A 141,662-nucleotide genomic window follows, 5' to 3' on the forward strand; every position below is an offset into this window, starting at 1 on the left:
GCTGTTATTGAAAAGCTTTTCCTGATCCTGCAAACTAATGAACAGGGAGACATCTGCCATGGTAATTATTTTGTAGAACAGGGCAGGCAAGTGCTGCTGCTGGTTGGAGTGAAGCATAATTCATAGAAAAATCATGTACCTCTGGGCCAGGCAATTCCCACTGTGGCTCTGACACCATCTGGAAGTGGTTTACTATGGGATGCAAATGTGTGTGATGCCCAACAGGGTAAAGTGGGAGGCTCTGGAGCGCCTACGGACAGCAAAGGTGGCTCAGAGGGGTCCTGATCTACCTGAATGGTTGTGCAACCCTTCCTCATGTGGGTTGCAACACTTTCCTTTTACAGATCATGGCTGTTAGGATTTTTGCATACAAAAGGGCAGGTGTGTAGAATGACTTTTGTTTTATTGAAGAGTAAGTCTTCACAAGAAATAACCTAACACATTCTCCCTGGGAGAAAGTGCAGTGTGGGTCATTGCCTTGGTAAAATGGCTGGTCTGTCTCCACACGTGCAGTGTGGATGCAGATTCTGTAAGACATGAGGCTTTTTAGGGTAGGCTTGATAACATATTGCCTGTAAAGCCCTTAAGTCAGTTTCTACTATGATCTGAAGCTAGTTCTTGAAAGCCATAAATATGGACTTCAAATGACACCCACAATGGGAAGAAGTATGAGGACTGCCTCCTGGAATTACCCCTTCCAGCTTAGCTCTGCTCAACCCTCACCTTGGAAAACCTCAAGTTCTCCTTTGCACACGCAGCGTTCTCCAGTCAAAGGCTTTGAGGAGATGCAAAAGGTTTTTGAGTACAGCCAAGTACATCACAAGTGAAAGCAACCGTGTTGCTGTTAGCTGTAAGGAGCCTTTTAACCCAGAGTTTTCTCTAATGGGCGTAGAGAGGGATTGCGGCAGTATGGCTTGACAAGAGCAGTCCTTTGTATTTGGGCTACTGCCTTTCAATGCCTTCCTAGCAGACAGAGGCTGATTTCTGCACTGCAGATCCATTAGATGGATTTTTTTTTTTTAGTCTGATGGGTTGTGTTTCTTGTACTGCTGAAAGAACGTGGAAAAAGGAAAGGAAGCTAGGGGATATGGGGGTTGCCTGTAGCATTTGTTAATGCAGAACAACTGAGTGGCTGGACTCGGAGCTCCTGCTGCCAGGGTGAAAGGAGGGCTTTAAATACCACTCAGCAAGGACCAGTTAGTGTACTGGATGCTTTGCAGCAGCATGGGGGGAATGGGCTTTCCTGGCAGAACTTGCAGTGCAAAGAGATGCTGGGAGGTAGAAATGAGTACAGTGTGCACACAAAGACAGAACACAAAGGTGTCTGTTCCAGGCAGGAGTGTGGAGGGTCTCCAGCCAGCGGGTAGCTATGGAATGACCAACCTCTGCCTGAAGAATCTGACATCTTGCTGTATTTTATTTACTTTTTTATAATTTCCAGTGTGTTGTGCCACACACATCGATGTAGCAGCAGGAGGCCTTTTTATTTGGTTTCTGCCTACCAAATGCTAAGCTGTGCTATTCTGATAACTTAATAAAGATTAGTGTTTCCTGCTTCAGGATCAGTGTGCAGTGCTCTTGTCTCACAGTGATGCCGGAATAATTGAAAGCTTGATTAAAATGTGTTGTCAGTCACGTAGTGTAGCCTGAAGATTGCTGAGCTCAGCTCGGAGAGAGGGAAGAGGTGTATTTCTGTGAAAGCACTAGAAACTCAAGGGTACTTTGGTCACTACTCCTATCCGCCACCACGTCTGTGACAAGCTCTGTCTTATTCTTCCCACAGGTGCTGCACTCAGCTGCCCGCTACTGCAAAAGCATCTTGGATGACAACAGCTCTTCTGCCCTCATCATCCTTGGCTTCGTCATCATGTCCCCTCTCATTGTGGTGGCCATGGCTATCTACTGCAGCCTGGCAAGGCGTCTCCGTCTCTTCATGTGCTTCCAGCCGTACAGCAGGGCTGTGTACAAGGGGGTGAAGTGGCGCTGGTATGAGGAGGGAGGTCTGTGCAGCTGTACCAAGGGGTGCAACACTCAGGTCAAGGCCTGGGTATGAGTTTGCAGCACGAGAGGCCCTGCCCTAGCCAGCACCCTCTTCTCCCTGCCCTGTCCCTCCCCACCATCACCTCCCAGAATCACCATCCTGAGGTCTCTGCAGATGAAGGCTGTGCAGTACCTAGATGTGAGAGGAAGGGAGATCCATTAATGAGCTATCTCCTACAGCTTTGTCTGTAAGTGGGTAGGATTCTGCCCACCATGAGGGAAATACAGAAAACACAAGTCCTTGACAGTAAAGGCAACGTTCAGCCCTGAAAAGAACAGGCACTCCTCCCAGTGCCTGTTGCATTCAGAGCACAGCTCTGTTTCCAGTCTTGACAGCATGTGCTGACTCACATGGGACATAGAGTACATGCGTGTAGGATTACACAGTGGTGAGAGTGGCTGCTGACTTTGCTACGTGCCTCGGAGAGGTCTCTTTGGGAAAGGCAGCCTTTGGTGAAGCATCCAGCCAAGAGGAAGCAGCTGTAATTTTCCCAGGTGTTGGACTGCCAGTGTTTCTAACCTCTTGCAAAGGTGTCTGTAGTCACTGCCTCTGTGATGTTTGGGATCCACCACTTCCCTCCACATCAGATATTCTTCCCCCACTTAGCAATCCCTCTTTCCCATGTCTATAGCAGTGCTTATGCTCCTTTTGCTGTTCCTGAGCCAGGTCACTGGGTTGGCTATGGAAACAAACGCTGATTTTTGGGTCTCTTCCCTACCAGCTGCTGATCTGAAATATGCTTGTCTGGTGATGGTTATTAACCAGCAAATAGCTCTTCGTCCTGTATGCTGTGGTCAGCTTGTTTTGTCTGGGGCTAAATCTGGCTGAGGGTTCAGGTCGGTTTTGGGATTCCGGGCAGGAGGAGCTGAAGACTCATGGTGGCTGCTGAGCACTACAAGTTCTCCCAGATCTGGGCTAAGAGATTATGCCTGTGAGGGACAGTGTATATAATGTCTTGTTTTCTGAGGGTCACAGATACCTAGGTTTAGCGTTAGTGCTGCAATTTAAGAGTGGAGAACAGGAAAGAACCTTTTGGTGCTCCAATGAGTCTGGAGATCTGGAGGACCTAGCAGCCACCGCAGCACTGGCACTCTGTTGTATTCTGTGTGAAATGAGGACTGAATGGGCCAGAGACTGACTGCTCCTCATGAAAATGCAAGTATGGCAGCAAGACGGTGCCTGGGGAACCTGCTGTGCTGAATATGTGGTCTGCCATACCCAGGGTGGTGTGGGGGGCAATGGCAGCATGCTCCCCAGAGAGGGGCTGTGTGTCTGAAACCTGCTGAGCCGGGGAACCCAGCCTGCATCTCCTCCCATCGTTCTGCAGAACACCCACAGGGCCTGAACTGGTGCCTGGCTAAGTCAACTGGATCTCCCTCTTGATTTCAGTGATCTCTGAAGTAATACCACAGATCCTGTCATATGATGCGCCATAAATTACAACTGAGTGAAAAGCACAGTGTATGTGAGAAGGTATGGTAGGTAGGGAAAAGCGTGGCAGCTTGGTGCATGATTCTCTCCTTTCAAGCCACCGTGGGTCTCTGTAGTGTTCAGTTAGTGAGGTCTGTGTGCTACTGATCGCTGCAAGCTGTGTACTCCCGCTGGCTGTTGTTCTCCCAGATACAACCATGTCAAGTGTTATGTATAAATAAAGACCATGTCAAATGTGCCCTGAGGGAGTTTCTCTCTGTTCTGTCTCAAAGCACTGGCTGCATCAAAGAGCCACATGGTGCCCATGGTACCACAGTACCCATCACTGTAAGTTAAAATGTAATTTCTGCTTTCTTTCTGAGGATTGATTTTTTTTTTTCCAGTCTACATGGCTTGCAGAGCCCTAGTCCCACCCAGAGGAATAATTAGTGGTGGCTACAGGTGAAAGTGAATTGAATTGGCAGGAAAGACCCCGTGCACGGACAGTGGGGCACTCAGTCCAGCCACGAAAACACGAGAACAACACAAGGGCAGCTGGAGGTAAGCATGGCACTGTTGCTGCACCCCTTGTTTTGAGAGACTAGAGCCATTGGTTCGATCTTTGGCCATCACATTACCTTGTGATGGTCACAGTCTTAGCTTTGTACTCCAGCAAGCAGGCATCTCTGTGCAACTCTTTGTGCTGCGAACAGATGGGCAGCAGCGCAATATATCCACTTTGCTGGCTCCATGTGTGTGTTCAGCCAAGTCATTCTGCCAGCCTTCACTGCTATTTATCCCATCCTGGCAGTCGCATTAAACCAAAGCCTCAACAAACCACCTCCAAGATACTTTAGGTGCAACTGGTCTCATATTTTTCATTTACAGTTCTAGCTGTTGCTTAATGTTTCTGTGTACCAAAGAGGAATGAACAAGGTTGTTCCGTGCCAGAACCTGAGTGGCTGAAGGAATGTAGAGTTTGGACTTTAATGCTTTTCCATTGCTGTAGGATTTTGCAGGGTGAAAGTGCTGACTAAATTGTTCTGATGCCATTCAGGAGAGCAAGAATGCATTAGCGTTTGCTCAGGCCCGTTATGAGCATAATGGACTGTCTGACTTGAAAAGGGAAATAAAAATGCAAGTAATTGGTTTGAGCTTCTTTCCTTGAAGCTAGAGACTTCTGTCCTTCCATAAAAGGACGTCTATTCTGAAGCTCCAGGCTTTAATGATTACTGTTACATCTTTGGATGCTTTGAAGCAGTAAGAAGAAAAGTTTCTTTTCTGTGAATGCTCTGAAGCTGACAGATTAAGTGGAGGGCAAAGGCAGTACTTCTACATTCCTACTTCACTGTGGGACACAGATAGCAGTGGATTAGCTGATTGTCTCCTAGCAAAAACAACATAAAACAAGATGAGGGTGGCATATGCCTCTGTATGGCTTCCTAGAGAATCTTGGAGAATACTGTATGTGGTGCTTACAAACACCACCCTCTAAAAGGTCCCTGAAACACTAGATTTCCTGTCTCTGGCTTGTCCTTCACTAAAAATAAAGATCCAGGCTCAAATAAACACTGCTGACTTCCCTGTGTCCTGCAGCTCATCTGGCAGATGTGCCCTCCTCTGCCAGGGACCACCTTCTGCTGGGGTTGCCCCTCCGGGGTGACAGGAGGGGGTTTGCTCTAGGTCACCCTTTTCCATAAGGTGCTTTGACAGCAGGTTCCAGTGCATTTGCGTCTGTACAGTGACAAAATCCCGGGGGATAGCTGTACTCCCCCTTTGTTGTGCTTGCAGATGTGCTTTGAATATGGTGGGGAAGACACATGCAGAAAGGGAGAATTTGGAGGAGGCATCAGCAAGCTGGTCTGGATCCGCAGGGCTAACAAAGCAGTCCTTATTCAACTAGGTCCTTCAGTAAAGAGCCAACTTAAAGTCAGGAGCACATGATCATCTCATGTTGTGCCTCAGCCCATAAGTGAAACCTCTATTAAAAAAAATGCAGTTGATCATACTGCCAACTGTGTTCACTGCCATTCTTCCCTTTTGGTGTGGCCTTCTCTTTCTCCCACACACCTCTGCTGTCAGTCTCTGTCTTGTCTTGAAGAGGTAAAAGGAGAGAAATAGTCCTAAGTTTCTGACAGGGCTGAGGAAAAGCGGAAGAAAGTTCCATTTAATGAAAAGGAGATATTGTGCTACAGGATAATAAGATTTTGCCTGGAGGCAATGTTTGCTGATTGACTACAGGTACTTGATATGAGCTGCTGTTCCTTTTGCTCATCTGTCATTTAATCTAACTGCTTTTACAGGGAAAGTATTCTTAAGCCTAGCTATGGTGCAAGTATTGTAGCGAACCATTCCCATTGCTGCCTCTGCAGAAGAAATGAAGAGTTATTGTCAACAGCCTTCCTAATAAAACAAAAATTGATTTAATTTGGTATTTTGCTTTACAGAGAGTTTTAATAACAAAGGGGAAATGAATCTACCTGAAAGCACGCTTCCTCTCTGCAGTAGAACAGCCTTGTGTCAGACAGTTCAGGCTGTACCTCAGGGGTGTGCTGGCATGGGCAGAGAGCACAACAATGCATTGCAAACAGTGCTGTCGCTCTGATGTGAAGCTGGTTTGATCCTAAATTTCCTGTAGAGAGTACAGAGACATCCTTAATATCCTCAGCCTTGGATCAAATCCTGAGGGCAGCTGTGCCAGCCTGCTTTCCACAGGGCTGACGTGCCAGGCAGGGACTGTGCCCACAGATGTTGGGGGGAAAGGGTGCTACCAAGCGATGCCTGCCTCTTCTAAACTCTCACAGGCAGGGCTTTGTTCTGTGAGCTCCCAACCAACGCAGAGTTCAGAGCATAGCTCTGCTTGGCAAGGTGCTGAAGGACGACAGAAAGAAGTATATTTTAACCGGGTTTTTTCAAGTCCAGCAATGTATGGGTTTAATTTTCCTCCACCATCCTCTCCATGATTCAAAGCCATGGCGCTAATCTGGTACTGATGTACCCCAGAAGACACTAAGATGTATTTCAACCCAACACGGCTTTGGACAAATTCAGTGTTCCTTTGTGCTTCCCTGCTCCTCTGTCATCACTGAATGGTCCAGATCCAAAGCTGATGAAATCACGAGAAAGATGCCATGTCTCAGTGGGTGTTTAATCATGACTTAGTCCTTCACCCCAGGGCTGGAAGCAGCTGTTCTGGCGAAGGCGAAAACAGAAGAGACGCAGTTGCACGGCCGCTCCTATGTCATGCCTGGGAACATGCAGTGGACCAGGTGCTAACGCAGAGCTGGACTCCTAAATCCACGCGCACACAAAAAAATGTACGCAAGGGGGAATTACGCATATATGAAGCGTATATATGAATATATTCGTATATATGAATATATTCGTATATACGAATATATGAAGCCTTTTCCAGGCTGTCACCTGTCCTTTTTTAATAATATGCCTAAGGGGTTCGTCAGGACTGTTGATGCTGCTCATGTGTCTCCCTTTCACCCTTCCAGGTGGCTTCTCCAACACAGGAAGGTTGGTTACCAGTATTTAGTATTTAATTTATTATTCCTTTCCTCTTAATTTGTTATCAACTGCTCATGCTGCTCCTGAATGGCTTTGCTGCACAGTCAGCTAGAGCTGAAGGACCAGCTTTCATAGACCTAGACAAGGTTTCAGAAAGAGTCCTGCAGCCCAGGGCTCAGCCAGCAGAGCAGTACAGGTTTCCTCATCAGCCTACACACACGCCTGCGTGTGCCGGCGTTCCCGACTTTGAGCCAGGCCTCCGGGCATCTAACTGCTGGGCAGCCCCGGGAAAACAGCACGAGGGCCTGGCAAATGAGCAGTGCTGTGAGCACGTAGCATTGATTTTTAGGCAAAAGTGGTATTTGCAGCCAATACTGTGCAATAGCAGCACTTTGAAAAGTAGATGCACCTACTATAATATTGTATCTGGCTTTGCATGGGGGCGGCCGCAAGGCTGGAACGCTCTCACGCGCACGGCTGCAGGGACAGCAACCTTTCATGCCCTGGAAGAGTCTCAGTGCGCTAGGAGAACGGGGAGGATGGTGGAGTTGCCTAGAAAGACCGGGAGCGTTTTAAAGCACTAATTACACATATCTGTGGGTGGCATTGGGTTTCTCCTGGGGCTGAGAAGCAGATTCTTCAGGTCCCTTCCAGTCCTTACTCACATGATTTTCATGTTCCCTTTCTTTTTCCCTTTTTTTCTTTTTGATCATGCATCTGGTCTGATAAGAGACTACAGGGGTTTGGAAGCAGCCATTGCTGAAGGGCACGCAGCTCTCCTGCCCTGCCTTGCCGGGCTTAAGTCATTCACCGTCCTTAGGACAAACTCCCCTCTTAGTTACAAGCATCAGCTTGGGAGTTCTTCTTCGTCACCGGTGACTATGACCCAGCCAGCCTGGTCACATGAAGAGCTCTTCAAGGCTATGAAAAATATCCAGAACGGCATGCTGAAAACATTTCTCTGTGCTTTGCAAAACAAACCGACATTTGCAGGAGCAGTTAATTTCTGCAGTGTGAATTCCTAGAATAGAAAATCACCCAGAAAGAACTGAAAGTGCTGACAGTCGGTGCCAAGCAGGCAATTTACCTTGAGCCATAGCAGGATATATTCTTAGTATGAATGATATGAGACAGCTTCTTTGAGCTGTAAAAGAGAAGTGCAATATAGCTGCAAAGGAGGGAATAAGTCCTAATTTGTAAAAGTGTCCTCCTCGCAAGGAAGTGCTGTTACAGTCTGTCCAACTTGAGAACGCTGCACTGACTGCCTCACCCTTCCGCTTCCACGGGCAGACTTTGTCATTGGCCTCAGCCTCACTGTGGATAAATCTTTATGGAAACTTTACGTGCAGATCATATATGGATTTAATACGACAAGTGAACAGTAATAGGTTTCCACAAGTGGCAAGAGGAAGAGCTTCTCTCAACGTACGCACCCATTAAGGAATTTCTGTGATTTGTGCTGTGTGTAAGAGCTAGTGATGAATAAGCCCAGGCGTTCCTGAAAAAAAGAACAAATTCTTCTCTCACACAGGCATATATTTGGCCTAGCATCACTGAAGTCAGGGGAGACACTCTAGATTTGCAGCAGGGGAAGTGAGAGCACGCTTCAGCCCAAGGGAATGCAGAACCTGTACAAAACACTGGGAAATTTTAAGCCGGTGGAAACCAGGAACTGAATAACCAGTTCCCCGCCTCCCGCATTTGCCAGTGAAGCCTCTGACTCCAGCAAAAATTCTAGCTGAAATGTTTAAGCCATTTCCCGGTGCTTTGAGCTGGGTATTGGTCCTCTGGTGCTGTCAGCTATTGGAGTGCTCAGCTGGGGACAGTGCAAATAAGAACCATCTGTCAAGCTGAACTGAAATCAGGAGGATCTTCTTTTAGAGCCAAGGACAACACAGCATTTATTGGAAGGATGCGAAATTCCTCCTTCGAGGGAGGTTAGCGGGAAGGAAGCTGGAACCTGCTGCACGTAGCATGAGAGGAAGTTGAGTGCGGACTGTTGGACCCAAGGGTAAGGCTGCGGCTGCCTGGCTGCGCCCCGCCTGGGCTATCGACCGAGGCAGACTGAAAACCGAGCACCCTACCTGCTCCCGAGGGGTGCTCTGTCAGCACTGGGAGCGGGGCGGGCAGGGAGCCTGGTTGGGAGAATGAGCCCTCTTCCAGCCATGCAGTGTGTAGCGAAGAGAGTGGGGCTCTGGGTTTCTTCTTGGGATAGTTCCTCCACCACCCAGGGCACAGCAGATGCCTTAAAAGGAGCCAAATTCAACGCGAATTGCAAGCACTCGCAGCCGGCGGGGTTCTGGTTCTTCCGAAGAGTAAGAGTTACTAGTCTCTTGCAAAGTGCTCTTGGGAGATTGGCTATTGCTCTCAATCTCACCACGGGCAGCTTAATGCTCCATGTGCTTAGTTTTCTGTGAATAACTCTCTAGGCTAATTTGGCAGGGATCTGCATGGTAATATAATTCCAATGACATACGTGCTGGACAATTTCTTTTGCTCTCTATATTTGTGTTGCTAACTGCTTAATTGTAACTTGAATGTCTTTGGGGAAATTTCCATTGTCCCCCTTCACCTCCCTTCTCTTTCACTGAGCTGACTAGTTGCTGATGATTGTTTCCAGCTCTGCTGGAAAATTTGGTTAGACTGAATGGAAGCGATTAAAGAAAGAATAATCAGGGAGTGCCTGCCAAGGGCTCCTTCACTCACTCAGCTCATCTTCCTAGCACTAAGTGCCTGCAGAACGGGTCACAGACTGCAGCCCTGTCCCGGGAATACTCCCCTGGGACTTGACTGGGCTGCTGGCTGCGAGAGCTGTTGTGCGAACAAAAGGGACAAGGGTGAGAACGAAAGCGGCAATTTAACCTGGGTTCCTGGTACACCAGTGCCTCCACCTACATCAAACTCACAGCAAAAATGCCCACAGTTTCTCCCCACCCCAGGAAGTTCTGAACGGCAGAAGGAAACAGAGAAACTGTATAGTTTTCAAGTGTGTTGGGTAGCTTTGTTAAAATGCTAATACTGCGCTGAAGCCATCTGTCAGGCACGCATTGCCAAAGGGCTTGTTGTTTAAGAGTTGCAGAAGAATGTGAAAATAAAGTTTATTAAAAAAAGATCAATAGTAACACAAAAAGTCTGGAAGGGTACATCTGCTAGACATTGTAGAGAGTGCTTCCCAGGTCTCTTTGAGACCTAGAGACTGCAATTTAGAAACACCCTACCAATTACCATGGCTCACCTCTGTTCAGAGGTCTGCACATTAAAAACACAAACTGCAAAAGAAGTAGAAAAACGAGGCTGTTGGTGTCTGTGATGACCAGAAATCAAGATTTCACTTTAAAACTGACAGACTAGAGAAAGAGAAGTACCTGGGCTTCACCAACACATGAGTGTTTCTGAAAAGCAAACCTTTTCTTTGGGGAATTAAGTGCAAGCATTGCCCCAAGTAACTCAGCGCCTTTGTTTCCCGGCTGGAGGAGCGGTGCTGATAGCCGGGCTCCCAAGCCCAGCCAGGCTGGGGGCTGGAGGGCTCTGCTGTGTTCTAGGTATCGCCTGGCTCCTCCACGCACTGGAAGTTGTCACCCGTTTGAGTCCTCATGGTATGTTTGTTCCTCATAAGCAATTTCAAGGGGGGAAAATCGCTTTGTTTCTCAAGGAGGAAGAAGGGGAATTATTTCCAAGGAAATCAGATTTATATCTGTTCATCTATCAGCTTATGTAGCTCTTGTGGATGGAGAGATTGTGCACCATTAGGTGCTGTCTGGGATTTCCTATAGGACGCTTCGCTGAGCAGCTTCAGATTAGCTACTCCACTCTGTGCCACAAAACCTTCTGCGGAATATGTGCAGCAATACTCTAGAGGAGCGCGAGCTGTGGTTTTGTGGGCTGCTACACCAGATGGGGGGGCCAGGAGGCAGGACTGGGCCAGTCAGGGCCATGGCGTTTCTTGGGTTCACGTCTGGAAGTGCATGGCTGGATTGGCCTCTGGTTTTTTGGTCCCTCTTTAGCTGTCTGTCATCTTACAGGATGGAATTTCCCCTAATTTCATAGATTGTTTGCAAATGCATGATGTGGCTTGTTCTACGCCTGGAGCAGCAGCTGCTCTCTTGTGTGCCCAGACCTCAAGATGGTGCTGTGGGCCTGAGTCTGGAACGTGCGAGTGCTCTTTGGTGCATCCAGACCAGAGTGAGACCTTTTGATTTGGGATCTTGATCCTGGGTGCTGTGCTGTTTCCTACCTGTGACTACAGCCAGCACCACGGATGCCAGGAAGGCAATACACAATTGGCTTCATAGTGTTTTACATCCGGACGGAGAACCCGCAGAGCCGTGGGATTGGGTGGAAGCGGCACTGAGCGCACAGGCTGGATCAGCGTTTCAATTCGAGCCTCGGCTCAGCATTACCGTCTTGCAGGCTCTCCTTCCAGCCGTGCGCCTGGGCATTGGTTCTGGGTTGAATCCCTTCTGACTAGGCAAGGCCATTTCTGGTTAACAGCATCTGTCAGGGAACTTCTGGCCAAATCTGGTCCTATTTAGCTGGTGAGGGCTGAAAAATGCAAAGGGAGAAGGAGTATATGATGGTATGATCTTATGATCTATTGCTGGAAACTAGTGTCATTTCACAAAAGGAAACTCAAGGCGATCAGCGTGTCCTGGCGCAATGCACACATTCTCCGTAACTGCCAGCGATCACCTCCCAAGCCAGTCATCACTGCTTTCCCTTTGACCTTAGCCTAACCACTTCCCGCAGCTGAATATGAACTCGACTCCCACAGAGCTGAGCTGCTGATGGGAATAATCACTCTGCCTCTCTGTGGCACCAAGATTTTTAGGGGCTGCCATCATTCCCATGTGAAAGAGCGATGGGTGGGTGATGCTCCTGGGTTGTGCGGTGGCAAGCCAAGCGAAGGATCTACACCCCATTCTCCAGGCCCTGACTCAATGAGAAAAATAGGGACATTTATTGGACCAACAAAAGAGCCACTTCTTGTGAGAAGAGCCACGAATTGTTCACGTTGGATACTCAGCACTGCAAGGGTTGCTGCTGCTGCCACAGCATCGCTTTGCGTTTATCCTCTCTGCCAGTACATGAGTTCATGGAAATGCTGGCGGTTAATGTGGGCAAGCAGGACAGCCTGCAATGTGTCGGGACCAGACCGTGCTGTGGGTGGGTGCGCTTGAATGCCAGAAGCAATTCAATCCCTGTCAGCTTTCCAAGCCAGCTCCTCCTCAGCCGCACAGCAAAGAGGCATGAGTGACGGTGTCACCAGGACCGCGGAGGGAGAACGAGGGATGCTCTCCGCATCTACGCTAGTTACACCAAATGAAGTGCAATCTAAAGCTGTGCTCCGGGAACGCTGGTTTGCTGGCAGCGCTGCCCAGGGAACCTGTCCTTGGATTCCTTCCCTCAATCCAGGCCAAACGACTGCTCTCTCCTGAGCCAACTGCAAGGAGGAGCAAAAGGATGTTTACTCAGGACATTCTCTGCATTCAGTAAGAGGACTAAGAGCTGCTGAAAGGGGCGCTGGCCCTTAAAGAGCATCCTAATTTTGAGTTGTCTGTTGAGCCGTGCCAGCTGGTCAGCATTTAAGGAATTGTATGCAGCAACCCAGCCAGCCAGCATGCATTTACAAAGGTGCTGGCTCTGTCTGTAACCCCGTGGCAGCAGGGACGTGGCGCTGAACAGGGAGGTTAATTCCTCCTGCTCACCTGAAAGCACTGTTCTGCTCCTGCTCTTCAGCAGCAGGGTTAATAAACCAATGTGCTAAAATTGCTCTTTTGTCAACACTTTTTTATCTGCATGGCACCAAGCCGGAGGCTGCTGAAATATGTTAAAGCCTTTGTGAAGTGTTGCAATCCCAATAACGTCGTTTATGACTCTCCTGCCCATCTGCGCAGGCTGGCAGCTAATGTGATTATCAGGGCAAGGGGATAATCACAACTTCCCAACCCCTGCACCTACCTTGTCTCTCTCCAGTGAGTGTAAAAGCATGAGAACCTGCCTAAGGAAGATGGTTTTAGATAACACAGTGAAAACTGCATGGAGAAGGTGACTGGCCCAGCTTGGGAACTGGAAGGGCGGGTGGCCAAGAGCGAAGGGAGCTGGCTCCGAGTCCCTTGTCTGCAGAAGAAAACACGGGAATGCAGTCGGCTCTGGTGGGTGTCACTATGAAGGCAATCTGCACTTGGGATCTGATGTTCCTAAAAGCCTTGCTGCTAGTGAGCCGCTTAGCAAATCCCTGGCATCTCCAGGGCGTGAGACTGAGCCGAACACAATTAAAGACCGTTGAGGCTTTCCCACAGGCACAGCCCAGCTGTGGCCCCCCTTTAATACCACTGCAGGTAACTTTTTGTGACAGATATTTGGGGAGGAGGAAGGGGGAACAGAGTTGTCCTTTTTCTTTTCCTGAGGTGTTTCACATACACTTGTCAGGCTCTGGAAACCTGGGGCTTTGACCGGATCTGCTGGCACAAGTTATCTTACCAGTAGTTACGGGGGAGCTGAAAAGCCATTCCCAGCCCTTTTAGGTGCTGGGAATTGTTCTGACATCCTGTCTCTGGCTACTTTGTAAGACAGGACATCTCTGCCGAAGCCCTTTGTTCCACTGTCGACACAACTCAGCATCGTAAAGGTCCAGCAGACCACACTGGGAAGGTCTGCTGGGTCAAGCCAGAAGATACCGACGTGCTTCTGCCCCCTGAGACTCGGTAGGCAATCCTCCAGCAGGTATCAAGTAGACAGGATGCGTAGGGCTGGACCTGGTTTTCAACGGTTTGCGTGAACCTCAGGGAGAGATAAGAAGCAAGGCCAAAAAAATCCCAAACAAACCAGTCAGGAAAAGCGTGGTGCTGTCTGGTTTGCTTCGCTGCTTTCGGATGCCGCCAGTTTCATTTGTGCCTGCTTTCATTGTTTCCCAAGTGCATAGTATAGAGCTAAGGAAACCAAGCCCTAGACCCTAAACAGATGAGCAGAAGTAAAAATAGAAACCAGGGGAGCAGACTTCCTCCCAGACTTAAGCCTCTTGTTGCTGAAAGCCAAGAATATCTGCTTTGCTCCTGAAAAGTCCTCCTGACTTCCGCTCACTGATCCAGGCTGCTTCAGCACAGTGGTGATGCTGAGCCTGGGGGTCTGCTTAGCACGTTTTGGACAGACCTGCTGAGCCAGTGTTCCAGAGCAGGCTGTTCACAGCCCCTTCCCGCAGACATTAGCAGTTACAGAAGTGTTTGTTGTCCACTTTGAAAGGCGCTGTCCCTATCTAGAAATCTGGTGCCACATGCACAAGCATTAAACAGGGCTCCTCCGAGGTTACATATCTCCCTCCTGCTGTCTGTGGATCTGTGCCTGTGGATGTACATGGAGGGAGAGATACTCAAGCAGCATGACTAACTCTTCTGGATATGGTTTTGATATGACCCCTTTGTTTATCAGTAAAAATACAGCGCCTGCTCTGCAACAGTATTTTACTGCACAGGTGAGGAACAAAGGATTGTGAGGGGTCTGCACGGTGGGGGACCCGGAGGAAACCTCCCCGAGGCCGGTGCAGCTGGCCAGTGCCTGAGCTTGGAGGGAGCGCTGGGAAAAAGGGAGAAATGCTTGCCGTGGAAAAGAACACGGAGGCCCAGCTCAGCCCCTCCACGCCGATCGCTTTAGGAAGCCCTCAGACTGCTGTGACCCAGCCTGTCCTTGAGGTCAGTGGTAGAGGGAGAGGCTGGTCTTTTGGTTTCTATTTTAGCTGTGGTGACCACGGTCCCATGTTGGCTACCAGCCCTTATGTTCCCAGCCCCACCTTTCCAGCCATCCTGGATGCCTTAGCCTTCCTAAATCATCTGCACAAGCTACGTCTGCTGCTGAGGTGTAAAGCGAGCCCCTCCACTCACACAGCACGCGCTGTTTCAAGGAACAAGTGTTAGCTGAGTCCAGCTGCAAAATAAACGTCATTACCTCTTGAACCGAGGTCGGCCACGCGGCACCTTCGGGGACTAGCTTTCCTGCTAGAGTCTGGCTTTGCCACAACAGTACATGGGGAGCGGGGAAGAGAGCCAACCAGTTTTCTGCAAACTGCTTTTGAATAGTTCTTATTTCTCCTTGGAGATGGCTTTCCTTTCTCACACCGCCTTTTCCCTCACGAGGTTTTGACCCATGGACAGGGAGGGTGGAATTGTATCAGCTTTTGGGGACAGATGCTTTTAGAAAGACCGCTTTTCTTGCACGAGCTGCGGTTCACACTGCTGCTGGACACAGGGCTGCCATTTAATTTGCTGTTGCTTCCTGAGCCAAACGCACCAGGCAAACACTCTGCTTGCGCTATTCTGGTATTTGCTTTCTAGTCACAACTGGACTCCAGACACTTAGAAATCCAGAGAAAAGAAAAAGAAGCATAGAGAGGAAATCAATCAGTCAGACTGCAGTCAGAGGTTTTTAGTTCAGGTTACAGGGAAAGAGTTCATTCAGCTTTCTGTTTTACTTCTTACTACTAATGCAATACTCCATACCCTACATAAAAAGAGTGAGCAGGGGTAAGACAGAAAACCCTTTCACCTTGTTGCAATTAAGGATGTCACGCAGTTGGATAAGGGTGTGGATAACTTGGTTATTTTCTAGTTTGTTCTCAGCAGCTGGGCACGGCTCTGTGCCTGCCTCTCTCCATGGGCTAGACCGTTCCTGTTAGCACTTCGCAAATCAGGTTTCCTTGGGGTTTGCAGGGGTACTGGGGTGTGGGTGGAACTCACCGCAAGTGCTTGGTTTCTCTGCTCAAGGACCTTTTGTTGATGGGGCCTTTTGGTGCTTCCCTTGATCGTTTAACTTCTTGTTGCTCCTTGCCACAATTTTAGCCACACAAATGCAGTAGCCAAAGGGTGTGCTGCACCTTTGGGGTTGTCTCATCGAGATAGCAACGATCGAGAACAGGGTTTGTTATTACATGTGAGCTGGAAAAATACAGCTTGAGATTTCTGGGAGTACAAATGTTGTAGCAGCAGAATTCCCTCATTTCCACCAGAAAGGGTACTTTGGGTCATGGTCACGGTCATTGATGGAAAGTTAACCCTCATCCCAGCATAGCTGCCAGCTTTTCAATACAGGGGTTTGATGCAAAAAAAGAGATTATTTACATTGGATTTGTGGGCTTAAATAAAGGCCAAATCCCAAGGCAGCAATATTGGTGCCCCCAACTGCCTCTCTTTATAGGCTGTTGGTGTTGGTAGCAGAAGGATACCGTACACTGCCATCTTGTCTGCAATCAGTACGCAGTATTTTGCAGCATGCTGAGTGCTTTGCAATCAGCAAAACATGCTGAGTGCCACAGCAGCAGGTTCTCTTGCCAATGTGGATGTGAATTGGGAAAGATGCTGGGGTGGATGCTGGCACTTCAATGGCTATTATTATGCACAGAACAACTCCATTTCCAGAAGAAGTAAACACTTCTCTAGGGCAATAAAGATATGTTTGGAACCATTTCACAGTAACTCGCAGACTCCCACTAACAATGGTTGGAAGGAAAACCTGGAGACCAGCAAGTCCCCTTTCTTGTCCCAAGAAAGACTAGAAGGATATATGAAAGCAATCCGGCCGGAGGCTCACACAGACCATAGAGGTTGTTCTCCTGTGTAACTACCCCGCGGCAGCGGCTGTTCGGAACAGATGCACCATCTCCCCGTCAGTCCTGCTGGATACGGCTGTTCAGCAAAACCCCATGAACATTCTGGAGACCAGAAAAAGTCAAGTGTTTCTCTGGCACAAGACATTTTCATGAGGTCACTGTTGGAGTTCCTCCCACTGTCCAGATCATTCACAACCAGAAATGAAAAGCTTTCTCTTGGGGCTTGAGACCCCTCGTGTGCAGGGTGCCTCACCATCGTCTACCATAGGACTTACCTGTCTTTGCGTTCCTGCTGGCATCCTCTTTAACACGGTTACGTCTGCTACAGAAGGGCTTAGGATACCTACTGCAGCACACGTGACATAGGCTCAGTCTCCAGCTTTCACGCTCCTTCCAAAACTGCAACACAGGAAAACCTTGTCATCACTGATTAATGAACAACCCGAACAAGAAAGAGTCCAGGAATCACTGCACTAAAACCGAGCGTCTGCTTTTTGATCTAAAATCCTGGAAGACGTTTGATTCCAGTTAGGGTCAGAGGTCTAATACAGGGGTGAAAAGAGTGCCTTTTTGCTGGGTTCTCCAGCTAGCGAAGGCTGATGAAAACTGGGGGCAAGGGTCTCTCCTCACATCTAGCCACAGACTAGTCTGAAGGCCCAGGAGAGAGGAGTGGAGAAAGCCCAGAACTTCACCACTGCTTTGGAGATTTGCAGGGAATTCTGTGCAAGGACAGAAGGTCTTGGTAGCCTACATGCATAATGGTGCAAGCAATAACATAAACAGCCTTGGGGAAGACTGCAAACAAGAGACCCTTTTTTTCCAGTTTCACAGTTCCGTTCTGCATCTGTTTTTCTTGTTTACCCTTCTGTGACACCTCTCCATCATGTTTCATGCACCATCTTCAGTCCTGACAAGCTTGCAACGGCCTCTCAAGAACTTGTCGGTCACAGAGATGAGGAAAAGGACAGAGCACATGATAAGAGAAGCTCTAACTGACTTCTGAGTGCCTTTCATGGGGAAGGTATCCGAACAGCAATAGCCTTGACAGGTGCCAGGAAGCGGCACAGAGGCAGAAAAAGCCCCACGTGTGGGAGAACTCCGCTGAACAGGATCTGCCTGACTTCCTCTGCACGATAGCCGTGCAAGCAGGACGAGCGATTCAGGCAGGTCCCACACGAACAGCAGCCCAGTTCAAACAAAGCTTCCCTGCCGCTCCTCGTGAACAGCAACAGCACCACCTGAGATTACCAGCTGAGTGTGCCCAAGGGTGATTGCTTCCTCCCTTTTTCTGCCCTGCATCCCATCTATATATAAGCAGCTTTGGTTACCCTTATCTTTTGATAAGAGTAGGAGTGAAAAATGACTGTGGAAGTGGTAAGTATTACTTCATTTCTTACTGGGTTCAGTACTGCAGTTGGGAAGGGGAGAAATAGTTGCAAATTTTCAGTAAAGACCAGGATTTGAGTATAAGTGTGTATCGAGAGGTGGGTCTGGGCTAGTAAAATAGTGTTTAGCTATTTCACTGTTGCTGTTTCTGGTATGTTATTTCTCTCAATGTTTAGTGGCATTCCCGGTGACTGGTCGCCTTCTCGGGGGGCTTCTAGGACCATTCTCTAGGAATCTGCTGCAGTGGCAGATTTCCACAAGGTTAATCTGTTTAGAAACTCCACAATGGACTTCAATTTCTTTCCAACCTGAGTAATGCTTCTTATTTGATTGATTCCCCTCATGTAGAGAAGCGAGGAGTGTAGTCACAGATCCAGACGTCAGCATAAATCTGTTACTTAGTGCTACTTGATGCTACTTCATGCATCTGTTGAAAGAGATGTGGGTAAGAACTACCTTGTAAAGAAGGCTGACAGTGGCAGTCCTCAGGTAACTTGAGCAGATGACAGGGTAGAAGGCAAGGTGTATTTATTTGAAGAGGCTAAAGGAGTGACTCAGTGCTCGCAGTACTCGCCCAGGGAGATTGCTGAGACAAGTACACTTATTTCAGGGTAATTTGGGGTGGCTCTGATCATCTATTTACTGATTAATCTAGTGAGAAATACCTGCTGCATTTTTCTAGTTCTCCATCTCCCAATTTCAAGGCAGTGTTATCTAGTGGCAGGGCTTTAACAGCAAATGACCTAAAGTGGACTATATGCAAGATCCAATTACAGACACAAGGGGTGTGACTAGGGCTGGATAATGCTACCAATATGAAAAACTAAACCAGAAAGCCCTGGAAATGTAAATAAATTACTGGCATTGCTAACTGAGAGCAGGGAGCTTGGTGAAGTAGTCTGCTGCCATGGATTGCAATCCCAGTTCTAGTCCTTCCAACACACTTGGTGTCTAAGTGTTTTACATAACGCATGCCCAAGTGTTTACAAGCTTCCCAGAGTCATAAGAAAACTGGTGAATAAAGACAGTTATCCTCTGCCCTTAAATTAAGCATGCATAGACGAATGTACAGGACTGGTGGCTTATGAGAGTATTCCTGAAAAGCCCCTGGTGCAGCCCTCTGTGCTGACCCTCTTTGCTGTGGGAAGCCAAAGAGTGGGGACCAGGCATGGGTGTGAGATCTGAAGCTCTCAGGACAGAGCCTGCTTGCCTGCTAAACAAGAGAAGCTTTGGTTAAGTATTTGCAGAGAGAGGAAGTGTATGATGTTTCCGTTGGTGGATGGCTGGATGGGATTCTGCATTCACATCACCTTCCTTCTTGACTGAAGAAACAAATTCATCTCTGCAGAGGGGTCCTGTACCTCCATGGAAGGGTGGAGAGCAGAGGGGATATTTCTGTCTAATAGTACCGCTTATTTGCAGGGGAATATTTTTGCTCTCGTCGTTTCGTCATTGGCTGAGGCAATTACAGCACCCTGCTCTAGAACAAAAGGCTCTTATCCCCAAAATAGATGGGAATTGTTTTGATTGCTTTGCATGTGTCAAGTCACCTCTTTCTTTTTGGACTGTTGGAATTGCAACTATTTCCTAGTCTGACGTGGGAGGGGTATAAGGCTGGCGGGACTTGCGATCAGGAAAGGATAGCTGTCAGGCATAGCGTTTCCCAGCAGAACCCTCTGCTTCCTTCAGGCTTGTTCATGTAACAGGTTTTCTAATCTAGGACCCCATGTGCCACCTGCCTTCTTTCAATGGTAAACAGCAACTTGCTGATGGTAGGAAGTCTTTTTTTCCCCCTCGCCTCCCCTCTCATTACTTCTAGATTTCAGCAGGTTTGTCCTACCCTCTCAATCTCAGTATGGCTCTTTCCAGTAGTGAGTTCAAGTTGAACAATACAGGCCTCCGTCCCCTATAGGCCCCCCACATGTTGCCTGCCCCACGGCATCGGATGCAGTTAGGCTTCTGCCTACGTCAGGTGGCCCACGGTGGAATCGGTCCCTGACTCTCAGCAGCAAGTTTACCTTCCCCCTGCAGAAGGAAGCCCACTGTGCAGCCCTTGGAGATCCCAGCAGCCCTCCTCCACCCTTTTAATTTATAAAACGACCAAGTCTGTGATGGCAAAAAAGGACGTGGGAGGCTCTTGCCAGCTCCTGTGTGTCGGTTTGTGTGGGGAGGGACAGAGCGCATGCCGCTCTCATGCGTTCCCTCCTGAGCTTGCAAGTGTCTTCCTTGGCTCCAGAAGCCTGACTGGCTCTGCTGTTCTGTGTCGGAAAAGCCAGACTCCACACGGAAAGACTGTGGGAGATGGTGAGGGGGTAGGGGAAGGCGGTAGCCTGTTGCGTAGTTTTGTTTGCCTCTGCTGATGTCCACCTGCTCAGCGTGGTGTTGGCTTTAACGTGACAGAAGGCAGTACCTTTCTCCAGCATTTATGTGGGGCAGCGTGTTGATTGTCTCATCCTGTCTGTAGCTTGTACACACCAAAGCCTGGATCCATAAGGCATCTACATCTCTAGAACTTGCTGAATGTGTGAAAAATGAAGAATCAGTGCCTTGAAGGAGAAACTCAGCTCTGACTCAGAGTTCATCCCATGCTATGCCCTGTGGAAAGGAGAGGCAGGGCATATGGAAGAACAGTCATAAACCAAGGACTTGCAGGGGCTGGTGGGGAGGCTGGAGAGAAAATGCCCACTCTGACGCTAACCAGCACGGGGGGACAAGTTTCCAAGTGTTGCAGGAGCACAGAGTGATCTAGCCAAGGTCAGCTGGGCTGGAGGAGCCCTGCTGACAACACAGGGAGTCATTCCCTTCCCTCCCACTCACTCCCCAGCTGCCTTGCTGGGTTCAGACAAAAAGAGCGATTGTTTTTTTGTGCTTGAAGCCTTGTTCCTGCTCAGATGTTTTTGCCTTATTATTGAGAGGGGGTGAAAAGCTTCTGAGGAAAAGTGAGCCCTCAGCAAAGCCTACCTGAGAGGCAGTCTAGTTCTAAACCCTGAAACTGAAGGTCAGTTCCTTTCTGGCAGCCTGGACCAGAGAAATGAGCTCTGGAGATGCCTGGACCAGAGAAATGAGCTCTGCAGTGGGACTCTGGAGATCCCTGTCCCAGGCTGGTCCAGTTGTGCTCCTCTGCTGTGGCCACACGCGTGCTGAACCTGTTCTACCCCAGCATGCCAGTTTTCAGACTACACTTATTCTGAAACTAAGCTTCTCTAGCCCCAAAGGCTGCTGGCATGAGGGTAAAAATAAGACGACTGGTACATCTGCTCCCCCGTCCCCATCAGAGAAGGTGGCCTGCAGAGCTGGGAGTGGAGATGCTCCAACTGTCACCTGGGTATTGAGGCTGATGGAAAATCAGCCTCATCCTCTCCTGAATTCCAGGCTGGGAGCAGAGAGCATAGCTTGGCCAGCACTCATGCAGCTGTGCTTGAACTGGGAGCCAGGCAGTCTCTCCTGATAGGAACTTACAAGCCACATACTGCTTCCCTTTCCTGTTGTGACTGGATGCGGGTCTGATGGGTGCTCCGAGGCCCATCCATCACTGTCTCTGCCTGCTTCCCCCCACCCACCAAGCTAAGAACTGAGCAGAGCCTGGCAAGATTTAGACAAGCCTCTAAAAATAGAGCACACCTGAAATACAGCCACTTTGCTGATGGGGACAGAAACGATCCTGTGCTGCTGTTTTGCTCTCTTCCCTACCGCGAGTGGGTTGCAGCACCAAAGCATGAGCTTGTGAGGGGGGACTACTGCCCCGATAGCCTCTCCTTACACAACGCTACTTGCCACTGTTCGAAACGTGAGTCAGAGATGGATGGAACCGTGCTGTTGTCCAAGTAAGCTGCTATAAGTCATGATAGAGTTAAGTCAGACCTTCAAAAAACACCCAGCAGTCTGTCAGAGCCTGCAATGCTGCATGGGGTATTAGGCTGTAAAACTGTCTTAACAATTACTGGTGCAATTCAAGGAAAGTGGGTACAGAAGCTGAAATAAGCAAAATAGATGACAATGCAGCCTCCTGGGGGAGAGAAGCTGATATCCTTTGGCTTGGTTGTTTCTTTACTGGCTCCTCCCTTAGACACCCTGCAGACAAACGAGCCCAGGAAGACTGTCCAAATGCATGAGTCTCTTCCGCATGCGTGCAGAATGCTATCCCTGCCATGTCTTGCTCATGTGTGTGCACGCCTGCAGGCTGCTCCAAGTTGTCTTCTCTTAACAGGTCAGCCTGGCAGAGAGACTACGATTATTGAGAGGGGCTGAGAGTTTTCAAGGCTGAGAACTTGCTGTTCAGTGGGAAATTGCAGCTTATTGCATAGCTGGAAATTCCTCAGGAAACCCAGTTCTAAGGAGATTCTCTTAAATTTGGCTTTTCCCAAATGTCTGGGCTTTCCTAACAGGATAGATATAGGGGATAAAAGTCAAGCAATAAAGAAAATGATCCACTCCAAAGAGTAGTCTTTAGTTAAAAATTGACCACTGCATCTAGACCTCATTTGTACTGCTTAGCAGTGGGTCCAATTTTCAGAGCTACTCTGGTTCCTGGCAAGCTATGTGAGACTACAGTCTGGGTCCAGCTGGGAAAAATGCAGTAAAATCCAGTCTTGTGCAGGAAATGAGGCAGGAATCTGAAGTCTTAAAGAATGTCTGCTAGAGACGCCCAGGTTCTGATTCCACATGCACAGCAGAGTCCGACCCAGCGTGCTGGCGAGTCCTGCACAACCAGCCATAAGTCCTGGTTGCACTTCAGTCAATTCTCCGTCCAGTGTCTCCCATTGGCAAGGATGCTGCCTTGGATTTGCCCAAAGGACTGCGGTGCAGTGTGGCTTTGGGAAAAGAACAGATTTCATATTAATGCGAAGGGTGCTATATTCTCCAGGGACCCCACTTACTGGAAATATCAGATCTGGAATGAAAGGCACTTCCAGGGAAAGCCCTTCAGTGTTTTCCTCCCTGAACCCAGGTGTTAAGAGCACTTTGGAGCAGGACCTGCAGTGGGATTGGTGTCCACTGCAGAGCTGCTGTGTACTGTTCTGGTTAAGCTATAGCGTGGCTGTTGCTCTCCACCCTGATACTAGGCTGACATTGTACTTTCCAGACTCTGCAGCTCAGGAGGGAATACAATAACTTCTCCCCCAGGAGTTTGCCCCTTTTTGTTTGTAAATGCCCATGGTTTCTTAGGGATAAACGTGAAAAGTTCCCCCCCCTTCAGAGCCATTAAGCTCATGTGCCCCCTTAAGTCCAAGGAAGCAGTATGAGCTGCATGGAGAAGCTGGTTCAGCAAGGGGATAGGAATCCCTGGGGTCTGAATCAGCCACTCTTCCTGTAAGTCCTCTGTGTGACTGGGCAGCTCTGAAGCTTCTAACACAAGTTTTCCAGTCTTTGGAAAGGGATTCTGGCCCTAAGGACCTGGTGGGTCTCTGTTAGGGACTATCATGGCCCCCCCCAGGTTTGTACCCTCACTCCTTTGCGGTTCGTGGCACTGTGGAGACGGCTCTTCACGTGTAACTTCTACCCACTTAATTACGGCAGCGCTGTTGTTGCAAAGCAGGGATTAAGAGCACAGTTCTTGCAAAGACTCAGGCTCCAGAAGTCAATTGTGTTTGCACATCTGTGTCCTCCTCTAGTATTAATGTTGGGGTTGCGATCGCTGCACAGTGAGTGTGTGTTTTGGGGAGTCTGTGGCTTTTGTACACACAAGGATGGCTGAGCCTGTGTCCTGCCCATTTATTTGGAGGGTTAGTGTTTCTTATCCTGCTCTTCTTCCGAGTGCTGGGCTGAGCCGAAAGCACGGGACCGAAGCAGGGAAGCAAAGAGCTCTCTGTCAGCTCTTCCTCGGCTGGGAGGTTGATGCGTGAGGACAGCCACTAGCATCTCTGGCAGTGGGGTGGAGGATGCGTTCTGACAGCCCAACAGTTATTAATTCAGCCTGCTGCGCACGAAGAGGAGCCTCTACGGTAACTGGGAGAGACAGGGCCAGAGATGTTAGCTATTTCGCACCTACCTGACAAAGGGAGAAATCCAGAAGCCTCTGAATGAGCCATCAGCCACTTATGTTGTCTTTTGTTTCTCCCATTTTACCCCTTCACCACCACGTACCTGTGTGGGGTAGCCTAGCCTGGCTGTGAGCGGTTATCGTGGCTCAAAGGAATTGCAACAGTTCCAGGCAGGAGCAAGGAGAAAATGAAATCTCTGGGCCTGAGGTACCCTGAATTCAGATGGGTAAGTGAGCCTGGGCTGTGGCAGGCCAGTCAGGCCCGAGCGGTTCAGCTTTGCACTGCTGGCATCCAGCCCTCCTGCTTTTTCCCCTCTGTATCAAGTGGCTCTTTGACCTGCTGCTGGGACTCTGCAAATGATCTCATTTGTTCCTACGAATTTAAAGCACAAGGTGCAAGCAAGAAGCTGGTTGAACTCCACACAATTTTGTGAGCTTGTAAACGAAAGTGGCCCAGTTGCAGTTCAGAAAATCAGGCTGCTGCACAGCTATGTCATAAAGATATCTGACCCACAGTGCTGCTGTGTACAGAGGTCTGTTCTTCCTAACATCATCCCTTTCAGCCCATAATGAAACTGTGTATTAGCGCTTAACAACAGTCATGTCTGGTTTTATGGCTGGCTCAAAAATAACAGTGCAAAGCCCCACACCAGTCCATCACTGCAGTTTTTAATTAAAGGACTGTAAATGCCTTTACAAATGTGAAAGAAGCAGCAGCTGCTGTTAGCTCTGGGCCAGTTGTCCGGAAGACAATAGGAGTGTTATATCATAAAACATGGTTCCTGTACACCCTGCAGTATAATTATGTGATCTCTTGCCCTGATGTATGGATTACATTAGATACAGCTAAATTTTTGGAATGGTCTACTCATTTAGGGCACGCTTTCTCAGGCCTGGGACAATTGAACTGAGTGATGGGAGTTGGCTTGCAGATAAGCTGGCTTGATATCAGCAGCTTTGCTCCACAAGCTGTGCTGGACAGTTTAACAGGCAGTGGAGTTTGCAGAGCCACAGTTCTGCATCAGCTCTGAAGCAATGCAGCCCCACCGAGACCTGCCAGCTGAAGCTGGCCCGGTCTCTTACTTCCAGTCCTACTTTGTTCCCTCTGGTTCTTGCTCATATCCACTAAATGTCATCAAACGAAAACAGTGATAAAGGAACAGTGCTCGCTATACAGGTAGCACTTATGACCTGTCTTCTGGGACTGCCTTGCCAGTCTTAAGTTAAGACAGTCTTGACTGTCCTAAGCCCATTTTTGAGGCAGCTAGAGCACTCGGAGCATTCCGGTCCTGGACAGGCGACTGGATGGACAGAGGAGGGATGAGTCCAGCACTTTCCCAGTCCCTCTGGACACTGGACTTGTGTTGAAGACAGTCATCTTACTGAAATATTCCCTGTTACAGGATCTGAAGTCCTGCTCTTCTTGCCTGACACCTTGGAATCCACGCTCAGCTCCTGAATGCTGTGGGGAAAGGGTGCAGAGGCGTTGCCTTCCATTGCTTCAACATCCTGTGTAGGCTCTTTATTGCACTTGGCAGTCTCATGATTTGCCCTAGTCCACTGGGTCTGGCTGGAATGGAGTTAATTTTCTTCACAGCAGCCTGTATGGTGCTGTGTTTTGGATTTGTCACTTAAACAGCATTGATAATGCACCAGTGTTTTGGCTGTTGCTGAGCTGTGCTTGCACAGTGTTGAGACTTTCTTCCATTTATGCCCACTACCCCCTCCACTGAGTAGGCTGGGAGGGTGCAAGAAGCTGGGAGGGATGCAGCTGGGCCAGCTGGCCTTAATGTACGATGTACTCAACAATAAAAGCTCAGGGAAAATGGGGAAGGGGGGGACTTCTGGGGTTACAGCATTTGTCTTCCCAAGTAACTTTTACATGTGTTGAGGCCCTGCTTTCCAAGAAGTGGCTAAACATCTGTTTGATGGGAAGTAGTGAATAATTCCTTATTTTGCTTTACTTGTGCATGTGGCTTTGCTTCACTTATTAAACTGTCCTTACTTTGACCCATCAGTTTCTTGGTGCTGGTGGATGCTTAGCTGCTGGCTGGGGTCACCCCCATACACCCACCTAGCTATAAAACTTGCTTGCAGTCAAGATGCTCTTCTCATTAAGATGTTCTCCAGCAGCTTGCTCGCATGTTCCAGCACTGACAGCCACTACGTCATCTCACTGAAAAGTGGAAAAAATGGCCCTTTATAAAGGAAAAGGCATTTCATTTATAAATGCTCCTCCACTCCCAAAATGCTGTGGTATGACTCAAACAAATGTGTGCCTTTTCAGTCACTCTGTGATGCTCTTTCTAAATGCCATTGCAAAGAACTAGTGGGCTGCTACAGTCGCCTAGAATATTAGCAAAAGCAAACCATAGATGAAAATGTGCACAAGAAAAGTAGAAAGGGACCAGACAAATGGGATTCAGCCCCAAGTGAGATGCCAAGTGCACAGCTGGTGCAACCTGGCACTAATAAGCTGCAGTGAGGAGACACTATTTACCTCGGATTTGTCCTCAGGATTCTGCTCTGGCTCTGGCATCCTGCTCAGCAAACTGCTCCCTCCCCACTTAGTTTGTCTAACTGAAGCTAATTCTCAGGATAAATTGGCAACAGCATTAATTACCATTTCCTTTTGCTCTGATCTTATTTCTCTGCAATAAAGTTACCCACAGATTCAATGCAGGTTTGAAATCGCACAAGGTGGCAGGTATGGAGGCATCGTCTTCTGCAGCTGGTTTGCTCTGGGAACCCCTTTGGAAGCTGGAGTTCAAGGGAGCTGAAGGCTGTCTTGTGGCCTGTCAGAAGGGCAAGTTCTCTTCCTTTCTGGGCAGGTGTCCAGCTTCCACTGCCCCTTGTCTAGTGCTGATAGCATCTGGAATTCCTCAAGGCAGACTTGTGTGGAGAGACCAGGAGATGCCCAGGATGTGGAGTTAGAGAGGAACTGAGGCTGTTGGTCCATCCCATCCCAGCTCAGAAGGATCCTGGGGGGTGTAAGTCACTTTGGTGTCTGAGAACTGATGCTTTGTGATAAGTTGACTCCTTCAGAGCTCACCCAAGCACACACTGTCCAGATCTCATAAAACCTGAGGACCAAATTGTATGCTGCCTGTGGGACCCAGAGGGAACTGAAGCCCCTAGCGTGAGCGGGCGAGAGGGATGAACCTCATCCCTCTCTGTGCATTAGACATCTGACATGCTTGCGTCTACCTGTGTGTTGTTTCCATAAATTCCTTCATTTTGAAATAGGCTGCTGCAAATGTGTATGAGAGAGAACTAGGACACTGTGTCCTGGCATGACACCATGCTGGAGGGGAAATAGCAAGGGTGCCCACCCATGGCACTGTTTCTGAAGAAGTATTTTCTTATTGCTGGATGTTACCAGGCTGTTTTTAGGGGGTTCTGATAACTGCAGCCAGTTCTTCTGTATTAGGATGGGAAGCATCCAGTAGCACCCAGTATACCGACACCGCTCTCATTTGGGTGGTTGCATTCTTCCAAAGTAGATCTGTCCTGCACATTTTTTCACGTATTCTAAGCTTTAGTGTAATACTGCTGCAAGCAGTTGGAAAGCTACAGCACTTCACCCCAGAAGTGGCTGTATTTTTGTGCTGGGTGACTTTTTCGGATGTTTTGGGATGAAAGAGGTCATCTATAAGCTAGACCTTACCTCACTGTGGAGTCATTCCTAGTCACTGGGCAACTTTTGAGAAAAATAAAACTGGTGAACACAGGGAGTAAACATGTCTATTTTTGTAGTTTGTCTTCCAAGTCAAACAAAAATAAGAGCTGACTTGAGGCTGGAGTCTGCATGACACGCTGTTAACTGAGAACTGGCAACACAGGGCCTGACCCTCTCTGCTGTAAGTCGGAACAGCATTTCTGGAGTCAGTGGAGTTCAAGTTCGTGCCCTCCAGCCACGCAGCCTGTAGCTGTTTAAAAGTGCAGTGTGACATAGCGGGGCCGTCAGGTGAGCCATGCGTGGTCGGCGTTTGGAGATAAGCCTGGAGCTGGCCGGGAAGGTTGGCGGTGATTCAGTTGCTAGCTGCATCCTCTGCGTCAGAATCGAGCTGATGTCTCAGCGTGAGCTGGCAGAGGTCTCCCCTTCCAGCCCGAGACCCTGGCGCATGCAGTCGAGTTGGATTGCTGGCACCTTGGGTGCCTGCCCACCTGTGCCGGGCTGCACCAGCCTTCCCCGGAGTTCCAGGGGGAGCTTCTACCCGCAGCGTTCTTCCAGTCATGCAGAGCTGCTTTGCTTCCTTTCCAAATGGGGAATTTCCAAATTGCCATATATAGATAGCCCCTCCAAACAAAAACTTTTATGCAGAGCTGAAAAAAGGCTGTGTTCCCAAAAGCCTGTTTGTTCCAGCTGTGGTAATTTGTCTCAGAGAGGATATTGCATCTCTTCAGAAATTGCGTATTGGTTACATCCCCAGAATGTCACGGCAGCTGCAGCTCACCACCAAAGCCTTCCCAGGCGCAGAACGCTGAAGCGTAGTACCGAGGGTTTGTGCTGTACAATGTGTGTACATGCCTGAGTCTCAGTAGTATCACAGTCAAAATAGGGTAGGTTGGTGGGGTTTGTTTGTTTGTTTGTTTTTCTTTTGACAATCACTAATTGTTCTTGAGCTGTTCTGGGCCTTGGTATGGTAAGAAGATGATCATCCTGAGTGAATTTCAGTCAAGTCAATGACAGGTGGAGAACATGAGCTTAGTGACAGGGAGCTGAGCCTAAGCTGAGATCTGCAGCCAGATTCTGGTCACGTTTAAACAGGAGCAAATCTGGAGTGATAACTGCTGGCTTCGGAGTGCAGGATGCAACTAAGAAAGAATCACATGCGCATGCACCAGTCTTACTGGAAACAGGATCTGTCAATTACAGTAACGTTTAAAAATAAACCAAAATTGTGTAAGATCTAATTATTTTCCAGGCTGTTTTTTCCTGCTTCCACCTATCCCAGCAGGACTTACAGGGAGATGAAAGCTGAAATCTCTCCAGGCTGCAGGGTGTGAGACTGAATGGCATTTACATTGAAAAACTGACATAAAAGGGAATTGTTCTAAGATGAGCAACCCTTTCCTGGAAAGAGTTCCTTGGGAAGTGAGTAATGGAAGGAGATCACCTCCATATACCCACCAGCCCTACTCAAGGGGCTCTGAACATCCATCCGTGAGCCCTGGGACCCATTTCTAGCCCGCTGCCTTTGCAGTCATTTTCTCTGAACAGGTCATTGGGCAATGGGGCAGAAGGAGGGCAGGACAGGAGCGGATGGACATCTAGGTTAGTTGATGAAAGCAGATGGTTTGTAATGGGGCAACACTTGCTTCCTCCAGCCCATTCCTTCCATGTCCCAGGTCCAGAATACAACCAGTGTGAGAACAGCAAGTAGGACACATTCACCAGCAGAGAACAAGGATGCAACTGAACAAGTACTTCAGCTCAACAGTGGTTTGGAAAGCCTTTTGCCGTCTTGGCTGCCGTCATGATCAATACATCAGCAACTGAATTGAATGTGAATCTGTGCAAAGAGAATCAATGAATTTGCTCAGATTGGTGAATTAGATCACGGTGTGATTTGCTTTGTTGTGTAATTTTGCCCTGGAAGCTTGCTTGCCAAATGAGACTACAGACTGACAGCTTTGCTGCGGGAGTACCTGTACTTCCTACTGATTTCACCATGAGCGCTGTTAAATAAGCACAACTCTTGACAGGGGCAGGCCAACCCCACGCTGAGTCAGAGGGAAAAGTCTGTTCTTGGTTTCAAGAGGCAATGATCAAGCCCACTGTGCCTATGGTCAGACATAACTCAGTAGCTAAGATCCAGACTTATTTCAGTGGGCTGTAACATCAAGAAACCCTGCTCTACGTGTCAGGGAAACCAGCTGGCAACAGTGTTTGGTCACCATAGCTATTGTACCAGGATCCAGATGCTGTCTTTGGGGGGATCTCACAAGTTACATGCTCTCACTATGAGAGCAGGGGTATCTAATTCTCTTGAGTACCTGGAACAATGCTTATTCCAGCCTACATGAATCAGCGGGTGAGACTGTCACTCGTATAAGGTTATGCTACATGGGACTGAGGTATCGTACAACCTGATATTGCAAAGCTCCTTTGTGATGCAGCTGGGTACCAAACTGGGAGGGGAAACACAAACAAGTGCCCAGGAAGTTTAACTAGTTGGCTGAATCCATGGTTTCTCAACTGGATCCGATTTCTTGGGCCTGTTCTGACTTTCCATTTGGTTGATGAGTTTGGATACAACTTTTTTCCACCCTGCACAGCTCCTTGGCTCCTAACTCCTGTTCACTTTTTTTACAGCTCCCAGGAGAGGGAAAATCAAATTGGAGGAAATATTGCTCACCAGTTTCAGAAATCCCGCAGGCTTCCTCCTCGCTACTTTTTAGCCTGTCTTGTTGGTCGTTCCCCATGTTAAGGGAGATGACGATTGATTGCTCTCTTCACGATTGGGTGTAACTTCCCAGCTTTTCTCTACTAGTAATGTGTTGGATCTGTCCAGAAGCAGCACATGGTAAAACCTAAAGTGAAAAAAGGGAAAGGGAGTATTGTCACCTCTACCTGATGAGTAGCAGCCAAAAGCAGATACATGGACAGCCGTGAGAAGGGAAACTAGGTTTGGTCTGGGTTTTTTTCTGGCAAAAGTCTCCTGTATGCAGGGGAAGTAGAGGCTGTGTGCCGGTGAAGGTTGAGCCTGGGGTCTTTGGTATATGCTCTCTGCCAAACTCTTCTGCCCCTCCATCCAGTAAGATATTTGTCATAGGTTTATCTTCAGGCATGTGAGTCCCCTTTGACTCAGAAGTCACAGGCTTGGGAATGTATTTAACGCCACGCTGAAGGGAGATCATCAGCGGGCATGTAGCAGGCTGTTGCATGTACCAGCTGCACCAGAGTATTGCTTCATGCCCTTCCCTACGCAGCTGACGCTCCCCACCTTGGCAGCGGTTCCGTCCCGCAGGCTCAGCGCTTCCCCGTGACTTCTGCACCAGCTCTTCTCCGGGGTAAAGTGGCGAGGAGTGGCGGTTGCCTGTACCCCTCGTGTTGGGCCCCGGGCCGTGGGGCAGCCCAGGGGAAGGGACACTCGCTGGGTAGCGCTAGGACCTGGGGGAACGCGCAGCCTGCCTCCTCCCAGAAGATTAGCCAATATTCCCAGGGCAGGGCACCAGCCTTTCTACTTTTTCTTTCCTCTATATACGTGTTTTCCCTTCTTCTAGTTCATTCCAGAGCAGAGCGGCTTTGGATTTCTCTGAGCTTTTATTTCCCACCCCCCCCCCGGTAGCTGGACTGCTGCCAGCGTCTTGCAGGGCCAAAGTTTTATCTATAGGGATATATTTTTCAAATCAGCCCAGCTGCACGCAGGCTGCCTGCAATTGAATCCACACTCCTGGGGCAAGTTTAACTCGGGAGAGGAACAGCAGCAGGGGTGCTGTTTGTGCCGCTCCTCCAGCTATTCCTGTCAAGATGGATTTATGACTTTAAAAGGGGGGGGAGGAAGGAAAATTGCCTACAGGAGCCAGAGCTTGCACCACAGCCCAGCGAAACACCCATAAAGAAGCAGTCGGATCTCACGGCATGAGCAGCATAAAAGTGGCACCCTGGGATCTGGTGGATCCTTGCATGTAATATGACTGATCTTAAGCTTTTCATCTGCCTTCACAGAGTGGAGCTTTTGGATTTAAGGTAGTTCGCGCAGGACCAGACTTTGCTATGTTGGCCAAGACAGTGCTTTCTCTTGGTTTGTGGCTGCAGTTTGCGGCGGGACAGAACACACCTGAGAGAGGTGAGTGCCTGAAAAGGCGAGGCGTTCCCTTACTGCTTTCCCCCATTTAATACCTCCTGGTCCTCACAGCTTCTCGTAAAACCTTTTCAGAATAAAAGCTGAAGTTACATTGCTGCTCTAGGCGTATAGTTATGCTTCTATGTTACTTTGCTGGCACAAGGATGAAACAAACAAAAAAACCTTTCTAAAATTGCCATATTAGAAATTCTATCCTGCTTGTTTCCAGCAGCAGAAAGGAAACTGTTTCAGAAACTTGCAGAGTTTAGTGCAATCATATGGAAAAAGTCCTGAGTCCTCACTGTTACCTATGTACTGAGGCGCATCAGTTAAGAGAAGAAAAAATGGTGATGCTATACCTGTCTTGTTCTCTTGCTAATCTCTGCAATTCAATCATTACATTTCCTCCTTAAAATGCTTGCTCTTGGATACTGTTCAGGGAAAATGATTACGGGTCAGGCTGGCAGAGCTGAGAGTGGGGAAAGGGACAGGGAGGAGATGAATGTCTCATTTCTGGTTCCTGCACTGTAGCGCTGGGCAGAAGACTTGGCCCCCATCGTGATGGCTAAGCTGATGCAATTACGTTTGTTCTGCCTTGTGTTCACAAGAAGGAACAGAACCTTTTTCTAGTCTGCAGGGCTACTGCTGGCTGCATCTGGTTTTACTGCACCTGGGAAACGTAATCCAGCATGAAAGGAGAAATGAACCTCTTGTCTATCTGGACAGGAGGTCCTCAGACTCAGACAGCAGCCCAGACTGCTGGGGTCCGATTCTGCTTCTGGTACGCAGAGCAGACTGTGTCTGTTGCTCAGATCCCCTTACAAGATTGTGTCCCTCAGTGACACAGGCTGGTTCAGGAATGGTACTGCTGCCTCTGGTATTGTCACAATGCTCGATGTCCACACAGGCAGCAGTTATTCCTATTGTCATGCATTTCTGCTGCCATGGGAGTGTATGTGGCAGTTCCCCAGCCCAGGCTAAAAGCAATGCTCAGACCTTCGAAGTATGTGAAAAAGCAAGCTATGGCTTTCCAGAAGGATTGTGCCTTGCTCCAGAGACGAAGTCGTGTGTGTTGTGTTACTGATGTGCTGACTTTGGCTTGCACGCTGCCCGGCACCCTTGGGGGAGATGAACCTGCTCGTCGGCGAGGTGCCCGTTCCCCAGCACCTTTGATGTGTGGTCCTCCTCGGCTCCTTCCAGGTGCTCCCTAAAGCAACCGTGAGCAAACAGCCAGTCTGGCAGGGCTCCTGGGCATGGGCTAACTCTTGGCTGGAGGTGCTGCGGTGGCATGCCATGATCACACCATGAGAGGAACTGCTTGAGAGGGAGGGATGCATGTTCATAACTCTGTTTCCTAGGGGCTTGACTGAACGTGAATGATTGTGGCTTTATTCTCAGCTGCAGTGGACAAAGTGAGGAAGCTACTGGGTGGTCAGTGGTGCTTCTACATGCTCAGGAATGATTAGCTTTTTCAGGGCAATGGCTGTTGACTTAGCGTGTCAAGGCGGAGCATCGCATGACCAACTCCACCACTTTCCTCTTTGGGTCCAGTTTCAGATCTGTGTTGCATCAGTGTGAAGTACAACCATTTGATAGTTTGGGCTTTGATAGCAATCAGGTTGTCGTTACCTGGTTACTCTGGCCTAGCATCAGCAGAAAATGATGGGATTGTTACTGTCCCTGTGGGTGCAGCAAGTGAAAAACAAAGACACGGTTGATCCATCCATATGCACTTTGTAGAGGGCCTTGCGCTTACTGATCTCTGAAGCCCAGCTCAGCACCTGGCATAATTCCATGATTCCAGGACTCTTGAGGCTCTAAATAAAACAGCAGAGATAGTGCAACTCCTGAAAAGATCCTAAGAGATGGCAACCCAGCTTCCTTCCTGCCAGAGGAATGTGTCTGAAGGGCCATTTCTCAGCCTACAGCCTGTCATCTGTGGCATGGACAAGCTGGAACCTGCACAGGCAGTTTGGGCTTTTAGTCACACAAGTATATTTTGCTTGGTGGGGCTCAGCTCCTTAAATAGGCAGGTGATCTAGCCGTCTCCCATGGCACAGGCCTCTCTCTGACATGGTTTTAGGTGTAAAACATCTGGCTGGCTTGGTGGGATACCTCTCTTTCCGGGAGAGGCGGCGCCTTTCTCCTCCTGCCTCTCACTGTGATCCCAAGGGGCCCCCGGGAAGCACAGGCTGCGTTCTTCAGCCTCCAAACCTGGCTCCACTCATCGTAGAACTTTTTTCCTTGCGTGGCCAAACAGTGAGAAGGGAAGACAAACATGAAATTTCAAACATAGTTAACCAAGACAGGACATGATCTGTTTTTGGCTGTTAAATCCTTTATGCTCTACAAGTTCCAAGTCCCGTGTAAATGAGGCGTGTGGCATGTGTTCAGGTCCCAGCTGAGTGCGCAGGGAACTCTTGAAGCGGATGTCTTCTGTCAGCATCTCGGTGTAAGACAGGGAAGTCTGACCAGCTGTTTTTCTCCTGGAAAAGCCAAGCGTTTCAATAGGCAGCACTGTGACTCCATGGTGACGTTTTGCTCCCGTATCGATCCCTTCAAAACACTTCTTTGCGTGACTGATATGTGTCTGCTGACTGTGTATCAGCTAGAGGGTGACAACCGTGTGGTCTCTGTTGTTCCCTACACTTCAGTAGAGCACAGGAGAGCAATGGTATGAGGTCTGCAGAGTTATTCCTCAGCTCTTCAGCAGCAAAGGGCTGACAGTTCAGGAGCCAGGGAGGTGCTAATGGATACCCCTTCTCTCAGAATCCCCCTAAAAGTGAGAAATCTTCATTTGGCATCTTTCCAAACAGCCGATCTTCTTTTGCTGTAAAGCAAGGAAACTGCTTGAAAACAGCAGCTGCTTGCGTAAGGCAGGGATTTACTGCCGACAGATCTCCCCAGCCCCACCTCTGGCACGGATGGCATGTTTATATTGGATGAAGGACAAAGAACAGGAAGAAAGATGAGGGAATTGAAAACCTAAACCTGAAGGGAAGGACGATGGAGTGTCCAGTCACTTTATAAGCATTGCCACACTCCTGATGTAGTGAGATCCTTTGTCTAGATTTTTTTTTATGGATCCTTTCTGCTGACAAAATCTAAATGGGAAGAATTTGTTTCCATCTTACGCAGGGTTGAGTGTTAAGTAGAGGTAGCTGTGATGGTATTTGCCTGTATGAAGGATTAGCCTTCTGCTCCACCCACAGACAATCCCTTTAGCTCCAAAATATATACCTGCCCACCAGTGTAACTGTTGCTTTTGTTAACCAATTGTTAACCGATCGCTGTTAACCAATGCTTTCTACCCTCCAGGCAGAACACGGCGGTGTCAAGCTGTAGCTCTTCCTGCAGAGCCTCCTAATAAACACAGCTATTTCCAGCAACATACGATGGGTCAAACCAGTGTTTAGAGGATGTTAACATTATGCCAAGATCTCTTGGTGCCCCAGAGCTGCAGGGTACGGTCAAGAGCGCAATCTGACAGGGGCATGGCTCTTGACTCTCCGTTAAAGTTCTTCTCTTTTGAGCAGGTGTTCCATGCTGGTTTTCACCCATGTGTTCCGCCACGCAGGTAGTTCTGGCAGTAGTGGGATTTTGCTTGCATCTGCTCCCTCGGGGTGAATTCCGAATCCCCCCGCAGAGTGCTAGTGCATGTGACCTTGTTTACCACTTGTGAGCAATGTCCTTTGGCCATTGATCCCCGCTGTGCCAGGGTCAGCAGCTTTCACAGCTGTTTGTTGCAACATTTGGGAAATGAGTTACACTCCTCAAACTGGGGAGGAGCAGAGGGGAGAAACAACGATTTCCTCCTGGGAGGTGACAATCTAAAAAGAAAAAATTCTTTACTGAGTGGTGAAGCACTGGAAGAGGCTGCCCAGGGAGGTGGTGGAGTCACCATCACTGGAGGCATTCAAAAAACATGTAGACATGGCACTGCGGGACATGGTTTAGTGGGCATGGTTGGGTTGGGTTGGTGGTTGGACCTGATGGTCTTACAGGTCTCTTCCAACCTTTGTGATTCTGTGATCATGTTGCCAAGATTTCTCGCTATGGCTTGTCAGCCAAGTCGCTTGTACTTCTTCCAGTGGAGGGGAAAGCACAGAGCCGTGGCTACACGTGTTTGAGCTTCATGCAGCCAGAAGCTCTATCAAAGCCTTTGTTGCTCTGCCCCGCTGGAATGCTATTAGAGTTAGGGAGCTCTAGGAACCAGTGGCAGGGGCTTGTGGGTCACAGCTTCAGCTCTACTGTGTGATGTGGTGATGAAATGGCATGTTGCTATGGGCAAACAGGAAAGTTTACTGGACTTTTATTTCTGCTGGGCTCTGAATGCCAACTTGGGTGCGTGTGTCTGCGACACAGGGCTGAGTTGTGCTGGGTCATGCAGGATTTGCTGTAATCCATGGAGACTGCAGGTTCCACTCCTGCCTCCTCCTAGTATCTCTTGGTTAGTCATATCCTATCTCAGCCAGCACCTGCTAGAGGAGAGTAGTTCCTGCGCTGCCTTGGTCTCTGTGGCACCACAGTGACCTGCCAGCAGCATGTTTATTTGCGTGTTTACAGACCATGTGTGCAAGCACACCGGCCTTCTTCCAGTGCACACCTATACTGTAACGCATGCAATAAGTGTGGTCCCGACACATGTCACTTCTGTCCTGTGGGCATTCCCAGCACATCTGGCCCTTTCTCCAATGTACCTCCCTGCGACGTTCCTGAGCAGACAGACATGAACACTCCTGCCATGGGACAAACCCAGGCTCTCACACCCTAGTTGCACAGGCAGGGATCTGAACGGTACCCAGGGGGGGAAATAAATAGCAGGGTAAAGACTGTCCAAATGAAGACTGGGCAAAGAGGATCAAGTCCCCTGTGGCTCAAGCCTGAACCCCTTTTCCACTATCTGTTTTCCCCTTTGAGCCCTTGTGTTGTACCCTGAATGGCTCTCCTCTTGCTGGTTCATGATCTTTTCTGTGCTTGGGTCACCAGGTTTCACTGTCAGGGCATGTAATAGACCCCTCACTGTTCCCCTCCCTCCTCTTGATTTTGCCATCTCATATCTGCCTCTTGGAGCAGTGCCTCAGTGGGGGCTTAGCAACCCCCGGCTCATCTCTGCCAGGCTCATTGCTATCTCTGGGCCTGCCCTGACATGGCTTTCTGCAGCGGGAGAACTGTTTACGTGAGCTGTCTCCTTGGAGCAATTCATTTTACAGGAGCCTTTTTATTCAGCTGTCTACTGCCTTGTGGGTTTGGCTCCCACACACGGCTCCAGCGCTCAACCACTGTGTGCTGCACCAAGTCCGTCTGTGCTCCAGAGCCCACGTTGCTTGGCCACCCCACATTCCTGACCCCCTCACTGATAGAGCAGCCCAAATGGGCAGGCAGGAATCTCTGGTCCAAGGCTTTTCATCCCTTCTTGCACCTCAAAAGCTGTCAGAAAGCAGGGTGATGGTTAAAGGAATTCAAAACTTGTGATTGATATTCCAGCTATTGTAAATCTCCCAAGCTCAAAGAGGGGTAGAAGGAGGAGTCCCCTACGTGTTTGTGCTCCCCACACAGCAGTTTAATTGAAATGGTAAAAATGAGTCAAATGGAGTGGGACTCCAGGCCACGCTCTCAGAAGCATGCTCCTCCTGACATACTGCGTTCTTCTGCACAAATGGGTCTGTGCAGCCCTCTCCCAGAGCCCCTTTGAGGTGCTGCTCCTATATCTGGGAAAGGAGGTCCATATGTGTTCAGAAGAGCAAGAAAACATCAAATTAGCCTAGCTTTTAAAAAGTGACCTAGGGAGGAGTCCCTCTACTCCAGACTTTCCTGCCAACAGTGGTATAAATCAGGGAGCTTTCTACCAGTCTTGTGTGGACCATAGCCTTTGAACGGAGAGGCAGCCAGTCTGAGAATCAGCCACCTCTCCTGGGAGAGCGGAGCCAGCAGTTTTTCTCATCAAGTTTCTTTATCATTTCATTCTTTTCCAAATACAGCTCATTCTTCTTCCAGGCACTGCCGTTGTCATAAGATGGGATAAACCTGTAAGTTGTTTTAGGCCCAAAAGTTGCTCATGACCTTGGCAGTTGCTCTCGCTCTTGCGATCGGCAGTTTGCTTCTTTGGGAGTGATGCGCATTAGCCCAGAGCAGCAGCTCTGGATGGCAGAGGCTGCTCCCTGGCACAGGGCATGACTGACCTGCTGGCTCAGGCTGGTGAGGAATGTTCCCAGCTCCTGGAACATGTCCACCTCCAACTTGGACCAGAAAGTACTCAGGATCAGCCTGGTGTTGTGTAACGAGAGGTGTCAGTGCAAGCTGATGTAGCTCAGAGGTGTTTTTTCTGCGACAGTGAGGGCAGGATCCAGGACTTGAGTTGTACTTTTAGCTCTACCCTGTGCCTGAGCTCCTGCCTCTTTCTGCTGCCCTGGCCTTTCAGTTTATCTGTCGTGGGTTAACAACATGTGCCTGGAAAGACTGTAATGAGGTTTTGTAAGTCTGTGCAGTGCTTGCAGATCCCCCATGAGTGTAGCCTGGAAGTGCTAGGTGTGCTCAGGAGCTCCCATTGCTCCTGCAGCAGTGTCAGGTCCGGGGCACCTCTTCTACCCTGCCTGTGTTGGCTCCCTGCTCTGTTCCGGCCCCCGGTCCTTGTGCAGGACCTAAGAATGAGGAGGTGAGATTAGTGTCTGGGGAGATTACTTCCCTTCACTGCTGCGATGGCATTGTCTGCTCCCACCTGTTATGGATCTTGACTGAATTTGGACCAGACAAATATCAGGCATTCATCCTGCCCTCATTCCATGAGGAGCTGTGTTTTGTCAGGAGTCAGGCACTAGGCTGAATTCAGGCATATTTCATCCCAGTTTTCCAGTCTTTTGGCCGACCTCTCCTCTCCCATGACTGGCCTTTTTCCTCTGAGAGACACGGGGTCTGTTCTGGCCATCCAAGCAGCTCCTTGAACATCAGGGATCATGCATGTGCATGGAAAGGAGGAAAAAGGTAACTATTGCTCCTCCTTGCTGCCTTCATCTTTGCAAATGTGTAAAACATGGCTTTAAAACAAACTTGACAACAAAGCCTGGAAAGCAGGGAGCCAATGCAGGCAGGGGGAGCTCCTCTCCCTGCTCCTGGAGAGCTCACCGCCGGAGCTAGGTGAGATGCATCTTCAGCCTCACCTCGGTCGAACGGTGATTGATCTAGGTGAGGTGCAGAACAAGGAAAAGGAGTGAGCTCCAAAAGGCCAAACCTGTCTGCAGCGTTGGCCTTTGCAGAGAGCCAGAGGGCAAGCTGCACACCGCAGGGCTGAGATGTGCTGACTCTGACTGTGAGCGTCTCTCCGTCTCAGCTGACTGAAGTACGTGGAGTGTGGCAGCTGTAACACTTGGATATTGTGCCATTGTTCACAGCAACGGACCAAGCACACCACCAGCGCTCAGGGCTGCTGCTGCTGTATCGCTGAGATGCTCCAACTGTTCCTTTGCGTGTGTCTTACCCTCTTAGCCAACGTGTAACCCTGGGGGGTAGGTGCTGCGTTTGAAGCGTGCTGCTGAGAGGGTCCCGTGGCCGGGCAGATCAGCAGTAGGCTGCTGTCCTGCAGTGCCTCCAAGGGCTCTCTCCAGCTCCACTCCAGTGCTTTGGCTTCTCTCCTTGCGGTGACCCTCTTGGGCAGGGCCTGGGTCAGGCTCAGCAGCTGTGACGTCCCACAGTGAGACTGAACCCAAAGAAAAGCAGTGGGAGACAAATAGTCCAACACAGTCACAATTCTGCTATTTAGTGGGGTGCGTGTGGGGGTGTCTCATGAACTTTCTTCCTCTTGCTCTTTGTGACCCTGTAACCAATTCAGGTTCTTCAACCTCAGAGGACTTAGGAGCCAGTTTCCTGTTCACAAAAGAAATAGCTTTTTGGCAATGTACTTTAAAACAAAAAGTGCTAAGAGAAGTTAGTTTGTGAACAATCACAGGCAGACCTCTGGCTAACGCTTTGGTGTTAGCGTCGCAAAGTGTTTGCAAAGAGCAGTTGTGATCAAAGATGAGTCTAAGCAAAGCTGTTCAGTGAGGGAACACAGGGTGCTAGGGAGGTGGGGTGAGAAGTTCATGGACAGTTGGCAGCAGGACTGAGAAAAAAGCCCAGGAGCCCTCACACTAGAGGCAAATAATAAAAAGAGGCAAATCCTGAGGTCTCTACCCAGCAAAACTCTCACCAAATTCTGAGATTTGGCACAAGATAAACCAAGCTTTCCTAGCAGATGTCTGTGCAGGTATGGGTTCACATCATTCCACTAATGCACCTCCCTCTCTCTTCCCCTGCTAGGTCCCCAGCCGCCTATTTCCAATTCAGAGGGGGACATCCTCTTCTTGCTGGACAGCTCTGGCAGCGTCTCCTACTATGAGTTTTCCAGGGTCAAGGAATTCATGTGGGACCTTGTGCAACCTTTCACCTTTGGCCCCAAAGACGTCCAGACCAGCATCATCCACATCAGCACTACACCCACCATGGAGTTCCCTTTTGACCGGTACCTTTCCAGTGGGGCTCTGCAACAAGCCATCCGGGACACTCAGCAGCTCATGGGCGACACTAACACAGGCAAAGCGCTCTCCTACGCTAAGGAGAAGTTCTTCAGTGATGAAGCTGGTGCCCGGCCAGATGTGCCCAAGGTACTGGTTTGGGTGACAGATGGTTTCTCCACTGATGACATCTCTGAACCCATGCAGCTCCTGAAGGACATGGGAGTAACTGTCTTCATTGTCAGCACTGGACGGGGGAATTACCTGGAACTCTCTGCCGCTGCCAGCCAGCCTCCTGAGAAGCACCTCCACTTTGTGGATGTTGATGACCTACCCATCATCACAAAGGAGCTTCGAGATGCTATCCTAGGTACAGTGGGGTTGGGTTGTGGTCACTGGGAGTTTGCAACAGGGCTGAATATGAGTTAATGCCTGGCTCTGCAGGGCAGGCAGTGTGAGAATCCCCTAAACCCAATGGTCCTCCTGACCCACAGCTGCTGCCCCTGCGAACGGAGGTGCTTTGTCCACAATGCTGTAGGTCCAAGTATAAACCAAGTCTTTTAGGAGATCTGGGACAAATTCCCTTCTGCAGACCTGTTAGTGAGATGAACTTGTGTTTGTAATGAGTTGTTCAGTTGTTAATGATGGAAGGAGGCTCAGGCAGCGTATTATCCGGATTCCTTAAAAGCCCACAAGACTTTGAAATGAATCATTCAGGTCACAGACAGCCTTAACAATTCAAGTGTAGCATGAAAATGCCTCCACCTGCATGGGTTAATTGTTAACCGAAGGCTTCCCAAACAGGCAACGATTTAACTACAGCAAGAGCCTGCTGACTGTGGGAGCAAGGTGCCTAAGCCCCTTGAACTTGACTATCACATTTAGGGTGAATTTTTCTTCTCTAAAATGCTGTCTGGCTACGTGCCATCTGATGGAGGCGGAGGACACAAATGTGTTGAACACATTGCATACACAAAATAGGATACACAAAATAGGATGTGTATGCCTGGGAAGGGTTTGGTCCTGTCAGCTCCCTCAAACTCTTGTCAAGGGTAGATCTGGCTTCCTATACGTACTATCATGTGCAGGCACACACTGAGCTATCTAACTCCTGCCTACAAATGGCTGGCAGTTGTTGCTCTCTTACAAAGAGCAATTAAGGATGGTGCTTGCCATCAGCATTAAGACTGTAGGAGAGGAATGTTTTTTGTTCCATAAATCCCCTGTTGTAACGTGTTCTACATCCGCCAGATCTATAGCCCGACTTGGCTAGCACAGCCCTTGGAAGAAAATCCCAGCCCTAACTTGTTAGGCTTAGCAGGCCAACTGCTACCTCTTTGTTGCTAGCATGGTTGTGGCGGTTGCTGCGCAGAGAGCAAGAACAGACAGCAGATTTTTCAGCAGTCTCTGAGGAGACCCAAAGCCGTAATCTGGGCCAGAAGACAGGAATTTGGAAGCCAAGAGGAATATCTCATGCTAATCTGCATGCTGCACAGCACAATGCATGTTCTTTTTGCAGCTCTTGAATGCCATCACGGTGGGAGTGCCCATGATTGCAAAGCAGGGAGTTTGCTTCAGCCTCCCAGATGCCTCTGGATTTATTTGGAAAGCTGAGTGAGTTACTACGACTTTGCAGACTTCCCATTCATTTTCTGGAGGTTCTCTCTCCATTGGAAATCCTGTTTTAATGCCTCATCTGGCTTTTGCTGTGCGAGTTGGTTGGAGCTGGCTTTGGAGTGTCTAAGTAACCCTTTCCACAGAATCCTCTGTATGTAGCAGTTTCTTTCTATTTCCAACCATGATCAGTTAACAAATCACACACAGGGACTATGTTCTCCTCCAATCATCCACATCACTTCTGTACGAGTATGGGGCAGTACCAGCAGTCCTTCTACTGTACCAGATGCCACACAGACCCCCAGATGTTTCAAGTGGCTGTGGGAGCTTCTAGAGCATCCTGAATCCAGACAGTATAAAATAGCATCCCAAAATAAGAAAGCACATGCATATACTTGCAGCACAAGATGGTCTTGAAGATCATAAGATCTACAAAGCTAATAAATACTCTGCTGTGCCTGAGGGCAGTATTCTGTGCATCTACCAGGTCTAAAAGTTACTAGCCTGGGATTTTAGTGTAAGGTGAGATTCCCACATGAATCCAGGGGCTGGTGCTTCAAGCAAAACACCAGACATTGGTAACATCACCTGAGTTAGTCTTAATAAAGCCACGTGTCTGCTCTGCCCTGCTTGGAGGAGGGAGCCCTCATCACCACCCTTCCTGCTTCTGGCCCCTGGGATAAGCAGGGACAGAGCGGATCCTTGGCAGGCAGAAATTAGGCCTTTCCAACTCTGGAATGGAGCAGACTGGTTTTATTATCACTGCTGTCTTATCTTCATCTCTTGCTACTGTTTTTTTAAAGCCTTTTATAGATGCACAAAAAAAGCTTTGTCAAGAGTTGCTCTCCTCCCTTCTCCTCCTACCCAGGGATGGGTGTTTCATGCCCGCTCCATAGCTACAGCAACACAATGGTCCCGGGCTGCCAAGCTGCTGTTGTCTCAGGTAGGCTGAGAGCCCTCCATGGAACAGTTCAATCTCCGCAGCTGTACCTCACTATACAAAGGTAGACGCCTTTATGTAGGGGTTACTCAGTTAAGAAGCATTTGCTTTGCCTTCAGAAACTTGATCAGAGATCTGAGCAGGCAAATAATAGAACGAACTGTCAGGGCTGAGTCCGGAGTTCACAGCAAGGGTTTTAGTCCTAGACAGCAAGACAGCCGCTACTTGGACAGGGAGACAAAAGGAAGGTGCCTTACTTTTCAGAACTATATTTCTGTTCTGCTACAGGCTCTGCTGAGGCCAAGGGATGTGATGTCTTTGCCTCAGTTCCGTTTTTGAAAAACCTGGCTGTGCCACAGAGCAGAGAAGATGGGCTGCTGCTTAGATATGGTGGACCTGAAATAGTTCCAGTAATGCTACTACGCAGAAGGGTGTAAGACAGGGACTGTGGATGGGTGTGTATGTTCACTCCCCCTCTTTCCTTGGCACATGGTACCGACACAATGCATCTGCAGAATGCAGCAGGCTACAGTTCCCAGCCAGCCTGGCTATGGCCACAGCCGGCTCCTGGCAAATACCTCTGCCTTGCCTAGTGTGAAGGAAAGGGGGCTCGAGCTCAGGCTTCTTCCATTGCGTCTTGCATATTATGTACCCAATATATGGCATTTGGTGCTCTCCTTCTGGGGAAGAACCTTCAAATATTGTGAAACCAAGGCATTCCTTTGAGATGACATCAGGTTCTGTGCTAGCATCCACTTGCTCTCCCTCAGCCAGCTGAACTGACAACTGCTGACTTGTTTCATCCTTTGGCACCATTGTCTGAGCCCAGTTCTGCAGGAGCCCACCTGCCCAGCAGTCACAAACATCAGCCACTTCCCCTGCTTATTCAGGGCAACACATTTCTGATCTGAAACAAGGTCCTGGATAACTTCTGCTGCAGTGAAGCCTTTGAGCCTGGAGTCCTCTGACATTCTCAGCTAGCACTGAGTATAAGCAGGCGACCAGAGGCAGTGATCTCAGACCTTGAATTTCCACTCTGGTAACGGAGAAGTGTGTTCCCCCCTCCCAGAATTGGAACACTCCTCCCATCCATATCAAAGTAGGGAAATAGAGCCACGAAGCAGAAGTGATTTGTCTGAAGGGCCCAGCTGAAGCTTCTGCAGAGAGGGGATCGTGTACCCAGGGCTGGAAAAGTTCGTCTGCTGCCTGGCTACATTTCCTACATCATGGAAGTAGCAGCATCCCTGCAAGTCTAATCTTGACCTCACCAGCGTTAATGTGATGCCTGCAAACTTGTGGCTGCAAAACGGTGTTTCAAGTCACCAAGAGGCAGGAGGTGGAAGGCAAGTGTGTCACAAGCGGTCTCTGAGCATTGCTGGGAAGGCACTGCCTGGGTCTAATACAAGAGATTAACTTGCTGCTTCCCTCTGGGAACAAGGAGGGGCTGTGAAGCATACCATGGGCATCTATTTTCTGGTGCTTATTGCCCTCTTGATACGCTCAAGGCGTCTGTAATCCGGCAACAAGGGGCAGAGCTTTTTGCTGTGGGCTTCCTGCAGCGTGTCGCTCAGGTGTTGCACCCTGCCACTTTAATCTGCCGATTTACTCCCAACGTCCCTGGGCCCTGCCTCCAAGCTCACTTATTTCCATTCCCTGAGCTTTTGGCTGGACTCCTGGCACTGAGGCCTTTCCTCTGTTCCCTGCTCCTTTGTGGCTTGGCCACTGGTAGTTGTGGGGCTCACAGAAGGGTGCAGTGCCCCCGGCCCCGCGGTGCTGCCTCCCACCCTCTGCCTCTTCCAGGCTGGAGTGCTGCTGGCTGGCAGCGTGCGGACGGGAGCGGGCAGGGCATGGAGCAGGGAAATGTGCCTGCCTGCCTGGGAGAGCCAAAGAACAGCTCAGAGGAAAAACTGAGGCTGCTTTATTTGGTACGGGGAAGTTGGCAGGGACTCGGAGCAGCTCGGAGGAGGAGAGCTGATCTTCTCCCTGTTAAAGCAAAAGTCTACCCCCTATTCTCTTGCAGGTCTGGACAGACTTTTGTGTTTCTCTTTACCTCTGTGTAATGGGCAGCCAGTGAGAGCTACTTACGGTACTCTGAAGTATTTACGCTTGAGCTGGACAGTACTATCATAAGGTTTCAGGAGTGACACTGTGCAGAGCAAATGCACTTCTTTAAGGCTCAGGGCGCTTTCAAAAATCCCTTTAAAAAAAAAAAGCATCTTTATGTCTTCATATGCCACTTCCCTGGAGCTAGAGACAAAGCCCTGTGTGTTTCCACCCCTCTGGAAGACCAGAGAACAGTAGAATTCTGCCCAAGATGGGCTCAAGAGGCCACGCGTGTCGGAGGGGTCAAGTAGCAGAGGAAATGGGGCAAACTGCAGAGCGTCAGAAGAGGTATTAGTGTTTGGCATTTGGGGTCTGGAACTCGAAGGTAGTATGAGCCCTGAAGAGAAAAGCCTCTGTGCAGGGGGAGAGAGGGGCGAGATAGCACAAGAGTGGCTCTGAATGTTGAATGTCACGAAACAATGGAGCTCTGTGAAACACTGCAGGGAGTGACTTCAGCTGGGATGAATGCAGCCGACGCAGCAAATGCTGGACAGCCCCCAGCTGCTGCCCCTTCTTCCTGGCCACTGGGTACAGGCAGAGAGCAGGGAGAAAGGTATTCGCACTCTGGGCTGCTTCACATCCCTGACAAAATTTAGTGGTTTGGTTTCACTAGTAGGCGCTTTCCACAGGGAGCTCGGGATGAACTGACTGCAGGAGTTTTGGAACCTGGATGCCCAAATTCTGTCTCCAGCTTTGCACAAGCAGTGCCAGCGCTGCTTGCCATGTTGGGTACGTGGTAATGTCTTGCTGAGTGTGGGAAGCTGCCTGTTTGGCCAGGCACGGTAACTCCTACACATCTGGCAGGCAGTAGTGGCTGCCCAGAACTTGCTGGACCTCTCCAGATTTGTTCTTGGTGGCACAAGACAGGCTTGGATGGGCAGGGGCATGGTTTCGGCTGTGCCAGGCCTCTCTGTCACAGCAGATCACAGCACTGTTTGGCCTTAGCACAGAGGACAAGGCAGAGAGAACGTAGAGGGAAAGCTGGAGCTTTATAGAGCAACTTGGAAGCTTGTGGCAAACTGGTTTGAGGCTGGAGATGCCTAGGAGGCAAGGTGCAGTGGTATTCTTGAGCTGAAGCCTGTCATGCAGACACACCTGAGCGATTGCTTTAGCCGAAATGCCACCTCATGGCGGTTGGGACATACGCGTTTCCTTTGCAAGCTCTGTTCAGTGAATGGGTCTTGTCTGAGAGGTAGGATTGATGTGGTTTTGATTTTTTTTTTTTAGCTTTATGCTTGGCTTCAAGGATTTAGTTTTGTGCTCCTGAATCTTTCAAAGAGGGTCTGGTTCACTGAATTGTTATGAAGGGGCTTGGCTACACCCAGGGGACTTCAGCTGTCGTCCAGTGTCGCTGTAGGCTACATCTCCCATCCAGAAGGGCCTGTGTTTTAGATGTGCCATGTTCTGTGTATTAATGTCGGTAGTGTTTTCTTGCTACTGTTTCTCTTCCAGATGTTATCCAAGCAAATCGGCTCCATGCAGTAGATATCACCTCAAGCAGCTTCCGTCTGATGTGGCCTGAATTCCTCTCCCAAGAAACTGGCTACTACACCCTAGAGTATGCCCCAAGAGATGATCTAGCAAGGAAGAGGACAAAGCAAGTGTCTGGGGCTCACACTAGCCTCACGTTAAGCAACCTTGCACCAGAAACTACTTACGAGGTGGTACTCATTCCTGAATCCAACGTCCACTACTTCCCTCCCCAGACAACAAGGGTTACTACGCTGGCAGGTAAAATGGGCACAATCGTGACCGAGGGGGAAGTCTCCACTGTGCTGAGCCTCACATATATAAAGCAAACAGGACAGCCCTTGGTCTCCATCCCACAGCCTCATGGTCTGGTTGGAGGAGGCAGATGGTTGTGGTCAGGACAGAACATAATGAGCTGCTTTATGCTGGCACTCAGCTGGCATCTCTCTCCTTAGAGAGATGTTCTGGACTGCCCAGAACAGGGGATCAGGTCTGATGGTCATAAGATGCCCTTCCAACCTTAATCTATGAATCTGGAGAAAAGCAGAGCCCACCGCCCTGAGAGAAGGTGGCAGGAGCTGCAGCTTGCAAGTATTTAACAGGGCTGAGGTGTAAAGCACACTGGGGACAAAGCACAGGCTGCTGCACGTACTTACTCACTATCCCAGTATGATGGTCAGGCAGGAGCAGTGCTGCCTTGTGTGGGTGACTGCCAGAGGGGAATTTTGTCCCTCATAACTTCAGCAGCTGCTATGGGAACAAGGATTTCCCTGTCTCCTACCTGAGGCTGCGGGTGCAGCTAGGGGAGAGTAATGCTTCTGAAGCAGGGGCATGCTGCTTCTCCAGGCATGGGGCATCCCTGTGTAAGAGGGAAGGAGAGGAGGAGCACTCGGCAGAAGCCAGCCCCTCTGTGCAAACTAGTCATTTGGGACAGAAAAATAACTCAGATTTACGGTGGATAGCAACAGGCGAAAAAGTGGTACACTGAAAATCTGAGCAGCGGTGACAAAGTCAAGATGAACTTGCATCCAATATTAATTTTCTGCATGCAAGATCAGTTTTGGCTAAGTAGTTTTGCCCATTCTATGCTGCACAGGTAGAGAAACCCTTTTCTGAGGGCTGAGCTGGGTTGTGCTGACTTGAATGACTATCAACATCCACTTGCCAGATGGATTTTCTTCCACCTGCTGGAAGCCAAATATGGTGCAGGTCAATTAGACAGCGTTCTTATGCCTTGAATTGCATACTCATTCACATCTTTTTACATTGCTTTCAGAGGAAATAAGCCCAGCTGAGGTTCTCATCTCAGACTCTGGGCCACACAGCTTCCATGTTAGTTGGGCTCCCACACCGGACAGCGTGATCGGCTATCAGATCCTGTATGGACCACTCCCGGGGAACTCAGTGAAGCTGCTGGAGGTGGATGGCAAGCACAATAGCACTGTGGTGGAGAATCTGGCACCCAATACAACCTATCTAGTGACAGTGACTGCAATCTATAAATCGGGACAGGAGAAATCCCTGTCAGCTAAAGCATGCACTCAGGAAGGTGAGTGAGCAGCACTCTGCTGATAGGGAACCATATGGGCACAAGGAGTCTCTGAAGTGTGCCTGTTTCTTTGCACAGATCGTCTGCCTCTAGGTGCAGCCAGAAACTCAGTCAGCCCAGTTACTGGGGAGGGACGAGAGAAGGGGAAAGCTGCGGCTTCTGACGAACAGCACATGACATGCCATTGCGATGTGGCAGACATGTAAGGCATAGGACTGAAAGAAAATCAGACAGGCACAATATGACTGCTATTATAGGGTGCGTACTGCCAAGCTGCTGGTGCAGTCATAAGCAGAATAGACTTGGAGATCCCTGAATCTCCTTAAAGAAGAAAGAAAACTGCCTTTCCCTCCTGTCTCCTCAGTGTCTGGTTTTTGATGTGATTTAGCATCAGGGGGTGGAAATTTCATCAGCAGAAGCTTCTGCTCTGTAGAGGTACCTGTAAAGATATTGCAGGAGGCAAATCTAGCTCTTATCAGGACTCAAGAGTGAGGAGCTCAGAGAATGACAGCAGCTGAAGGTGTGGGAGGTGGCCAGCCAGTGCCTAACAGGGCCAACAAAAATATTTTGTGCTGGTACCAGGACAAAGTTAAGGACTAATTAGGCTGAGCTCCTCCAGTGCGGAGATGTAGTGTGACGGGCTGTTGCATCTCTACAACAGAGAAGGACCAGGCTGGCTGGCAACCTCTTCTCAGCCGTCCCCTCGGGAGGAACAAGGAGCTAGGCGGTAAGGACCAGTCCATACAAATGGCCCACAGTAACATGAATCTTCCTTCTCTAGAGGGCTCCAAGGTGAGACACCTTCACTTTGAAAACATGGGCCCCAACACCCTGAAAGCCTCCTGGGACTCTGCTGCCGGGAAAGTCCTTGGTTACAGAGTCAGATGCCGGCGGCAAACTGGCCCTTCATCTGTCATCAGCGTTTCGCCGCAGATCCACAGTGTGCTCCTCACAGACCTGGCTTCAGGCACCACTAACAAAGTGTGCGTGAAGCCCATGTACAAGAACCAGCCAGGCAAAGGGCTATGCCGCATGGTGCACATGCAGCCAGGTGAGCTGGGGTGCAGGGCGGAATCCTGCGGCACTTTAGCCAAGGGAAAGTGTCCTGAAGGGCACTGAGGTGCTGGCGGTCCAACACAGAGGAGCCCTTTCAGCTGAAATACTCTGTGCTCTTCAGCTAGCTTGCCAATGGGGCTTCATCACAGCTGCCAGCCCAAAAGGTTCTGTCTGAAGATGGGCTCTTCCCCATTTTTCAGAGCAATACTCCTCCTAGAGGCGTTGTGTTTGCGGGCAGAAGTGTGCAGTGGAGACAGTCCTGCAACTACTTTAGGATAACAAGGGTGGGAAGACTGCTAAAAGCTGGCATGGGCACTGGAAGCACCGTTTAAAAGTCATTTGAACTCTTGGCTACCCCTCACTTCTCAGCCTGGCAGGGACAAGCTAACTATTAAACACAGCCGCTAAGGCACAACGCATCTGCTTTCCTCCTTCCGCTATCCAGAAGCCGCTTACTGTCGTGAAACACAAAAGGATTCTTGATAGGCTGAAGTGAAGTACAAGCTAAAAAGAAACTGTGTGACAGTGCAGAAGCACAGCCTTTTTCCAGCCAGAGGCTGGAGTGATAGTGAAGATGACCACAGGGATGAGATCTTGGACTCAGTCAAATTTGGAGAATGGGTGGATAAAGCTAACATTAAACTTCTTCTGTTCTTCCCAGCTACAGAGGCCCAAGGATATAAGCACAGACGGAGAGCATAACAGAACTCTGGAGTGAACTGATGCCCAGCAGAGCAAGGAATCTTGCTTGGACGAAGACTTGGACAAAAAGGAGGGGACGGGGGAGGAAACCAGAAAGCTCACAGATCATCTCCCAGCCTGCACTGTCTGTTGAGGTGTCCTGGTTGTCATCCCTAAAGGCTGTCCTCAGCCAAGTTCTCCGAAAGCTTAAAGGTTTGGCTTGGCTGGATGGAACAACCAATCTGACTAATAGATCCCAAATCTGTACCCTCTTTCATATAAATATGCCTGACAAATAACAAACAAAAGGCAAAGTGATGAATCCTCACTATTGCTTTCCTACTGCCTGTTCTCTATTTATTAAATGTTGATGCAGTTTTATTTTTGCAGCTTATGAGCATGTTCAAGACTTGGCAATTTACTGCCCTGGCCTTTCATTCTGGGCACCTGCACTCAGAGAAAGACTACATGTGGCCAAATCCATTCCTGCTGCCAACAGCCATTAAAACTGACACACTTGACAAAGAGCAGCTTTCCTCCAACTCATCCAGTGTTCTCAACAGGTAGCTCAAATTAGGCACCCCAAAAGTATAGCATCTCAGGGATGGGAGGGAAAAGCATTAGGAGAAAGAATAACATAATACAAAAATGTACAGTATGCAGAGGAGGTTGGGTCAAAGCCACCAGGAGTTCTGAGAAGAGGAAGAAAAGAGGTTGTTAACCCTCTTAGCCTTTGGCCAGGACATGGAGACACTTTATAAAAGACATCCTGCCTTTTACAAAGTGCATGGACAGTTTAGCGTTCCCAGACGGCTTATGGCAGAGCTTGGTTGGTGGACTCTGAGAAAGAGAACGACAGGGCTGTGCCAGGCTAGGGCTGATGAGCACTGTCAGAGTGCTCTAGCAGAAAAGTTTGCTCACTGTCTGCCTGCTGAATTCTTGAGTCTCATCAACGCTATTCCACTCTCCCTCTGGCACTGGTATTAAATTCATCTGCTGCAATGACATACAGATCCCAGATGGACTTTGAAGGGTTCAGTTCCCCCAAGTCATTTTCCTTGGGATTTGGTATCAGCCTGAGAGAGCAGGAAACTCAAAAACTTGGGAATTTGCTTCCCCAGCAGGTTACTCTAGACCTCTCAGCCCTCAGCTGAGCTCAAGGAGCAGCAGCGAGTCAAGAAAAGCCAGACAGCACGACCAGCTAAAGCAATTATTTTTGTTTCTCATTCAAATACACACCTCCAAACCACAGTACAGTGCTGCCTGGATCATGACCACTGAATTACTGTGGCATACCTGCAATCAGTTTCACCAAATTGGATGTGAGCTCTGCTGTCAGAGCAGCTACATGGAGTTTAATTAGCCTGCTCTGTGACTAATTGTGGACAGTAAGTCTCCAGCACTATCACTCCAGGCTCTAGCCTCTGCACTCTGAAAACACCTAGCACATCTTTAGTGTCTCATCCTGGGCTTCCACCTAGTGCTAAGCTTGAGCTACACTTAAAAATCAGGGTTTTAGGGGAAGAGAGTAAATCTGATTCTTTCCCTTTGGCCCCAGGCTTGAATTTGCTGTCACCAAGCTACTCTTTGGAAAGGGGAGCTGGAAAAAAGACAATTTTAATACCTAGTGACAAAGCCATTGGAGCAGCATGGTTCCAAAATTCAGGGCTTAGGGCTGTAAAGAAATGCGTATGCTTTTCTGGTAACAAAACCCAGCACCAGTGGGAACACCTTCCCTCAGTAACACTTGCTCTCTTTTGAACTTACTGCTTGTTTGTCCTACATGTGGAACTTTTTTTTAAAACTGTGCTGTATGTTGGAGAGCGCCCATGCAGTGTGGCTCCATCCTGCAAACCCTCCATTAGCTCTGCTTGCGGACTTAAAACAGCTCCTTTTGGAGCTGAGAGGAACTTTGGCACTGACCTTGTCTCCCGAGTGCTGAATTCGTCACGTTGAGGTTTATGGAGCATTTGCCTTGGGCTGTCGTCTTATACAGGAGGAAGGGATAGGAGGGAGGTGAGTCATTCATTAACCCGATAAGAAGATTTCATATGATTTGTGTTCTCCTTTGGAATGTGCAGTTGTGACTGATTAATCTTAATGGAGACTCTGTGCTGCGGGGAAGATAAAGCCTCTGGAATCTCTCATGCAATAAGATAATCTTGTTCATTCTTGCTGTAGGACAGAAATTAATTTTGCACAACTCCCTGCATAGTTTACTAATACATTAATGTGTCATCCCCCCCAATTGTAATGCATCCTTTTGAAGACAATTAAATATATAATACAAGAGCTATTGAATGATTACTTCATTCTTGATGGCAATAAGGGCAAATCTGTTAAGTGTAGCTTTTGTTCTAATGAGAGGTATGGGTTGAAAAGCTGGTATGTGTCTTAGTTTTAAATGACTGAAAAGTAAGCATTCCACCCATGACTTCATAGTCCGGTTTATATGGAATTTTACCCCCACCCCCCAAAAAAAAGTGTCAGAAATATTTAAGTAGAAATATATCAGTCTCAATAACATCTCGGCTTCAGTAAGAATTGTTTTACAAGGAGCCAAAAAGTAAATGTCCCTTAAATCTTGGCAGAACTGGTCGTACTCATGAACATGAAAATTCTGAGTTGGACAGGTAAGTTAAACTAAACTTCTTTTTTAACTAAAGCCTAATGATTTCTAGGGCTATTTAAGCATCTCGTCTGTACCAATACAACAGGTATGACACCCAAACACCTATGTAGGATGAGAGCACAAATCATCAGGGCTCCCAGTAGGAGCTAAGTTCTGTGTGTGGGGAACTATAAAGAGCTTCATTTGTAGATGAGCTGTTCCCAGGCTTTCTTTAGGGTCCTTGCACCTTCTGATGCACATGGTGTCGGCTTTAAGTGAGTTGGCTTTAAGTCGGCTTTCAGTTGGTGTTGCTAGTGTGATCTGCTGAGAGAGTTCCCCTGTTCTTCGGTAATACAAAGATGCCTGCTATCCTGTAGCAAGACACCATGGGTTTTCTGTACACAACCTTCCAGGAAGGTGCTGCTCTGTCCGGAACCGGAGTGGTTACCCCACTCAGCTGACCTGTTATCTAGATAGACACCTAATGGTTTTCTGAAGGAAAACAGAATACTTTCCCAAGGCCAGAATTTTGCTAGAATGTTTGTGTTCACTCGGAAGAAACTTGCTCTTAAGCGTGTCCTACTTGCAGCCTTCCCCTGGGCAATCCCAGGCTCACTGAGATGTCGAAGTACAACTACAGTGAGGATGCACTAGCTGATTTCTCAAAGCGATACGGAGGTTTTATCTGCTCTTGGCTACTGTCAGCCAGAAGGGCGTTTAATTTACTGTAGTAGATGACTGCCTCGTACAAATGGGCTTAACTTTGACAGCTTCACTACGAAATACAAGCCAGCCTACGCCTCAAAGGTATGAATGTTCAGGGAATGTGTTTTCCACTGCCAGGATGAAGAGATTCCACCCAATACAAAACTGGTACTGATTGTAGAAGCTGAGGGGGGAGTCTCTGTTCTAGATGCTGAAGTGTGCTCCAAAAATAGATGTTTATTTAGTGCTCATCTTTTTCCTTTTGTACCAAGCAGTGCTGCAATCAAATCTTTATTAAACATTCAATATACATTCTTTGATCCGAAATGAAAAAAATTAAAATGTGAATTAGAAAACTGCAGATAAAAAATACTAATTATTCTGAGGAATGGGGCTGGAGTGCTTGGGCTATTACTCTGTAACAGACATGAACTGCTTTGCCCCGGCTTGGTTTTCCCCGATGTATGCGTGGCACTACGGAGGCACAGCACAGCCAACACTGGTTTGTAGAACGAGCACCGACTCTGCTCGGTCGCCAACAGCTGAAAAGAAAGAGAGACGAGTCTGACAGACAAATCAAGCATTCTGCAGGAACTGTGAGAGACTTACTCAAGGTATTTTGGGGTGAACCATGAACATTTAAAGAAAAAGACACCTGCGTGACTGCCCCTGGCCTACTTCTGAATGGGGAAGATGATCTAGCTCTATCCTACACTTTACACCCTTTCAGGCCGCAGTATTTTACCTGTGAGCTTTAGAGGGGTTTCTGACTTTTACAGCTGCTTTCCCGCCTTTTTCCACTACTCCCTTTTCTAACCCCTTTCCCGCCGCCTTTCGCCTTTCCAGGGTTTGAGGAGGAGCACGTTTGCAAGGGAAGTACACTCTCGCCCAGGCACATCCACGTAGGTTCATTTTTTTGTCCGGCGCTCCCCTTAGCAACGCCACCACACTCCCGTTGCTATGGAGGAGCGCCTCCGGCCTGGTCTGTCCTCCTCCGCTCTCCGTCCCCAGCCCAGCGGTCCCGCCCACTCGGCTACTCCACAGCCAATCGAATCCCACTCGCTGGCCGAGCCCGCCGCGTCATTCCGTCAATCAGAAGACACGCCCCCCCCGCACCGCGTGACAGAGGCGGGGCGTCTCGCGAGTGACGCGCTCCGTGCGACCGCGCCCGGCCCAATGGGAGGCCGCCCCCGCCGCCGTCGCGCACGCGCGCGGGGAGCGGCGCGTCCTCCGCCTGCGCGCGTGCTGCCGGCCCCGTCATGTCTTGGCTCTTCGGGCTGAACCGCGGCGCGGCCCCTGCGGGCGGCGGGGACGCGGCTCCGGGCGCGGCCGGCCTCTCCCTCCCGCCGGCCCCGGGCGGCGGCGGCGGCGGCGCGGCGGGGGGCGGCACCGGGGACCGCCAAGCGCCCAAGGACAAATGGAGCAACTTCGACCCCACGGGCCTGGAGCGGGCGGCCAAGGCGGCGCGGGAGCTGGACGCGTCCCGTGCGTGAGGGGCCGGGGCCGGGGCCGGGGCCGGGCCGGGGGTCGCCCTGCCGCTCGCGCTGCCCACAGTCTGGCGGCGGGGTTCGCGGCCGTTAGCCGGTACCTCGCGTCCTGTCGGGTCCCGCCTTCTCGGAGCGTGTGCGCCCGCCGGCCTGGGTGGGGCCGGGGCAGCCTCGGGCTCTTGCAGTGCTCGCCCGGGGCCGCTGCTCCCTGTCCGGTGCCCGGCGGCCTGTAGGGCCCGAGGTCGGCCCTGCGAGTCGCTGGCTTCCTCTGAGCTCCTCCTCCGGGGCCTGTGAAGGGAGAGGAAGGTACTGGAGCCCCTTCTGAGCAGGGCAGACCCGCTGACTGCGGATCAGCGGTGTGCTGAGAAGGTTTCTGAGCGTCTGTCAGCAGGGAGGGTTGAACGTACGGCTTCAGAGCTGCGCGTTAGCCTCTGCTAGCGCTGGGTTGGATTGAATAGGCTGGGGGGTTTCTTACTTGAGAAAAGACCTTTGTGCTGTCTATAACCTTTTTCCACTGGCAATTTCAGGCCACGCAAAAGATGCTCTTAGTCTTGCCCAGATGCAAGAGCAGACCTTACAGCTGGAACAGCAAACAAAACTTAAGGTATGTTGGAAGTCATCGTTGGTTGTACAGCCAGCCCGCTTCAGGCAAATGCCGGGTTTGTGGGGGGGTATAAGTTGAAGTCTCATTTTCTAGCAGTCTGCAGGGGGTGCTAAGTTTTTCTTGTTGCTGTTCAGCTTCAGTAAATCATAGTTATTTGCCTTTAAAAAAGAAGTAATTCTGGAAGGTGAAATGCAAGCCGATTTGGCTTATTCTCAGACATATTTTATGGCTTTGTTTACAACTTGCATGTCTCGAGTGGTTTTGTAACTCCTAGAATATCACCACCATTTTTAGGGAAGGACGGGGGTTTTCTGCAGGGAACTGTAAAGTAGTTGGGTGGAGGACAGACTTCTGTCCCTTTTATAAAGGAATATGGGGGTTGTTTGAGTGTTGGTTTGTTTTTTTTTTTTTAAATGTGTTTAATCCTGAAATGGCTAATTATGAGATTTCTTACAATCATATTTTGTGATCATATTTTAGCTTTCTTGTGTTACTGGACAGCTTTGCAGGGTACCACTCTGATTATGGATGGATTTCCTGGACTGTAATTGTCACTAGCATTTCTCTGTAGGATGACGTATTGAGCTCATTTGTGATGATTATCTCTTTACCTTAATAGGAGTATGAAGCTGCCATAGAACAACTGAAGAATGAGCAGATACGGGTGCAAGCAGAAGAGAGAAGAAAAACACTCAGTGAAGAAACAAAGCAGCATCAAGCAGTAAGGGAGTGAGGGGGAAGACAAGTCATGGGAGACCTTGTTTGTGGCTTCCTTTATGGAAAAGGCAACAATGCATTAATTGCCCTTTTGGGGGATGAGGGAAAGGGGGTTGCGGGCAGCCTTAGATGTGAGGCAGGTCACAGACTGAGCCTGTCTTCTACCCTGGCTTTGTAATTTTGAGCTTGATTTGTAGTTATATGCAGTTTTGTCATCTTGAACTTTTTTGTACCAAATTCTTGAACATCCAAAGGGACCAGTAGTAGCAGTTACTTTTATTGTGTGCTCTTCGAAATGTTCCTAAAGGAACTTTCAGGGAAGTGCTATTGAACATGCTGGGATATGCTTGTTTGTGTCTTAACACCTGATGGTGTTAAAAGGTTGAAGACTACTGGCTTATCAAGTATATGTGTTAGCCTGGACAATGAAGTGTCACTTAAGTTGTTTGGATTTCAGTCTTAAGTAGCCTACAACCCTATTTTTTCCAAGCTTGATCTTTTAGACAGGAAAAAATATCTTAAGAGGAGAAGTGATACAAATCTGAGAGTTACTACAGGCTGTGTTGTAAGCAATGTTGATGCTTTCTGGTATGTTTTAGCATGAGTTGCTGGAGTGGCAATAATACTGAACTCGGGGAAATGTAAGCTAGCTTTTATGCTAATAGCTCACATATGGTGACTTTTTACTTTGAGAGCACAGGAAATTAGGGGATTGATGAATTCTAATTGATTATCTAGCTTGGGAAGATAACTAAAACTGCTTATTTGGCACATGTTGCATTTCATCCCATCAGAGCTTGGACTTTGAACGGGGCTGGCTCAGAAAGCAGGATTCACAGTCATCTGCTCTGTTCATGAGTTAGCACTTGAAATCTTGCAGTTCACAGGGCATCATTTGAAGTCAAAGCAAACTTGGTCATGATTTACTTCTGAGGTGCCATGCTTTACAGTTATTGAGGAGATAACTTGCAAGTTGTTCTGCTCTCTGTGTATTTGGAATAGAGAATAATATCATCCCTTGCACAGAGTTCTCCTCACTCATGGATATGAGCCCTCGGGCCACTTTCAGTTGAGTGTAGCTGACATGGGTTTATTTGCCAGTTGTAGTGGAAAGTCGATGAGAGAAATTAATAAGGAACAATAAAATCAATCAGAAACAGAGGTCATCTGACAGGCATCATATCTTGACAGTTCTATTGCTTGCAATCACTAGTCCAGGTAATATGTTTTTCCCAGTAAAGTAAGTGTCCTTTTCTGGTCCAAAACCCACTTGTTCTTTGTTTTTATATCTGTGATACCTTAAAATGAAGTCAGACTATATAGATTTCTCAGCACAGAGGAGTTTTTGATGCTGACTGAGGATATTTTGCCCCAAACTTTGCCCTGTTCATATTGAAACCCGGGATTATTTTTTGTTTTGTGTGGATTTGTTTTGTTTTTTCCCCCTGCATGTTCCAAACCTTATTGCCCTCAGGACTAGGGTCTCTCTTAAATGCCTAATCTTTATATTCTGAATACTGTTTGGTTTGTTTTTTTTTTTAAGCGAGCCCAGTACCAGGACAAATTGGCAAGGCAGCGCTATGATGAACAGATGCGACAGCAGGTATGATAGCTTCCTTCTCTAACCCAGCTGGGAACTGTGTAGTAGCTTTCTTAAGTCAAAGCGGTGATCTGGAACTGTGCCTGATCCTGCTGGCCAGCTGGCTGATGCTAGGCACCTTTACTTTCATCTGTACTCTTTGCTTGGCATCAACAGTGCTGGCCAGGCAAATCAAAGGTCAAGAATTAGGACAAAGTGGCTAGGAGCATGGGATTAAAAGTATGAATCTGGGAGATGGGGGGAGGAAGAATGCACTTCAGCCTGAGCACTAGCTTCTTGAAAACATTTGTAGTACTTAAGCTTATACAAATACCTACTTGACCGAGTTCTTATTAACTTTAACGCCTCTTCTGCTGTCATCTCTGCCTGTAGCAACTTGCTAATGAAGAGAATCTGAGGAAGCAGGAAGAATCTGTACAGAAGCAGGAAGCCATGAGGCGTGGTAAGCTAGTAATTTTTCTAGCTAGTGGCAGAGTGGGTGGGCATATGAGTTCTCTGTACTGATCTCTGACTCCTTGTCCATATTGGTTGATGCTCCATTAGGGTCATGTGTTAATGTCATATTGGCAAGTAAGGGGTGGATCCCAGTAGTGCTAGAACTACCAATTGCTTCCAAGATCAGTTTTAGAGGTGGCTGCACTCCTAAACATCTGCCCTGTGGTACTTGGATTTCCCAATGAACTGTCAGCATCTCCTGATATAGCAACTGAAATTCTGATTTTATACTGGGACAATCTAAAATAGAACCAGTTTTGAGGAGGGAAGAGGGAAAAAAATAGCTCCTGGGAGGAATGGTTGAATCTGTGTCACCTAGTCTCCATTCACTGTTTCCTGTAGAAAGTAAAAGCTGAGTAATGATGTTTTAGTCTGAAACTCACTTTGTTTCTTTTCGTTGTTGTGGAATTGCCAGAATCACTGAGTTTGCAGAACTCCAGTGGGCCTCCGCTAGGGCACAAGTCTTTTTATAAATGTAAGGCAATTTGTGTATGACCAAACAGGATCGGAAGGCTGGTTTGTGCTGTACACAGGCATGGACCGCTGTGTTGTCCACTCCTTGCTGCCATCTAGTGTACTTTCGGTGTTTGTCGGTATCTTTGAGAGAAGTATTGTAGCAACCGTATAACAAAGCTCAATGGTGAAACCTTGTAGGTGAGGGTGATTTTACTCTTGTAGTATCCACCTACTTATAGGCACCCAGATATGAATGTCAAGGTAGCCTGTCCAGCATTCAGGTATCGAGATGTGCATCAAGTATCAAGTAGCTGGGTGGTCCAGTCAGGATTTTTTGCAGCGATGCTGAAGATAGGGAGTGCTGTCTCTGAAGTCCTCATCTCATCTCCTGGGCTGTTCTTCAGTTTCTCATTCATTCTCCATTCACATCAATCTTAGTGTGTCTGTCGCAATCCTGTGTGTCTGAAGTAACAGAGCTTCCAAAATCGTGTTTGGGACAGCGTTTTACAGGCAACTCAGTTCTGCTTCTCTTCCTTACAAGCAGTGTATGTTGCACTGTGTGTAGTTACTTGCCCAGGGTTGTCCTTCATTTTCTGCAACGTGTCACCCTTCTTCTCCGAAATGATGATGAGCAGCAGCAGTGTCTAGCACTGTGGTTTTTCCCTCTCTATTGCTTTATCCCTAATTGTCTAGCTCATCTCTGACTGAAGTTTGCCCTGAACAATTTTTCTGGTAATGAACTTCCAGAACTGAAGGATGATTATCTTGCACTGTGCCATCTGGAGAAGGCCACCTATTTGGTGTGTGATCCCTCTAAGCACAGTGGGGAAAATTCCTTGTCTGTCTTCTGTAATATTGCACTGGTTGGCTGCCTTTTGGGGAAGGAATTAACATCTTGAAGTCTGCTGCTATGGGACCACACACAGCTGTTGTGAAGCTAGGATGAAGCAATGCATCTCTTCCCCCTGCCTGCTACCTGGGACTAAGCCAGCCCAAAAGATTGTCCTCTTCTGTCTTTTTTTTTAAAGCTACTGTAGAGCGAGAGATGGAGCTGCGGCATAAGAATGAGATGCTGCGTGTCGAGGCAGAGGCAAGAGCCCGTGCCAAGGCTGAGCGGGAGAATGCAGACATCATTCGGGAGCAGATTCGCTTAAAAGCTGCTGAACATCGCCAAACAGTATTAGAGTCCCTCAAGTATGTACAATCCAGGAGAAGGGCATGGGTTGCCTTGCTGCTTTTGCAGATTTCTGTCATCATGTAGGAAACCTTGCTGTTTCCTCTAAGCTCTGAGGAATATCAAAAGTTAGTTTGTACACTCTTGTACTCTGAACAATAGGATTTATATTAAAGAGAACCCTCTCTTTCACTTGTCTTGCTGCATTGTGATCTGAATGTCAACCAAAGAGACTATTTATAGAGTTGTGAATTTTAAACCGTTTTTCTAACAGGTTACTTCAAGCCTTATTCACTGAGACTCAATTACTCTGAAAACTCTCAGAGTTCTTTCAGTTTCTGAACATATGCCATAAAGGCATAAAGCAGTCTGTCTCCAAAGGGGTGGGTATTTAGATTTGTAATTTGTCAATTTTAAGTCCTTTGAGATTTTGAATAAAAAAAGCTTTAGAATTAAATACCTTTTATTACAGTTCAGCACCAATAATGTGTTAAAGAAAGAAATTGATATCATCTTAACGCCGAACGCTTTTCTGGATTTAATCCCAGATCAGGTGTAGACATTGGATGATTATAAAAGTATTTGCCATGCTTGTTCGTGTTTCAGTTCCCAGGTGAGCCCTCAGTTAGCTTTGACTAGTTCTGAAGATGATCATTATAAAGTTGTCTTGTAAAATTGTTTCAATTCAGTCTTTTAAATTCCTTTCTCTTCTCCTGCTTGCCATGCTGTTTGCTTACCATAGGACAGCTGGGATGCTCTTTGGGGAAGGATTCCGTGCTTTTGTAACGGACTGGGATAAAGTTACGGCCACGGTAAGATTGCGACATGTATCGATAGCTTCCGGAAAAGTCTATCTATAAGTGTGTGTTAAAGTAACTCCTTGCTCAGTATGTTTACAAACTTTATGCAGAGTAAACTGTGGCGGGATTGCTGCTCACTTAGTGCTCTCTGCAGTCCTCATTTAAGGAGATACTGTGTTTCAGGTCTTTATTCAAATTAATTCTCATCTTTTCTGTATAGATGATTTGTTTCTCATTGGTCACATAGAAGTTCTGGCTTTGATTAATCAACAACATATAATGTCTTCAGAGGCAGTCACCTTTACAAACACATTGCCTGAGAGTTTGCTAGCTATTACAAGTAATAGATGGTGATTCTGTGAAAAAAGTAGATGAGTCTTTTTCATGGATTGTTTTTTTTTCCCCACAGATTGCTCTAGAATTTGCTCTTTTGTGTGTGTACGGGAGTAGGGCTTTTATCTAATAGCCAATTAGAGATAACTGCAGATTTTTTCTTTGATCTTGAATGCAATTTTTTTGTTTGACTAGGCTCCGAGCTGACAAGTTTTCATTCAGCTTTGCAGTGGTTGATGTTCATTGTACATTCATGATGCATGAACATCTATAAATGTTTATAGGTAAACAGAGCATTATGAAATGTTTAACACTGCTGTTACAGGACTTCTTTGCCAGTGGTGGTATTTGGGAACAGGGATCTAATCCCTGTTTCCCCCCACCCCTGAAGTCTTTTGTATGTTTGCAGTTAAACTACAAACTGGAAATGTCTTTTTAGGAATATTAGGGAAGGTATATTGGAGATGTGTAATAGTTGATCTGGTGGACACAAAAGGGGTTTGTTCCCTCTAAACCAGTGGTCTCAAATGTTTTGATCACATACCCCTTACAGTAAAAAATTTCTGAGAACACTCCCCCAGAAAATAGTAAGCGATACATCATGAACATTTGTTTTGGTTTTAAATTATAATATCAAGGTACATGATTTAAAGGCCACAGAGAGAAATTCTTCAGTATTCCGCTTTTGCATGCATTCTGTCTCTGAGCTGCAATTTCTTCCCACCAAGTTAGCTGCCAAGAACTTGCCTGCTACTCTCATCCCAGGTGGAGAGCAGACTGTCAGCTCTCTGTTATCAGGGAGTCTGAGGGTACCATTTTCATCTATAAAGAAGCACTCCCAGTCTCTGGAACTTCAAGACCTTGCAGGACATGATTTAAAACTCACTTTGCTGTTTCTATCACAGCTCTACATCTAATTTTGATGTAGCCTGGAGAGCACCTAGACAACTGTTCTGTGTGCTAAATAAGTTGATGAAAAGCTGGACCAACATCTTTTCACAGGACAAAAGAGCATGGCAGTGGCTTCTTATGGATATAAAGTTGTTTCTCAGTGTGCTACTTCCAACAAAACTTTACAGTGAAAATATATTTTTAGTAGCGTGGCTTGTTAAAATGGACATTTTGCTTTAAGTCAGTTACCACCATCTGCTCCACCCTCTGGTTTTATACACACAGGCTGATACAAAAGACACTTGGCCTGAGTGCACTGGGGAGAACAAGACATGTTTTTAGTGGATCCTTTTGTAATCTGTAGGCTGTACCTGGAATGCCTGCAGTATTCAGAGCCTTTTGCAGATTAGCGCTTGGTGCTTTTAGCTGCATATTCTCTTGACCCAGATACCAGTTTCCCGCATTATGGTCATTTTTGCTTCTGACAAGCCCTTGTCTTGTGAATATGGGACATTTAACTTTAAAAAAAAAAAAAGTGTATTTTTGGAAAGGAGATAAAACAGCTGGAACTCTGTTGCTTTGAAAAGTATTTTCTGTTGCTTTGAAAAATGACTATAAGGTAAGAATTAGGTATTTTAGGTTTCCTCTAAATTAGCCCTGGATTTTCAGATCTTCCTGCCTACTGTAAGGGCTGCTCTTTTCCGACTTCTTCACATCCAAGCAGAACCCTAACGGTTCTGCTCAAAGTTTTTTGGGTTTATTGTTTTTTTAGGGGAATTCACTTTGCTTATCAGTCAGAGATTCATTCCTTTGCTAGATACTTCATGATAAACAGATAGGCACTGCAATCAGACTGACTTGTGGAGTTGGCATAGTAATTGGGTTCTTCAATGAATGTGAGAGTCGAGTAATTTTCCTGTTTTGATACATAGCTGTCAGTCTTAAAGTGTATTTTTGTGTATCTTGTAACATCAATGTTGGTGAAGCCCAGAAGTCTGAAAACCTTATCTTTGCCTGGATGGATCTGATGTATCAACCTGTAACTTTGCTTAGTTGTTACTAGGATGTTGCTTAGTTGTTACTAAGGATGTTGCTAAAGCAGATGGTGTAAGAATGCATGAGATCATTTGTCATGGTACCTTGTTTTTAAAGGGAGACTGCTAAAAAGGTGGAGTCTCTTTTGTGTTCTAAAGTCCCTGTAAGCTGATATGAATCAGGTGTGGAGGTTGTCTTACTCTTTGCATCTTGGAACTTGCAGTTCTGAACTGTTCACGTTTCTACCCAAAGCAAAGGTGATGTCACACATTTAAGCGGAGTGAAACTGAACAGATGGTGTTTCATGGTTTATTGAACAATGCCATCCTTGTTGTCCTTGAGGCTTTTTGACCTTGTTCTGTACTTGTAGTAAAAGTCTGCTTACTTTAAAACCAATTGCTGCAGCTTGCTCTTTTGTCTATCTGGGCTTGCTCTGATAGGAGTTACTGGCATCTAGCTGTAAGCTGAACACAGCTGATTACTTGCACTCGGAACGGTGTGGAACAGTTGGCCTCTTCCCAAACACCTCTCAGTTTAACAGTAATGCCCCTTGTTCCCTTGTATTTTCAGGTGAATAGGACTTTTGGTAAATCAACTGACTTGCATATGTACAAACAGATGGAACTGGAGGCTTATGTTTGTGCACCTTAAGTAAAGTTTTATAAAAGTTTTGTAAAAGTTATCAGTGCGATCAGTCTCTGAGAATTAAGGAAACAATCCTACACATGCTAAAGATTTCTGTAAAGTCTTGCTTTCAAATCCTGTCGTGAAATGTTATTCTTGGCAACCTCCTGGAGTGTCTTTAGCATTGTCAGCACAGCTCCTTGTCTATTCTGACAGCTAGCTGTGGTGGAAAAAGCTGCCTGCAGGGCTCTTGGTTTAATATGAGCCAATGTAGTGCTGAACTGAGCAGCAACCATAAACCACAGAGAAGTCTGGAGTCTTTCTGCTTCACTGGCAAATTGATGGGAATGTCTTATGTTCTGGGGTTTCTGAAAGAACAGTCTCTAATGCCGTGATGGTAATTCCCATGGTAGTTTTGGCTTTGAAGCTCCTCTTGAGAACCTGTTTTCCTGTTGTGTTACATCTGGCATGACTGTTCACCTTTAGCAGGTATACCCTGGCTAGTCCTTTTTGTTCCCTACTGTGTACTGCCTTGGTGGCAGCCACAATTCAGATGTTTGTCTGGGCATCTTTAATTCGGCATACATTTTCCTGTATGGTGAGGGGTAGTCTGGCAGACTGGTTGATGTGGGCTTACTCTTAACTGCCTGCACAGAATACCTGGGGGAAAAAAACCCCAAAGCCACACCACTTTCCCAGTGTGCTTTTGTTCATAACACTGAAGCTAAAGCTTCAGCATTATGGGAGATACTGTTTTCTCACAGGAGGCTTATACCTCCAGTTTGTAGCAAAGCCTGATGGCTATTTGTCTTAATACATACTCTACTTAGTTAAAAGACTGAAAAGCCGCACACATTTTGAGCAGGGAGTACATACTTCTGGATATATGACTATACCCATTACTTGTGTTTCCTTTATCTTTCACACTGCAAGACACAAGAGCAGTAAATGCCCTATGAATAGGGAGTGTGAGACCTGGACTGTCTGAACAGGGATAAAACTTCTTACCAAAAATAAAGCCCTATTGGTCAGCATTTGTCCTGAATCTTAATTCCCTGCCACAGGGCAGGCTACACGCAATAGCGTTGCCTTGCCAAGTGTTTTTCCTAATCCTTCCGCCGTTTCTTTGCAGGTGGCAGGCCTAACCCTGCTGGCAGTGGGTGTTTACTCTGCCAAGAATGCCACGGCAGTAGCAGGGCGATACATAGAAGCACGTTTGGGCAAACCTTCCCTGGTGAGAGAAACCTCACGCATTACTGTGCTGGAGGCACTGAAGCATCCTATCAAGGTAAAGTTTAGCTTTGGTTTTGTGTTGCATTCAGCCATAAGAATGCAAAAATCCTTTTGCAGCTCTTTGTGTCAGGCAGCAGCTGTCGATGGGTCTGTGCTATAAGCGTGCTATTAGAGATAGCATGGGTGGGCTGATTTCATTGTCATTTCATATGACCTTTTTGTCCAGGCGAGTTCTCAAAACTGTGATTGATTTCTATGATTGATTTCTATGTGTCCGTAATTGAATTTGTCTTCTCTAGGTTGGTAAGCGTCTTACTAGCAAGGCTCAAGATGCCCTTGAAGGAGTTGTTCTCAGTGTGAGTACTTTATTTTGTTATCTTGATCTCTGAAGGATGACTTTGGAATCTAAATAAGAATGGCTGTTTCCTTACACTCACTGAAAAAGCTGTAATTCCAGTAATTCTGGGGACGTAGCACCCTTGGGGCGCTGAGACCATAAATAAGCTCCTGTGTTTGGTGTGACATGCATTCAGCACTCTGTTAACCTTTCTTCCTCTGTGCAAACCAGTTGGAAGTCTTATTTCAGTTCTTGCCCTGCTGCAGTTTTTCTCTGTAGTCAGCATGTTAATATACAGAGTTCCACTTGTCTCATCTAATCTTTTAAGGATTACTGAACCTAGATCTGTTTGTAGGCCAAAAAGCAGAAGCAGCGTATGCATTTGCCCATCTTGTGAATGACTCTTAGCTTGCTAATTAGGGCTGCTTCTGTATATTTGCTTCTGAATTAGATTCCTGGATATCAGGCAAACTTAAGTGCTTCTTGAAGCTGCTGAGAGAAAATGCTCCTGCGGGAATAGCTTTCTCCCAGTATCTCTACAAATGCAGTAATAAATATGAACATGAATGTTTATGACTTGTATGAAAGAATTAGTACTGCAAAGAGTTGCTTATGTTTTGACATATCCCTCCCAGGGTATCCAATAGAAAGTGAATGTTTAGGTGTTACCAATTCTTACAGTAGTTACTGCACTGCTGCTTTTACTTATAAAAGAATTGTAGCCAAGTGGACAGAACTTTAAATTGAGTAAATCCTGACATAGAAGGGGAAATGACCCTGGTCTGAAGTAATAAGCAGCTGAAGTTAAGGTTTAAAAGCTTGAGACTGTAGGAGTGCTGCCTCCTTCTTGACCTGTGAAACTCATAGATGCAGTTTTCTTGGTATTTTTTGTTCCTTAAGTTTAACCCTTTTCTTGCAGCCACAGTTAGAAGCGCGTGTGAGAGACATTGCCATAGCAACAAGAAATACAAAAAAGAACAAAAGCCTATACAGGAATATTCTTATGTACGGTCCCCCTGGCACTGGAAAGACGCTCTTTGCCAAGGTAAAACACTGCAAAGATTCTGACAACCTGCATGTTGCAGGGTGCTCTGAAAACTTCAGGGTCTAAGCACCCTCCCTAGTCTGAAATCTATCGCTATAGTATTGCGTAAACATTGTGTTCTTGTGTCTCTGTTGGGAAGGGAGGAAAAGACATCCAGCCTGCTTCAACTCTAAATTAGTACAGTTGCTTGGATTCTAGTGCTAAGCATAGGTGGAAGAGCCCTTCCATCTGGAAGAAGCACTGGGCAACTGTGATTTGTGAAATCTCAACACCAGCCTGCTGTCTCCTTTCCACCTCTGTTAATTTTATGCACTTGTCTAAATAGGGTCTTTCCTGCTGTCACTTACTAATCCCAGAGTAGAGGAGAGATAGGTATGGCTTTACTGCGTGTATGCACTACCAGGATGGTTTTTGCATAGATTTGGGTCAGGATTTGATTTTTGACTTGCTCGTTGGTGCTTGTCCACTGGATCTGAGGTTTCATATGCTTGTTTAACAGTGGCAGATTTGATGTGCTGATGCAAGTTCAATTTTTTTTCTCTTATCAATACATTAAACCTATATCCCAATAGATTTTGCTGCCTGCTCTGACAGTATGCCACCTAGTTTGGATTTCTAAAGCCAGTAGAGAGGGACAGGTCTAGGAAATGGCAACAGCAGCATAAGGAGAAGAAAGGAGACGTGTGAGAGCTGAGAGAAGTGATTGGCAGTGGAGAAAGGAGAAGTTTATGAAACAGTCCAGAAGTTATCTCGTAACGCTTTTCCCCAATAGCATGGGAACTCCAAGGGGATGTGGTGGTAGCTATAAAAGTCTGGAGCAGGTCAGAAGGAAGATGGATGTAAGGGTGAGGAAAGGGCTGAGCACATCAGACTTGTATGCTCTGGAGAGGAGAGAATACCATGCTGGGAAGCTGACTGTTTTCTGAGCTGTGACTTTTGCACTTGGGTTAATGTCAGTGACACTACAGATTGTTATTACTGCTGTTCCAAAAAGTCAACATGTCATGGTGTGGTGGCCTTCTCTGACTCTTGCAGGGCAAAGACATATATGGGTCTGTGATGGTAAGTAGTAACGCTGTATGACAGGATTCTTGAGACAGTTGTAAACACACTTGGATGCAACTGTCAAAGCTTCCGGTTTTGTTGGACTGATACAAAACACTAAACATTAGTAGCAGGAACTGGGTGGTTTTTAATGGGCGGAGCAAAGCCTTTTTCCAGCCTCCTGCTGCACAGCAAATAATTGGTTGGATTCAGCTAAGGATGTTTTGCTGGGGCTGTTGCTGATCTGCTTCAGTTGACTTGTTCATTTTAACCTTCAGATGACTTCCCTTTACTCAGCAGAACTGGATAGCCAGGTCTGGGTCAGCTAATGGTGTGTTAACTCAGCCTGCTGTCTGTCACCGTGGCAGGGCTCAGTTGGTGGCTGCTTTGTGAACTGCTTTCTGAAATGAAGAGAGATCTTCCCATTTATTGGTTTCAAATCCTAGTGAAGTCTGTTCTTCCAGATACAGGCATTTGTGGGCTAATTCACCACTGAGATGTTGCAGTGAGATGGAGAGCAAGTTTAAGCTGGGAGCTTCATTACAATGTTACATAGCTCTTGGTAGACCTGTTTGGGCTGAAGTAGAGGGAGGCTTTGCCAAGGCTGTAATTCTGCCCTGCAGTGACATGACAGCCTAAGCAAACTTTAGTCAGTGCAAGCCATAGGCTCTTCTGATGTGCTTGTTTAATGTTGGCTACATCCTGTCAAGCTTGCTTTATGGATAGACTTGCATTTTCTGTCCTTGCAAAAAATCACAGAGGTTTTTTTTTTCACCTGCAAGCTTAAGGGAGATATTTCCAGCATGCCCCAGGAGCTTCATTAAAACTCTTCGCTTAGTAGCCACCAGACCAACGAGTTGTGACAGGCTTTAAAATACAAAGGGAGACATCTGTAATTTTGTCTGAATACTCATTGGGTTCACTGACCATTTAATTCCAGGCTTTTAAATTTTTTTAAATGAATACAATTTTACTTGAGTTTTTTTAGTTAAGTGTCTAGTAGAGAATAGAAGCCTGTTCTGCTGCACAGAGGAAGGAAGTTATAAACTAGATCATGAAGAAAACAGTGGAAGAAATAAACAATACACAAGTTAAAGATGAAGGTCTAAGCACTCTCAGCAGTGCCTTCTAGCATTAAAATTTTGTGCATTTCCGTAAGACTAATCTTCCATCTTTTGTTCCCATTCAGAGCAACGCTAAAAGCTGCCCCTAAGTGACTGAAGAAGTATTCTCTTTTCTAAGAGCATACTTACCCTCTGCAAATAAGCATGCTGATAGGAGTAAACTACTTTGACTTCCCTCCTCGTCTTCCGTGGACTTGCAGTGAAGGAGAGTGCCTGACTCACTGGTTTTCCTTCCTTCCAGAAATTAGCTGTGCACTCGGGCATGGACTATGCCATCATGACAGGTGGCGATGTTGCCCCCATGGGGCGGGAAGGAGTTACTGCCATGCATAAACTCTTCGACTGGGCAAACACCAGTAGGAGAGGGTAAGTAGAGGTTCCTCTGAATGCTGAATTTGGTTTCTCTGAGCAAAGAAACTCACTGCAAAAATGTAGTTCAGACCCCTAATCTCTGTTATTGAATGATACTCTTGCACAGATGAGGTAACAGTGACCAGGCATAACATCTCCTAGAGTTTTCCTAGAATGGGTGAATTCTTGCTGCTTAGTAATATTTAAAAGGCTGAAAGCTTTTGCTCTTTGCTCCCTCAAACCTTTCTTGTTTACTTGAGATTTTTGAGATCAGTCATAGCTTGACTCTCTGCTGACCTCACCAGGCAGGTGGAGAGAGATTGCCCACTTGAAGGCTGGGACACATGTCTTCCAGAGTGATTAGTTTTCTGACAGTAGTGAGAAGACTTAGCACAAATGGATGTGTAACCAGGTACTTACACTCTCTGGATATTATGTCCCCTGTTGCAATTGCCAATTGCTCAGATTTTAGACTCTGATAGTGTTTGGATCCAGCTTCTTGTTTGTTTACTTTTGAGTCTCAAGCAGAAATAGCAAATTATAAGAAATAAAAGAGGATAAGGGGGAGACAGATGCTAAAGGCATTGATGTTAGATAGGTGTAAAAGTTACAAGCTGCTGTGCTTTTTCAGTCACCTTTAAAAAGCAAACTTTTATCTGCAGAAAAGCATTCATGTTGAGGCTAAATCTTGACTCCCTGATTTTGTACGAGTATGTAGTTAATTTGTTCATGCTAGTGTAAATGGATTTTTGCAGTCCAGAGGTAGCGAAGAAGTTGCTTGTCCATCCAGGATATTAAAATTCAATAGGGAGCTTGCAGTGGGTGTCAGTTTGGGGTTTTTGTGCTGTTTTGGTTGGAGGTCTTCTGTAAATGTGGCTAACCGGTGATTTACGTGTTCTCTGATTGCTTTAGATGGACATTATCTTGCAGTGTCTGTTTTAATCCTTGATGCATTCATCATCTAAATGTTTCTATTTCTCCTTTAAATAAACCTCAAAAACTTGCAGAGTAAATGTCCTAAGGATTTAAACTCTTTAAGCTTCTCTTACCCTGAGGAGCTATAGAAGGAAAGGTGTAAGAATTCAAGTGATCTTAGAAAGAGAAGTTGGAAGAGATGTGAGGATATTCAATTGGATGAAGTCTGCTGGATGCTTCCACTAAAGAATTCTCTTTCACAGTACTGCCTGGGTCTGAGTTTGTTCTCTGTCCTGATAAAAACTTCTGTGCATTTGAACTTCATACACTTCAGATAGCCATCTTATGAAAGTCGTGATCAAGGTTACATCTATCCATATATATCAATATTCTAAGCTCCAGTAACTTTCAAACATTTAAGCAGATTTTATTCTGGATATCCAAGTATTAGCTGTTAGTACTGTGTTGCCTTTATTAGCTGAAAGCCATTGTGATAGAAGACGCTTCTCTGCAGAGGCTGTAGCTGAGAATATTTTCAGAAAAACTGGAGTTGAGTAAAAGATGTTAATAGGCCCTGAAATCCCTTGAAAAAAAGCTGGTTTTGAAGCTAGGCAAGAAGGTAATACAAGCTGTGACAGCTTTATGAGCAACTTGGTTCTGTTATTGATAAACATCTTTATAAGCTTTGTCTCTTGGGAAGAGCACTGCTCTTGGGTTATAAGTGAATTTATTTTTGTGAATTATTCATTGACTTTATTAATTCACTTCTCCACAGGTAGTAAAACCATTATATTATTGCTAGTGTGGTTTGGAAAGGGAAAACCCAACAAAATAACAAAGCAAGTTGCAGGGGGGGGACTCTGGTTTCAGGTTTTCTGAATGGTATAAGGAAGAAAAATGGCAGGAAGATGCCATTGTCACCAGGATTTCTTGTACGCTTGTGTACCTGTCTTGTACGCTTGCACACACTTCTCTAAATAAGAGGGAATGCTAAAATAAGCACTCTCACAAATACTTGGGGAGTCAGGTCTAAATTTCAAAGGTCTACTCCAACTTGGCAGTAACATACCAGCACTGCCAGATACAAGCCCATTGCCAAACCATGTCCGTGAAAACTCCTGTCTATATTTAAAAATCTGGCGGAGGTTAAGGTCGTGTGTCCTAGAATTGCTTCTGTTCAGTCTGCTTCTGAACAGCAGGAAACAAAACTCCAGAGGCCTGGAGTCAGATTTATGGCCTAAGGTATCTTCAGCTAATGCCTCTTTTTTACCTGTTGGGATGGCCAAGTGTATACAATGGAAATGTTGCTGTAGCTTGGCTGAGAAATGTTGCCTGAAGAAATGAATTTGCTTGTGTAATCCTTTGGGCTTACAGCTGGTCACAGTTACGGGTGCCTGGTAGTGGGACAGGAGAATCCTTGAGCCATTTAAGCCTCACTTACCTGTGTCCTATTACTGTGTAGTGCTTTCCTTTTACAGCCTCTTGCTATTTGTGGATGAAGCAGATGCATTTCTGCGGAAGAGGGCAACAGTAAGTATTTTCTCTATGTCCGTTATCCGTATATGCTCCAGAGTTAGTCAGTCAACAGTTGTCTTGTTTAACCTAATTAGCTAGCTTCAACAGGCAAAAGATTAAAACTGGCAGGTGCCTTACTACTCACCTAATTAAATGGTGCAGAGACAAGAAATTCGTGTCTTGCAGCTGAATGGAATGAGCATCTCAAGACTGACTTGAGAATTCTTCCCTGCAAAAGATGGGTGACATCATCTTTTTGGAGGTTTTGCAAGTGACTGGGCAGTAGGAAAGGAAGAGGCATATCTTCAAAACAGGAGAAGATTGTTCACAGTGCAGAGCTGACACCCTGCAGGGTTTGGTTTTTGTCCCAACAGATATTTATCTTGGGAGGTTTTCATAACAGAACTGCTTTTCACTACATTAACAAAGCTACACTAGCATCTTCCCCAGTACAAATGATTTATGTTTCAAAGTAAGTCACCGTATTGTACACTGAATCTGGACCTGCTACTTGAACCCCAATAGTCTATTTAAAGAGCTGTCCCTAGGAAATTACTTCGAATGTGTAAGTGAATTCTTTGCTGTGGCTTATTTTCCTGTAAGTATCTTACTGGACTTCCCAGTTAAAATAGTGTTCAGCAGGGAAAGCCACCTGGGCCAATGGTTAGAGCCTTGGGTTTGAAATCAAGAGAATCACTGAATGACTGTGGGTAAATATTTAATCTCTCTGCTAGAAGCTTTAATTCCTAACCTTTTCCTGGGTATATAAATGGATCCTTTTTTTCAAGGTACTACAGTGCTTTGAATTCTACTGTAATGCAAATGCTTGACAATAGCAGAACTCACTTTGTCAATAATGCTGCTTGAAGCTGTCTTAGGTCCCCAAGCAGTTGATCTTCCTTTGGATTTCATCTTTGCAGGAGAAAATCAGTGAAGATCTCAGAGCAACTTTAAATGCATTCCTGCACAGAACGGGGCAGCACAGCAACAAGTAAGTGTCCAGTTTCAGGCCTTACATCAGCTGATATTTCCCTGAATTAAGGAAAGTCTGCAAAGAGTCTGTGGCAAGCAAATGAAAGTTGGAAGTGTATGATCTGTGCTACTAAGGCCTTGAAAAAAATCTGCATAGAATATCCCCTTTTTAGCTTATATACTGAATGTAGCTTGCTCCTCCTTTATCTTTTCCTGGGACCTGGAAATTAGAGCTCAGAAAGGCTGTACGCAGGGCAGAAATCAGTGCTTGTAAAAAGGGTGTTCGTTTGGCCCACGTTAGCAGATGTGCAAAAGGGATCTTGAACTGCCTTTCAGGACAACACTTCCCCTGCATATGGTATGTAGTGGTGAGCAGTTCCCTTTCATATGTCATCCATACTGTGTGTGGCTCCCTTCCAGCACTGTAGGGAAATTCTTTCCTGAAACAGGGGTGGTATTTGACCATCTTCTCTTTCTTAATCAGTTACTGTTCTTTAAACAAGGACAGTATTGGGCCTATGAATATCAATATCACAAAAGAGAATGCAGGGTTGATATTGGCTGGATGTTTCATAATATCTTCAAAAATTCTTCTGCTTGTGCTTGTTTGAGCTGCTGTTCCTCTCCAGTGCTTTGGTGGCCTCTTTCCATGCTGTGCATGTGTGTGTAGTGGGGGTGGGTTTGAAACTTTGAGGCAAATGAGTTTAAATCTGACCCTAGTTCTTTTGCATGAGCTGTCTGCTCAGTACATCTGTGTGCAACGTTGCACATAAATGTAGGAATCCAGAGTTGTTTCCTTCACGACTGCTAATAGGTTTGCTAAACACAGATGATTGCAGGGCTGACTTGACAGATGCATGCATGCGTGTGAATTTCATTGCCAATCCATCCATGCTCACTTGGTCACATTAATGTTAACTTCCTGCAGAGCACTGCTTAGTTTAACAAGAGCCACTTCCTGGCTATCGTAATAAAGAGAGATGACCTTTCCTTGACCTTTTCCAAATAATCTTTGATTTTATTTTTGTGTGTGTGTGAACTTTACTTAGTTGTTAAGTTTCTTTTACAAAAAAAATTGAGCCAACAAGGAAAGTTGTCTCTGTCTGTATGTGGGAAGGTGAGTTTCCCAGTGGTGAGAAATGATGCTCCATTAGTAAGGTTGTCATGAAACGCCTGTCATAGTAACCTCATGACATTGAAATAAATATTCTAGGTCATTGTTTCAGCACAACAGCAGGGCATTTTCTGTCCTTGGGGTCTCTCTTGATCTTGTTAAAACCAATGCAGCTCTGACTGATAGTTGCTTGTATGTAGCTTCTCTGTACCCTTCTCTGTCACAGTGAGGTGCCTTAGAAGGTGTGCCTTTCCAAAATGAGTAGATTGCTAGAAAGCAAGGTGTTGAGCCTGCCTGAACCTTGCAAGATCCTTAGTTTTCTCTTTGGGAGGATAGTGAGTCTCTTCTGCAATGGTACATAGAATTGCTCTATAAATGCTGAGTTGACTATAATTATTATTAAATGATGTTGTACTTGCTGTTTGCAAGAATAAACATAATAACTATATATTGGCAAAATACATATGTTCTGCAGGACCCAGAGCAAATGGTGCTTAAGATAGAAATACAGTTTTCGAAAGTGAAAACTGTACATACCCTGAGCGCCTAGGTGATCTCTAGAAATGTCTTTTGCCCTGTACCTGAAAAGATGATCAAGATGTTTAGATGGAACTGCAGAACTTTTAAGAATAATAGCATATATGTTTTAGCTGTAGGTAGTTCCCCCCTTTTTCTTGGAAATAGTCCTTTCCAGACTTGTAATGTCTAATTGCTGTAGATCCAGCAAAGCTGTCTTTTTGACCAGATTTATAATTGCACTGCAAGCCAGTGACTGGCAGGGGGTGGTAAGGGGATGGTTCTTTCTCCTGATGTCAGATTGCCTTAGCAGAGCTCTGAGCGTCCTTGTTTGGTGCTGGTGGGTGCTATGCCTCTACTCAAAACAGTTGGGCTGTCATTTTGTAAGATGTTGAATTCAACCTGAATTTAAACTGTGAGCCATTCTAGGAGTCTGAACATGTCCTTGTGATTCATACACTGCTTTTTACTTCTGAACAGCCTTATTGCTGCTTTGGGCAATAAGGAGTCCTGTATCAATGAATGGGAATTCACTTGAATAAGTCTAATAGTGCGTGTAAAGCTGTTTCAGTGAGACCCTGAGGAGTACTGTTACTTTACCAGTGAATCGTCACCGACGTAACTAAGTATTGTGAATTGCTGGCTTGAACTTCCCAAAGAACTTTTTGCATCTTCTTGCTGAATAGCTGACTGTGCCTGCATCTCTTGCTTTTGCTCATTTGTATTATTTTCACAACAGAAATGAGCAAGGTTTGAATATCGGGTCACGTATCAATCCTTTTATCCAAGCTGTGTTTCTGCAGGTGTTTTGGGGCAGTCCTTGTTGGTGGAAAAGGAACAGTTTCATGCCTGTGTGGCTCTTGGGTCAGCAAAGGTATCTTCAGAAATGACAGCAAAGAACACAGCCTGCTGTAGACTAGGATTTAAATAGACTGCAAGAACGTCAATATTCCAATAGCTGTGGTTAAAAGCCCATTTCAAATTAAAATGCACTATTAAGCTGGCAACATCAATTAAAGCATTAAAGCAGAATTGGCATGGGGAAGAAGCATCATTACAAAGCAAAAGAAAGGGCTTCTGGCTTCAAAATGCAGCAGGAGAGAGCAGGACCTGGAAGCTGGTACATCTGTACCATGGAGCAAAGCTTGGTAAAACAAACGACCTTTGTTTTCTGGTACCCATTGTGAATGCCTCTCTTTCTGCACGCATTAGACTTGGTAGCAGGAATGTGTTGTCAGACTTGCTTGAAGGAAACAAGTCAACTTCTATCAGCTGCTGAAGAATGACCTTCCCATACACAGAGCAAGCAGTGGTACACTCCCTTATTCTTAGGCCAGGATGAGTCCGTTCAGTGCTCTGCAGCTCCTTGAGCTGGCTGAGGTTTCAGTAGTGCTGTAGGCTTCCAGTTTGGCAGCCATTCACACCTTCAGAGCAGGACTAAGACAGCCCCTCATGATTCTAGGGTGCTGTGCAGTTAGCAGCTTGAAGTCAGTTCCCCAAACTGGGATTTGAACTGGAGATGTGTATGTGCCAGATAACATGTCTCCATGTTGTCCAGCCTTGTTCCAAGGCTTCAGACTTAGGGGTCTCTGGGAGATTATACACTTGCTAATGTTTGTGATATTCCTAACTTGAGGGAGACTGTGGGGAAAGTGATAAATAAATTAGGCTTCTATGGCAAGGACAGACTGGGGAAGGCTGATATTGGCAGGCTAAGTACTGAGTTAAACGCATTTCAGTTCTAAATTGCTTAAACTGCACTGCATTTTAGTATGTCGCTTGAGATGCTGTTACAAAGCTGTTTCTAAGGAATCTTCAGACATGTCAGGTGATGAAATGTCTTTGATACTGGCCATGGCAGTTCCCAATGTTCAGGCTGGTTCATTGATTTTTATTTTTATGGGTTTTTCAGTCTTTCCTCTCTTGTTTCATACTTCCAGGTTTATGCTTGTTTTAGCAAGCAACCAGCCTGAGCAATTTGATTGGGCTATCAATGACCGGATAGATGAAATGGTGAACTTTGATCTGCCCCAGCTAGAAGAACGGGAGCGGCTTGTGAGAATGTATTTTGATAGGCATGTCTTGAAGCCAGCCACAGAGGGTAAACAGTGAGTATCCCTGCAAAACTCTCGCACCCTATAGGATTCTCTTTCTTTTATTGTTTTTCTTCATCTCCTTTTCTGTGTATTCTGTCACGCTATCTATAAACCCATTTTAAACAAGTAGTACAGATAAGAGTTGGAGAGATGCCTCTTGCTATTCTGTTTACAGGATGAGATGCCATCTTAGAATTTCATGCCATGGTTTGTTGTGCCTTTAAAGTTTAGGAGACCAGTTACTTGCATTATTGCCTCCAGTGCAGTAGGAACACTGTTGGAACTCCTCATGTCCAAGCACTTGTCTTTGCTTGGCTTAACAGAGACAAATCAGACCAAGTGACTTGTTTCCTTCTGTGCTGTGCAGTCTTGCACTTTTTTGGTCTTAATCCAGGTACACACATTTCTCTGTGCCACAAAATCGGGCTTTCTGGGCCCAGGAGAACAGCTATTGTACTTAAGCTGGATCTTTCTACAGGGATTGATCTGATCTTTGATATCATTTTAAGTGTTGCTTTTTGGAAAGCCTACTTCTGACTCCCTCACACTCCTGTCCTGTCATGAGGGTACATGTAAACTAGTCCTTGTTCTTCTGCTTTTTAGACGTTTGAAGCTGGCCCAGTTTGACTATGGGAAAAAGTGCTCGGAGATTGCCAGGTTGACAGAGGGCATGTCTGGCCGAGAGATCTCTCAGCTTGCTGTGGCATGGCAGGTAAGTAGGGCTTTTATTACTGGCCGCCTTGGTTTGTTTTCCCTTTCTGGAAGGTTTGAGTGTTTGATGTTGGAGTCTCAAATCTTGTCTCACTTTGGAAGTTTCATTATGTCCATACGGTAGTATTAGAATGCTGCTAGCTCTGGGGTGGGTGTCAGAATATCAGCATAATTCCTCATCTCATTAAATAGGAACAGTTTTTACAATCACTAATGGGAAATCCCTTACTGAATTTAAGTAAAGCAAGTGAGTTAGGAGTGGGTTTGGGGAAATCATGCTGGCCATTACTCATGTTCCAGCTCAAGAAGCTCAGTAGAAGAGATGCCTAATGCTATTGCCCACAAGTATGACAGCATTAGGACACTAAAACATCCTTCTGTCCTACTTTGTTCTAAACACATTTCTAGTGCAACTTGAGTAATTGAAGGAACAAAACTAACTGGAAAACGGAGCTGAAAAGACTAGGTACTTCTATGTGCATGGTACCTATATAGAAATAACAAATGCAATCAGTTTGAGTGCAATTGTTCACATGCTCAACAACCTTAAGCACTTTTTTTAATCAGGCTGTTTTGTCACAGCTGCCAGTTTCTTACTGGACTGTGTATTTTTACAAACTAACCTAGTAATATCAGTTTAAGGAGTATGCTCCCAATTGTATGTCATGTAACTTACTAATGTCAGCTTCCTTTCAGGCATTGTAAGAAGAAAGTTGTTTGTTTTTTTTTTAATTTGGTTTAGCAGTTCACAAACATTTTACAAGTTTGTGCATTTTATTCCTCCTCCTACTGTTTTTCTACCTTTTAAGTTACAGAAAGTGTTTATCCTTTCTAATCCATTTAACTGCAGTAGTCATGAGCTGAGCTCCAAAGGAGGCATTTGAGTGCAGTTAGTCCTTATTTTATTCTTTGCATGTTAGCACACAGCTGGTTAATTTTACCATGTGAATTTTGTATTATTGAAACATATTTCAAAATGTGTGCTGTCATCTGCAAATACATATAAAGCTTGCTTTATTTTTAAGTTGTTTCTGTTCTCTAATTGCTTGAAAACATACCAGATTAGTATTATTACCAGTTCAGTCAAGAAGCTTAGCAAGATGCTTGACAAGTATTCTGAGATCCAGAGAAAGGTAGTGCGTGTTGATGAGTGTTAGGTGGACTGCCGTTAGCATGGGTTCTGGAGCATTCAGCATTCTGGAGAGCTGACAGGTTGAAGGAAAGACCATAATCTTGAGCCATTCTGCCTTTCACAGAGCCAGTAGATCGTGGCTTCACTTTTTCCAAGTACAGCTATGCTTTTTGTGGACTTCTGATTTTGAAACCCGGGATAAAGACCTAGGGTGTTTATCTTTAAACTGAGTGACAGTGATGTGGGAGAGAAAGCAGACTGCTAATTGTTGTAGAATTTCTTTATTTCTCTTAATTTAGAAGAGAACCCCCTTACCCATGTATGTGAAAGGCTTTGCTGCCAGCCATTTCCTGTAGTAAAAAGTTGTGATAAATGCTCCTTCGCTTTTTATCAGCCTTGCTTTTTATCACCCCTTATCTCCTAGCTTGTCTGTTTGAGTTTCCCTGGGAACGACCTCAGCTTTTATCATTTATCCTTTAAGTGATCTTGAAGGAAGGGAAGGTGGGGGGTGACAAAATCCTTAGTGTTGTTGCCCTGATCACTTTTTAGAACATACCTCGTAGCACCAGAACTATTAACAAGGTTCTATGTAAAATTGCAGCAGGAGGTTGTGTTCTTCTCTACTGTCATAAAACAGTCTAAGGGCTTTAAAAAAAAAAAGTGCAGGAGAGTCTGGGAAAAAAGATATTAATTGTTTTGATGTAGAAGCTCCAAGAAGCTTCATCTGTGTCAAAAGCAAAGTTGTTGGTGTTCTGGAACAAGAGACTTCGTATCTTATCCCTTGTTGATCAAGAAAGGGAGTGTGATGTCTCATGGGTCAGTGTTAAAATAGCGTAGGCTTTTTGCAGCTAGTGGCTAGACACGTGGACTTCTTTCCTCAGGAGATGACTGGATGGATACAGTCTACTAGCAGGTTTGTGAGGGCATCTGAAAAGGGGTAAGATACCTTTTTTGAACACTGCCCTGGGAGCTGCCTGCCAGAGCTGTTGATCCTAAGTGCTACTGTAGGGTTGGTTTTCAGTCATTGGGTCAAGGAATTTGGAGCTGTAACTGACTGGAGCTTGACTAGAGCTTTACAGAAGGCTGCATTTAGGCCAGGTTTGGCCCACTGGCTTTTGACTGTGGTGAGACTGGTTAACGCCTGCCTTTGGTTTTGCCTATGTAAAGTATTAATGGTATGGCACTTCGGTAGCTGCAGTTAAAAGCCTCCCTGTAAGCAGGTGTTTTAAGTACTCTTAACCCAAGCTGATCTCTTGAATGGTATTGGTATTTTGGGGCCTGGGTCAGCACTAACAGATAGCTTGTTATAGGTAGCTTTGTAGCTGATGCAATGCTCTCTCCTATCAGGGAAGGATGAAGGCTGCAGTTTGACAAGCATTTCTGGCAGCGTTAGTCCTGCCTGATATTCCTGCCTTTCTGCTATCCTTTCCGTTGCGCTGGTACACCTCTTTGTATGGCTGTACTCTGAAGTGGGTCAGGGAGCTGATCAGAATTAAAAATAGCTTGGCAAGACAAGGTAACTGCATAGCTACACTGTTGTCCTGGCACATCTGAGGGGGTGGATCAGGGTAGGTAGGGGCTGTGTGAACCAGCATAACTGGCTGAAGAAAATTCTTATCAGACTTCCCTCAGCTGGATGCAACAGCTGTAAGGTGGCTATATACTGCAGTTAGGACTGTTAACTTTTGAACTCTTGGTCTTTTAAACTCCTGTGTGACTGCATTTTTGATTCAAGATGCTGTACGCCAAAGATAGCTGATGTGGGAAATAACCTGATGTGAGCAGCACCTTTATGAACACACGCTTGAATTTTAATCACTTTGCAAGCTACCATTTTGTCCGCCTTGGATGCGCGGAGCTGTAAGGAAGCTACAAAAGGGCTTAACCTGAGGATTTAGGGAGCCTCTTCTGTGACTCTAGTTAAGGTGAACGTCTGGACTTCCTACTCAGTTCCCTGCTTGCAGTTGCTTTTTTTCCCTTCTCTCCACCCAAAGCATTATGTCAAGTTAAGAACACAGGCAGGAAGAGTTTGAGATGATGTACAAGTTAGGAAGATGAAGGGCAGGAAGAGCCAAGAAAAGGGAAAAAACAAGGTATCTCTCTTAACAGTTCTGTTTCTGATCTTACTAACACCTTACAGAGCTGGTAAACAGCAGATGGCCTGAGCCTAGTGCTCTTCAGAAGTCCTCAAAGCAGACTTGAAACAACTACGTCTCGACACATTTAAGCTTCCAACACTTTTCTAGATAGGCTCATCACAGTAGCTGCTGAAATGCAATATGCCTACAGTCTCCTGTTTAATAAATAAATTCAGTTGACCCATTCTGGGGAAGATTACAGCACAAAGCACTAGTGAAAACTGCTGGTTGTGAATGCTGGAGGACAGAGCTGGATGGGAGCATTTTGTTTGCCTTTTGTTTTCAGCTATTTTGCATAGTGCCCTGATGTGACTTGGAGCTAATCCTCAAAGTGTAGGCTTAATTGCAACATGCCTGTCACTTACATATACAAAGCTGAGGTGAATTATTTTCTTAATTAGTTTATTCTTCCAACAGTCATTTGCAGTGTTGCTGTCTGTATGCATTACACCTCTGTAGACGTGTCCTGGAACAAAACTTCAACCAGTATCTGGACAACAGAGACAAATGCCGAGGGAGCAGAGTGGCAGGCTTAATCTATGGTGAAGTGTTGCTCTGTTCCACAGGGTCTGTCCTACTGCCTCAAGCTGATAGAAGCCTTGTTGCTCGCAATTCTAGTCCTAACCTCTGCGTGATGAAACGTAATCAAATCACCCATGAAGCACAGGTAGTACTAGGAAAGGCAGTGAGGAATCTGCATTGCTACTCCTGCTTCCATTCCTGAATCTGCAGAAGTGCTAGAGGAAATGGACAGGGAGCACAGGAAGGTATTTGTTATGGACTTGATGGAGTTTTGAGATGCTGGGAATCCTCATCACCTCTACTTATCTTGCCTGGGGTCGTCTCTCATGGCCAGAACTGAACCTCAGAGATGGTTTGGGGAAAAGTGAAGTTCTGAAGCAGGAGGAGGAGAAACCATCATAGCTGTCAGCTCTTACCGAGAGCAACCTAGAACAGCAGCGTATGGCCACTCTGCTGTCCCCTGGCCTCGCAGTCATTTCCCGTGAAGATGTTTTTGGAGTGCTCTGCCAATATTGCTTTTAACAAACCATCTTAGTTAAACTAGAAGCCTGAGCAATAGCTGCAGCTTTCATAGGCTTAATTCTACTATCAACTGGGCTTGAAATTGATTGGCTGTCATTCACATGAAGTTCTAGTTCGCTGTTGTTTCAGTCTGGCTCAGTTTGTCCTGAATTTAGCAAACAGAAAAAATAAGGTGCAGAAAAGCAGAGGGTGTAACCTCTAGTGCTGGGGAAAAATATTGCTGTCTGGCACAGCTAATAGTCTGCGTGCTAGAAATCCATTTAATCTCTTCTGCAGAAGACTGAGCATTCCCTTTTGTCCTTGTGCTTTTCCATTCCCCATATCTAATCCTTTATGAATATAGCATGGATTAGATGCATTTACACACTTTAAAAATTCCCTTCAGATCTGTTTATAGTAATGTGCGGACTTTCTAGTTCTGCACCCTGTACTGAAACCCATTGATACGCTTTAGATAAAATGTCAAAAAAGCAACCTTTCACTATTCCAAGCCATAATCTCTGGAAAACTGTTTTGGCAACGCTTCAGGAGAATGCCCAGGAGTTTTATGTCCCAGTGTTAACGACAGAAGTGAGCTTCTTGTCATTTCCTTGCTTCTTGTGCCACTGGCATAAATGCCTTTTTCCTCCCTGGACCTTGTTTATATTTTAAAAATAACAACAAAAAATATCACCTGCCTGACCAAGTTACGAGCAGAATGTTTCTATAGTGGTCTGAGCTGAAGGACATTTTAAGTAAGTGGGGGGGGGTGCTTGTGTTTTGGGGTTTTTTGAGCAGGCTGTTTTCATTATAAATGTGATTCAAAGGATACAGATTAGTTTGGCCAAGTTTTAAATAAACTGTGGTTCTTGGCTGAAATGAAACATTAGGTCATCTAGGCTGGACTTGTCATCTGTGCTCCATCCCTCTACTTCCCCCCAAATACTTTGTTTTCAGATTATTTCATAATTGGGTTTGAGTTATAAAACATGAATATTTGCACTGGAGAAAATGGGTTAAAATTTGTCCATGCAGAAGGCAGAGGTATGAATATAAATGAAGCTCAGCACCATTTTTGTGTGTGTGCAAGCTACTCCCAAAAGGGGCAGCTGCTTCTCCCATTTGCTTTCTTGACAGCTAGGGCCTGAGGCTTTCTATAAATAGAAAGTCATTGAGAAAATCAACAGAGCGTGAACTGCACAGCTTTGCAGGAGTTTCCACAGTTGAATTTATGGTCTATGCAGTGGCAGAGAGGAAGGGAAGGCATCCTCTCTCTTCACATAACGCATATCCCAGGAAAGCACTCACTCCATTTTAAACCACCAAATGCTCCTGGCTGGAGGGCTGCATTGACAAAAGGGTGCTGGCTCCTTTTAGCTTTAAGTCCCCAGTCATGTCCTGAAAAAAAATAAAAATAAGAAGGGGGGTGGGTGGGTTATGGGGGTGAGTCAGAGAGGATACTTCAACTGAACAGAACCTTTGCACCATGCCCCTTTCACAGGGGTGAGAGAAGACAGGTCATGTTGTGATCCGTGTTGTATATATACTTGTGGCAGCAGACAGGTCATGCAAACAGTGCTCTTCTGGTGTTCCTGGGAAGGAGCTGCCTCATTGTGTTCAGGATGCCTCCTGCTCTGCTGTTGAATACAGAAGACAAGTGCCTTTATGCAAAGTGAATTCTGTGTTTGCAGACCTATTTCTCTGCACTCCTTGCCTGCGGCCAGTGTTTATTCCTAACTTGAAGTATGAGCATTAGCCTAACTTGTCACTTCTGCCTTAAGGAAGGATTACAAAGGTTTTGCACAGAGAAGGATCTGTTTTGATGCTTCTTGCAGTAAAAACCAGCGCCTGCCAGCTCTATGGTTACACGTGCTTTGTGCAGTGAGACCGCTTGTGACCTACCCAGTTCCCTGACAAGGGCTACCAAGTAAGGGCTGGAAAGCAGGCTAGAGGAGGCTGAAAACCAACTTGGCTAACCTTTTGCTCATTTCTTGAAATAATTATTCCTCCTGCAGTGAGGTAGCAGTAATCTAATAGGCAGGTATAATCTACTGTACTGGGCTAGTCAGTACTGTGATGCTGCTGACCAGTGCGACAGCTTACTCTGGGGTTTGTCTTCTCTCCCATCTACATCATTGGACAGTGGGTGCATAGAATGGTCAAGCTGTAATTTCTTGCTGTGGTGCTTTTGCAGTAAACCTCGTTGCTTGGTATAACTGATGTTTTGCACCATTAATGATTTATGGAGCCTGTATGTGATACCTCAGAAGCACACTTCAGCCTGTCATGAAAGCCAAAGTTTATATTCCTAACTGGGATCTTGGGGAGCACCCTGCAGACAGAAGGGTTGGCATGGGATGATCCATGATGTGATAGCTCTGTGGAAGGAGACACATGTGGGCAGAAGGTTGGGGCTATTTGGGGCAGGGAAAACGCAGGTGAGAAGCTGGAGGGGGTCCCACCCTGATTAGTGTCAAGCTCCCTCGCTAGCATAGCTGTACAAGGAACCACAGTACTGAGTCGCTTGCAGGAGCACTTGCATAGGGAGTAACCAGATTTAGAAATCTGTAACTTGGAGTTGCTTTGTTACCTTGGAGATGGGTACAGCTAACAGCGTAAGCACCCTTCCCTTCCTTGGAGGGTGCGGCTGCTTGTGTTGTCATCTGCAAAATGCCCATCAGTGGAGTCCTAGCTGTCCTGCATGTTTGGACAAAAGTGATAATCCTCCTGCTGCAGCTGAAGAGAAACGGCACGCAGTCCTGTTTCCCCTAAGCTGCCACTGGAAATATTGTGGGCTGTTTGGCAAGGATGTCAGTGGTTTTCAGCCCTTTCTGCAAGGCACTATGATCAAATCTGTACTGCCTATTGAAGTAGCAGGACCAAGCATTAATTTACCAAGTAGAACTGGAGAGACAGGAGTTGGAATGTGAATGGAGCAGGGAGAAAAGGGAAGGTCCTGTGGGCAGATGAGTGTAGGGTGGGAGCTGGCACAGCACAGAAGTGATGCAGGGGAGATTCCTTGGAGAATGCATGAGGAAAGCAAGATTGGTGCACATCAGACATCATTTTAGAGGTGCCACATTGCCCATATTCACCCTAGCATTGATATTAGTTCTCCTGTGTAAGTGTTTAAAGCATTTTCTGTTGTCTTGGATGGAGTCATTCAGTTACCGTATGCACCTATTACTCTTTACCTTATTGGCTTCATATGTGCAGTGCTTCTAAAGCAGGAGAGGAAATTTAAACAAGCCAAGCGTGACTGCAGCCTAACCATACTGGCTGTGTTCAGCATTATGAACCTGTGGCCTTCTCTCTTCCAAATGCAAAGATCTTGCCTCCCAGGAAATCCAGAGGCAGGTAGGCAAAGGTGCTTGTTAGTAGCTCAGAGACAAAGACTTTAGTGTAGATGTGACTGTTTCTCTGTGCTTGGGCAGTTGATGTATTTCAGTCCCTGGTACAGCTGCATCAAGGAAGACCTTTCTGATGGCGATATGCCAGATTGCTCTGGGTACCACCACTGACTGAGAACAAGACTGGATGTTGTGCTGGGTAGTGTGGGGGCAAACGTGCATGCAGAAGAAAACAAAAGAGAGGGACCAGTCTCAGATCTTCACTGATCCTAGGAATTGCCATCACTAACTTATGTTTCTTCTGCCTTTGCCTCTCCAGGCTGCAGCTTACGCATCAGAGGACGGTGTTCTTACAGAGGCCATGATCGATGGCCGCGTAGCTGATGCTGTGCAGCAACACAAACAGAAGATGGAGTGGCTGAAAACGGAGGGTGCTGAAGCAAGCAAAGGGACTGGCAGAAACCCACTCCTGCCTTTCCCCAAAGGAACACCAGTGTGAGAAGTCTGCAGGCTTCAGACCAGCATGTGTGGGGGAAGTGGGCATGGGAGAAAAAGCTGGCAGGGTCTTTTGGGCAAATGTTTGGTGGAATCATGTGTTGAGAGAAATGTGTCCATTGGTGCAAGGGAGGGGGTAATGCCTCAGTCTGCCTTTTTGATTTCATGTTTTTAAAGTGCGTCAGAAAACAATGGTTTAAATAAGGCAGATGCCACTGTATTAAAGGACCCCCTTGCTGAAATACCATTGACTGTGTTGGTCTGTATGGCCTGTCCTGCTGGAGAGGCCCAAACTCCACATCCTTTTCAGCCATTTGACACTGTTCTGGAGTGTCCCAGTGACATGGGCCTGTGGGAACCCAGGGCCTGTCCAAGCCTGCTACTCCCATATATTTAACTTTGTAGGGTTTATGCTCCAGCAGAGGTATTTCTCATCTTTTCCCCACAGATCCTGCCCATGACATACCTCCTTGCTCACATCTATGTATGGCATCACTCCTTGCTCTCTTCTTGTCACCCCTTCACAGACTCAGGGTAGACTTTGTGTCACAGAGGTGTGTTTGGTGTGGTTCACAGCTGCACCTGGTTAACTTGGAGTCAACACTTGGGAGAAACTACAGCTATGCAGTGGGTTGGCTGATAAGCATTGGGCCTTCCCTTGTGCTGTGGCTAGACCTGCTGGTGCATGGCTGCTGCCTTTTGTCTTCTCTGTGCTTGGGTCTCCTGGAGGATGGCTGTAGAGCTAACCTGCAGTGATACGCTGCACGGGACTAAAAGATCTGGAGCATGACACCTCGGTGCTGAAGCACTAAGTGTTCCAAGCCTGAGAGCATTTATGCCCCTCCAGTGTAGCATTGTAGAATAACTGCACGCACTCCCTGAATCACAAAAGGTTATTTGAACTGCAGTGGAGCAACTGGCACTTCTTATAGCACAGTCTTGAAAGCACTGCTCAGGATGCGAGGTAGCCCTTCAGGCACTGCTGAGCTGCAGCAGGAACCGCTGCTTCCCAGGTTGCGATGTGTCTCTTCTGACTGTACAGCCCCCAATGCTTTGTTTGCTTTCTCCAGCCAGGTCCTTGCTGCTACAGCTACTCTGAGAGCAGCCCTAGGTATTTTTTTCTCCAAGTAAATCATCTCCCTCTTTAAGGAGGTGAATAGGCAAGGCTCAGTAAGTCTGTCTGGCATACAAGTGTCCAGCATGGTCTGAAGAGAGAGGTGAGTGGGGCTTGTTTGCTACTAGGCTCCTGCCATCAAGCTGCTCTTGCTACATGAGTCTTCTGCTGCATTTCTGGAACAACTGAGAAATGTGCCATTGTCAAGTCATGAACACAAGCCTGTCTCGATTAGATGACATTTGTTCTGTCTGTGTGCATATAAGAGACAGGTCAGAAAATCTCTTGATTTTTTTTTTTCTGAGTTTGAACTGGATTTGAACTCTGCGCTCTGCTCTGAGTCCCCTTCTGTAACTACACTATGCAAGCACATTTGCCTGACCTAAATCTGTGCCCTTGAGTACCTTACTGAGACGTTCTCCTCTGACAGGAACTGACAGCAGTCTCTGCTTTGTCCATTTCACTGGCGGCTCTTACTGAGCTTTGAGAGATGCACCCTGACAAGAGCTTGCGAGCATGGGAGCGGAACAGGGCTGGTCACCAGGGTCCTCAGAACAGGAGCCTTGTGGGACACCAGGAAAGAAATCGTTCTTGAGGCTGCAAACCTTCACTCTCTTGGGCTGCCCTCTCCTCTCAAAATAGTTCTCTGATGTTTTCCCCTGGATGCCAAGGGAGAATTTGAAGATGCGTTATAGAAGCTGCTCCTTTGTTAAGGAGAGGTGTCCCACAGCAGCGTGTGCCCAGACCTGCACGCCCCACTAACTTACTTGTTGCACGGTACATTGCTGTGGGAACCATGGTGCAGAGGAAAGGGAGGAATCGCTGTGTAAACTGAGAGTGCATACTTAATGTTCTGAATGACTGAAATAAACTTGAATGCCTTTTTTTTTTCCTCCCCTTCAGCCTAGGTGTAGTTGTCCTTTAGTCCACTGATTTACTAGAGGATTAGCTATTCTAGGCTTTCCCCTTCCTATTTAGATTTTACTAGAATTGTATTTCTGTTAAGCCCTGAGAGATGGAAGGGAGCTAAGCAGAGCCCCTCTCTGCTAAAAAACCCTTGTTAATGAGTTGCGTGAGGGAGCAGTCTGATATTGTGTGATTAAAATCTCTAACAGTGACATACACCTTCAATACTTTTCCCCTCTCTTCCATAATCGCCTCCGTGAGCACAAAAGGAGCCGGGGGGAGGGGAAAGGTACTCTGTCTTGTCCTTATGCTGTCTGACTGTGCTTTTGCTGACAACGAGAGCTGGGAAGAGAATCCTGCTGTAAAGCTGTGTGGAAGGCACAGCAATTGCTGTCTCAGCTGTTTCATGCGATTCCTCCTTCAGATTGCATCAGGTCCCTACATGGAAGCAGAGGGAGCGCAGTGCTGGTGATGCGGCGAAGATCCACGCTTCAGTGCTGTGCAACAGGGATTAATCGCAGGTTGGGGAGAACAATTAGCTGGAAGTAGCCTCTCGCTGTGGCAGGGAAGACAGCAGGAAGCATAGGCTGACCTGAGGGTTCTCAGGTTTGCCTGAGCACAGAAGCACTCTTCAGTGAGTTTTTAAGGGCGCTTAATGACCGCTCTTAACGATGGATGCCACTAGTCCTTACCTGAGCTTTGCTGTATGGGCTTCGGATGGAGGGAAAGGACTGTCTGTGCTGGACAGACACAGGGATGCTCTTGAGAACATGTGGATGTCTCAGCGCTTCTGGTGTGTATTGAGATGTTTCTCTGGTGTGACTCACTAGCTGGTGCTGCTTGTATCCCAAGGGACAAAGTTCTTTCCCCTTCCTGGGCAGCCCGGAAGATGATGCTCTCTCTACTAAATGAAGTCTCTTTTCTTTAGTTTATTTTCCTTTAAAAGGTGGGGGAGAGGTAAGAAGAGACATTTCTATACTTTATACTAGGAACTTACTCCTAGGAACAGGGATCTTTAATATACAGAACTTGTCCTGTGTGTCCCCACCTCCCTTCACCCTCAAAAATCCTCGAACAATCAGCTGGTCAGAGCTTTGCACGTCTCTGCTCTTCGTGCTTTGTTAGCAATGTGTTGCAGGCTCTTCTGCAACCCTGGTGCTAGCTGAAAGCCCAGGAGTGGAGCGCTTCAGGGCTCGCTTTTTCTCCTCTCTGTTCACAATCTCCCTCCACAGCCCCCACTGGGTAGGTTGTGACAGCATCTGTGTGTCTGAAATTCGCAGTGAGTTCTCATCCTCCTTTCCAGAGAAGCTTGTGGCTCTGGGCAGAGCTGGCATGTCCCCCGGTCCCCTTCGGAGAGCTGCCTATTAATACAATGCCTGAAAGTCCACAATCACTTCTACCCTTGGCAGCAGGAGAAGGACAGTTTGCACCCAGCCCAGTAGTATGGATACATCATTTAGCAAACTCTTGCTGCATGATGGATGTCTTACCTCCCACCTGTGAAGAAGAGAGGGAGGTGGCACCTAGGCTGGGAAAAACTGGGGAGGTGGAGCAGAAAAGCCAGAGATGAGCCTGATTCAAGAGGGTTGAGGAGTCTTGGGGTGCTACGTCTGGCAGGTAAGGCAGGTAAGGAGTGGCAGAGGTGGTGTGGACAACTTGTTTTGCTTGGGTCCGATATTCCAACCCAGTTGTTTTCATCTCTTCCCACTGCATTGAAACAATGGCATGGGCTTCCACTTGTACAAGCTGATGCCATTTGTTCTTCCTTGACAGTGTTTTGGGAGCTGGTGGGTAGGTTCCAGCCAAGTAATCCCAGTTTTTGAGCTCAGCATCCTTGTGTTCTGGTTTGTGGAGTGGCGAGTGCTGGGAACATGGGGAGCTGATGCACGCTGCAGTTCTGCGCCTGGTCAGTCTTAGTGCAACCTGGAACAACTGTAGCTGTCAGGCTTGAAAGTGCTGCTTTTCTCAGTGTCGACACTTCATTTGTTATTTCCGCAGGAAATGAAGTTCTCCATCCATTCTCTCACACTTGCGCACTACTCTTCCTTCCTTCACATCATGTGCCATGGGCTGTTGGACTGATGAAGCCAGCTCTCTCGATGCGTCCCAGGCACTATTGCTACCAGCTCTCTAAATCCTACCTTTCAAAAGAGATTCCTTGTCCCTCTTGCTACGCGTATTGCTTCTAGCCACCAGCTAAATGATTTCATGCCCGCTGAATAGCTGCGCCAGTTGCTGTCACTGCTGCTGCCCATGTGGAATGCAACAGGAAAGGAGAAAAAAGGCCACCTCTCATTGTTCAACTCCTGCCTCATCAAAGATTTAAATGCAGGGCCTCTGCCACCTCTGCCAGCCTCATCAGTAAGTTTGGTTTGCTGTCAGCTCCCAGGATGAGTGATGTCCCTGTGGAGGTGGCACCCAGCTAGCTATTTGTTAACACTGCATGCATGGATAGAGGATGGCAACCCCAGGCTGAGGTTATCTCCTCTCCATGACACTGAGTGAGTTATGAGCTAATAGCGCTTTATTAAAATGGTGTTTTGTATTGGAGAGCAAATCTAAGAGCAGATGGATTAGCAAGCAATCCATCACTCCCCGTCTTTGCCACTGCCAGCTGAAACGCCTTCTCTGTGCTTCAACATTGCAGCTGGGAGACAGATTTATAATGTGGTCATCTATCTATTCTCAGTTGCCATCCATTAAAGTATTTACTTTTGAATGTGATACCCCGGGAGCGAAGTTCCATTGTGCAAGTACAAGGATGTGAGCACCGCGCGTTCTCTCACCAGTGTGGTCCTGTGCTGTAGGACTTAAGGGAGACGGGAGCCTCCCCGGGAAGCATTTCTCTGCCGACCTGTGATTGTGTTTTGAATGGAGAAGAAACACTCAGATCCTTTTATAATCCATTGTCTCTGGCTGTTTCCATTTTATTGCAACATTATTATTCTCCCTCTACGTTTTTTTTTAAAAAAATGGTAAATCTGGTTAATTTATCCAGCCTGTAATGCAAGTCACTGGCCTGCCCTGGGGAGCCTTGCTGCTGCAGGGGTTCTTTGCTTACGGGAGGCAGCTCGTCTTCTGCAGCCAGTGACAGAGTGCTCTTGGCACATGGATGTAAGTAATGGGGATCTATTGGAGGGATCCTGACAAAACACGCCGGAGTTTGCTGCTTCCTGTGGCTGGCTTGTCTCTGGGCTCACCTGGTGTGCAACCTGCCGGGTCTGCACTTTCCCTGCCGGGGGGTTCTCTTCTCCTGGGCCTGTCCTACAGTCGGGCACAGCCCTTTGGTGCCAGTGCAGCTCTAAGCCCTAGGCACGCAAAAGCACCACAGAAGAAACGAAAGCAGACACAGGAGAGTGTACATAGCAAACCCATCCGCAGGTGAAGAGCTGGAAGATGGCGTGGCTGCGACAAGAGCAGGGTTTACTAGTCAGCCCTGCACGAGCAAAGGGGGTGGTGCAGCAGCAAAGGGGGGGGTGGGCAGTCCAGCTGCTGTGCGTCAGCTTTTGGCGGATAAAGCCGATATGGTCCTGGGGTGTCTTGAGAGGCAGCACAACTGTGTAACTGCATCACTTGGGGAGCAAGGAGCTAGGATCCAGTTTGAGGACTAATTGTAGGTCAGCTGTCCCACAAGGATTTCACAAGCCAAAAATGACACTAGAAGAGCCGTTCTCCAATGGTTACCTCTCCTCCCTGCTTCTCTTGCAGCTTCCAGGCCATTCGTGTCGAGCATCCCCGAGTCGGTGCTTTCACAGACCCCCGGTACTCTGCTGGACCTTGCGCTTCAGCCAGCGTCTCTCCCACAGACACCAACCACTCGGGCACTGGGATAAGGCAAGGTTTGCCCATCTGAGCTGCAGTAGAAGAGGAACCAAAGGACCTCAATCAACTGGATACTCCGTAAGTGCCACCAGGCTGCTTTACTCATCATCTCTTCCTACCGAGCACTGACAGAGATTAGGTGCCTGGTGAAGGACAGGTATGGGTCAGATCTTGCTTTGAATGACCTGGGACAGTGTATCCTTGCTGGCTGGTTTTCCTTCTCTTTCCCCCGATTCCTTGAGGTAGCACAGCCTTACCCAGTCTTGGTCATATCTTCTGATACACGACATCTCCTGCAATGAAGCTCTAGCAGCATCACCAGGCTACATGACGTTATTTTTATAAGCTGCGCAAAGGGGAGCAGCGCGTGGGTAGCTCAGAGAAGTCCCCAGGCAGTCCTCCGGCTCTTGCCCTATCTCTAATTGTTCTCACCTCAACAGAAGTCAGGTCACCTGTCTCTGTTGCTGGCTGTTTTTCACCCCCAGACACGATTCGAGATGCCAGTGCCTGCAGCTATCAGTCAGTTCCATGAGAACCGCTCCCTGCCTTGCTGCCGGGGTGCTTTGTTCCCCTCTCTCTTGCTGCTGTGGGTTTTAGGCTTCTTGGGGGGGTTTCTTTGCTTGGGTGTTGGGGTTTTTTTATTGCTGCTCTGCTTTCACGTAGTGTCTCCACCAAGCCTGAGTAAGACGTGCCCAGATTTGCCCGGACTTGTAGAACAACTCATGCACCAGCATCTTTGCGCATAAGGGCTGAAGTCCCCCTCAGTGTCAGACTTGCTCTGTTTGTGTATGTGTGGTCCTGTTCCAGGAGAGAAAAGAGCAGAACGAAGAACGTTAAAGGGCTGGTTCATGGTGGCAGATTTCGGTGCTGCTAGAATGGGAAGCGAGCGCGCCTCTCCTTGCCCCTGCCGAAGCCCTCCGTTCCCTGCAGCCCGCCGCGCTTGCCCTCGCGGGCAGTAGGCAGGAGAGGCCCACGCTCCTCTCTGGAGGTAGCTACCACCCAGAACTTGGTTTTAACAGTAAAATATTGATCTTCTTTTTAAATCAGTTTTGGACCCTGTGTTCCCAGCGAGTGGGAGCCAAGCAGGCTAAAATCTGGGACAGTGTCCTATGATGTCACGTAACCCGGGGGAAATTGCACAGCCCTTCTTCATAGCTCAAGGCTGGGCACAGCTCTTTCCCACGCCGTTCAAGCCGCGTTTGCACCTCCTCCTCTCTCAAACCCCTGCCCGTAAGCTGGCGCCCTGCAGTGCCCCGAGCAGGCCCCCAGCCTCTGACCCCAGCAGTACCCTCCGGCTCAAAGGGTTGGAAAAAACACTCAGATGCAAAACATGCAAAAAACTATTTTACTGACAAACAGCAAAGGACGGGCTTAGTTTCAGGAGCTGAACTGGTTGTCTATTATACAAACATATTATTGAAAGGGAAGGAATGGCTGAAATACACTCACTCATTGACCCAAATAAAATCACAGTGTGCTTTTTCTATTGCCTCCCCCACCCCCAAGCTCTCTGCAGCCTTCCGCTGCTCCCCTTAGCTCCGGCACAGCATCGTCACCGCTCCCAGCACGGCCGCTGGAGAACACAAACTGTAGGTGACATTTGCCTGTGCAAGTGTATTTAATAAAAAAATTAGCCATTATTGCTTTTCAACCACAGTAGAGATTATTCTATGATTAGACTCAGGGCAGAGTATAATCTCTCTCTCTCTGTTAGTATCAACGTGTGTTGTACCTCTTCCTGTCCGATGCATGCAAAATTGGTTTGAGTGCAGAAAAAAGAAAAGAAGGATTCACGATCAGGGAAAACAGCACTCCGAGTCTTGTTCTTGTATTCTCACTGCAAAGCACTGTCAAAAAAAATCTTCCTAAACTGTGTGTGCTCTGTCCTGCAGGGCTTTCCACTGCCTCCATCACGGTGAGCTGAGGGTGCTTAGTGCCTCGCAGGATCGAGCCATCCTCCCGGTGTCACCCCTCCGTGGAAATCCCAGGGCTCGGCTTGAAGAGGGGACTAAAACTAGCGACCCCATTGGAAAAGAAATGAGTGCAAATGAATGGGAGGTACTAAAGAAGAGGAACAGGCTTCATGCAGTGAACACATGGTGACACACACGGCTATAAACACACAGACGCGTGCTGACACAGGCGCACAGAACTGGAACAGTACCCCGAGAGCCTAGCCAGGATGCAGCAAGCTGGCAGCCCAGACTCGCGGCAGAGCTCCTCCTTACACCTGCCCGCATTTTCCTACTCCTCTCCTTCCTTCCTTTTTGCCCCAGCAGCCCACATGCACGGCGGTTGCAGGCCTGGCATTTTGTTTTTTCAATTTTTTCTTTTTCTTCAGTAAGTTCACTTGCTTCTTCATGCTTTCCTGGGCACCACAGTGAGCTGGGCTGGGCATCTCATCTTCACTGCGTCCGAAGGCAGAACCAGCAGTCCTGTGTCCCTGCCTAACAGATAACGCCCTGTCTGTCCCCTACTCTACGTCCCAGTGCCTGTCACTGACACCTACATCCGTTTCACCGGTGTGTCCAGGTTGCAAAGCATTTGATCCAAATGTCTTTCTATTTGTCCTGTATGCTCTAGTAATAGAAGTACTTCTATTCTCCTACATCCAGGGGTGCTCTGGGAGCTTCTGTTGGCTATTTCTACCTTCAAAGCCCCCCTGAATGCAGAAGAGGCCTTTGTTGCCTCCATGTTCACCCCCACACACACTCTGCATCAGTGCCACGCTGAATGTCAAACTGCTGCTGTGAAGCTGTCTCGAAGTGGACTTTGAAATGACTCTGAGGCTCCCTGTGTCATTTATTGCCTGCAAGCCTCCAGCCTTCATACGGGGGAAGGTGGAGGGTGAACGTTGCCCTCCCTTTTCCAGGGGAGCCAGTGAAATGTTTCCTTTGCAATGTGCTTTCTCCTAAGCTGGGGAATGACCCTGGATCAGGACTTCCCTCCTGGGCTCCCCCAGGGCTTTCTCCGGCCTGGGCTCACCCAGCCCTTATCCAAGGTAAGCGAAGGCTACGGATGGTTGTGTTTGCGCTGCCTGCTGCTGTCTTGAAGTATCAACTCTTGGTCTCTTGCAAAGCCAGTGGGCTTCACCTCACCTGACACCATTGGCATGGTGGTTTTTTCCACAGAATGGTTGAGGTTGGAAGGGGCCTCTGGAGTTCTCCGGGTCCAAGCCCCTCGCTCAAGCAGGGCCACCTAGAGCCAGTTGCCCAAGACCACGTCCAGTTGGCTTTTGACTGTCTCCAAGGATGGAGACTCCACAGCTTCTCTGGCAACCCGTCCCAGTGCTCGGTCACCCTCGCAGTAAAAAAGCGTTTCCTGATGTTCAAGCAGAACCTCCTGTGTTTCAGTTTGTGCCCATTGCCTCTGGTCCTGTCACTGGACACCGCTGTGAAGAGTCTGGCTCCATCTTCTTCACACTCTTCCTTCGGGTATTTACATACATTGATCCCCTTGAGCTTTCTCTTCTCCAGGCTGAATAGTCCCAGCTCTCTCAGCCTTTGCTCACAGGAGAGATGCTCCAGTCCCTTAATCATCTTAGTGGCTCTTTTCAGTACCCCTTTTCATCAGGGATTCTCTTCTCCCAGCTGAGTGCAACTGGAAAATGAGGTAGAGAGTAGCAGTGAGAGTAACCAAAACCACCCCACCATGCTGTGAATGCCTGGGACGTGCATTCTGGGCTCTCTTCTGGTCTTTTACTGATTATTGATAGGTGCTGCCAGGTACTTCAGCCAGGATGGGCCGGTTGATGGGTCCCTGGCTGGCTCAAGGGCGGGCTGAGCAGTAAGAGGGCACAGTGGATGGATGGCTGGTATCACAGGAGACACCGTCCCAAACTGTTCCTCAAAGGGGAAGTGTCCTTCTCATTGTGTGAGAGCAGCAGGTCAACAAGGGCATGCATAGTACCTGTGTCTAGGCTGGGCTACACCCGAAATCCCGTGTATGGTGGCTTTGGGCTCTTCCTTTCCTCTCATTCCTGAAGCAACGTGCAGCTCTGCTAGCCCCTCCCCGGCACAGCGCTTCTTACACCTCCGGCGAATTTGGCCTCCTGACATCTCTTCCTGCCCCATGCCCATCCTGGCGTGAGCCGCTGAATGCGGTGGAATGACAGATTCCAGATAGGAAGCGAAGTGGAGGAGACAACCAGCTTGACAGGCCAGCTCTTTAGTGCGTGGCTCTCTTGAGAAGAAAGAAGGTGGTAAGAGCGGAAAGAAGGTTGGCACAGAATGGGTTTAGCTTCATGCTGCCCTCAGGGCCCTCACTGAGAGGCAAGGGGTTTGTTCAGCAGGGCTGGGAAGTGGCTGCTTGAATTTAAAAAGGAGCTGCTGGTTGACAGGATGGATTTCCCAAGCCCCTGCCTTTCTCCACCTGTCCTTCCCACCTCTCCTGTGCAACAGATCCCAAGCACCAGCACGCACGATTCGGTGTGCAGGCAGCCAAACCTGAGCTCCTCACACCAAAAATGCGGGAGAACGTTCCCAGTGCCAAGCCCAGCTCTGGAGAATTGGCACATACAGTTTTACGCTCTGTCTCTGCTCTAAAAATAGCCCCTCCTGAGGCGGCACAAAATTCCCCCCACTATCTAATGCTGCAGAAGCCTCCCTCGAAGCATCTGGCGGATGAGTGCTAAGCCACCGTGCGCACTTCCCACTCCTTTGTCCCTCCAGAGCTGCCACCACAGACACAGCTGCCAGCTGTAAGCTTTGCAACCCCGTGTTTTCCCCCCCACAGGTTCTGACCGGTATCTTGCCTAGCCCTGACCTTGTTATCTCAGCTCCCTGATGCCAAAATCACTTCCTCCCATCTGAACCCTTTTTTTATGTTTGGGGTTGTTGCTGGGTTTGGGTTTTGTTGTTTTGCTCTGTGGGGGGTTTTTTTGTTTGTTTGGTTCTTTGTGTGAAGACTGGATCAGAGGCAAGAGAACAACAAACAAGTCAACACTAGTACATCTCAGACAATTAAACAAGGAGAAAACACCCCCACAACCAGACAAAAGCAGAACGAACACATGCGCAGGAGAAGAAGACAGTGCAACGGCAGACTTTACAGACAACTGAGCTGCGAGCAACAGTAGCAACCTCACTTGGACAGAAGAACAAGAGACCACGAAGTCAGACGTTGTTGGTAAGGCTCACACCTCGAGCAGAACCAGCCGAGGGGACGGGACGGGGGCTGATGGCAAGCAGAGAGAGAGCAGGTGCTGCTTGGGGCAAGACAATGCTGGTGCTGGGGTTCTGCAGTGCTCCGAACACGGCTGCCTCTTTCACCTTCTGCTTCTCTGCGGGGGCTTGTCACCTCGTCCCCCGAAGAGGAGACATGGAGACACTCGGCTGCTGGGAACCACGGTCACCTTTTGCATACCACCACGGGTTAAACGGCACATGGGACCTGGGCTGCTCCTGTGCAGGGAGGTCTCTCCACTGCAGCCTTGCTCGCGGTGCAGGGTTAGCCAGTCCCAGCAAGAGGCATATTCTGATCTCTGTTACGTAGGGTCAAATCTGCAGTAGCTTCCCAGACTCGGAGGAAAAAGGCACCTCGCGCCAGGAATCTGACCTCGTGTCTCTATTAAGCTGGCTGTTTGGACTCACCCCTGCGCAGAAGATGCACCGGATCTCTCGGGTCAGGAACAGGACCTGGCCTTACTGCATGGGAAGGAACTTTGCCCCTTATTTATTAAGGATGAGAATCAAAGGCCTGGCCAGTCCTCCAGGATGGATCCCCTTGGTTTCGTGCATGTTGGGACAAACCTCGCTCTGGGGGGGTATTTCTGGTTTCCTTGGATGTAAGCCCAGTGCATGACTCCCAGTAAGTTTAATTGCACTGAGAGTATTTTTTGTTTTATTTTTTGACTAAGTGTAAACAAGAGATAGGCTCAGAAGGTAATAGCTGCAGACACAGCAGATTAAAAAATAGTCTGTTCTTAAACAATGGGAATATGTACCGTGTAGGATTCCGCCCCCCCCCCCCCCCCCCCCCCCCCTCTTCCAGAGCCTCGTATTCTTCTGAAATTCTCATTTGGATCAGACTTAATTAGTGTGAGCCATCACTTCACTCTTTCCAGTTGTAAGTAAGTTTCATATCTAATGACATTTCAACGACGGTCAGTTGCTAGGGCAGGGCAGAGCCAGACTTTCAATTCAGCCCGAGTTTAGCTCACTGCCTTAAGTCTCTCTTGTGAGAGGCTCCAAGGGGAAAGGTTATTTAAAGTGCTTTTTTTCCCGTAACTAGTTCCAGAGACTCAGTATTTGTCCTTATCATGATGGAATTTTCTGCCCTGCAAAATGTTGTCCCATCCAAAGACACATCCATGAGATGTACCTGTTTTATAATAGAGTCCCTATTCTTTGCTGTCAGTTAAGTGTGTGCCGTCACACAAGGGCAAACAGAACAGCTGTCTGGCCAGATCTCATCTGGCACTGGGTGAGTAACACTCCACTGAAGTGAGCATCTTACGCCACTTGAGGATGAGCCCATATGGTCAAATGCACAGAGCTCATACGGTGAGGGAGGTTGCAAAGCCGTGTGTCTTGGAAAGGAGCTGCTCAAGGAAAAGTCATTCTTTAGATGCTAACAGGTGGCTGCAGACATTACAACCATAGGAAGTCCTGAGTGACAGACAGTCAAGCAGACAGACATAAGTACAGACCGGGCAATTATTTAGGCCCAGACAGAAAGTGGGGGCTCCAAGACTAGAGGCACTAGGGAATAGCAAAGGTAGGAATGGCAGAGAAACGGGTATGTTTGGCTCTCGGCCAGCTTTGGGGCTTGTAAATAACTGAACTGATCCTGGGCATAGGAAACAATGAAAAAAATCCAAGACACAGAAGCTGAAGCAGGGAGGAAAAGAGCGGGGAGTCATGGTGGCCTTTTCCCTTCACAGACGTTGCAATCCAACCATAGGAGGCCGTGGGCAGAGTCAAGGAATCCATAGAGGAAAACAGCAGGTTTTGATAATATTCGTCATCCTTTTGTTCTGGATGTTTTCCCCATTTAAGCACGAGCCCACTCAACACAAAATGATGAATGAAGGAGAAATGATTGGGATTCAGGGCTACCACTGTAAATTCTTGGGGCTAGCGTCTCCCTCCCTTATTCCTCTCAATAAAAAATCGCTCTCTTCCCACTGCAGCCAGCAGAACTACTGCTGACTGCTGCCCAGCATGTGCAAAAGCAACGCAGTCCGGGCGCGTTTGCTTCTCTCCCCCAGCAGAACATGACTGCTACAGGAATCGGACACCACCGCGCTGTCTAGGTGCTCAGGGGCTTTATCAACTCCTTCAGGCAACTCTGACGGGAAGTGAAGGAGGTCTCTGGATGTGGAGGTTGGTTTCAGACACTTGAAACCCACACCTAAGCTGTGACCAGGGGAAGCAAAGGCAAAAACCGCGTTAGAGCATCCTTGTACTTTGATTCAACCCACTATTGGGACATTTGACTCTGTAGCTGAGTTTGGCTTCAGGCTCACACCTCTCCGTGCTCCTCAAGCCAAGCCCAGCCTGCTGCGGAAGTGCTGTTTCAGCTCGGAGCAGTAACACAAGAAGATAGGCGGCTGTTCACGTGCAGGAAGAGCGAGACTGTCGAGAGGGCCCTCTCCCTGCATTGCCAGCGTTTCTAGGGTGGTATCAACCAGGGCCTCAGGCTCACCCTCCGAGAAGAGGGGGAGAGCAGCTCCCTTCCTCCCAGGCAAGGGGTGGGGGGTGTTTATGCAGCAGAGGGGTACGATCAGGGTGCAAGTCAGATCTAACACCATTCAACTCAATACACTTCTCCCCGCATGTCAGGAGCAACTCCTCCCCAGCATTAGTGAAGAATACCAGCACTGACATCAGCAAGGTACCACCAGTATAAAAGTGGTGTAAACCAAGCAGCACCAGCCCTGTTAAATGGACTGATACCTTATAGTACTGTTCCCCTGGTACTAAGATTTCTTGGATTGCTTAAGGCAGGTTTCAGTGTACAGCAATGCAAACAACATCAGTTATATATTCCCACGTCTTCCTTCCCCCACAGCAACTCCCCAAAACAGGAACCAAAGCAAAAGGGACACTGTGCCTTCACAACCGTCTGGCAGCAGTCCCCATCCAAACCTGTGACCAGCCAAGCCATTCTAGCAAGGGAAGGAACAGAGCAGAGCAAAACCAAGCCAAAGGACCAAAGAAACGAGGGACTGGAGCTCTTGGATGAGAAACTCTGCATCTTCTTCATGTTGTCCCACCTCCATACCCTTGGCCAACATTCCCTGTAGGGTAGCTGGATGTGCAGGACAGCCGTGAATGCCAGGAAAAGGGGGTTGAAAGTATAATGCAAATCTCTTTTCTCTTTTTTGTTTGTCTGCTTTTTACATATATACACAAGTCTGACAATAAAATGTGGAACACAGTGCAATGTCTTGGCTGCGTAGCATCCAGGACTGGCTTAGTTGTGCATCGTGGTGTGCCACAGGGACACACAGGATGGATAAGTAAAATTGTGTCCTCGGCTGGCTTCCACAGAGGAGCAAACGAGTAGCTGTTCCCCTGGAAGAAGAGCAAAGTCCTCTTTAAAACCTCGCTGCAGTCTCTGGAGGGGAAGGCATTCCTCAGAGGTGCCGTGGGCTAGGGTGCCCATTATGGTACAGCTTCTGTTTGATGTGCACCATGTTGCCAGTCGCCTCCTCGTACTGCCTGTGATGACGTTTTCTGAACTCCTTTAAGTTACAAAATTTTGGAATCCAAGACCAGGAATTGTCTGGAAGGCAGAAAGGAGAAGGAAGACGAGATATTAGAGGAATGGTGAGACCCATGTTCTCCTGCCTTGCCTAGCCCTGTTCCTGGCCTGCCCCACAGAAATCAGGCACTGGTTGTGGCCTTGGCAAGGCCACCCCGAGGCGTCCCGTCAGCCTTGGTCCCCAGCTGGGCTTCATGCCTTGGCTGTAGCCGCAGCACTGCCCACTCCTCTCCCAGACTTGCAACAGCCCGTGCCCTGAACACCATCAGGATGCCCACCCCTCCGACGCGACCCCGAGCGGGCAGCGGAACGCACCCCGGTTGTGCCCGCTGCAGGAGAGGCCCCGGCGGGCTGCACCGGCCCATCACGGCTGGGCGAGCTCTTCTAACCCCAGCTTTCTGCTCTTGGCAGGCACCAACGCCCTGTGATGAGCCCTATCCTCCAGCCCTCCTTCTGCCTTACTCACACGCCGACGGTCGGGCTAACAGCGGTTCAGCAAAGGCCCTATCCTCACGCTCCGCTAACCTCGGTAGCTAGCAGGGAGCCGCTCTGGGGACCAAGCTGCCCGGGAACCAGCAGCACACGTATCTTCCCTGTTCGATCCTGGCTCTTTTCTTCTGCCTTCTGAAACATTGGCCGCTTCCACGCAGCGCCAGCACAAGCCGCTTTCTGCCCCCCAGCCAGTGCGGGCTGGGCAGCCTCATTTCTTTATCCAGTGCTGCAGCTCTCAGCCCATGAACCTTTCCCTGCAGCGATGTTTCAGCTGCCGTCCAGTTTCATGAGAGCTTTGGGTCATTCCACCCAGCAATACACATAGCCCAACCCCACAAAGGAGAATTTGAAAGTCCCAGGGAACGATAGATTGTATAAAGTCGAACTATTGCAACTAGCACGAGGTGGTATGTGACTGCTCTGACCGGCCCTGCAGCTACTGTGAAGCGCAACCTGATGTCTGAGTTCCCGTAGAATATTTTCTATTTTAAGAACTCCCTTCCATCAGGAAGGAGCCATAGGTTATTCTAATAGACCAAAATTTAAGCTGATCAGGCCACAACGTGACATTGAGTCATTGCTTAGTGGTACTCGTGTACTTCAGGGAGGGCTCTACATTCTGTACCAGTACGGTATTTTGTATTACTGTATTGTATACCCCTCACACTCACAGCCACCATTTCTTTAGAAGGGAATTTCAGCTTAGGTACTCCTTCAACAAAGCAATAGGTATCCTTTCTGCTTATTGCCTTTAAAATGCCTAGGTTTGCATAGCTGATTTGAATGACTAGGAAATACCTAAAAGCTCAACGTTCATTATTTTGCTCCAAATTAATTCCCCAGTGATTTTGCAGCCTGCCTTTAGGGAAATGTACTCAGCATAGCACACAAGCACACTGTATTCTCTTCGGACAGAACAGTCCAAGACATGTAAAAACCTTTACTGGAAAGAGACATCATGCCCCATTGCACAGTGTACACTGGAAACCTCACCTACAGATTCGAGGAGGAGGGATTCCAGGGTCTCTTCTACCACACGTTTGATTGTGAGGACACAGGGTTGTTACCAGAGCAGGAACGGGGCAAGCACACAGCGGTGGAACAACCAGCCTGGGTTAAGAGCAGGCTGGTCCCATGTGGCTGGTGCGACGGCACTAAGAGACGATGTCTCAGGCCGGGGGGGTATCAGCCTTCTGCCCCAGGAAAGGGGCACTGCCAAGGGGATTGCTAAGGGAAGAAAAGGCTGGGTACAAAGTAATGCTGCATTCTTTTTCTGAAAAGGTGTATCTGCACAGTATAACGCACCATTGGCCAAGTCCTTCTTAAAGCCTTGGAACATGCATACACAGGGAGGAAAAAAAAAAGGAAAGAAAAAAGGTCGTTCAGCTTAAATACTAAATTAATTGCTAGCATTACCCTTAATTACTAAAATCAAAAATCTATACAGCAGCCGTTCACAAGAAGGCAGGTTAGACGGCGATAGCATGCCTGTAGCTCACCGCTCCACAAGGAAAGGCAACAGCTCGGAAGAACAATACTGCTGTACTCAGGACAGCGTCTCGCCCAAGGATAGCTCTTGCCAGCCCTGCTGACTTCATGATGAGCTCAGAGCCACAGGTGCTCTGATCAGAACCAGGTGTCACGGCCTCAAGATTGGCTCCGTACCTTAGATCTCGCTGGAAACTCTGACAATTAGCCTTCTGCTTGGGAAACGACAGCAGCACAGCCTCAAGAGAGTCCTGATTCAGAAACTGCTCAAGCAGGCTGCTGGGCATTTGGGAAGACTAATGAGAAACTAATATCCTTTTGATCTGAGTTTTTAGAAAGAGATAGTCCACTTCCCTAATTAGAATTTCTTACAGGTTTACAGATAAATCTTTCTCTTGCTCTGACTTGTAATTTAACAGACACCATCAGTCAGAGTTAGGGAGACTGAGATTTGCAGGTACACTGTTATGGAATGTCAAGTCTTCACTATATTAATAGTTTTTTCTGTCTTTTTTCCCCTCCAACAGTTAAAATCCATGGGATGTCCATGCTGAGAGAGTAAAGAGGGGCAGAGAGGGCCCCTGAAGGAGCGTCTGTTGGTCATTCTCGGGATGTTTGTTCAGGATGCTAAGCTAACTGGTCCAAAGACTAACTAGTATGGCTAAGACTTTTCCCTGTGGGGCTAATGTCACTGCTGAAAAAAAATTGACACATCTGGAACAGCAACGAGGATGGGGAAACCTCAGCTGATGCATCCCTGACACAACACACAGATGTCTGTCATTGTCATCACATTGTCGCAAGTTTATACAAACAACAAGGGGCTGCACTCCATAAGCATGTGCCCGACTGCAAATCACATGCACAGAAAAATCCAGATTTCAGGTAAGTTTTGTCTGGCCTGAAAATATTCTGCCCACATGTGCAGACATACAACCACCATCTGCCAGCCTGCCTACGGGTAAACACGGTGCTTTCCAGCAAACACCCCGTCGCACCAGCACGTGCTTTACACTCGGCAAAGCCGAGCCCTCAAGGCTAGGCTCCGCGGCTGGCTGTTTCCTCAGGAACATTCCTGCTTGTGTGAGGAGGGCTGGGATATGGCTGGTCAAATCCTCACGGAACAGATGCTGCAGGACTGTCGACATCCTCCCTCTCCACCAGCCTCAGAGGGGAGGGCAAGGGGTTGAGGACAGGGAAGGGAGCCCATGAGGCTGCACTTACCATACCGTCGGCTAGTTCTCCAGGCTCGCACTGCGTAATGGAGAACCCCATCCATCCACACCAGAAACCAGCTTATACAAAAGCCCAGCAAAAGTCCCAGCATCAGATCAATCTCTTGCTTGGTTACATTGTCAGTCACAAAGTAATTCTCCGAGGAGTCCACCACTGACTGATCCCCATCATATGGAATAACATAATGGACATGATGCCTGTTGCAGGGAACAGAAACAGGGAAAAGCATCAGTGGAGAAGAGCAGAGTACGTTTTCCACCCAGCGCCTGCTCTTGTGGCCAGCGCTGGTTTAACACCATTCCTCTGAGCTTCCACCAACATCCCCGGGAGCAGAAGTGCTGTCTTGGCTTTTTGTGCTTATGTCAGCAGAGGAATTGGCAGAGAGCGAGGCAGAAAAGTATAGAAACCTGAACCCATGCCTGGAACTCGTGTCGCATTCCTGACACAGGCTCTCTGTGCCTAAGTGTGTCGCCTGTAAAACGGAAGATAATATTAAGGACAGCATGAGCTTGGAGTGGTCCCCCCGCCCCGAGACGTAAAGGGCACTGCTGCGTTCGTGTTCGCAGGCAGAGGTCAATACCGCTTTGCTCCCGTGAGTACACACAGTCTGAGAGTGCAGCCGTGTAGCCCTGCAAGTGCAATCATCACACACTGCCTCACAGGAGTTAGAAAAGTCCTCTGCTCTGCAGCACCGCCGGTGCTAGCGGCGTGGTGGCACTTCTCCAGAGGTGTGCTGCTTTGCTTAATGTCCCATCTCTCAGAGGAAAATGAGGATCATATCGTTCACGTGTTAGAGCAGAGCACGTTTACAGCCATGGAGGAAGTACTTGAAAGCACGCCTTGAATTCACCCTCGGAGAGCCGACGGCAGCGACCCTGCAGCCTAGCACTCCTGCAAAAGTCACGCAAGCTCTAAGACCCTCTCAGGTTCTCTTACTGCATGACTGGAGTGGCTTGGGATGTGGGGTCTCCCTCACTCTCCTCGAGGAACAGGCAGCGATTACTGCCTGAAGCAGACAGCAAGGAATCTCTCTCCGCACAGCAGCCACCGGCAAGTGTCCCCTTAGTGCCCCGAATGCCGCCTGGGGTGAAGGGCAGCTGCGGCTGAATCTCACAGCTCCCTCCTCAGGAAGGTCTCCCAGCCTGACCCTGCGGGGTGCAGGATCTGCCAGCACCCTGCCTCCCTCCCCATCCCACCGTTCGTCACTGGCTGGGGACACGGCCAGTCTCCGAAAACAAAGCCATCAGCTTAGTGCTGTCCCCAAACAGCACAGCACAGAAGCGCAGCAGACGCCCTGCCCGCCAACACGCCCAGCAGCGGGCGGCAGGGAGGGCGGCCGTGCCACGGACTGCCGGTCTCCTTAGAGGGAAAGCATGGACTCTGGAGCTCTCAGAGACTTACGTCTCTCCCGGGGGTTCTGGAGAGGCTGGCCCCATGCCTCATGCCAGAAGGGCTGCTGCGTTCATCTGTGCAGCGAGACGATGGAGACCAAGCTTGGGATGATGCTGAACAGCTTGAAAGGCCCTGATTAACTTGGGAAAAGCAGGAGAATGGCAGGGATGGAACGAGGGAGTTGTAGAGTAGAAAAAACAAGACAGGTCTGTGGAGGCTGAATGGGAGGGGATCAGCTGTGACAGGTGAGCACGTGGGATAGGAGGATCCCAGCTGACGGCGGATGCAGGATGCAAAGCAAAACTGGAAGCGAGCTGCTCTGGAGCTTCTGCATCTGCTTTAAATGGCTCTTAACATTCCCTGAGAGCAGCCAGGAGCCATGAGGCTGCCCAGGCTCTGTGCTTAGCCATCCTGCCTGCTCCCACTGCCTGCTGTAGAGGCAGGCACTGCTCGGGCAGGTGCTGCCACTGCTGCCAGGGAGCCCCGGAATGGGAGCCAGCCACGCTGAGGTGCGCTCAGCAGCCCCACGTGCCTGCCAGCGCTGCTAAGGTTGCATGCATCAGACCACCGCAATAGTCCTGGCACTGCAGCATAGATGCATCACCGGTGGTCCCAGCTCAAGGCCAGGGCACGGCTGCATGGGCTCTCCCCAGCATTGCCCACCGCCCCCCCCACCAGCATCACCTACACTCACGTCACTCCCGCATCCATGGACCCAGCCCTGCTCCCGCATGCAGGAGAGGAGGCAATCGCTGGAGACCTCTGAATATGCATGAGGTGCAGGTTGCTCAATAATCACGCCTGAGAAACGTCCAAATATTTACACAAACAAACCTCCACTCAAAGGAACCTCCTGAAAACAGCCCTAATCTCAGCAATGACTTAATGGAGGCCACCTGCGCCGGAGGCACCAGCTCCCGGCAGATCAAGGCACGTAGGGCTGGGGTACAACCCAGCGCCATGGCATGTGGGGGGTGGAAAAGGCCGTGCTGATGGGAAGCCCATCTAGCCACGCTGCTGCTGCCTGGTACTGCTCCCCATCTGCATTCAGCAAAGGCCCCAGTACCGGGAACCCGACTGGGGCAGCAGCAGAAAGGAGATGCATCCAGGCCAGCTCTGATGGCAGCTCGAAGTGACCTCAGGGGCTCAGGGCAGGCCCTGCTCATGCCTCCTCTTGCTGGTTGGTTTCTAACCAGAGATTCTTTTCCCCCTCATTTGGCTAGGGAAAATCTAGGGTGCAGAGGGTGTGTGAGGGAGGGCTCCCAAAAAGGGAGCTCTTCTTCATGAATGGGAGGGCTCCCACTGATTTCATTAACACAGCCAAGCAGCTTTGCAGCAGGGGACAAGGCAAGCCGCACACATACCTCCCATGTGCATGCCTTCCCCGGGCACTGCCAGGGATACCTGGCAGGTCCTTAACTGACTCCCTTTTGCTTCTTGCAGTACAGAAACAGCCTAAGGGCTGAGTCCACAGACACCTCCAGAAACCTAGACTCCTTGAAATGATCAAGAACTCGAGTCCCTCAGCAGGAGCTGGTATCTATCGCCTCTGCGTCGTCGTGTCACAACCCACAGGGTTATCTAAAGCCTCCCCATGCAGAGCATCACTAACACACAGCCATCGCTGGGGCTGAGAGAAGCAAAACTTCCCAGACGCGTCAAGGACAGACCCATTCCCAGGCAGTGAGTGCAGACCTCTCTCCACACATGAGGTGCTTTTCGCAGGGGGTCTCTGCCCCGTACCAGAGAGAGTCCTGGAGCACACTCCTCCCACTGCCAAACTTCCCCCGGTACGCAGGAGCAGGGACGTGCCGGTAGCACGTGCATATGTGTGCGTGCACACACGCGCGCGTGCAGCACGGCCAGCACTTCAGTAACACGGGACACGGCACTCTCCTCCCGTGCTTCACAAGAGGTTTTTCCTACCACACAGTCTGCTTTCTTCACAGCTCCTGTTCTCTGCTTGCAGGGCATTGAGGGAAGGGACACAGTCACCTCTTCCCTGCCTTGTCCCTCTCCTCAGTGCAGGCTGACTCTGCAGACTGCAGTGGGATCTCCTCCAGCTCTCCTAGCTGCCTTGGGTCATCACCGGGCTGAACACCACCTTGGGGGCAGCAGTAAGGGCCTGACCCTCCTTTTGTCTTTGCAGCTCCCTTTCCACGTGCAGCAGACTGTCCCCAAAGCCCGGTGATTTCAGAGTCCAGACTCAGAGGTGAAGTCCCTGATTCTGTCCTGTAGCTTCCGTAAAATCACAGAATCACAGGTTGAGGTTGGAAAAGACCTCTGGAGGTCACCTGGTCCACCCCCCTGCTCAAGCAGGGCCACCCAGAGCCAGTTGCCCAGGACCATGTTCATGCGGCATTTAAATATCGCCACGGAGGGAGACCACAACCTCTCTCAGCAACCTGTCCCAATGCTCAGCCACCCTCACAGTGAAAAAGTGTTTCCTGATGTTCAAGCAGAACCTCCTGTGATTCAGTTTGTGCCCGTGGCCTCTGGTCCTGTCGCTGGGCACCACGGCAAAGAGCCTGGCTCTGCCTTCTTTACGCCCTCCCTTCACGTATTTATATACATTGATAAGATCCCCCCTGAGCCTTCTCTTCTCCAGGCTCCACAGCACAAGATCATTTAGATCTAGAGGCTGCAGATGGAGTGGGGCAGACAGAAAGACAACATAACCAGCTCTGGGGTGCAACTGAACCTGGCAACAACTATTTGCAATACAACCTCTCTAATGTGACTACACCAACATCTCCACGTACCCATGAGCCAAAGGTGCATCTCAGCCAGACAACAGAGGGACGAATCACAGGATCACAGACTCACTAAGGTTGGAAAAGACCTGCAAGATCATCAAGTCCAACCATCAACTAACACCACCATGCCCACTAAACCATGTCCCACAATGCCTCATCCACAGCTCCAGGAAAGGATGGCTGGTTGACCCTTTCTCGCTGCTCGTGTGTGGGCTGGGGCTGGGCACACAAAGCGACCATTGGCTTCCAGCATGTGGAAGGGATTCAGTCCTCACAGTATCCCTGTGCCAGCCCTTTGGCTGTACAGCCTGAAGTGCTGTGGGACAGTCGTGGCCAGGGGAGAAGGGAGTATGTCCTGTTGTATGGTGAGCCACCAAGAAGTCTAAAGGCAATTCATGGGAGGCAAAAGTCAACAGAGAGCAAAAACTTTGACCTATCTGGATTTGGCAACTTAATTTTCCAAGTATCGGAAATCAAAACTCGATCCCGGGTGCAAATTTCCTTCAAAAGAAAAGCCTCCTGTCACTAAGGCACCCCAGGAAAGCACATGAGGTCCTGCACTGCCACCTTCCAGGCAGCTTTTGGGAACCCTGAGTTACCAGAGGAGCTCTACGCAGTGGAGGTGCCAGCACTAGGTTTCCACTCTGCAGAGTCTTCTGGAAAGGGTTTAGCAAGGCTCAGGGAAGACGAATTTTTCCTTCTAGTGCAACAGTTGGGAGATCTGGACTGCAGGAATTTTTATGCTTTGTTTTGGCTTAACAGGATTGAGTGGTGCCACTGAGATGGGGAGAACAGGGAGAGACCCCCAGAAGTTTTCTGTTGCAGCTCAAGTCCTTGGGAATGGATGTTACAGGAGTGATTCAGAGGCACTGGCACATCAGCACAGCGCGTTATTAATAGTGTGCAAAGGTCCAGGGTCCCCACCGCATACCAAGGGAATTGGAAACTGGAACATGGCCTGGATGGCTCTGGGGGCTGGATCCAGTGAGGGAAGGTATCACCTCTAAGCTGAGCATAATGCGGGTGCAGCAAGCCACCACCAGCTCCACGCCAGCGCACTTCCAGGGCTGGGGACCAGGTTCTGGCAGGGCAGCTCCTCAGAGCAAACGCTTTTGGCCAAACCTTGTTTTCAGAAACGTGGCCGTCCAGGGGCTGACGTAACCCTCAAGCCAGTGCCTGTTTCACCAACCAAAGACCTTTGAGAAGAGATGAAAATCTCCTTCAGCCTTGCATCACCTTAGCCAGCAGTCAGACGACCGACGTGGGTGTGAGGGCTTTGGGGCTCACAGCACCCTCAGCTGTGAGAGAGCTGTCACAAAGTACACATGGTCCTCAGAAGGTAAACCCATGCCCTGACCGTGTTTCTTTACAAGAAAAAGATGCACCAAATAACCTGAGGGCCAATTCCTGGGCAGTTCAAGCTGGTATCAGTTGTCACAACAGATCCGTCCCAAATTATTCCTACTAGGTTAAACATGCGCCACCTCCCTTCATGTGCCATGCGCTTTCGGCCCCGCCAAACAGCCACGCTCACCCTTCATGTGGTGGAGCGTCCGCAGGAAGCAGATGTAATCGTAGGAAAAGATATGTGACCACGCTTCAGGCCAGAAACACCCTCAAAAGCAGGAGGGGCTGGCGAGAGGCAGCAGCCGCTCCCCTGAAGCAAGTGAGAGAGTGGGTCTGCTGAGCCGTCCCCAGCTAGACAGCACCTGGCTCAGGTGAGAAGCTGAAGCTGCCGGACAAAGGAAGCACGGTGCTGGCGTCTGCGCATGTGTGCTTGAGCTGTAGCATCCCTGTCCCCTTTCCCAGTCCTTTTGACGAAGGGGGAAGACCTCCTCTCCTCCCTCCCAGGGCAAGCAGCGCAGCAGAGCCCTGGCCAGCACAGCTGGGAAGTTTCACTACAGAGCTGCCCAAAGCGCTATTGTCCCTTCCAGTGACCTTGCGTGTGTGCTGGCTGCTGCAGCCAAAGCACAGCACGGGAGCCTTTAAAAAAGCGCCACAGATCTGTCATTTTAAATGCAAAGAGCCCATCGCTGCCTCTACACTTTCCACTTCCCCCTTCCGCCCGGGATGTCGGCACGCTGATGCTCTGGCTCAGCTTGGCTCCCTCCTGGGCAGGTGTCCGTCTCAGTCGGTAGCAGACATGTCGCATCTCCCAGGCGCATGTTGCAGCTGGGCTGACCCATTCCCCATCGCCAGCTGCAGCAGGATTTGGGGGAACATGGCTTACCCTGCCTTGCCGGCCAGCCCCCGGGCACAGCCACCTCGGCATGCCCTACAGCGGGGCTGAAGGCAGAGCTAGAGGGAGGCAAAGAGCCGCCCTGTTCCGCATCCCTCTCTGACCTTGCAGCCTCTCCCAAACGTGCCAAACAGCCCAGCGCCTCTCGGAGCTGTTGCCAGCAAAGCCAGTCTGCAGACCAGTGTGGCTGGCACCACTGCCCAGGCAAAAAGGTCTCCCTGGGACCCTTCGCACCGTAGCAGCTACCAGAAGCCCAAGAAAGGCTTGGTGGTCTCCAGCACTAGGCAATGAGCACTCCCAGCCTCCCAGCACATCCGCAGAGGATCTGGGGAGAGAAATGGCTTTTCCAGAGTGGCTGGGAAAGGAGGAAACAGAGCAAAAATGTACTCTCTGTGTACCTCCCGACAGCCTGGGACAAGCATTGGGCTGTCGCTCCCCTGAGTGTGGAGGGCAGCGTTTGGCCCCTCGCGGACAGAGCCCGGTGAGCAGCATTATTCGAACCCATGCTGCCACAAGACAACGCTGCTCCAGCTCCGCCGGCCATCCTCCCCGGTCACTGGTGCTGCCAGTGACCCCAGCATCAGCGCAGAGCCCCAGGCAGCAGCCACCTCACGCATTTCCACCCTGTGCCCAGCCACTCTCCTAGGAAGCAGCCCATTGCACTGCAGGGTCTCCACGCACACCAGGTCCAGCATAGCCTTGCCCTGAGACTTTCCCTCCTGGATCAGAGCCTAGCAAGAGCAGGGCTGAAGTATCCCTTGAGCAGGAAAAGCTGACTTGAGGGTTGGCCCGGTCCCTGGCTCTGCTGCTTGGTATTGGCATTCGGGTAAGGCTGACACTCCTCTCGGTCCTTTCTAACCGCACTCACAGGGAGAGACTTTGCCTGGAAGGGAAAGACTCACCCAAGGTCACTCAGAAGGTCAGTGCCAAGGAGAATACATGCCAGAACTCCTGAGGTCCCTGTCCTTTCCCAGACAGGGAACTTCCAAGCCCCCCAGGCTGTTTTGATGGGTCCTTGCTCCGTGTAGGTGTCATCTGTTCTCTCCAACTCACCCTGCCTCCACGGACGCCCTTTGGTGTTTTTCCTTTGCATGACATCACCCAGTTCCTGATCTGCTGCCAGCTCTCTGCTTCCAGAGAGGACCCTTTACTGGCTGGGACAGAGGCACTCGGGCTGGGGCAGTGCTACACTTCTGCAGCCCTCCATAGCTCTGCCCTCTCCCGGGAATAGGTGCATCCCAAGGAGGTAGGACCCGAGGGGCTGGGCTGTCTGCATGCAAGCAGGTCCCAACACAGTGATTTGAACAGCCTGAGCATCTCCACATGCTGAGGTGCTGAGAGTGCCACGCTCCCCCAGGGATCTGCTCCAGCGGGCACATTCCTGCAGGGCATCAACAGGAGCCAGCAGGAATGTAACTGTGGCTGTCACCCCTTCTTCCTCCAGCGAGAAGGCAGACGTTAAGAGAGGAACAGTCCCTGTCATACCGGGCATGTCTGTGCAGGCTCAGTATCAGCACCGGGTGCCAGGACCAGCCCTGTCTCTCTGCTGATGTTCTCACTCCATGCACCATCGCTACACCAGCTTCCCTTCCCAAGCAACTGGCAGGACTGTTTTCCCACTAAACAGCTGTAGATGCACTTTGAGTGGCCTCAGGGGTTCTGGCACCTTTGCCTCCTTGGCTCTAGCAGGGCAGCCGGGCAGGAAAGCACCAGTCCCGCCTAACAGCGACATCCCACCTGCACAGATGAGTACATCTGCTCCCACAGCGCAGAGGACACAACCCATCTCAGCTCTCAGAGCAGGACTGCTCCTATGGCAAAGGCACTGTCCAGCCCAGGCTCACTCAAACCGAAAAGAGTGGCTCGGCGGACGTCACCACTTCACGGACCGCAAATACGCATCAGCCTTGACCATCTGTTTCTTGGCACCGGGCGGGAGAGAAGGGCAGCTTGCGTGTGCCGCTCCAGACAGCATTGCCTCCCAGCACCACACAGCCATGGGGTCCAGCCCCAGGCAGTCGCTGAAGACTCGGCACAGCACAGCCTCCACAAGCACCTTCTCAGTCCTCCTGTGTCCAGCAAGAGGCCACAACTCCCTTCCGACACCACGGACCTGAAAAGCACCTGCCAGAGCCCAACACAGCGAGGTCACTCTTGCCTCAACAAATTGCTACCTTGCTTCTGGCATAAAGCGATGAGCAACAGCTTCAGCCTCAAACAGCCCCCGTGACCCTGACCCCACAGGGATGTGCGCAGCGAGGGTGGGGATCAGCCCTCACACCGCCGAGTGCCCAGCGGTCAGCAGCGCCTGAAGATGGGGCTGGTTTTCTTCCCCAAATGTCTTGACCCCAGTGACTCTCCCCAGTCACCGCTAACACACCGAGTGCTTAGGAACATGGGAAAAAACCAAAGTACAGTCCCCAGCTGCAGGAAATAAGGCCCGCTCTATGAGGCAAGGGTTGGCAGAGGGCATTTCAGGAAGAAGTGGGCAGGGTGCCATAAGCTAGCACCCCTTTTCACTTGTCCCAGGACCTTCTTGCTGGCCCAGTACCCCCTGGAGAGGAGAACAGGCAGAGTCAGGGAAAGACACATCGCTGCCCACGAGGAGAGACCCCAGCCACAGCTCCCGTGCAACCTGAAGAGCTCTTTGAGGAGTCAGCCAGAAGAGCCTGCCCTGCCGGCCGTGCACCCAGGAGGCTCTGAGGAGCCTGGAGCCACCAAAATGTGGGCAGAGCCTGGGGCACCCCTGGGCACGGCTCACGCTGCTGCCTGCCAGCCTCCCACCGGAGACCAGCACTGGAGGGAGACTGGCCGTGCCCCAGCCGCCCCTCCCCGGGGAGCAGAAGGTGTGGGCAGAAAGCAGTGAAACACAGCCAGGCCCTATCCCGCTGCCCAGCGAGCGGAGATCCGGGCTGCAGAGGCACTAAGGATGCACATCTGCCTCTGCCCCCCCGCCGCTGCGGTCTGAGCCAGGAGCCGAACGCCCCGGGCTGCCTGCAGCCTTCCCGGTCTTCTGGCTGGGAAGGACACGCTGGCATCGAAGAGCGGCAGGGACAGCCAAGGGCTGAACTCGGCTTTTTCCCTGGAGCCTTGCAGGGATGAGGTGGGACAGAGGCCTGGGAGGGGCAGAGCGCGGAGCCCCAGATCCCACGGCACGCCTGGCTACAGCTGGCACCTGAGACAGGCACAGTCGGCCCTCGCTGCCCACAGCCGCCACCAGCGAGGCAGCGGTTCCCAGCCCCTCACACGGACATAAGCTCCGTGCGGATTCTGATCCCTCCTGGAGAGCACGTCCTGCTGGATGCCCAAGGCCAGGTACTGACAGTCCAGCCCGGGGTGCTTAGACATGGTAGACCGTCCCTGGGGAAGGGGTCCGCTCTGACACCGTGAGGAAGGATACAACCAGGATAGGAGAGTGGAAGAAAAACACTTCTGAATGAATTAGTTGGTGTGACTGACACTACAACCTAGGCTGGGGCAGGAGGGAAAAACAGTAATTGCAGCAGCTCCGCCTGCTGAACATCAATCTTCGTTTATTCCAATTCCTCCTTCCCTTCCATTTCTGCAACATTTACTCATTTTCCCCATTCCTCCCTGCAACACACTGAACTGCAGCCGGTTCCCTCCTCCAAGGACTCCCTTTGGCTACTGGCAAATGACGAGTCCTTTATCAAGCCCCGGTACCCCTGTTCGCAACGTGCTCCAGGATGCATCCTTGCCTAGCCCAAGGCAGAATTGCTTGTGGCTCATGCTATGTGCACCGAAGGCCTGCACTCAGAGCACTTGGACAGCTGACAAAAAGGACAAGGCACATTCAGCATCACCCCTTTTACATCAGAGAACTCGGAACTCGGAACATCGGCGGTGAGAGCTCACAGAGGGCGGGTGAGGATCCCAGACCACACCTGCGCATGAGGCCACACCAAGTCCCATAGTACAGGGGTGCTTCGTGCAAGTGTCTCCTACATCAGCGCGTGAACACGTCGAAACCGACGCCCATGCACAACAAGAGCCCATGCCCAGGGGCAGAGACCGGTATGCGATTTCTGTTGGCACGAGCCATTGCTTCTACACACCTAAGGCAACTGGTAAACATCCACTTTTTGCCTCCTCTCAGATTCATGCTTGACAATTTGGAAGCTGTTTTGTGCACTTTCTAAGAAACGACCTAACTATGTCTGGGGAGAGTGCCATGGCTAATTTATCTGCCTCAACAGCATCTCTGCAGACATACAGTTAGAGGAGAGAGGAGGGCCCCTGCCACCTTCTCAGGCTTGGGCAGAAGGGACACCCTGCCAACAACACCAGTGAGACCTGACGCTCCTCAGTCACTCCAGACGATGTTCAAGTCTACTACCAGCAGCCAATTTTCACCACCACTGAACACAGCTGTGACAAGTAAAAAGAAAAATTGGTTGAAGAGGCAGAGGAAAACTCTTAAACTAGTGAAAAACATCAAGAAGACTCCAAAAAACTACCTAAGAAAAAGCCAATCCCTGCCAAAAGAAGTCGAAGACACTGTGGACGTCTCTTGTCCCCAGTCTTCCCAATTGACCTTAACACAGAGGTGCCCAAGGTGTTTAGGGTCTGCTCACTAGATCACTCAGGGCCTGGCTGCACTTGGCCCTGGAGGTGCTGCTCGCACCTTCTCTGCTGTTCCGCCACAGGAGCCTGAGGAGGAACCGTGGGGAGAAAGGTACCGATCACCTTCGGTGCATGAAGCAGCGTGGAAGGGCAAAGCAGTTTCCCTGCATTAAGCTATGCACATCCCAGTTTCGGCTTAGCTTCCACACCGGGGACACCGGAGGGATGTGACGCCTGGGAGACAGGATGCAGCTGGTTCCAGAGGCGGCTCGAAGAGGAGTAAAGCTCAATCTCAACGTTGGATGTGGCAGGGGAGGGCTCCCCCAGCATGTCCTTTAGCTGGCACAGCCTCATGCTGCTTCGCTCCCCCACAGACAAGAAACTCTCCAGCAGGCAGCGAGTAACCAGGCACAGGAGGGGAGGAGGCCTCTGCGAGCGCAGGGTACGGGTCGCCGACAACAGTCCCACAGAGAAGAGAGAAATGCACCTCCCCAAAACTCAGTCCCTGGGCTCTAACACAGAGAGCAGCCAAAGCCCAGGCACCAGCTGGGCACCTCAGCGGTCACACACGACACAAGCAGCGCTGCGTTGTTTAGGAGAATGAAGCATTGCCGAACGGCCATGGAGAGAGGTAGGGATTTGTCCAGTCATAAACTTGCACACAGCGAAGGCATTGCTCTTGGCATAGAACCCCCCCGACGCCCCGCTTGCTGAACGCTCCACAAAAGCTCAGATCAGCTACATCAATGTGCTCTGTCCAGCACCATTACAACTCTCGGGAGAAAAGCCATAGAGAATTAAAAGCTGATCAAAGCTTACAAAGCCTCAAAGTGACACTGTCCTCGACAGCAACACTCCTTCCTGGACACAGATCCTCGGGGTTCTCCAAAGCCCGTTCCGTTTAAGCCACACAACCACCAACTGCAACACCCAGACCAGGAACACACCGAGAAACAACACAGCCCAGTGACAACAAAGGCAAAATGACAAGCGTTCAGATGAAAGTTACTCACTTTCCCAGGGCTCGCAGATGCATATGCACAAGCATGCACACAAAGGAAAATGGAGTTCCAGGCCCACAGAAAACTCTCCTTCGGAAAAACAAAAAAACCCCAAACCCCTGTGTTCATGCAGGAGCTGCTGAGGAAGGTGAGACACAGCCAGAATGCCAAAATGGTAGTCCAGCCAGCAGCACCCTGCTGCTGGCCGTCACCTCACTGTGCCTTTCCACCGAGACGGGGTGGGAAGGGGCTGGGGGGCAGCTGAGAGGGAGCTTATGCAGGTAACTTACCTTCCACAGTTGCAGTGACAAACTCGGTCTTCCCCTCTCAGATGCGGTAGGATGTAATTGTGAAATCTGTCCAACAACGCATTCATGTCCATCAAGCAAGCTATTGCCTGTAAGAGCCCATAACCAAGGCATCTGGTCAACTCTGGATGATGGAATAAAACATTGACTCCAGTTTGATTGCCAGAGACTGAAGCGGTCATAAAGAAAAGAGTCTTTGGGGCGCACACACATGCACACACACGCACACACACGGAGGTGCACAGGCTGAGGGACAGTGCGGGGAGGGGGGGTGGAGGGGAGGGAAATAAGCAAAATCTCTTACCATGACGATAGAGGCGCCCAGGATCATGAAAATCATGGTGTTTGCATTCATGGACATCAATGGGGGATTGCCAGCGGTCGGGTCCGTCCGCCCCCAGCCCGCGGAGAGCGAGCGGCGGCCGCGCTATTCCGCAGAGCTCAGCCCGGGGCGCATCGCGCTCAGCGCCCGCACGCTGCGGTGCGGCGGGGGGCGGCGGGGCGGCGGGGGGCCCCCCGCGCGCGCACCCGCCCTCCCCCGTGCCGGGGATGCCTCGGGCTCCCTCGCCCTGCCCGTTTTAGTGTTTTATTCTTCTAGGACAAATGTGACAGGTAAAAAAAAAAATAATAAAAAATAAAAATAAAAAATAAAAAATAAAAATCGATCTGCGCCCCCCGCGCCCGGCCTCTCCCCGGCCTCAGCCCGGGGAGGTGCGCCACGTCTCCGGGAGCGGGCACACGCCGCCACAAGCACAGCCCTTCATGCAGCAACTGGAAAGCGAGCCAGCCAAAACCGGGGGGGGCCGGGGGGGAGGAGGCAGGCTGCAAAATCCACCCAGTCCGGGGGAGCCTCATTGCATCCTCTTCCCCGACCCTCCTCAAAATCACCCCCCCCGATCGGTGCCGAAAAAAACCACCCCAAACCCCAAACCGCCCCCCCAAAAAGCCGCCCCCCCCCCCCCGCCCCGGCTCGGGGCCGCGTGTCCCCGCTGCTCGGCTCCGCGCTGGAAGCCCCCGGCCCAGCCCCTCCCGGGCCCCGGCGGCTCCGCACGGGGGAGGGACGCGGGATGCAGCGGGGAGACGCGCCCGGGCAGGGCCGGCCGCCCCCTCCCCACCCCGGGCATTTACCTACGTGGGGCGGCGCGGCTCCGGGAGCGGCTCATCGCGGGCGGCGGCGGCGGCTCTGCGGGCCGGCCCCGGCGGGGCTTCCCCCGCCTCGCAGCCGCACGCCTCTCCCGAGCGGAGCCCCGGCAGCGGCGCTCGGCCGCCTTCGGCGTCCCACACGCCATCCTCACCCCGCCCTCCCTCCCTCCCTCCCGCCCGGGGTCGGCCCCGTCCTCCCGGCGCCCCCCGCCCCGCGCTCGGCCGCAGCCGGGACCCCCCGCCGCGGGCGGAGCGCGGGGGTCCGGGCAGGGGCGGGACGGGACGGGACGGGACGGGACGGGACGGGAGCCCCGGGCTCCGCCGCGCCGCCTCCCGCTTCGCGCCGGGAGAGCCGCGGCCCCGCGGCGGGGGCTCGCAGCCCTCTGCCCCGGGTCGGCCTGGGTGCTGCCGGGTGCTGCTCGCCCCCGTCCCGGGGAAAGTGCCTGAAGGGGCACCCGAGCAAGGCCGTGGGCGCCCAGCCCTTCTCTGAGCGCGCTGGCAGCAGAGCTGGCAGCAATTCCCACCCCTGCCAAGCCTCTCCCCTGGCCTTGGCCCCCTAAGAAAAGCCGGGGTGACCCGCTCACTTCTGCCACACAAGTAAAATCACCCCGTACAGCTTTGTCCCGCCTTATCAAACCTGAAATCTAAGGTCCGAGCAAAAGGTCGTGCTCCAGCTTCTCCCACCGTTTTATTTCACCACGCAAATACTTGGTCAGTCCAACTCAGGCCACGCTTAGGAGCGTCTGGGAAAAATAAAACAAGTGACCAGCCAATAACTTCTCGCTTGCTTGCCCGTTCGTTGTGCTTTTTAATGCAAACCGTGCAATCTGGGTGAAGAGAAGATATTACAGCCACCACGTGGGAAATGCGTGGTAGCACATAGCCCGATGGCTGCTACGTCGTGTCGTGCAGTGCTTTCACCTCCCAGTCCTCAGCCTTCCTCAAGGTTAGCTTCACCTTGCTGGAACCCAAGTAGCATTTATTTTTCAGGCTTCTCAGCGCCATCAAAGTAGAGTTTGCTCATTCGGGGTTTTGCGTTCCGGCATATTTGTTTTCCTTCTGTTCCTCAGGCCACAATCAGCCTCCTTATGTAATAACTTGTGTTATATAAACTCCATTCTTCAAGGAACAGTCATTAACCTACTACTGGGTATGAAAATACCAAAATACTGTCACACAATTAAAATCACTAAATGGTGTCCTCAAATTAGAGCACAGATTACACTGCAGTTTTTTTTTTTTTAATGAAACCACACCCACGAAACATTTGACAAGCCAGGCACTTCACGCAAAAGAGCAGCAAGGCTGGGAAGGTGCCTCTCGCCGCAGTCCTGCCCAGCCCATCAGGGTTCCCTCCCGAACAGCCCTCTGTCCTGAGCTGCTTTCGCTTCTTCTTGAGCTAGGAGGTGGCTTCTGCCATCTACATGCAGACCTCAGTAAGAATAGCACAGAGATAATGCAGCTAGTTACTCTGCTAGTTGTAGAAAACATGTATTTTTAAAGTAACAGCCCAATAAAATCACAGGAGACAACAGACAATCTGCAGACAAGTCTCAAGGAATTTTGTGTAACTGAAGGTTTCCCTGCCCGTCAGCCGACGTTTCCGACCTCCCAGCCATCCCCACAAACCAGGCGGGCTCAGCTCTCAGCTGCGCTCGAGGCGCTGAGGAAAGATTTTGTCACTGCCTCGGGCATAAGCCGGGTTTCTCAGCACAGCTCTGGAGGAGCCGTCTTCCCTTCTTGTCCTTTTGGAGCAAAAGCCCTGGCTGAATGGGGATTCCCATCAGAACACAGCACTGTTCTGATCGTTTTGTTCTGCGTACGCTGCAGTCCTGGTTGCACCTCGTGCCCTTTACCTCCCGCCTTTGGCTACAGGGCAGTCTAGCTGCCTGGCAGTCAACAAACTTCAGCCCAGTCCCGGGCAAAATGGTGCCAGCACACAGGTTAGTGCAAGAATCCGTTCTTGCACCCACTGGCACTGCCCAGAGTACAGGATTCACTAAATCTGACAGGCTCCCAGGGCTGCAAATGTGGATAGCAGCCATGAAATCATCACGGTCTTTATTAAATCCAGTCGCCACGCAGAACATTTGAGTCGACGGTCTTCTGTGGCACTGAATTACATTAGAAATTCCTTCTTCTCTGTCCACATCATCCTCCTTCAGCTGGCAGGAGTACCAAGCGGCATCCACAATTCTGCAGCCAGGAACATCTCACGCTCGCTGTACTGCAGCGTGTCAGTCAAACAGGTTTCCTCATCGTTCTTGCTGGCCCATTTTCAACATGTCCAGACTTGGCTGGACCCTGCCAAGCTTGTCCTGTCGCATCCTCTCGACCCCACTACATCTAGGTTTGCTCCCTAGCCCTGGTACAGACTCTTACTGAGCTTTTCAAGAAGCAGCTCTTCACAGCAAGCCGTGGTGGAAACGAGGAGTTCTGCACAGCCGTGGCAGGGATCAGACTGGAGACGAACCCGGGCCGACAAAGGGACCGCCCGTTCTTGCAGAAACAAACCGAGAGCAACACTTCTGTCCCGCTCGGTGCTAGCGCACTTTGAACTCTTGGCTGCTCGCAGCCCGAGTAGCTGGAGACCCAAGAACAACGGGAGGCCGTGCACGGTGTTCAGCCAGTCTGGCCTTTCGTCGGCACGTCCGGGGGAAATAAGGCCACAAAGAGTTTCTCCAGGGGTGTCCATCCAACGAAGAGAGGCAGCAGGGACTGACTGTATTTGAGCAAAGTGACATCACACTTGTATGAGTGAAGACTGCCTTTTTAATGCAGGTGCTAACAGATGCTCAGACAGTTGCGGGTTGCCACCACAATAGTTTACAATGGGTTTGTTAAACTTCTTCCTAATCACTTTAACATTGCTAGAAGTAAGCTGCTCCTTTTTGAAAAGGAACATCCACACTACCTCTGGCTCCTGCTCAGCCTCAGGCTGTACTGTCACCACCACCCTCAGGCAGACAAGGCCGTAGCCCGCATTACGAGATCTCAAGGCCGTAGCCCGCATTACGAGATCTCAGGGGCATCGGCCCTACCCCTCATCACGCGACCACCGCCTTGTCCTTCCTTTTAAGCCAACCCCGCTGCATGACCTGGTACTGTCACCCAGCCTCCTCTAGTTCTCAGCTCTCGAGGGCATACAGTGAACGTACCCTTCCCTCCTTATTAAATACCTTTTAAACCCCAGCAATACTGGCTAAGATGATAAAAAAAGACCAGAGACCTCAGTATGGGAACCACCTCAGACTTTTTCTGCCCTGTGAGTACGCAGCCCCAGGTAGGAGTATTATCACAAGCCACGTTCGCTGGCACTGACTCCCTCTACTTTCCTCCTGAAGGCAGCACAGACCTCAGCTGGTGTTCCGCAGTGCTCACACAAGTGGGAAGTTAGAGAAGAGTCTAAGAACGACCAGAGCTAGCAATTATCTCCTTTTTCCTTTTTATTTTTTTCTCTTCCAGAAGAACCCACTCAGCTGTCCTATACCCTCCCTATGCTCCACCGGCTGTTTTTTATCCCCCTTTTCTTTTCACAGTTCCTGTGTTGGTACAAGCGTTTGTGTTTGTCTTTATGAATACCTTCTCCTAAGCTCCTACATTTATGAGAAATAAAAGTTGAAGCAGGATAATCTGCCTAGCAACAAATTCATGAGGCTGCTGCATTGGGGAAATGTAGCTAGGATCATTGATCCTTGCACAGTCAGATCCAGCAGTGTTGGAACCTAGGGAAAAATGCTCTTTTCCACCATATGCAGTCTGATTGCATTACCTGCATTACTTTGTGTACTGAGGCTGATAGGCAAGAGGAGGAAGCCAGCAAGCAGAGAACTTCAGGGATAAGACAGCAGCAGTGCGGCGGGGAGAAAAGGCATTGCTCTTTAATCACCAGTTTTTATTTACATAAGCCTACTCGAAAGACATGCCGACGTTTCTGACAGAAAGAAGAACATTCATGAATGTTATGAAGGTCTTAAGCAAGACAAGAAACACAGAAAACAGACACAAAAATCAAAAGTGACTTGTGTGGAAGAAAAACAGACTGCAAACCAGAAGTGAACAGGGCTCTACTGCTCTGTGCCTTACGGATAGGATCTGCAGAGGGCTGAGATGCGAGAGATGGAAACCTCAAAAAGTCCGTGGGAAAGATCTGCCCACGCAGCAAATAGCATCAACTTCATGGCAGCAAGAGAGCAAAAACCTTATAAATGTACTTCAGTAGATACTATTCTTTAACTGATGTGGCCTTTCATAGAAAGTAAAAAAAGTGAGAGAAATGCTGACAAAACACAATCACTGCACATGGAAAGGGGGAGACCCTCCTCTGGGAGGAACCTGCATTTTAAAGGCACCTTTGCTGGCCTTATGGAAACTGGGAGAACAGCCTAGATACCTGAAAACTCTCATTTCCAGCAGAAATCTCCCATCACAGCCAAATTCTGAATACTCGCAGTCTCTGTTCACAAGGTGTCAACCCTTCTTTGCTTTCCTTCATTGAACAGGAAGGCGGCCAACTACAGGACTTAAAAAGAAACAGACCATCTTTCAGCACTGATATTCATCAACAGGAGAAGTATCCATGTACCTGCAAGGCCGGGAAGAGCACACCATCATCATATATATGCCATCCCACTCTTAAAAGACAAATACATTATTTTTCCCAATGCCTTTAAACCGAAGCGTCTCTTGAAATTTCTTCTTGACACACAAAATAACTTTGACCTTGTGTTTAGCCAGAGTTTGTTTTATACCTACCTATGTATTTGTGTGTGTGTGTATAAATACACGTATCTCTCAAACAAGACCAGGACCCCACAAAATTCCAGTATAAACTGAGCTTCATTGTGGATTTCAATGCAAATGAAGCATATGGAGACAAAGTAACTATATAAATGCATAATTTTTTTTTAGTAACCTGAAAGTTAAATGAGAAGCAATGATGTGTCAGAGTAAGAACAGCTTTAGCTGAAGAACGAGTTTTGCTCACAGAAATGTGAATACTTGGAACTGGACGGTGGACCATCTGGAATACTTGCCTGTCCACCCAGGTCAGTCATCCATCCATCCATCCAGTCAAACATCCTTCTGCACACTGGTAAATAAACAAATGACAAGCTCCCGGTGTTGCTTTTACTTATGAACAGGATGTTTAGGACGGACAGAACAATTCTGTAACATCCTGTGTGCCGTGTCATGTTTTTAGACCAAGGCTTCTCATTTCAGTCGGAGAGAGGCAGCGAACTGAAGCTCCTCTAAGGAATCCATACTTCGCACTGCAGCAACCAGAATTCTCTGCCAGTTATGCACATGAAAAGTGTAAACTTTATGAAATAAAAAGGACACTTCTGTAAATCTCCACATACACACAAAAGACAGGTTAAAGCATCCTGTTTGGGTTTCTACTGCCTTTCTGTAAAATAACAACAAAGAGCTCTGTTTAGGTTGAATTAAGTTGAAAGTAAACATTTTCAAACACTCTCCGAGTTTCACCTTGCCACAGAGGAGACTTCAGTACTGATACTGTATAGGGAAGGAAAACTCTGCTCAAAATACTCAGTACCATGTTTGCTTGAAATGCCTTTTTAAAGAGATCAACTAAAGCAGTTCAGTCCTTACAGAATCATCTTCTTCCTTTGGCTGTAAATATCCCCATGGTAACAAGCGATGGTATCAGACAGACAAATGAGCAGAAGCAGAGGAGGCTGAATGAAATCCTTCAAAAACAGAGTCTCCAGAAACAAAATGGGACAGGACAAGCCAATTGGAAAGCATACACTCTGCACACCTTATCACAACGGCTGCTTGAACTCCCCATCCCCTAATTGCTCTGATCTATTCACTCATTCTCCACAAAATTCTTGCTTTAAGTATTTTTAACAGACAAGAAAAACAGCACAGGTAATTCAGGGATATTAAACATTCCTGGGACCCGAGTATGATGCAATGACCCATTTGGACACCATCCAGGACACAGATGGAGCTGGCAGAGGTCTAAGTTTTCCCACAAGGCAGCTGAAACCACAGCCAACCCCCAGATCCCAGGAGCAGAGAGAGGGGCCTGACTCAACAGACCAAGATTTGCAACTGCAAAGAAGTATTTTCAGATATGGACTTGCAGTTTTGAGGTGTGGAGCAGATGCCTTTTAATATATGTGAGTATCTTCACTGAAAGAGGTTAAGTAGCATTGCCATACGACTTACTTGTACACAGCCGAAGTTCTCTGCAGAGGTGGGTAACATTGCCCTAAATTGAGAGAAAGCACTTAGTGATAACCTCCTGCACGTGCAAAATGATTAAAGTTAAGGAAAGTCTGATGCGAGCTCTCAGAGGTCAGTGACAGAATGAGAGAAACCAGGAGCTCAAACCCCATTTCATGCTACTTCACTTTTAACATCACGTTTAAAAAGCTGTCCTCACATAATCCAGTGTCGAAGAGCACACAGACAACTTTTGCTTCAAATTCTTTACAGGTTCCTTTAACAAAACAACTTCTCTTGCCTGTAAGCAGCAGCACTTTACCAGTCACATTTTGAATGTCTAATAATTTGGTTTGTTTTCACTTTTATCAGTTTGAACAAAGAGAAGCCTGAGCTTTTGCTCTGTTTGTATACACATACTCAGTTTCTGGATTTTAAGCTGTGACAAGCATGTTTATTATTGCCATATGGGAGGAGAATGCTGCTATTCAAAAGATATTTCAGTTTAAAAAAAAAAAGCTTTAAACTATATCCATTGACAGTGGAGCCTGCCATTTCTCCCCATTCTCCTTATGGAGGACATACATACAATTGACCCCGACTGCTACAGTTACAGCCTCACAGTCATCAACCTCACACATGATCGTTTGACAGCAATTGAGACCCCAAAAGATTGCCCGGCAGTGCCCTAATTCATGCAGAGAAAGCCGTTCGCTTTAGTTCAACACAGACTCAAGAACCATTACGAGCTGCCCCAATACACAGCCTCTCTGAACAAGGGACACAGTCCAGGTCTTCCTGTTCCTATCAAGATCCTCCTGCCGTCACTACCCTCTCCAAGACACTCTGGATGAATGAGCATTCTTGCGCTACCTCAGATCCTTTGCGTTTTACCCCGCAGAGCACAGTCACACTTACTTAGCTTCTATTTTGAAAACAGACAGACTTACAGGTTTTTCATTTTTATTGGATGCTTCCAACTTTATATCTAATAATATACAGATACTCGTTTTTTATTGTTCCATTCATATCCTCACGTAGTTCAGCCATTCTGTCACATTAAAATAAAAAAAAGCACAACTGAAATAAAATAAATTTGTAAGCTGGAAAAATACATTATAAACTTATATTCAAGAAACATTCTCTTTATAATTAAAAACCTACTTGTAATAATTAAAGTAGGATTTAAAGAAAATCTTGATTTTCATTTTTAAATAGGTGGCCTTTGCGTATACTTTTAATCATCTCATATGTACAACCCCAACCAGTATCTCTGCCTACCTGTGACAGAATACCTGAAACAAAACAAAAACAACACTGAAAAGGAGTTTTTAAACAAACAAACAAAAAAAATCAATATTCATTTTCCAGGAAAATACAGTATAATCAGAACTTTAAACACATGCTTCCCTCATCTGTATTAAGGCCTAGGAGTCAGATGTGCTTTAATAAAAGCAGACAGTATGAAGAAAAGTCCTTCCACTTTTCTCTTCGAATTCCTGTAACAGCTCATCTATTTCGTTTTCCATGTCTTCTGTGTGCTGTATCTAGAAGAGAAAAAAAAATACTAAGCAACCGGACTCCAAGGATATGATGTCGTTTCAAAAACTGTAATAATTCAATGCTTCTGGCTGACTGTGAAGTCTAACCGGCAGGCTGTCCCAGACAGCGCAGCACCGAGATCCCCAGCATTCCCAAACGTATATATATTCTGCATCACGTTTATCTGCACATCCTTCCCTCTCCAGCCCACCGAACTGGCACTCAATAGTGCTTTGTTGAGTAGGCAACATCCAGCCTCACTAGATAACACATGGAAGCTTCAGAATAGCTACCAGCACACTGAACAGATGGCTAAAATTTCAAGTCCTTGAACCCTCTTAGGCTTTTCGAATCTGGAAAGGATTTAAGACCAGACTAGATCACACAGGCTGGAGTAAAAAAAAAAAAGCCTGTTGCCACACTGGAATAGGTGAACTCATCAACTTGCGCACTGCAGAAGGACACAGAACCCTTCTCTGGTCTCTTGACAGTTACACCGACTGTTTTGAGTGGAGCTTATTTCAGTCTTACTTCAAGGGCTGGGGCCCCGGAATACCGATGACGGGAGGCACCAGGTTTTTCTTCCACATCATACACAACAGGGTGGTACTACGACATACACCTACACAGGATGTTTTTCAAGCATATCGTGATCCAGAATGCAACTCTGATGTTTAATCCCACATATTACAACTGCTTTTGAAATGGACATTTTCACCATAAACAGTGTTTCGAGCACGGGCTCAACACATGTAATGGTTACACGCAATGCTTTTCATGTATCGGTGCATTGGTTTTGAAGGCACACGTACAGAGTCCACTGAGGAAACCAAGAACTCAGTTACAGTTCATCTGTTTGCACCACAGCTCCAAAAATAACCACAACAATTTGGAAACTTCCATCTCTTGACACGGATTTTATTTAAACAACTTTCGCAATAGGCAGCACCTTTAAGGCGTACTAAGCGAACCCCAACCCCTGTGCAGTCAGCTGGGTCCAAGGTACCCACAGGCAACGAGCCCTCTCTACTTACACACTGGCAGAGCTCACAGATGAGGAAAGCACCCAGGGTTGCCTCCTCATGGTTATCCTGAATGTCCACATTGATCACATGTACTGGCTGACATGTCTCCTGCTCTCTGGAATTTAAATCTAGTTGAAAACAAAACACACAACAGCAAAACTTTGGGTGGAAGGGTATCGTATTTTACACAGAATATTCATATGATTTTTAAAAATACATAGACATTGCCCACCACTGCCTTCTCCAAATGTGTTTTTAGGAAATTGTTTATTTAATATTGTCTTAAACAATAGACCCCCTTATTTCAAAAACGAGAGATGGATTTTGGAAAAAGAATTGAGTTTTGTAGAAGGGTCATGACAGTTTAATTGCCCTGGTCAAGAAAAGTTACTGCTCACCTTACTCTGACAGCCTTTAAGGACCAAGATTCTCAAAAGTCAAGAATGATTTTGGGCTTCCTCACCTGGAGAGTTTTAATTGCCCATTTTTTTAAAAACGCACTGTACATCCAACACTCTGAAAACTAAACTGCCAGGTGAACTCCTACAAGGTAAACACTGATAGTCACATGGGAAAATAGTAGCTTTAATGTGTTCTGCTTATTAACAAGGTGTGAAGAGGGAGAAATAAAACAACCTTTTCCTACTAGTCCTCCGATGTGTTCCTGTTATGCCTGTCTAACACAACCTTCCTATTACACACACTGTTTTCAAGCTACAAGTTGTTCTCTTCTAACCCCATTCTGCAACTTCATTTTGGCAAACCCATTGAGGCCTCCGATTTAAAATCTCAGCTCTCACATCTAGAGCCGTGTGGTGGCACTCAAGCCTTCTTCCTTCCCTTGGTCAATTAGGAAGGTCACTACCATGAAGTCAGAGAGATGCACAACTTGCTAATTTTCAAGTGGTTGCTCTTCACCTCCCTTCCTCAGGATACTCACCTAAAGCATTAGAGTGAAAGCTGCTTTCTACGTGAAACATGCTGAACTTGCCGAAGATCCACTCGAGTACCAGGGCAGTTGCTCTCAGCACTTACCAACACATTTCAAACACTTCACTTAAAGATTCAGAACACTAATTGCTCAGCTTGCAGAAGCCCAGATGTATCATGCTCTGCATCGCTTGTGACATGACCACTGAGGACTGAAAAGGCAAAGCAACAGCCTTTTACACTACGTGTGCGACACTAATTCAGTTGGCTGGTCCTTCAATGTAAAGGAAACACCTTAAACCTCACATAAGCCTGTATCCAGCACGTCCAGAGAGAGGCAGGGTTCTCAGCCCAGGAGCTAACTGAGTCATTCCTGAAACCCCAGGACTTTCAGTGAGTTCACATCAAGCTTGCTGCATCGTGTTCATGCAGAACCCAACCCCAACTGAGATTCTTCCGGTGTATCTCACTTTGACTCATTTAAAGGCAAAGCCGTAGCATGTTTGCAGAGTGTTAACCATGCTCCAAAACAGTTTCTCCACCTGTACGGGAAGTATTTATTGTGGATAAACTGCTTGGCAGGTCACAGGAAGTCTTCCATAGAGAAGGGAAGGGAAGTTGCCCAAGGAAAACAGGTTAGACTTTGTTTCTCCATCAACCCAGGGTGAAAAAATGCTCATCGCATACAACCTGCTAACTTTGTAGATCCATGAGCATTTTTCAAACCAAACATGTATTTGAGTTTCTCCAAATGCTTGCTATTTCCTTATGTCAGCCCTTAAAATTGCTCTACGTACACATCCTGCGCAGCTGCCAACACCAACACCTTTCAGAAATAAGTATTCAGCCATCGCTTCTTGGGTACATAAAGTCTACGCCAACGCACTGCGAGCCCTTGTCCCTGCTGGTGTTCCAGCAGCAGTAGTCGGAGGAGACAGAGACACTTCCATATTTGTGAAGGACTTCAGGGGGGAGGGAAAAAAGCACTTAGTTAACTTGTTTTATCAGTTCAAGGTCCTTACCTTCTACTACTTGATCATAGACTCTTTCTTCACACGTTAGGATCAAATCAAAAACATCTTTGCAGTTCTGGAATCTTTCTGGTCGTGGCTTGATTCTCTTATTTCTGTCCAACATGTGTAAAATCCCATTCTGTGTGTATCTGAAGTCGCTTGAGTTAAGTACCTTTACTTTAAGAAAAGTCATGTTTTTGAGCAAATGACCAGCACAAGTTACATTACTACTGTATCTTTAAAATAAGATTCTTTCTGTTTGCAAATACAAAGATCAGTGACCACTAAATAAAGTCCGAAGGTGGCAGCACGGTCCCCCATCAGGGTAATTCATGCAGTTTCTGGTTTTCAGAGGCCTGTCGCTGTCATTACTACAATGGCAGAGACAGCTTTAAAGGCCCTCAGAAGAGCTGAGTCCCTCAGAAGGACAACTTTTCTTGGGCAACTATTTTTATATCCATAATGCTTAGAACACACAGACTTAGCTGTTTGCGTGAGCAGGATGTCCTACATTCACTTAAGTCACTGCCCCTCACTCCAGGGGCCTCTATCTTCAAAGTCAATTTATGGCGTTTCTAGTCTCAACCGCACATCTGCCTGCAGTCCTCCGCAGGCCTCAGTTTACGCAACTGAACATCTAAAGAAAATTAAATAAATCACAGAAGCATCATCCTTTAAAAATATCCAAGATGCATAAATGGGAATGAAGAAAAACACTGCCTTTATGCCTGTCAGAACTTCAGTCACTGTGTGAAAGGAATCTGTTATGCTGCTTGGTAGCTATATTTATGCTGGTACTGTAACCTTGAGCCTCAAATTTACATCCTGTATCCCCCTTTCAGGCAGGTTCACTCATCCCACCGTCTTCTCAGCCTTCTGGGACATGCAGTTTCATGAGGAGCACACCAGGGTTGACTGTCCCATAAATCTGCTCACTTGACTAAAACCAAACCCCCTCTGAAGGCAGTTTTACAGGTAAATTAGGAAAACCAGGAAAGGTTTGAATTAAGAAAGGCTGGAAACTGATGCATCTCTCTCTTGCTTTGAAGCAGCAGTATTTTTAGCCATCCAAGTATGTATTTTTAAATTAAAATAGCAGTAAGGATAACAGTCTATAATTTCTTGAGATAACAGAAGGATTCCGAGCAAAAAAATTTCCATCATTAGTGGCAAGTATGTAAGAGGGTGTCTTGGCTTATTTCCTTGTTGAAAAGGTCATATACATACCTAGCAGGTATCTTAATTCTTTTTCACAGAACAGCCATGATCTTTTGCAACAGAAAATCAGTAACCTTCTGCCTACCTTTTCGCAGGTGCCCTCTGGTATCTTTTTGCAGTTGCCCTCTGGCATCTCAAGTCCTCCTGCCCTAGGTAGCCAGACGTACACCCGCTGATCTATATGCTTCAAAGTCTTCTTGAACAGTTTTCAAGCAAACGGCCTCCAAAGATTTTCAGTCTTTCAAGTGTTTAAGCCATATTAAAAATTAAACCCATCTTTCTACCTGTAAATCTACTTTATATAGAAAATATGTTCAGTGCCCTTATGTGTCTGCAGCATCTCACTTTAATTACTTGACTAAAGAAAATTTCAATTTTGAATCACAAACAGAATTATATGGCTTTTATCACAAATGTATGTTGTCAATTCTCTCTCAGCCAACTGACTTCTACTGCATTTCTTTTCTTCAGGTCACCCCCAAGCCTTTTACCACCCTTCTTTCCCAGATTTCTCCCTATATAATTAAAGAATTATCCTTTATAGCCCAAAGCTATCTCACAAGCAGCTCTTGTACACCAGCACCCCCTGCTTCCTCACAGCACCCCTGTAAACTCTCCTTGGGTTTGTCATGCTTGGAAAAAAAATCCACTTCAATGTAGCCATTTCAGACCTCTGGTTATTTGCAAAACATGAAAATGACTGCAACAGCCGTTTTCAAAATCCTTGTAAACATCTGGCTGCGCTGCTTTGTTCCGTTTGAAGGTGCACCCCTTCTGGTTCTATTAGTGCTCATTTCTACATCACGCAGTTCAAGGAAAAAATCCACAACATCCCACACACTTTTTTGGGTTCCTTTTTTTCCCTTTCTAGGATAAAATGTTGCTGGCATCTGTCCCCTAGCTTTCCTGACTGAGCTCGGAGACAGAATTACGCATATTCAAAAAACCCACACAGTCAAGCTTTCTGCTTCACACAGGCGAGCTTTCTGCTGCCAACTTACAGCTATTTTTTTTTCCAAGGGTCCATCTGCCTATAAAAGGAGATTGAAATAAGCAGTTAAGATTCACAACACTTTCATATTTGGTTGTCTGAAATCTTTTTCACCTGGAAAAAAACAGCATGCCATCCTTTCAGCAAGCAGGGGGATGTGATCTGCATGATTGTTTTCAATGCATAATCGTAACCCAGCTTCTTTCTCTTCGTGAGCTCAGGCGAATGCAAAGATATTACAACTTATTAATGGTTTCCACTATACTGCCAGATGTTGAATCATTCAAGTCAGATTTTGCTTTCCTTCCAAAAGATTTCAACTCCATGCTCCCTGTCCTATGCATCCCTGCTCTTTTCTTTTCAGCAGTCACTTCTGAAGTTACTCACAAAATTTTCCCCTGGCTTTCAGTGCTGTTATGTTGTCTGGCCATAGCAGCCTTCTTAACACTACCATGCTCAGAAAGTCAACAAAACATGCGTACATTTATCTATGAGGCCTTCACCTACTGCAAACTATTGGTATAGTAAATCCATCACATTTTTACAGTGAGTCCAATTCAGATATCACCTTTATTGGAATAACTACGCTAAACAGATCTACAAGATAATGAAATTTATGCATGACAACTCAGTAATGGGAAGACTTGATAAAAAAAGGAGATGTTGCAATACAAGTTGAGTTTTTCCAGTAGAGACAGCACTGTTGCTCATTCCTATGGAGATAGCTATACCCAGCTATTTCTATTGTTACTGCCAGATGAATAATATATGTGTATTTAAAAAAAAAAAAGTTGTGTGTTCAGATTAAGCCCCTAAAGCTTTTATAGCTTCTGCTACCCAAATTTAGAATTCCTGTCATAGACACCAGAAACGCCTGTTACCATCCACTCGACAGCTCTCTGCCCAACACACACGACTGACCATCCTTTACCCCTCTCATCAGTCATGAGTTCACCGACAGGACCCAGAGAACGCTTTCAGCCCTGCGCACTGAGAGATGTGTATAGCCAAGAGAGTACAGCCTCTTCCCCCCTCCTTCAGCCCAGCATAGCCAGCAGCGACCGTCCTTAACCCCCTCAGCGACCAGCCTTTGTTCAGAAATCCACACCACTGACAAAGCACGAACAAGCAGATTCTACCAACTGCCTGAACATCAGCAAGTAACACTGATGCATTCTCTCTCACACTCAGTGTTTGCTTTTGCAGATGTCCTTTCATGTGAGTGTTTGCTTTGAACTGGGCACTTCAAAACCTCTGGCCAATATTATGTGACAAAAGGATGGACGCAGGAAGTCATTCAGGGCAGTAACGAAGAAAATACCAGTGATCTACAATACCCTCTCTAAATGCCTTTCCCCCCGCCCCAGGCAGTTTAAAAGGTTCTGAAATACCAGAATGTTTCTGAATTTGTCAAGTCCTCTCCAAAAGTCTCTACCGAAAGCAATTTCGGTTAAAGATACTGTATAAAGTAGTCTCCCCAAACACTAGTAATATTCAGAAGTAGTTTTACAGAACTGAAAGTCTATTTGCTGCTTTTACCCATCTTCCACTGCTCCACTGAAGTAACTGTTCAATAGCTCCACTTCGCAAAAGATGAATACGTCTTGGTAAAAACTGAACAGGAGCTTTTGTTAAAGTGAAACTGGCATATGGGTGAACTTCCATAGAATAATGCAGATAATCCTGAGAAGCAGAAGCATTCTCTTGTTCAATATATTCTCATCTTCACACATCGATTATGATTAGAGTAATTCCTTGCTGTCACCTCCCCAAACCTGCCCTGTATGTCATCAAACCTACAATGAGGCTAAAGTTATACAAATAAAAAATTTTCCCTACCCCAGAATACTATTTTTCTATGTCCATACACACCAGTCCCACACTGAAAGATAACCATAACAATTGCATTGCGTTCACAAATGTCCAGCTTCCTCTTTTGCTGATAGTGTTTCTTGTGCAGCTGAATAGAGTGGCAAAGATCTGGTGGTTACCAGACCATGAAATTCAATAAAATGTAGATTGCTGGTTTTGTTAGGAAATTGGAACCTTACAAACCTGGAAGGTATTTCGGGCTACAATTCTGTGAGAGCTATTGTTGGAAAGTCATCAAGAAAAAAAAAATCTACAGGGAAAAAAAAAATGCATGTAGCTTTTTCGACATCAGTCACCCCCTCAACATTGTAGGATGATTATCTCTGTCAGAGGTCAGCTGGGTAAAACATTAAAAAGAAGCGATAGGCAGACTTAGAACAACAACAACAAAAATGTCTTCTACGGATGCTACATGTTATTCCATTCAGGTATTATGAAAGTTAATTGGAAAAAACCAACCCACCCTCAAGCACATGCTCTTGCATATTTACGTTCTCTCCTGATTAGGTTTTCCAGGGTCTGGTCTGTATTTTTGTAACTGTTAAAGTTGTATTGAATATGCTCACACAGTTATATAAAAAACACTCATGGTGTAATTAATTTTTTTTTAATGACGATTCAAATGTTAGCGCTATCTCCCCATCTATGCCTGTGAACAATACATTCATTCCTCTGTTTAGCCATGTTCGAAAACAGCTGTTATTCCAAGTCCTAGGTCAGAAGCCAACTTTTTAGGAAACTGAAGATTGTCTTTAGAACAACTTGTGAATCTGCCTATGAAGAATTAAAGGGAGTCCAGGCATTCTCTTCTTCACCGTAAACAGCAGAATCTAGTAGGAAAGTGACATGGAGTGTTTCTGCAGGGATAGACTGTACTTTTTTTTTTAAAAAAATAGCTCCTCCATAAAATATGGCATATTCCCTAAAGAACTACACATTGAGACTAATTCCCCCAATACAGCAATATTAAAGTGGACTGCCAGCACCTGAAAGAGTACTAAATAATCTGCATTAAAATAATAACCAAATGCATCAAATTTGACTTCCCACTAATGAGAATTCTGCCCCTCTCCCCTCCAGTATGAACTTCTATCTATGTGTCACACCTAACCCAGCCTTAGACCTTCTATCACTTCCAGACGTCAAGGTTTTATGTTGAATACACTTCTCAAGCAGAAGCGCAAGAGGACAGCAAGAAGTAAGAAGCTCAGAAACAGAACACAAGATTACAATAAGTACTGGCTGCAACTTGAGCCTTTTTATCACCAAACAAGCTAACAGAAAATTACGTAGGAAAACCAAGTTTTATTTGCATTAAATAAAAACAGATACTCTTGTTAGGGCACAAAGCATATGGCAAGATACAGGGTACAGAAAGCAACTAGTCTGCACAGAAATTATTATAGATTACGTTTAGAGAACCTGTACTTGAGGTCGACAAAAAGCAACAGATTAGCAAAGAAAAAAACCAGGAGGCTTTGATAAATCCCAAGATCAGACAGTTAAAGGTTGGAAGAGGTACACTGCACAACAGTACACACGTTCAAATCTGTCAGAGTACCAGATCACTGCTTCTTTTCCCAGAGCAGCAGGAACCAAGAACAGCTATTAACTTCATTGGGAATAAATCTAGTTAATGGCGAGGTTTTTTCCCAGTAGCTGGGACGATGGGGCCTCCACCTACGATCTCAGTTCTGAGACAGAAGACTGCAAAATTCTGAATGAGAAATTCAGGAAAATGGGATGGGCTAAAGTCAGCTGAACATAGCCAGATGAGTTCTGTTTCCCACTAAACTATTTTTTTGGCAGAGCTCAGTGCCCAACTGCAATCAGAATGCTCTATTAAATTCAGCAGGGAGATTTCAACAGTAGTTCAACCTCAGAGCTTGATACTCAGGAATGGATAGACAGAAATGACCATCATCTTAAGCCATCTAAGCTGCATGTTTATAAAGGAATGTGTATTTCAGACAGGTTTAGAAGGCTGTATGTAAACATCTACATCTAAGGTCATCAAAGTAAAAGTCTTCCTTGATAGCCGGTGAAAAAGAATCTGGCATACCTGTAGCCCAGCTACTCTGTTTCAATTCCTCCACCCTCCATAAAAAAAGCATGATCTAAAAATCCCTCTCTCTCCTCTTGGCATAACGGCATCCAACCAGTTCCCATCAAGACAACTACTCTGCAGATGACTAAAATTAGATGAGATAAATGCCGACTTACACAATTTATATACCAATATATTGACCTATTTAAGTAAAAATCCTGTATGATAAAAGAAAAATGATCTCTTACTGATCAAAGTATTCAATAAGTTTAATTTTAGCTCCCAGGTGAAACGGAAAACTAAATCCACAAGTGATGTGAACTGAAAGTTTTGGGGTATATAAATTAATTACATAGTCATCTAAGATATGTTTAATAAATTGGTCTCTAGTATAATTGTGCAAACTACATTTGCTAAAATGTATACACACTTTTTAGGAAAAAAAACATCTTTCAAGTAATGGCTGGCACCCAAAGCTTCTACATCTTCTAACAAATCTGACATGCTGATTATTCATACTGGTGCAGCTGTCATCATACTCAAATACTGCAATTCTTTGTGAAAGAACAGCAGCAGAACAGAATACTTCTCACACTAGTATGAATGGCATTTGCAGGTCTCTTTTCCATATCATCTTAATTTATTTATTAGTATCTGTGTTACAGACTGTAATGCAACAATAAGATATGATGCGTTAAACCCTGCTGGGCAAAATGCCTAGGAACTAGACATTTTCTTAGAGGAAGTGTGTGGGGGGGTGAGACTGCCCAACCTTCTTCCACCTTCAGAATCACTTCCTTTTACAGGGAATAAAAGGCTAAAAATGGGCACCAGCACTACAAGTTCTACTCTCCAAGCAACTGTGATTATGACTGCAAGAACTGCCTACACCCCACATCCAGAGTGCAAATTGCTTTTCATTTGGAATTGAAATTGTGTGGTGTTAGTACAAACCAGAGTTTGTTCACAAGTCTTCTGTGGCATGTGTAACTTAGAGTCATAACACTGAGAATATGACATCCCAAAATATCACAAAAATACTAATTTGGGTTAAATAATGTTTCTGATAATATTTGTGCCTGCATTAATGATTTCCAAAGAATTGAAGTGTCACTTGTTTTTCATTGCTAAGGACAACTACACAGTATTTCTAAGCTACAAGCTGCACAGACAAAACCCAACTGAGCAGGCTCATAGTAGTTGGTCCAAATATAACAACGTGCTAGCCATGGCTCATTTCCTCAAGTCTGGTCGAGCCCTAAAGCTGAGGGCTACATACCCACACGCCACTGAAAGAAGCCTAGAGCTCAAGTGCCAGACAATGACTTGCTGGTGCTGAACAACTGAAACTATATTTGAGGATGGAACTGGACAGATACAAACTGTCAAAGGGGAAAAGAAAGGGAGCAATGGCAAAGTCCACTGCCAAAGAGCTTGAGAAGTGGACAGCTCTTCCACTTCTGGATATCACAGACATACCAGAAAGGCAAGGATACCGGAGACAGAACACAAGATGACTTCAAAGATATGGCATGTTTGACTATGCCATCAAACAGTTGACTATGCACTTCATCCAAATGTGTACTTCAAGAGGAGTTTCATTTTGATTGCTGGAATCTACAGTGGTCACTTGGGAAGACAGCTCAAACTACTGGTACGTCCAGTACATTACACAGACATGTAACAAAGGAATACAGAAATCTTTGTTGGGACCAGTAGGCCAGCAAGTGGGAATCACAAAAGGATTTGTAAGTATCCTACGTTACTTTTGGATGCTCCTCCCAGGTTTAGAAACACGTGCCAGATTTCAGAAGATGAGCAGCAAATGTCATAGGATTGGGCGGGGGGAAGTACTTTGAGGTAGCTATGAGGAGAGAGGTCTGTGAGAAAAAATTAGTCATTCCATTTGATGTCTCAAAGAAACAGGGTCTGCAACAGCTATTTTCAAACTGGTTTCTGTTGTTGTCACTGCTTTGTACTGTAGAAATCAAAGGTAATTTTCAACTAAATAGAGTTACAGCTGGATAGGGCAATTCAGATAAAGCAAAACACAAAGTACTACAAAACTTAAATCAATTAAGCCATTCATTTAACGCATTTGGGAAACCTGAGAACACATTCATAAAGACAGCAGGACCACTTTTAAACAGCAGCATGCAGAGCAAGAAACACACTGGATGAGGTCTGCAGCAAACATTCCTTAGCGCAACACTACGAACAAGATATTGAAGAACAAAGGAATGTGGTTAATCCACAGTCTAATTAACAACTCATTTTGCAAAGCTTACATTCACACTCGTCATTAGTATGTCTCTATTTTTGCATTAAATTCTAAAGATATTGAAGACTTCAAGTCTGTCACTGGGCAGCAACAAAGCTAGGACACCTTCTCCCCCTCACCCCAACTTACTATCTCCTGAAAATACACTACTTAATCACTTTGGGGTTTTTTCTGAAATGGTATCTATGCCATGCCAATTAGAGGCATATGGCAGCAAGACAGTCTGAATTTCTTTCACACATCCTGAAAACAGATACTTCAGTAATTAGTACTACCTCCGATTTTAACACTACTTTCACTACCTTGTATCAAATCACTCAAAAATAAGTATCCCATAAAGCAGCAGCACCACATTGGGAAAGGTAAGCATCTAAATGCGTATTTCTATTTATACTAGATTCCCTCTTTTGCTGACTTTCTCTCAGAAGTTTATTGCAGAATTTTTTGGAAAAAAGCTCTCATGTATATGTATTTCTCAGGGCTGACTGAGCTCCATCTGGGATACGAAGCCCTTTAGACACTTCTTGCATGTACACTAGCAGCATACACAAACAAGATCTTCCAACAAGAATTCCATGCCAGCAACTATTTGCTATAGTGAGTGGGATCTTATAAATACAGTTGGTCAGCCAACTTGTTTTTACTGAGATGGAAAGTAAGAAACTGGCACACACCTCTCCTGCCATTCCCATGCTAGACTTCTAATTTGCACCCCTAAATACTTCCTTACATGTTGGTCCACTGCTGAAACCTATATTGCTATATTTACTCTAGTTGAATAAATCTGGCACCTGGATCCCCAAGTGCCAGAACAATTATATTTGAAATGCAGAGAAGGACATATGCCATCCTTCACAAAACCCTGTGATCCAAATACTCCTGCCAATGCTTAAAGCACACACCGTCGTGCACTCTAAGAGCATAAGGGCATGACCAGTGGAAAATGTAACAATGGCCATGTTACTCAGACTTCTCTTACCTTTGTTTTTCTGATCTTCCTTCTGTCAAGATGTGGGTTATTGATCACGTTTCCAAATGCATCCAAAGTTTCCAAACAATCTTTCATTTCTACCTGTCAGAAGTTTTCAAAACGCTCCTCTATAAGTAGCTGAAAGATGTTTTATGCCATACTATGTGGACATGGGACAAGCTATACAAAAGTGAGTTTACAAAATGCTTCACGGAAGCGGGTGACATATAATCTATCTCAGATGTAGATTATCAGAAAAATTTGGCACAGTTCACTCAACTTCTACAATTTGTAACTTTGGCAGTATTGGGAAAATTTTAAGATCAGAGCCATTAAACAAAAATAATGAAGCATCAAACTTTCACTTGCTCTTCCATACCCAAAAGTGTTAAAAGGTTTGTCTTACATGAACATAACTTGATCACTCTAGAGTCAAAAGCATCAAAATTAATTGCTAAAACTATGGAGATTTATTTCTTCCCAGTAAATTAAATCAAGTTTTTCTTCACAGTAGCATTTTTGAAAACTGTCTTCTATAACTTAAGCTGTTGGTTTTGCTGCAAGTTTCTAGATGCTTTAGTAAAGGTAGAAGCTATGATTCCACAAGATTCAATTAGACAGAGCTGCTTAACTTGGAGGTTTAGTAAGAAGCAATGCTGCTAGCAAGAGAATGCTAACTAAAAGCTCTACCATTTTAATAGGTGGCAGACATGACACTAATACTCCATACACAAACTTTAAGGAGAAAACCCTGCAAGATAAAATGCTCTGGCAAAAATTTCTGTCTCTTTAGTTGCAAATATAAGAGCAAAGAACAAGGGGAAACGTGTATTTGCAAACTTTGTGTGCAAATATGCCTTCAGTCCATCTGTTAAATGTTTTCACTATCTTCCTGCGTATCCAAGAAAAATGGCAGAAACATCCCAGAAGTCAGGCACAGAGCTTTTACTGTCTTGCAGCTAATGCTAGTTGCAGAAATTACAGTCACTACCCTGAAGATGGAAATTCTTTTGTAATCAATATAAGGAAAAAAATGCGTATAAGCATCCCTTATGTTGGCACAGAAGTTTTGTGTTAATCTGAGGTAACCTCTTCAAGGCAAGAAAGGGTAGTCCACTGTCACTTCTCTCCCCTCATTCAAGTCCAGGATGCAATCGCCAAACTAGAGTGAAACACAGCTATGCTCATTTTACGCTCTAGACTGCTTTTAAGTTTTATCAACTATGGACTACAAGACGACTGAGTGGGATTTAAGACAATACCCGAGAGCGGAAGCAGCAAAATTTTTTACTTACCCTTGTATAAAGCCCCTTACAAAGATGATAGTCTATAAACAAAGCAAGCCCATGCTAAGTAGCTAGCTACGCAAAGAGCAAACAATATGAACGTCTTGCTGCATTTACTGCTCACTACTTCTGAAAGCTTCTCGTGTTGTATCACAAGCAACAGAGCCAATGCATTATGATCTGCTTACGCAGCAAAACATATTTAAGCAATGCTAATTGGGCACGGTGCATTCAGGAGGCCAGCAGATGGCATGGACAAATTTTGGCTAGACAGTCAAGTAGCCTTATTTTTAACACCCAAATATGTGAAGTCTCAGATCCAAGTGTCACCTTTACTTCCAAGAATGCCCTTTTAAAGACATTTAAAGATTCAAAAGTATGTGTTCGTTCAGAGTTCATATGTTCCGACTGAAACACAGTCAATGAAATCACTCAAATTCTAAATGGATTTTGCAACAGTTATCAGCCTCAGACAGGATCCTCTAGTCAGAATTCTTTAGAGCATCTGTTCAGGACTCACCTTGGTTAAGGAAATAAACCTTCCAAAGACTACCTAGAAGACAGACAGGATGGCAGAGGATGTTTTATATGCTGAAAAACATTTAATATTAGACTGGAGTCTGTAGTTTCTGCCCCAGCAGTTCAAATACAGAGGAAATAATATTTAAATAATATCTAATTTATTTTTTAATAATTCTAAATATTTCCTTTTTAATGTGAATGAAACTAAAGACTAATGGCAGTCTGATCAGAAGCCAAACTAAAAGGTACTGAAAACTGCTGCCTTTGAAAGGCCTGAGATTCTGTGAAGCGTTTTGGTCTTATGAGCCTTCACAGAGAAAAAGGGATTGGAATTCAGCTTATGGCTGGAAGCATATGGATACACAGAAATGCGCCTCTGAGAAGATTGTTCAAATTCAGTTTAAACACTGCTTTCCATCCTCATCCCTTTGCTCTATTTCTAGGAGTATTAATGTACTTTGAAAGACATGTTAAGAAAGAAAATGAGACTTGTGCTGCCCTGCATTCAAAAGAAGTTTTGCCACTGACATGCAGCAGGCCATGATTTCAATCATTTTTAGCTTTTGCAAGGTCAGGCTTCCAAAAAAAAAAAAGAAAAAACAACAAAAAAACAAAACCCGAAACACACCTAAAATAGAACATTCCAAAGTAGTTCAGAGAGATACAGAAACTATCTGTATCCCACTGACCAGTGGAATGACAGCTCAGAACTGAAGCTGAAAATGGCTTATTGGTTCAAAAATCCATGAAGAAAACCAAATGAAAACATAAGATAAATACATGTGCGAAGAGCTTACCTGAAGTGGAATTTTACTAAGTTACTCCTCAAGATTGAGCTATGCACAAGCAAGTGCAGATGCTCGCAGATCTCACTAGTCCTCCTGTGCACCCATGCAGTGGTAACTTTCCCCATTAAGCAACACAAGGTTGCTTTGTACAGCCTTCAGCAAAGTGGTCCAATATAAACGCTCCAAGTAGTAGGGCAGTTAATTGATGCAGAAATGTCAGGAATTACTACTCAAGTTATGGATCCTAGAGCTTTGTTACAGGTGGCAGAAGTTTCTGCAACGAACAAACAGTATTCAAAAGAAGCCGGGGAAGTGGTTTAGAGCAAGATATTCCTGTCACTACCAACTTTTCTTCCAACAGCCTTTCCCCATCAATGCCAGCACAGTCATCAGCTCAGGCCATGAATCAGCTGGGTATCAGTATCATATGCCACTTTTTGAAAGTGGGAAAACACAACTAAGCAGCAAGATCCAAGATACTATTTGATACTACACCCCTCTCAAGAAAACGAAAGTCTAGGCCCAATGGAAGGAAGATCTTACATAACCAAACAATTTAATAGATCTGAAGTGGAGAAAAAAAAGTCTGGTTTGTGCTCTAGATGAACTATATCAGAACTTGAAATCCTTACATCTGTTACCTTACTTACCAGGCTAAGAAAACGGTATAAACCCACTACTTACTAACTGGCTTCTCCAGATCAGTTTACTCCAATGTCAAGATACATTAGAGCAAACTGATCAGTTCAAGAGCAAGAATTCTCAAGAACCTGACTACATGAACCCAGGAATTCTAAACTACTAAGACCAAGGCTGTAACAAACAGATGCTACTATCCTCATAATACATGCTACATCTAACTGGGAAAAGGTGGTAGATGTAGTCCCGGACTAGCTGCACACTTAGAGAATTTTAGTTTATTAGGAGGTGTGTTATGACAATTGCTTTTCAGTTTTAGCCCCTGATTTAAAAATCTTAATCTCATATTGACTCCACCCTTCAGACTGAATAGAGAATGACTTCCTATTGACCTGTAAGATAGTCTAATCTTGGTCCAACAAGCAATTCTGTTTCTTGTCTTGAGCAGAACCCAGCACCACACTCATACTACAACAGCTATGCAGAATTTCAGCAGTCAGCTTATCAATTCTGTGGCTGATGCCAAGTAACTTTCTACTACAGCTGAGAGACACTGCACACGAAACTGATTCCTTTCTTCCACTACTAGTGTTAAGGGAGAACAGAGGAAACCTTCTGGAAGAGATGACTATTAATACTCAAATTGTACTGTCCCATGAAGCTAAGCTTGACTCCAAGACAGGAAATGCAGTTTTTCTGCAAGAGAAGCCTAACTGATGGCTGACAAAGATTTCAGCACTGAAGGATCCTCCTTCTTCATCACCACCCTACAAAGACAGAAAAATTAATCCTCAATATAGCCTCACTGCTTCTGGACACTCCCTCTTCTCAGCTAGTCCCAATCCTCTTTGTGTTTATTCCTCTTCATGGGCACAGGAGATGGCATCTCAAGTGGGAGACAAAGTTCTGGGAAAGGCACAGAATCTTTCTCCTACACAGTTCTACAGTGAAGCCAATTTAGTTCAACAATATACTTCTGTTGGCCTTCCTCATCTTCTGTAAGGAAATAAAGATTTCAGTTTTGTTCATCGAGACCCTGTGAAGATCTTGTGCATGCCAGAACCTGCTTCAGGTTTTTTTTCCCCCTTCAATTCTGGAATTGCTATGCATAGTCCCTCAAGCCTACGCTTGCTCCAAAGCCACCACATTCTCCTCTACTGATATTCTACCACAATGCATCTTACCAGTTAATAGAGCACATCTTCTCAGGCAGATGGAAGACTGGGAGATAAACCAGGGATAAGCATCAGCTATGGGGAGACCATAATGCTATGAGTATTTGCTGGTGAAGTGGTCAGTATATGGCAGAAGAAACTGTTTCCACTTGTTCTGAGTGTGAAGGGTACTATTAAAAAAACCCAACCACCACACATCAGAAATAGCACAAAAAGTACCATATGGCCATGCAGCTTAAATATGGAGTTCAGAGAAAAAACCTAGATCCCAATCACCTAGATTATCACTACTTTTTTTTATGCCTTTGAGTGAGATGCACCAAGCCAGTTTTTCTTCTTCATTTCCAAAACATTCTCCTTTCTACCTGAAGCACACCTTTAGTAACTTCTTGAGGACACGTTCTGCCCATCCATCCTTCCCCACCCCCATTTTTATATCCTCATGTAACTATGGAGCTAAAGCTGGAATCCTATCTACAGTTAGAGAGCAGGTCAAATTAAAAGAGGAGGTAAAAAAAATAGGAAACAGAGCAGTAGGCCAAGCTTGCAGAATAGAGGTAGGCTGCCTAGAAATCCCAGTAAGAAAACCTATCTATGGAAATCATTAGGTATCTTCCATCTGAACGTCACAGATACATCACTGTTGAGAAAGGGAAAAGAAACAATCAATCATGGAGTTAGTTAATACTGATAAAGAACCCAGGAGCTACTGCTGCAGAATTTTGGTCAAATTTCCATTTGAACAGTTCCTATCCCTGGCCATAAAGGCAATTGCTGTTGCAGATTTAAATTGGCATTTAGAAAGTTTCATCCTTGTCTAGTTTTTGCATTCACTTGAAGGCAAGGCTTACCAGTTTTCCTCTATTTTTGTTTCATCTTTAAAGTACCATTATATAACTACACCCCTTTCACAGAGCTATAAGGGGCAAGTAATCATAGTGGCCTATCTTTGAAAGGCCTGGTTACACGTACAAATACAACAGGGTAGTATACTACGCACGCATAGCCCCACCAAGGTACTGCAGACATTGGTCACGTCTCCCACAGATTAGTAGTAGAAGCCTCTACGGCTCTCCTAGAAATAATAGTCATATTTTTAAAAGCAACCAAAAGCCACATTCAGAACAGCCTATTAGGACTCAGGGAATTTAAATGCAATATTCTAAAAATGCAATGGTAGATGTGGATACCTATTTTAACTGCAAGGTTTAACTACCACATCTTAAAAACGTTTTGAGGTACTTCCATTTTAGATATACTGTAACCACCTACTCAACTGAATCTGTATGCCTGGCTCCATTAATCCCTTATTCCTGTGCTTCTGAAATTCTAAAACATTATGCCTTCAAGGTATTTGAGCTTGTGCTCTGTATTTCACTAATTAACCGCAATGAAGGTGCTTTTAGTCTCTGCAGAGTGGGTTTTTGATAGTTCTTCTTCCTTTCCACAAGTGAATAAAAGAGTTTCAGTGGATCTTTTCACTCTAACACCTTTTCAACCTTGCTCTGACTGATGCCCAGCACTGCAGAAGCACACTTCTGTTTGAGACTACTGCTTTCTGCAACAGGGGTCATTTACTTGGCTGGCCAACACAGAACGTTCTAAGTCCCTTACAGCCACCATTTCGCTGAGTATCTAGTGTCCATAATACTTTGGACCCCTGCTGGCATACAGAACTGGAGGAAGGACATCACTCCTAAGTGAGGCAG

The 141,662-nt window shown here is 47.4% G+C and overlaps 5 protein-coding genes across 5 annotated transcripts in view; 3 read left to right on the plus strand and 2 right to left on the minus strand.

Moving 5' to 3' along the window:
- Window positions 1–2,053, plus strand: part of TMEM88B (transmembrane protein 88B) — a 4,202-nt gene extending 2,149 nt beyond the window's left edge. Inside the window, exon 2 of the mRNA XM_009813114.1 lies at window positions 1,784–2,053. Coding sequence (XP_009811416.1) covers window positions 1,784–2,053 — 270 coding nt within the window. The remainder of the gene's footprint in view (window positions 1–1,783) is intronic.
- Window positions 2,054–17,758: 15,705 nt separating this feature from the next.
- Window positions 17,759–51,907, plus strand: VWA1 (von Willebrand factor A domain containing 1). The gene is made up of 7 exons (XM_009813115.2): window positions 17,759–17,936; window positions 31,604–31,724; window positions 40,014–40,577; window positions 46,320–46,598; window positions 47,614–47,886; window positions 48,668–48,937; window positions 49,604–51,907. The coding sequence occupies exons 1-7, from the start codon at window positions 17,922–17,924 to the stop codon at window positions 49,642–49,644; spliced, it is 1,563 nt and encodes a 520-aa protein (XP_009811417.2). The 5' UTR covers window positions 17,759–17,921; the 3' UTR covers window positions 49,645–51,907.
- Window positions 51,908–54,360: 2,453 nt separating this feature from the next.
- Window positions 54,361–84,486, plus strand: ATAD3A (ATPase family AAA domain containing 3A). The gene is made up of 16 exons (XM_059829942.1): window positions 54,361–54,424; window positions 54,954–55,030; window positions 55,650–55,751; window positions 57,291–57,350; window positions 57,720–57,789; window positions 59,327–59,492; window positions 60,215–60,284; window positions 64,288–64,443; window positions 64,688–64,744; window positions 65,645–65,770; window positions 68,180–68,304; window positions 70,683–70,734; window positions 71,640–71,710; window positions 75,262–75,429; window positions 76,021–76,129; window positions 84,091–84,486. Exons 2-16 carry the CDS (start codon window positions 54,986–54,988, stop codon window positions 84,268–84,270), a joined length of 1,557 nt encoding a protein of 518 aa, XP_059685925.1. The 5' UTR covers window positions 54,361–54,424; window positions 54,954–54,985; the 3' UTR covers window positions 84,271–84,486.
- A 13,900-nt stretch (window positions 84,487–98,386) lies between these two features.
- Window positions 98,387–114,674, minus strand: TMEM240 (transmembrane protein 240). The gene is made up of 4 exons (XM_059830082.1): window positions 114,618–114,674; window positions 114,296–114,402; window positions 102,022–102,230; window positions 98,387–98,838 (listed from the first exon to the last, which is right to left on the minus strand). The coding sequence occupies exons 1-4, from the start codon at window positions 114,672–114,674 to the stop codon at window positions 98,690–98,692; spliced, it is 522 nt and encodes a 173-aa protein (XP_059686065.1). The 3' UTR covers window positions 98,387–98,689.
- Window positions 114,675–122,609: 7,935 nt separating this feature from the next.
- The window catches only part of SSU72 (SSU72 homolog, RNA polymerase II CTD phosphatase), a 28,951-nt gene continuing 9,898 nt past the window's right edge, over window positions 122,610–141,662 (minus strand). Inside the window, exons 3-5 of the mRNA XM_059829985.1 lie at window positions 126,174–126,313; window positions 124,231–124,349; window positions 122,610–123,201 (exon numbers count right to left, since the gene is read on the minus strand). Coding sequence (XP_059685968.1) covers window positions 123,100–123,201; window positions 124,231–124,349; window positions 126,174–126,313 — 361 coding nt within the window. The 3' untranslated portion in view covers window positions 122,610–123,099. The remainder of the gene's footprint in view (window positions 123,202–124,230; window positions 124,350–126,173; window positions 126,314–141,662) is intronic.

The sequence above is a fragment of the Gavia stellata genome, chromosome 27 (assembly GCF_030936135.1).
Source record: "Gavia stellata isolate bGavSte3 chromosome 27, bGavSte3.hap2, whole genome shotgun sequence".
Classification (NCBI taxonomy): domain Eukaryota; kingdom Metazoa; phylum Chordata; class Aves; order Gaviiformes; family Gaviidae; genus Gavia; species Gavia stellata.

Excerpts from the sequence above, each read along its gene's own strand:
- VWA1 (XM_009813115.2), top strand. Across the intron at positions 31,725-40,013 it reads ACAGAACACACCTGAGAGAG|GTCCCCAGCCGCCTATTTCC; the intron begins GTGAGTGCCTGA and ends TTCCCCTGCTAG. Across the intron at positions 46,599-47,613 it reads AAGGGTTACTACGCTGGCAG|AGGAAATAAGCCCAGCTGAG; the intron begins GTAAAATGGGCA and ends CATTGCTTTCAG.
- ATAD3A (XM_059829942.1), top strand. The coding sequence starts at position 54,986 with ATGCAAGAGCAGACCTTACAGCTGGAACAGCAAACAAAACTTAAG. Across the intron at positions 57,790-59,326 it reads GCAGGAAGCCATGAGGCGTG|CTACTGTAGAGCGAGAGATG; the intron begins GTAAGCTAGTAA and ends TTTTTTTTAAAG. Across the intron at positions 60,285-64,287 it reads GGGATAAAGTTACGGCCACG|GTGGCAGGCCTAACCCTGCT; the intron begins GTAAGATTGCGA and ends GTTTCTTTGCAG.
- TMEM240 (XM_059830082.1), bottom strand. The coding sequence starts at position 114,674 with ATGTCCATGAATGCAAACACCATGATTTTCATGATCCTGGGCGCCTCT. Across the intron at positions 114,403-114,617 it reads TGGGCGCCTCTATCGTCATG|GCAATAGCTTGCTTGATGGA; the intron begins GTAAGAGATTTT and ends GGGCTCTTACAG. Across the intron at positions 102,231-114,295 it reads TGTCACTGCAACTGTGGAAG|GCATCATGTCCATTATGTTA; the intron begins GTAAGTTACCTG and ends TCCCTGCAACAG.